Below are 144,179 nucleotides of genomic sequence, written 5' to 3' on the forward strand. Positions count from 1 at the left end.
TATCTCCCTATAATTGGAAACAATGGAGGATGGGGGCACCTTCTTTGGGTGCCCATAGAATTGGGCCCCCTGATCCATTTTTTTAAAAAAGCTTGGGGGTTCTTTTGAGGAGCATCTCCAACACCTATGCTGCAAATCTGCTGCCTCCATCTCAAACTCTGCCCCCACCAGACTACTGAATATACTTAGACCATTTGTGTCAATGGCTTCATAGGACATAATGGAGCCAATGAGGGAAACCCAAGTCAATTCAGGTTTTGGGGATTTAGTTCCTGATTTGAATGGGAAAATTGCTGTTCAGCTTAGGAAATGCCATTGATTTTATTTATTTTTGGCTCAGCTGCACCAAATCACAAGGGGCATGTGTATTTACTTTCTTGTATCTCTCTCCATATCATGACCTGGATGTTCCAGGATAGCCCCATCCTGTCAGATCTCAGAAAGTAAGCAAGGTCAGTATTTGAAGGGGTGACCAGCAAAGAGGTACAGGGTTGTGTAGAGGCAGGCCACAGCAAACCCACCTTTGCATATCTCTTGCCTTGAAAACCCTCATGGTCACCACAAGTGAGGAGTGACTCAATGGTACACTCCATCACCTTCACATCTCTTTACCCCAGGGTTGCCAATTCTGGGGTGGAGCCAGAAGTGGGTGAGATTTGGGGCAGGGAGGGACCTCAATGGAGTATAATGCTATGGAATCCACCCTCCTAAGCAGCCATTTTCTCCGGGGAACTGATCTCTGTTGCCTGGAGATGAGCTGTAAAACTAGGGGATTCCCAGGTCCCACCTGGGGACTGGTATCTCTACCCACAAAGAATTTAGGGCTTTTTCTCCAACTGCAAGTTGAAATCTCCAAGCTGTTCTGCTCTTTAAAAAAAAAAAACAAGTTTGTGAAGTTAGCATGCACTTCCCCCTTGTGGTGATCACTTAAAATAGCAGGAAGAAGAACTTGGATTTGTATGACAAAAATAGAGTCCAGTAGCACCTTTAAGACCAACAAGGATTTGTTCAAGGTGTGAGCTTTCAAGTGCATGCACTGCGTGTTGGACTCTGGACTCTATTTTTGTTGTGCTACTTCAGACCAACACAGCTACTCACTTGAATCTAGGAACTGTATGGTGAGCGGCTGCCAATTTAAACATCTCTGCATAGAACTGAGTGACGCAAGGTAATAGTTTACTGTGCAGACTGGGAATCATCCTCTCAGGCTGCCACAAACCCTGAGGCTTTCATAGGAAAGTCCAGCCTCCTAGCCTCCAGAGACAACCCTTTGGTCTGTCTTGCTGAGCATTCTGAAGGTTGGTGGGTCTTTAGGTTGGTCTTTCCCTTTACCCCCCTTATCAGAGGGTGCCAGTTATGTATGCAGAACTTGTGCTCTCCTGGAGGCCTACTGCCTTTCCTTGACAGCCCTTGGCTTTTACACTCAGCCTTTCCTACCTCCTTGGTGGTGGTTTGACAGAACTGTTGGTCCACTTACTCATTGATGGGGATGGGGATTCCTTTGTATGGGGGCAAGGGATTAATCCCCCTAGCTGATTCCCCACGCCAACAGGTCCCCTAGCATTGGATGAAACAGTAAGCGAAGAAAAGTCAACAAGGTGCAAATTCCTTCACTTTCCGTAAAGCCACAACTGAATTACTATTTTGCCAAGTTATCCTTACACAACTTCCATTCTTATCTCCTGAGGTATGTCTGATTTTCCTGGCAGTTCTGCATTTCCTAGCACTAAATCCCAGATTTTAGAGCACATTTTGGCTCATCTCACGGATGGCGCGAGTCTCTGTAAATGTGAACCAGAGATCTTTAGGTCGCTGCAAATCTTCCTTCCCACCCCCTAATTTTTCCCTTCAATATTAAGGCTTATATTGCACTTTGTGGTCAAACTCATCAGCTAATCCCTTCAGAATCTCTCTCTGCCATAGAAGCCCATCTCAAAGAGCAGGCTGAGATTCCAGCTCTCCCTCTGCTTTTCTCTCCATTCTGAAGTTTTTGTTTTGCTGCTCCCAGAAGAACACCACAAAGCCAGGCTTTTGCGCTATAATGGTTGCAAGCTCCATGCTGTATGAAATCCAGCCTGGCTGCCTAAACCTTCCCATAACTCTGCTTTCCCCTCACCTCTCCAAACAGAAATTTCCATCTGCAATCCATTAGGATTGGTGGATTTTGGAGCACAGCCTGTTGCTCGAAAGCCACAGTGACTGTTAAGATGAACATGGGAGTCACCAGTTCAGCTGGCAGAGAGTGGCATAGCTTCTCTCCCCCCTGCCCGAATTGTTAAGGCTCATCATCTCCTGCTACCACTTATCTCAAAAGTGAAAGTCATGCTGCTGATCTCAGGCCAGGGGAGCAGAGGAGGGGGAAATGGAGGGGGGGGTAGAGCTGACACAGTGAGGCATCTGCTGAGGTCCACAGTCTGTCAAAGTCTGCAAACCAGAAAGACTTGGCTCATCCATTCCCACAAGGAATCGGAGATTGTCCAACTAATGTATGAGCCTCCAGAGTGATCTTTCATTTCACTTTGGCAGAAATGCTGGGAGGGAGGAGAGACAGTGTTCTCATGGCTCCCTTTGGCCTTGCCAGGTTCTGATCTGCCTCAAAAGAATGTGGGAAAGAGCTGCATTCTATCCCCTCCCTCAGAAATTAGTGCGCATGGGCATGCATATTTGATGGAGTGGTGAGGAGGGGGCTCAGGAAATGATTTCAACATGCCAAGAGGTGTGGTTTTTATGTGGAGGAGAATTCCAATTGTGGGAACAGTGTTGTAGTTGACTACAGTGACCAAAACTGTGCATGTTTAGTAGCAGTTGCAGAATTCAGCATCTTGAATATATCAGTCTGTAAAAGTTCTGCTTTCTGGTTCTCACAATAAGCTCAAGGTCCTTGTGAAAGCCTGGGCTGGATCCCCCTCCATCAGGTCATGTGGAGTGCTTAGAATCATAGAGTTGGAAGGGACCTCCTTCCACAATGCTGGAACTCACAACTACCTGCCTACCAACTCACAATCTAAGTTCATAAAATCAGCATTTCTGTCAGATGACGATCTAGCCTCTGCTTAAATCTTCCAAAGAAGGAGAACCAACCACCTCCCGAGGAAGCCTGTTCCACTGAGGAACCACTCTGTCAGGACTTCCGGATGTTTAGCTGAAAATTCTTTTGAAGTAATTTCAACCCATTGGTTCTGGTCCAACCCTGTGGGGCAGCAGAAAACAACTCTGATCCATCTTCTATATATGACAGCACTTTAAGTATTTGAAGGTGGTTATCAGATCCCCTCTCCAGGCTAAACAGACCAAGTCCCCTCAACCTTTCGTCATACAACTTGGTCTCCAAACCCCTCACCATCTTTGTAGCCCTTCTCTGGACACACTCCAGTTTCTCTGCATGTTTCTTCTGTTGTGGTGTTCAAGACTGAACACAGTACTATAGGCGAGGTCTAACTAGAGCAGAGTAAAGTGGTATCATCACCTTATATAATCTAGAAAATATACCTTTTAATACAGTCCAAAATTCCATTTGCCTTTCTACCTACCAAGTCACACTGCTGACTCATGTTCAGTGTATGGTCTGCTAAGTTCCTTTTCACACTTACTACTTCCAAAGCAAGTCTCACCCATCCTATAGTGATGCATTTGATTTTCCTACCTAAATGTAGAACCTTACATTTTTAACTATTAAAATTCATTTTAGCCCAGTTTTCCATCCTGTCAAGATCATCCTGTATCCTGATTGTCTTCTGGTGTGTTTGCTAACCCTCCCAGTTTAGTATCATCTGCAAATTTAATAAGCACCCCTCTATTCCTTCATCCAAATAATTTATGAGCTCATCTCAAAACTTTATTTAATGGTACACTGAAATCTGGGGCAGGCACTTCCTTTTGTGAGCCTCTGAGTGGGCTGCTAGCATTGGTAAGGGCCTGCTATCTCCCTTTCCTGGTGGCAGCAGGTGGCACTGGCCTCACTGAACATTGCTGGGCTTCCTCCTGGGTCATGGGCCTTGCCCTCTAGCCTGCTGGGTCATATTCTGATGTTTCTTTGGGGCAGACTGCAGCAAAATGAGTGCAGCACAATGTGAAGCTTTTTGCAATTAGTTAAGAGCAAGGATGGCCAGACTGTGTCTCTGCTGGCAGGGGCTCATGGTAACTGCAGCTCATGGACATTTGGAGAGACACAGTTTGGCTGCTCCTGGTTAATTTAGATTGGTGGGGAGGAGGTCAGCTCCCATCTTTTGTTCTGCACAATTCCCTATTTTCATTATATGAAATGTTGCAAGGCCTCAGGTGGGGCTTCAGTGCTTGGTGCAGTCCTGTTCTTCTGAATGCCTTGTATCTGCATGCCCTATCCAGGTTATAGAGTCCACTGTCGTTTTTCTGCTCTATATTTTGGACTATATTGAGGCTGAATTTTGAACCCCTGAGGGTTTGAGTGTTCAAAGATTGTGTGCCATCTGCATTTCAAAGCTGGTGCATGTGTAGTCTGTGATAGCTTTCCATTCTTTCACTTCCTGGGTGTCCTTTTTTTCTTTTCCTTTTTTTAAAACATGGGTATCCCTGCAGATGTCCATCTGTGCCCATCTCTGGAATCTCACCTAAAGGAAACTAGTTCCCATTTCTGCCTTGCTTGTGCAACGTACCCAGGTGCTTGTGTTCACAGTGAGGGAAAACACAGAGAGAGAGAGGAAATGAAATCCATGGGTAACTTCACATGTGTCTACAAATCAGAATCGGGACATTAGTGGACACCAGTATTTCCATGCTTCTCTCTAACCACAGCCAGCTAATTTAGTGTCTATTGGGCAAGAGGAGGAAATGTAAGAATACCTCCTTGCAGTGTTGTCTAGTTCAGTCAAAGAGATTTCTGAGGTTCAGGGCTAGGCTGAGATGAAGCGACTCCTCTACACCTAGAGAAGGGCTTCCCAACCACAGTATTGTGGTACCTTATGGTACCACAAAGGCCCCTCAGTGGTACCACAGCATGGAGGGGTTTCAAAATGGTGATTTAGGAGAGTCCCACACTCTGTGTTTGCAGTTTCCGGCTCTGAATAACAAGGAAAGTAAAGGCTTTTTTAAAAAAAAATTTAAACAACTACCCTTATTTGAGTAGGTTGATCCACCCCCTCCCAAAGTGGCCAATGATAGGCCTGGAGGAGGTGGAAAGGGGAGGGGCCCTGGCCATTTAATCGTTGCCAGTTGAGACTCCTCTCAATTCCGGGTGTGTGGCAGGGAGGCGTGGCCAGCTGACACCACTTCTTGATACCTCCACAGTTGAAAGGTTGAAAAGGGCAGTCCTAGAGTCTAGCCATGCCCTGTTATGGAAAGTGGAGGGAAATTCCTATTTATTTACTTGTGCATTCATGGTACATAGGTGCTCTTGGTCCTTACCTTTTTCATTTTTATTGGCAGTCTTATGCAGCCACCTGGAGCAGGCTGTGTCTATGCTGTCAGACTAACCAGTTAGGATACCGAGAAAACACTTAGATGCTTCCAGAGGATAAAGTGAAAGGGGGGTAAAACGCATACTTGGCAGGCAAGTTTGGAATAAACAGCACAGCTCACCCTAGTCCTTAAAAGCCAGTCTGGCTGATCCTGTGAATACACAATTAGATGAATCATCCTTGATCCTGGGAAGGGGAGGACAGAGTTCAATTAAACCAGGGCTTGGAAAGTGACAGAACAAACCCCCTGTGTGTATAGAACTGACTTTTAGTACCTGGACATTCTCACGCTTAAAAAGAAACAGTCGTTAGAACTGCAAAGAGCCAGCTTGGTTAAGAGCAGCAGCTTCTAATCTGGAAAGCCAAGTTTGATTCCCCGTTCCTCCGCATGCAGTCAACTGAATGACCTTGGACTAGTCACAGAACTTATCAGAACAGTTCTGTCATCGCTCTCTCAGCTCCACTTACCTCACTGGTGTCTGTTGTAGGGAGAGGAAGGGAAGTTGATTGTAAGCCACTATGAGATTCCTTTGGGTAGTGAAAAGTGAGGTATGAAAACCAACTCCTCTTCTGTCTAGGAAATGTATATGCAAGCAGTTAGAGCAGGCTTTGTCAACCGGGGTTTTGTAAAACCCCAATGTTTCTTGACAGGCCCGGAAAGGTTTCCTGAATGGATGGGAGTTAATTTTTTACATTAAAAAATGTTAATCATTTATTAGGTGATACGTATGTATGTAAGTATGTTGAGATTTATTTGCTGCTGCTTTCGGCCAGGCTGGCTCATGGTGCCTTATAATCATGATAAAAATGTACAGTATAGGGACAATCAAACCCCAATTTGAAATCCCATAATATAGTCCCCCCTAAAATTAACCAGACTACGGCAGCTATCAAATAGATGGCAGGCCCTGGACTCTATATTACAAATAGGAGGAGGATGAAATAACAGAGATGGAAAAGGCCCAGGAAAATGAGGGAAGGGGGGAGGGACCCAATAACCTGGTGGATGAGCTCCATCTTGCAGGCTCTGTGGAACTGTCCATATGAAGAAACACCATTGGTTCTTGTAGAAATACAAGCTTTCTATTGCTTCTTCAGTGGTTGCAATTGTAGTCTTAATATAACATCATGTAACATCACCAGTATTACAGGTACAGGATATCACATAGGCAATAGCTATTCAGTATAGGGGTCACTTCTTCAACTGCAACCACTGAAGAAGCAATAGAAAATGGGATTGAATATCTGGGACCCCGTTCTGGTTGCAAAGTTATTTGGGAATCCAAGGCAGGATAGAGGGGAAAGGCCAGGGAGCTTCGGGGCTGCTCTCATGCGGCTCCAGGGAACCCTGGTTAGGAATCCCTGTCCAAGTCTGACACTGAATTGGCTTTGCACTCCATTTCCCACTGAAAAGCATGTTGGGTAGAGGGGAGCTGGTAGAGGGCTGGCACAGCCTCCGGCGATACCAGTTTCCATAGTCAATTGTAGCCAATGACTGATTTCAGCTCAAATTGGAAAATCAAGCTGTCTCAAGGTTCCACGGTTTTCCTGCCTCTGTGGCCTCTCATCAAAGAGCTGCTACCAGCCAGAGTAAACAACACTGACCTCGGCAGACCAAGGAGGACACCATATAAGGCAGCTACATGAGTCAGGCTTTCTCTAGTCCTGCCCCTCTCCCTCTCTGCCACCATGCCCAGTGGGGTGAAGGAGCCCAGAGCCAGCTTTGGTTTCCTGAATGGTGTTGTAATAGGAGACAGCTGTTACAAAATGAGGAGAGGCTGAGAAGGCTGGGGCAATGGATGATCGCAGAAGGGTAGGCAGGAAATCCCCAAGAAACAGAGAGGAGGAACCCATCTTTGACAAGCACACACTATGGATCCCACTGAAGCCAATCCAACAGGGCAGGATGGCATCCAATCTTGTCTCTTACTGGAGCAGTTCTGCCTTTCAAACTTAGTTCAGCCCGTAAAGTGTTGCTGGAGCATTGGTGAGGCCCAGGCATGTAGACGGGAGCCTCCCTTGTGGTTGTAGACTGCCTAGCTCCCACTGGGGCAATTTTCAGCCCTGCAGTCCCTTCACAGAAGACTAGGAGAGGAAGAATGGCCCATAGGTAACTCATGGGCAGCAGAATGAATTGTCCATGGGCAGTAGGAGCAGGATTCCAAAGGGGGGTGGGGTTTGTTGCACCAAAAGACAGCATGGGTCTTGTTGCACTCTAAAGACTAATTAACTACTGCACTTCTTGGACTTTGGCCTCTGAAGATGGGGGGGGGACTAGCCCCCACTGGCAAATTTCTCCCTGCTGAACATAAGCTTAATTTAAGATGCCACAAGATTCCTGTATATACAGCATTGTTTTCTCTTCTTCAGACTTTGAGGAATCACTGAATACTTTGACAAGAAGCCCGGAATTTCTGTAGCAGTGAGCAAAAAATTAACTGGAGAGGGGAAAAAGCCCTTGACTGCTCAGGTCCTTGGAATTTTCAGTTTTCAGCATTGTTGCAGGGTTGGAGAAAAATGTCCTCACCTTTTAACATAAGAGGTTTCTTTTTTGTACACCCACTTTCTACTGCCTGAAGGAGTCTCAAAGCAGCCTTCCCTGCCTCTCCCCACAACAGACACCCTGTGAGTAGGAGAGGCTGAGAGAGATCTGAGGGAACTGTGACTGGCCCAAGGTCACCCAGCTGGCTGCATGTGGAAGAGGATTAGTAGCTGCCACCAAGCTGTGTCTCAATAGAGGCTTAATGGGACATTACATACCCTGTGATACTATAGTGGTGCTGCTACACCTATGCCATGAAAAGTTTTAGCTACCCATTTCCACGCTTTAAGTTCCTCTTAAGAGACATTTCTTTCTTCCACAGCTACCTGGGCACCCTAACGTCAGACTATCTCAGCTGGTGCCACCCAGGCCTTGCCTGGTAACCTTTTGCTTTCTCCTACAAACTACCAGTAGAGGTCACTGGTGAATTGACACAGAGATTCAGAGCCAGGGAATTGGCCAATCCAATTGGTCAAACCACTCCTTGCCCTGCAGCCAGAATTCCTGGGTGTTTCTGTTGGGACAGAATCTATAGGGTGGAAAAACAGAATGGTTTCCGGTGGGCAAAAGTGTGTTTTTTTTAATCTCCCAGTTTCTTCACTTCACCTCTAAGTTAAATAGCCTGTCCCCCACAGCCAGAAACATCAGAAAAGAGCATTGTTTGGGGGGAGGGACTTTTACAAAGGGAATGCGCTTGGCATGTCTGTGGGGGAAAGAGGTGTTTTATTGCCTTTTTCAACAATGTAGGATGCCTTGAATCTCAGAGAGAATGGCAGAGTATAAATGAAGCAAATAAGACAAAAAAATCTGTCTCATCTCCAGGACCACTTGCCTAGCAGCTCCTTCTGAGGATAAGCTGGAAGGGAGGCTAGGATTTTGCTATTGCAAGCCTAAGAATGCATTCCTGGGAATAAGGCCACTGTATAAGATTGGGCTTATTTCTTAGGAGACGTATTTAGGATTGCTCACACAGCCAGCCACTGGTATTACTGGAAGCAACCTTTCAAGTCACAAAGGATCCTTGGAGATGGGGACAAAAAAACATTGCTAGAGGCAGTGTGCCTCTATGTATCTTTAAAAATTATGCAGGATAGGAGTTTGGCCAGGTGTAGCTATTTGAATCATACTGCCTTGACCAAAGTTATGCATAACACTTTCCTTGCAGTTTGGTTCTTAAAGGTACAGGAGTTAGTTGTGATTTAAGTTAGTTGTAGCAGTGAATTTCCTGCATGCTGCAGGGAGTTGGATTACATGACCCTGGAGGTCCCCTCCAACTCTATGTTTCTAGTCCTTTCCAAGTATAAGGCTCGGGACTGAAAATAAGCGTCACCCGCAGGTTCAATGACTCACTATAATGCTCAACATACCAATTTGGGACGTACTTTCAGATACACTTGCATATGACCAAGGTGAAAGTGTCAGTCCTAACTTTGTCTGCAGCCTGATACTGTTTGTGTTTACTCAGGAAAAAATGGCAGTGGCCCATGCAGGGCTTACTCCCAGATGAAACCAGGTGGGTCACCCTGTTGGTCAGAACCAGCAGAAGAAAGTGTGCATCTAGGGACACCTTTACGACCAATGGAATTTTATTCAAGGCATAAACTTGCCTGTGCAAACACGCTTCTGTGTCTGATGAAGTGTGCTTGCACACAAAAGCTTGAATAAAACTCCATTGGTCTAACAGCTGCCACTGTTAGTGGCATATATGTGTGTGTGTGTGTGTGTACATATACACACATACATATGCACACACAGTTCCTCCGTTGTCCTGCAGCCCAATCCTGTACTGTCAAGGCGTCTCTCCCCGACAAGCAGGAGGTGCCGTCCCAGGAAACCTGCACGGCCCAGGAGAATTCCGCACTCCGGCTCTGCGGTGCATGCGCGTTAGTCACCAAGGAGGTTCCGTGGGGCGGGTTGGGGGACGGGGCGGCTTTGTCTTTAAGTGGCTCTCGGCCAAAGCGCGGCGCCGGCGGCAGCTTAGCGCTCTCCCCCCCCCCCCCACGTGACTGCAATGAAAGCTCCCGCAGCCGGCCGCCGAGGGAGGGAAAGAAACTTTACGAGAGGCCGGAGAGCCGCGCGGCTCGTTCCCTTCCCCAGCGGAGCAGCCCTCCCCGCTGCCGGGATTTGAGAGCCAGCTGCCCAGGAGCCCCAGGAGGGATTCACTCCAATTCGGATCGCAAGTTTTGCAGGTCTTGCGGTCGCTGCCCTCCCCCCTCCTCTCCCCCCCCCCTTCATGCTCCTCTTTCCTAAGCCCCCTCCCGTTTGGATGCCTTTTGCCGCTGCCTGCCGCGCCAGTTCTTCGCGATCTCGGAGGGAACGTGTTGGCCGACATGCCGGAGCAGATCAGCGTCTCGGAGTTCGTGGCCGTGACTTCGGAGGATCTCAGCTCACCGGCCGCCTCCGCCTTCTCCTCCAAAATGCAAAAGTGCCGGGGGGCGGTGGTGGCGCTGGAAGAGGTGAGCGCGGCCGAGAGGCGGTCCCGACTGAAGGCTTTAACGCCCCCCCTCCCAAAAAAAAAACCTTTGGGGAATGGGCTGTAGAAGATGAAGCGCCTTTCCTCCAGGTTGTAACTTGCTCCGACGTTTCCAGGTGGTGGGGCTCGCCTGTCCTTTTGTTTTGCAGCGCGGTGGGGCAGGGCGCGCGCTTTTAGTTCCGCGTTCCTGGCGCGCAGCCACTTTGCCAGTAAGTCCAAGTAACTTGCAGGCGCGGTTTGCTGGGACTTGCCAGAAAATGGATTTAAAGATGGGTTTTGTGTGTGTATGTAAACGCGAACAAAAGTCATTTGTTATTTTGGCATACCTTTCGGTGGATTTACTCGTCCACGAAGTCTCTGCCACAATAAAAAAACAATTAGAAACCGTGCTGGTTTGTAAGACACCCCACAATTCTTTTTTTTAATTTGTTTTTGGAAGCAAATTTTACTTGGTGCCCCCCCCCCAATATATGCGTCTTTCAGCTTATAGGGTTGACAGCCCCCCCCCTTTGGCCACCGGTGTAGCAGATGGGGGGGGGCAAGGTTGTCATATCCAAGTGGCAAAACTCCTGTAGATTTGGGGACGGAGGCTGGGGGGGGGAGGGCAAGGATCTCAGTGGGGTACAATGCCAGGTAGTCTACCTTGCAAAACCTCCATTTTTCTCCAGGGGAACCAATCTGTGGTCTGGAGATGAATTGTAATTCCTGGGAATTCCCGGGTCTCACCTGCAGGCTGGCAACCTCAGCATCTTATAGCATTTAAGAGAGGCAGACTCTTAATATAAAGAGCTGGGTTTGATCCCTCATTCCTCCGCATGCAGCCAGCTGGGAGACTTTGGGCCTGTCACAGCTCTCTCAGAGCTGTTGCAGTGCAGTTCTCTGAGAGTTCTCTACTCCCCACCTACCTGTTGTGGGAAGGAAAAGGCTACTGTAAGCTGCTTTGAAACTCCTTCAGACAGTGAAAAGAGGGCAATAAAACCCAACTCTTCCCTTCTAATCCAGTTATAGATTTTGCATGTAACTCTTAAATGCAGCCTCTTAATTGAAACAATTAACCTCTTAATTGAAACAAGATGCTGTCATTTAAGAAAGCGAACAACATATTACAGTAATACCTTCTCAGCCCAGCAATCCCAGAGACAGAAAGCAGTCAAAGGCCTTCATCAAGATTGTCTTGGTAGGAAACCACTTTGTTGCGCTAGTTAGGAGTGTTAACCAATACACACTACATTAAGAAACCAGTGGAGGAACATTTTAATCTTCCCGGACAGATCTGGTATTTCCATGGTAGCTCACCCCATGCTCTGCTTCATTGGCTGTTGCTCATGTATGGGTGAGGGGAATTCAATAAGGGACCTTAAAGTAGCTGTTTTATTGCAAAGGAACTTCAAGAACAGATAGATCGGGAGATTGCAGTTATTGCAGCATTCAAAACAATGTCATACCCTGGACTCAACAAGGTTTTTTATCTTGCTAGTCATGCTAACCTCATTCAGCTCTTATATCCACATTCCTTGCAATCCCCTCTTCTTTTTATATTATTTGGGAAATGTGGCTATAATGTGATATTAGTAATATGTAATGTAATTTCGAATCTAACTCTCTGGTCTCGGGACAAGACAACCTGCCAGCACAGCTTGTCACTTGCAGGGATGCTTCCATGCTTGGGTGGAGGCGGATGGGGCCAGCAACCAGTCTGTTTTAATCATTTCTTTTCAGAACTGGGAAAGAGTCTGCCATTAATTACTAACATGGACAGTTTCATTTCTCCAATTTTTTTTGTAAACTACAACTGAACTCAAAAGGACTGATTAGCAGCGAATTATCATATGGCATAATATGGATATTATGACACAGTTTACTAATTTGCCACTAATTTACCTTTGCTCTATATCTGTACTCTCATGATCCTTGTTCCATTTTGTATGAGGAAGTGTGCCTGCACTTGAAAGCTCATTTCTTGAATCAATCTTTGTTGGTCTTAAAGGCACTATTGGACTCAAATTTTATTGTGCTACTTCAGACCAACACTGCTACCCACTTGAAGCAATCACATGGTGTCACCCGCATCTTTTCATAGGATACTTAGTTTAAACAATAGTTAAATCGGGGATCTGTGGTGAATGTAGGCATGAGATAGTTCCCCTCCATTCCAAAACTTGTCCTCCCAGGTATTATAAGCTCTTAGTGACTTAAGCAGGTCCAGTTCTCCCTCTCCTGTCTTCTGTCTCCTAGAGCAGGGGTAGTCAACCTGTGGTCCTCCAGATGTTCATGAACTACAATTCCCATGAGCTCCTGCCAGCAAATGCTGGCAGGGGCTCATGGGGATTGTAGTCCATGGACATCTGGAGGACCACAGGTTGACTACCCCTGTCCTAGAGGGCAATGAACATACTCAGGTCTCATCTGGCCATTTTGGGGGGGAGGGCTTGATTTACAAGGTTAATTTCCCAGCATCCCTGGAGAGTCCCCTCAAGTCTTTAGAAAGCTTCCCTTCCTCAGTGGGTGGTCTTGTGCTAAGCCTGAATAAGTTATACCTTTACAAGTGAGACTTGACATTTATATTGTGCTTTTGGTGTCCCAAGCACTCCTGTAATCCTTTTAACTGCTCTGTGAGGTAGGCTGCTGTTATTGTACTCTGTGTAGATTTTTTTTTGGGGGGGGGGCACGAGCTGATACTGAAAGCCAGTGATGCTGAAACTGAGTGGCTAGCCTAATGCCAGGGAGTACATTAGTGGCTAATTTGAGAGATTGGAGCCTGTGACCTCCTAAATTCATTCCCTTATGGAATGCCCAAATTGATCTTTGATAACCTGATCCATAACTCTGGACAATAAAATGATCTCTCTCTAGTATGTTTGTTTAAAAGATTTGGAGGCGTGGCGCTCATGAAGATCAACAAGATTACAAAAAATAAAATAATTGAAATTAACAAACATTTAAAACTCAGAACGTGAACCAGCATTAAAATGCTGCTCGTTGGATCATTCCTTCTGCTTAAAAAGGAATTACGCTCTGGGCAATTTGTGTTTTTAGAACTGTTAGAATACTTCTTTATCTAACAGTGTATGGTTTTCCTCTTATTCTGTAAAATGTTTGTCTGGCATTTGAGATTACATTGCTTTTTCCTTTGAGCCTTTTTCGTTTTCACTGATGATCACCAGGATGGGACAGGAATCTCGTCTTGTTCCCGTGGATTGATGAGCAGAGTGGGGAAAGCCAGTGGTGTAGCTAAGTTTGTTTATTTTTAATTATTTGTATTTATTTGTTAGTTTTCTAGGCTGCCGCTCCCCAGAATGGTCTTGGAATGGCCTACAACAACTATGTAGATAAAACCCCAAATACAATAAACTACATAAAAACCTAGAAAATGGTCTGTTAAAAGAAATTTCTCACTAAACAGTAGATACTCGCTCCATCAGTTAGTCCCATTGTAGCAAAACACAACAGAAATCAAGTGATACTCCAAAGATGAACAATGTTTATTTTGGAATACATTTTTTTCAGATCCTGTAGGATATAATTTTCCAGATTTTTATAAGAGAAGATCACGGTGGGGGGGAGAAGAAAGTGGATGAGATGGAGCAGAAAGAGGCTTGATGTGATTTAGTTGTTAGACAAAATGGATTATGGGAGCAGTTAGCGGTTTCAGCCTCTCAGGGGTACAGATAAATTAAGTGTAATGACATCAACAAAACAAGGAAGAAGCAGCCTGCAACATGAGAAAATTAATTTGCATAATTCAAGGAATATAGTATGTCAAGACATGTAAAGAAGCAAGAACCGCCAGGTTTTATTCGCCGTTCCTCCACATGCAGCTATTTGGGGGATCTTGGATTGATCACAATTCTATCAGAGCTCTCTCAGCTCCAACTATCTCATAGGATGTCCATTGCGGGAAAGGATGGGAAGGTGATTGGAAGCCTTTTTGACACTCCTTTGGGGAGTGAAAAGTGGGGTATAAAAACCACCTCTTCTTTTATTCCTAAAAAGTGAGTTTGGTGGCATGATTGGCAATTATAGTGAGCAAGGAAATCCCCGGCTCAGTTAGGCTGGGCTGAGAGAGGGCATTTAATTCCAGTACTTTCATGTTGTACTTGCCATTGAAGATTTTTTGATGGGGAGAGAACCTTGACTTCCAGATCTGTCCGGGAAGATTAAAATGTTCCTCCACTGGTTTCTTAATGTAGTGTGTGTGTGTGTGCTTAATAACTTTATCAATTCTCTACTCTAGACAAACCGATTGATTCCTATGTGAGATAATGGAAGGGCAGAGTCACCACAGGGTGGCTTGTTGAAGGGTGAGCAAGTGGGTGACATTTTGATGGTGTGCTGATACCGCTAGCCTCTGTGATATTGCCTGAGTGTGGCTGGCATCCAGATCTGTTCATTCCTTCACTCAATTTATATACCGTCCCTCACTATGATGTCTCGGGGCGGTTTTATTTATTTTATTTATATTTAAATTTTGAAACCACCACTTGGCCTCAACTGGCTTCTGGCAACAAACCCAATAAAACCCATACAGAACTAAGATGGAGGTAAACTCACAACCACAACCACTTTGCCCCCACCCACCCCAGCCCTCATACACAACAGCCACCAATTGTCCAGGGGACAGCCTCAAAAAGTGTGTTCCGACAGGCTTTTAGAAGCCTGCACAGGGAGGGAGCCGCTCTTCCTAGCCTGGCCTCAACCAAACACCTGATGGAAGAGCTCCATCCTTCAGGCCCTACAGAATGTTGAGAGCTCTATCAGGGTCCTTAGCTCTTCTGGGAGCTCATTCCACCAGGTTGGAGCCAGGACCAAAAAGGCCCTGGTCGAGGCCAGGCTTACCTCCTGAGGACCGGGGACCGCCAGCAGATTCCTAGCTACAGAGAGCCTGTGAGGGATATAAGGAGACAAGTAGGCTTGTGCAATTCGGCTGCCAAAGCGGCCGTTCTCTCTGGGCACTGGCTGCGCCTGGAGGGAACGGCCGTCGAAGCGGCCGAATCGCACAAGCCTAGAGACAAGCAGTCCCTCAGGTAAGGGGGCCCAAGCCATGGATGGCCTTAAAGGTAAGTACCAAAACCTTGAACCTGATCCAGAAGCTGATTGGCAACTAATGCAGCTGCCTCAGCCTAGGCTGGACATAGGACATCCAAGATGACCTTGTGAGGACCCTAGTGGCTGCATTTCGCACCAGCTGTAATTTCCAGGTCAGAGACAAGGCCTGCGTAGAGCAAGTTACAGAGATCTAGTCTGGAAGTGACTTTTACATGCGTCACCATGGCCAGGTGGTCCAAGGACAGGTAGAGCGCTAGTAGACTAGCCTGGCATAGATGGAAAAATGCCACTTGGGCTACTTTTGTGACCTGAGCCTCCATAAATAAGGAGGCATCAAAGATCACCCTCAAATTCCTAGCTGCAGGTATAGCCACAAGCTTCACCCCATCCAGGCAGGGGAGTTGCAAGGTTCATACTCTTTTATTGTTGGTGTCCATTGTTGTTGCTAAAGCAGAGGCTGCCTGTCAATGAGGAAAAGCCTGCCACCCTAGGCCTGTGAAACAGAAGTGGAAATGTTCTCAGTTGGCCACCCCAGCTAGGAGCAAGCTGAGCCAAGCTCCAGCAGTTGCTCTACCATTGCTGCAAGAGCTGTTCAACAAAGACCTGTTTGAAGACTCAAGACACCTTTATTGGCATAACAAACATCCAAATCAGAGAAGATGTATCTAAATTCCAAAAGATAAATTGTACTGTACAAATCTAAGCTTGTCCCTTCTGCATTGACAGTGATGATTTACTGTCAGCATAAATCCAAGTTGGTAAGATCCCTTTCACATAACATTGATTTCATAGTAAGGAATTTAGATCTGCATCTTGAACTTAAATCTGTCAAATAATCCTGAATTACAGCTTGTTGGTCTTAAAATGCTGGACAGCCTAATATGGATTAAAGTGTTGGGGACTTCACATCCGTGTAGACCAGACTTAATCATCCAGGGTTTCATGAAATCCTGAGGTTTCTTGACAACCTCGGAAGGGATTCCTGAATGGGTGGGAGTTAATTTTTAATATATTTTTTTTAATTTGTTAAACTTTTATTGGTAATATCACTGTTGGGGTGGTCCATAAACACCTAGAATCTTTAAACGGAACCAAATCCTCTGGACCAGATGAATTGCATCCAAGGAACTTGGAGATGTAATTTCTGAGCCTCTGTCCATTATTTTTTGACAATTCTTGGAGAATAGGTGAAGTGCCAGAAGATTGGAGGCGGGTAAATGTTGTCCCCATCCTCAAGAAGGGGAAAAAGGAGGATACAGGTAACTACCAACCCATCAGCTTGACATCTATAGCTGGCAAAATTTTAGAACAAATCATCAAATGGTCCTTGAGAATCTAGAGCAGATGGCTGTAATTACTAAGAGTCAGCATGGCTTTCTTAAGAACAAGCTATGTCAGACTAACCATATCTCTTTTTTGAGAGAGTTACTACCTTGCTAATTCAAGAGAATGCTGTGGACATAGTTTTCCTTGATTTCAGTAAGGCTTCTGATAAGATTCCGCATAAAATTCTTATTGACAAGTTGGTAAAATGCGGTATGGATTCTATTACTGTTAGGTGGATTGAGAACTGGTTTATAGATTGCACCCGAAGGGTGCTTGTAAATGGTTTGGCGTCTTGGAGAGGAGTGACAAGTGGAGTTCATCAGGGATCTGTCCTGGGCCCTGTGTTGTTCAACATAGTTTGTGTGGTTTGACTTGGAACGTTTCCACGCTGGGAACTTTGCAGCTCCGGCTCCCATGAAGGAGCACAAACCCAGGACAGACGAGGTGCACCAGGCCAAATGCTCCCTCATGCAGGAGCAGGAAGAGGTAGGGCAACCTGTCCTGGCACAAACTCCAGCCTGCAGCCTGGCATGGAGCCTCCAGTGTGGAAACAGTTATGGATTTAAGGAAATGTTCCTCTTTCTCCTGGCAGTGACTAATCTGCCGGGCCTCATGGTTTTGAAGCCGAGGGCCTTTTTAAATGCCTGCTACTTTTATTGACCCAGGTAGCAAATGGACTCTCAGCTAGGGAGGCTCTAACAGCACCAACTAAGCCAAAAACAGGGAGCTGAGTTTTCATCAGACTGTTGTCCAGTTCATAGCGGTTCAGCAGGTTGTTACACCCTGTTGCTTCCTAACAGTACAGCACAGTGCCGGTGGCTGTTCATGCATGTACGTTCTCACGCTGCTCTGAGGTTCACCAGGTTCTTTCATGAGCCTTTTATGCCAGTGTCAGATAAGATGACTCTTGCTGCAATCCTAACCAGACTGACACCCTTTTAAATCAGTGGGTGTAGCTTTGTAACTGTGTTTTGTTGTTGTATTTTTATTTATTTTATGCTTGTATTCTATTGTTGCATTGTGGTTTTATTATTGTAAACTGCCCTGAGCCTGCTGCAGAGAGGGGTGGTATAGAAGCTAAAGTATTATTATTAATAAATAGAATTGCATTGTCTTCTGTTTGCCTGGGGGGAAGAGCAACCAGCCCTTGACTAGTCATTGCTCAGTTGCGAGGATTTAAGATCTTAGTGGCATCCCTGAGAATTGGCTGCAGCAGCAGAAAGACTTTTGAATACGTTCAAAGGCAGCCTGCTTCCTTTCTTGTTGCTGTGCCTGTTGAAAAAGCAGATCATGTGCTTGGAAAACCTCTATCAGATCTACAGCTGTGTGTGGAACTGCATGAGCAATTCCCGGTACATATTGCAAATAGGAGGGAATGCACTCTTGTTGACCTTGTACCCTTTTACGGACTTCTGGCTTCTTTGCCAAGCCAGCTGCTCTGGCTGTCCGTGTGCCAAGATGCATGCTAGTCTCTGTCCAGTGCTCTGGGGACCCGCTGCATTGCTCCTAATTGAAATTTCACTGCCATCCACCTCGCATTAGATGTCATTGCCATTTGGCTGTCTTTGCACTGTACCAGCCAGTTCCCACATCATTGAGCCGCAGAGGATGGAGAATAGGTCCCATTGATTATTAGCCTCCAGTGTGCATTAAATGAGGGAGGTTTCCAAAGAGAGGCTTGTCTCTCTTGGACAATCAGCAAGGCTTCTCTCTGCTTTGCAGGGTGTGTTTGGAATGAGTTCAGCAGCACTGCCTCTGGAGCGCCAAGTGGAAATGAGATCCTTGCACAGAGAGCCTCTGCAGGACCCACAACAGAAGTCACAGAGCAGGGCTCTGTGAGGTCACCACCAGCTGCAGGTGTGGAGCTTTTGTCTCCAAGCCTGCTTTTCCCGGGGAGAGCCTATTTTCCTTATCCTAGATCTCTGCATCCAACTTGATTGTCCTATGGGAGAGGACCACAGCAGAGAGGTACCGAACTACAGCTGGGGATGTCCAGTGTGAAATTTGTGCAGCTGCTGGCCTGGGCTCTTGTCAGCATAAGTTTGGAGCCTTCCTGATTTTTTTTAGAAAGGATTCCACATTGCTGAAGTTCCCCGTATCATGTAATGCAAATATGAGGAGGAGGCTTGCCTGTCTTTGTGTGTGTGTGTTTAATGATAGCTAACTCTGTCTGTTCTTGTGGCTTTTTAATTGAGTATTGCTTTTAGCTCAATGTCTGACATAGGGTTGGCAAACTCTGGGAGAGTTTTTTGGGGGGAGAGGACAGTGATGCTCTGTGATTTCCCTGAATTCTGTGGTTAAAACAATCAAGCGTTGGGGAGTTCTATCTAGCGTGTTCTGCTGTGTGGTAATATAACTCGCAGCTGTGTGACTGGAAGTGATGTCATGGCATTGTGGGATGCCATTCCCCCCCCCCCATTTTAACCCCACAACACTATCAAGCAGGAGCAGTGGAAACAGTTGAACTCCATTCTAGGAATGAGGACTGAAAATGAAAATTATTGAATGACGTGAGCAAGTCATAAAATTGGGGCCCTGGCCCCCTTGTTCTCTGACTCAGGCTGAAAGTAAAAGCCAGGAAACTAGGCTCACATTCTGGATTAAGTCAGGCTAAAGCTGCTCCCTTGCCAAAAGCAAAGTGTAAACTAGCAACTAGAGGGAGGTGGGAGTTTCTGTATTGTGGGATATGCTATCCCACTCCACATGATGATGTCACTTCTGGTGCAGCCCGGAAGTGACATCATTGCATCAGAGAGCACGCCAGCATTTGCCCAAATGTTTAACAATAGTTTTTGGCAAGCACTAGCGTGTCCTTAAGTGGGTGAGAAGGGGAGGGGTCTCAGAGGGGCGTGCATGCTGCTATGCTTCCCAACCCTATTCTGCATGATTGTACCGCTTCTGGGGATTCTCAATGCCTGAAGAATGTTTCTCAATGGTAAAAGAGTTGAGAAAGGCTGCTCTATCTTGACACATTTTCCAGTTGAACTAGAGTGGTTAACTCTGTCCTGGGAAATTCTTGGAGATTCAGGGGTGGAGCCCAGGGAGAACAGTTCAGCAGGGAAGTGATGCCAAGGAATCCGTCTGCTGAAGCTGCCATCTCTCCAGGAAAAATAATCTCTGTAGTTTTGAGATAATTTGTAATTCTGGGGAAACTCTAGATTCCACAGTACAATTAATCTGAACAGCAAGCAAGACACACAATAATAGGGATGTGCACTCCAGAGGTCTACAAATACTCTGCACAAAAAGTGGAGACACTCATTCAAAATACATAGCATGTATTAATAAATTACATTAACAGCCACCAATAATAATCCTCAAAATCCTTAGCCCATTTCCTGCACAAAAAGCCTCCGTTAGATTATTTCTCTGCAGGTTATCTTTCCTTACCTAGTGGAAAATTTTCATGGAGGCACAATACCCTTGACTGCTGAAACAAATGCTCCATAGGATAAGAATCCTCTTATGAACAAATTAAGGCCAATCTCGAGATTAGACAGCATGCTTTAAGACATTCTTATGCAAAGCTGTGGTCTGCTGGATTGTTATGCAAATGAAAATATGTATTTGTGAGTCCTAATAAACTTTAGAAGAAGGTACATGAAACAGGAAAACATACCTGGGAGTTTACCCCAGAGGGTAGGGTGAGAACCAATGGGTTGAAATTAATTCAAAAGAAATTTCAGCTAAATATCTGGAAGAAGTTCCTGACAGAGCGGTTCCTCAGTGGAACAGGCTTCCTCATGTGGTGGTGGGTTTTCCTTCCTTGGAAGTTCTTAAGCAGAGGCTAGATATGTTGATTCTTTGAATTTAGGCAGATTATAATGCTTAGCTCTAGTGGCTCTTTTTTGCATGCCCAGGGAAATGCCAATCACCACTTTGGGTTCAGGAGGTGAATTTCCTCCAGGCCAGACTGGCCAGGGACTCTGTTTTTGGGGGGAGGGGACATGATCTGGGCATGAACTAGGGATCACTATTGGTGGCCAATTAGTTGGGAATTTCCTGCATTCTGCAGGGGATGGACTAGATCAGTGGTCCCCAACCTTTTTATCACCAGGGGCCGGTCGACAATTTTACTGAGGCCCGGGAGGGGGGGGTAGTCTTTTGCTGATGGAAATTGCTGCCGCCTGAGCCCCTGCTCCTCTTGCTTTCTCACCAGCGCCCCTGTATTCCCACAGTCCACTGGGGGGCGCTACCAGCAGCAGCTGCGCAGTGCCACACAGAGGGGGAGCCCCAGCCATGGTGGCTGTCGAAGAGCACCAAAGGTGAGCTGGTGGCAGAGTGGCAGGTCAACCCCCGAGGCAGCAGCTGGGGAGGAGGACGAGGGGGAGCCGCGGCCCGGTACCAACTGATCCACGAACTGGTCCCGGTTCCCGGACCGGGGGTTGGGGACCACTGGACTAGATGACCCTGGAAGTCCCTTCCAACTCTTATGATTCTATGTTGGTCTTAATTTGTTTATAAGAAGATAAGGTTTTGAGTTTTTTTAATGGAGCGGTGCTAATGTAATGTCATTTATTATTACATGCCATGTGTTTTGAATGAGACTCTCCCCTTTTTGGCCACATTAAGGCCGGGAACCTTAAAACTGCTTTCCTTTCGCTCTGGTGGGAGGAGAAACGAGTATTATAAGGTACCTATTTTCTCCTCCTCTAAATGCAGCAAGCAGGAAGTTTCAATAGGGGGTGAGCTTATCCATGTGATTCACCATGGTCCTCATTGATACAGGCTTTTTAAAGCAGCTAAATTATACATTGGGGAATCCGGTCACATCTGCTTAGTTTCACACAGAGTGGCTCTGAGTGTTTAATTTTAAGAGGACCATTAGCACCAGCCTATATCAAAGCCATGGGCAGCTCTTCTTAGGCTTGCTGGTCACAAAGAAGCTTAGCATGCCCCCTTTCCTATTCTCCAGAACTCAATCAAGTTGAGTGTCCAATGACAAACAAGCAGAAAGCCAGGGAGAGTGAGAAAAAAAGATCTTCCAGGCCATAATGTTAGGCCCATTTTGCTTGCATCTTGGGTAGAATTAGAGTTATGGGTTTCCTGCAAGGGCAGGGGGGGGGATTTCCTGCTCAGCTGCCTGCCTGGAAGAAATGCTTTGGCAAATAAAATTGGGGGTGGGGCCTTTGTTTAGTGTCCCTGATATGACGACATCGTATCTGGCACAGACTAGCTGTCTAGCCTCAGATGATGATATGCAGATAACCAGAGTGCTCAGACTGGTTCATAGCAGAGAAGGTAATCCTTCAGGTATGCTTTTTCCCCAGTGGGAACCCAAAGTGGCTTACACATTTCTCCCCGCCTCCATTTCCGCCTAGCAACCACTGCATGAGGTGGGCTACATGTGCACAGAGTGACTGGCCCAAGGTCACCCGGCAGAGTTGGGGTTCAAATCTGGGACTCCCAGATCTTAGTCTGATATTCGAACCACTGCACCACACTGGCTCCCAGCTGGAGTGCACGAAAAGTGGGCAGAGGGCGTGTGCTGTGCGATGGTTTGGCATCAATATGTGTGGATGTGCATCAGAGGTGAAGCATAAGAAGCAGTACCGTTTCCTGAGATTTAAGTTCTAGGCATCCTGGCCAAAGAGGTGAACTCTGAAGAACAACAGTAACAGCAGGTTGCACTAGCAACATTTGAACAACACATCCCAGAAACCCAGAACTGGGATAGTGCTTTATGGCAGGAAAGTGTTTCGAAGTGGAATAGAACTTTTTGACCCTTGCCCAACCATTCACACAGGGGCTGGGGCAACAATCTGGCTCGAGGCCATGTGGAATTTTCTGCCCATCTCAGCCAAAGCACTTTCTCTCCTGCGACTTGGATCAGTCCAGGTTTGGGCGCCCTAGCAGCTGTGCTGAACATCTGCCAACGACGGGCTTCAAAGGAACTTTGTGTGGCCTGGCACGGCACAGAACTCTGATTAGCCTTTTGTACTCTTGCGTTGCAGAGCTTGGACAGCGACCAAGCCATTCTCCAGCGAATCAAGAAATACGTGAAAGCCATTCATACTTCTGGACTCAGTAAGTTAACATTCCATGCATGGCGGTGTGGTGGGCCAGGAGGGAGGGTGTTTGGAGACTGGAGGGTAATGGGGCGGGTGCAGGGCGGGTAATGACACTGCCTGGAAATTGCAATCTGGCTGCCTGGTCAGGGCTTTGGGGAAAGTACCCTTTTCAGCCCACTTGGCATCAACACAGGGTTAGAGCTGGCAACTTTCCCCTCTCCTCAGCCTATTCTCTGCAAAAGATGATGTGTGATTGGAGAGGGGCTATAGCTTACCACTGCCCCGTGGCAGTGGGAGAACTCCTTCTCTCCGTTGCCATTCCTACCCTTAATAATTTGCCAAGCAGGAGAAAAATGAAAGGCATATGGTATTTTGACAATGCTCATTGGGGCTTTCCTGCAGTCTCTGTATAAAGACATTGAAGTGACATCACACTCCCTAGGCAACAGCCAAATAAGAGTTGCCATTCCATCCCAGCAGTGACTGCCAGTTGCTAGGGTGCATAGTTGGGGGCAGGTTTTGCGAGCTTCCTGAAAGCATCAGGTTGGCTGCCGTAGATTACAGAATGTTTGCTTAGATCAGGAGTAGTCAGACTGCGGCCCTCCAGATGTCCATGGACTACTATTCCCATGAGCCCCTTCCAGCGTTTGCTCATGGGAGTTGTAGTCCATGGACATCTGGAGGGCTTCAGTTTGAGTACCCCTGGGTTAGATGGACCCTTGATCTGATCCCACTGGAATCTTCTAACAGGGCTGTGTCATGTAGTGGTGGAAGAGCAGCAGCCTCTAATCTGGAGAACCGGGTTTGATTCTGCACTTCTCCACATGCAGCCATGTTTTTTTTTTGAGGAAATTTCTTTGAGGTTTTGTCGACATTGTTTTACATGCAATGGTCTGACTTTAGGCAGGTGGGATTGAGAAGAAGAACAAATGAGGACTTAAAATTACCCTAAATTGTATGAAGATTTTCCATATTGACTCTCCCCTGTATCCAAGCAATAAGTACATAGCATGTGTTTATAGCTCATATGCAGTGTTTTGGTTCTCTGTCTTTTTATCTATATGTAAAATTATTAAAAGATGCTTGAATGTCATATACATTTAATTTTAGTGTTCTTTTCTTTCTGGAAAAGGTTGGGTTTTCAGCTCTTTAAAGCACTGTTGACAGTTAGGGATTGTTCTGTTAGGGTTGCCAGCTCTGGGTTGGGAAATACCTGTAGACTTTGGGTGTGGAGCTAGGGGTGGTAAGAATTTTGGGTAGAGTACAAATCTCTGGAGTCCACCCTCCAGAGCAGCTGTTCGATCCCAGGAAACTGATCTCTTTAGTCTGGAGCTATAATTCCAGGGGATCCCCAGGTTACCACCTGGGGACTGGCATCCCTAGTGTAAACGGCACACCTGGCTACACATTCTTCTGATCTTACATCGGAGTATCCCCTTTCTTTAGCACATGTGGAGAATGAAGAGCAATACTCTGAAACGCTAGAAAACTTTGGAAACAACCACTTGTCGCAGAACAACCATGAGCTTTCCACAGGCTTCCTCAATCTGGCTGTCTTCACCAGGGAAGTGACGGCACTCTTCAAGAACCTGGTAAGGACTGCTGTGGTAAGAAGCATTCTGGGCCTTGGCTGTGCTGTCTGTTAACCTCCTCAGCTGGTTTGGCTGGGTGGCAGAGTGGAGGTAGCGAAGCTCTGCCCTGGGTGTATTATGCATGGCAGGAAACCTCGCAAAAAGTCTTCCCCAAAAGGTGTCTTTTAAAAATTTCAGCACAGGGCACCATTTTCGCCATTTTGGCACATGGCACCACCAGAGTATTGTTGATTCTGCATGGCACTCCCCCTCATAGTGGCAACTGTGTTTTTTCCACACAGTATTTAGTACTAACTTTACGATGACTTTTCTTTTACAATGGTGCTAAAGAAGCCTGTTTTCACATGCATAAATGTTAGCGTGTCTTTGGTCTCCTCTCCTGTGCCACTGTACATCAATGGGTGAAGGGACAGCCCCTAGTCCTTTGTCCACCAGTGGGAGCTTGAGGAGCTCCTTGTTTGGCACAGATCCATCCACCTCTGCTATTACAACATTACACCAGAAATTAATTTATTCATTCCCTCAGGTGCGTGAATCTAATCTTTACAAGGAACAGCATACCACTGAGGGGGAAAGGTAGTCGTGTTTTCAAAAGGCTGTGTGCCCCCACAGAAATTTCTTGTTGAGGTCTCCATATCCATGAACTACAATTCCCATGAGTCCCTGCCAGCAGCCAGAGTAACGGTCAGGTAACATCGTAGCCGACCATGGCCTGCCAATGAGCATCTAGCCTCCAGGGAGAGGCAAGTAATCTAAATAATAATAATACTACTAATAATAATATAGCACAATGGAGGAAGTACCTGCCAACTGAAGGATTTGTTGTCATAAGTCTTACAAATGCATAATCATATGCAGAAAAAAACAATGCAATATCAGAGCCCATGCATAAACATGACTTTAAAAAAATGATGATTTAAAAATCTCAGTGTACTGACTTCGATGAAAACCAGTACGTGCATAATAGCCCCTAGTTGCTGATCTTAGGCAGATAGCTTTCCAGCTAGTTAAATTTTCAACCAATGTTGCCCATCTACTTCACAACTCTACAGGTTGTTTTAGAAATCAGGCAGAAGATTGTCTGTCAACAACACATTCTGTGATCCTTTATTTAGAGGCAAATAGTAGGTTGTATTTCTTCCATGAGTCCTGCCTCCATTGAGCGGATCATTTTTGATCTGCCTTGTGCAAAGTGTTCATTGTTAAAGAGATAAAAATCCAGCACTTTAAACTTGAGAACTGGCTTGGTGCAGTGGTAAGATGATTTAAGTAGGATTTAGGGGATCCAGATACAGAAGCCCCACTTAGGAAGCCCATGTGTAATTATTGTTATTATATATCATATGGCAGAGTTATACAGAGGACGCATATAATGTAAAATATGTGATCAAGCAGTTGTACAGACAAATTAGGCAATCCCTCTAAATACTAATACCTACTTTTTCAAACCATATGTAGTATTCTCTTGAGACTGATGACAAAGTCCATCTGGTGGATACCAATTTGATAATTTTGTGACTGCATTCAAAGCTACAATCATAGAAGTGAGGAATAATTAATTGCCCCTTTGTTTACGTTGGAATACGCAAGCTCTGTAGTGTGCATCAGTGGTCCCCAATCCGCGGCCCGCGGCCCGGTGACGGGCCGCAAAGGCCTTGGCGCCGAGCCACGGCTCCCTCTCCCCGCCCCCCCCCCGCAGTAAAAAACTTCCCAGGCCGCAAGCTTGCGGCCTGGGAAGCTTCTTACTGCGGGAGGGTGGGAGAGGGAATTAGGGCCACGCCTGCGCATGTGCAATGCGTGGGCATGGGTGCGCATGTGCGGCATGCGCCGGCGGGCAGTTGCCCTGCCAGTCCCCAGCCTCAAAAAGGTTGGGGACCACTGGTGTGCATAATTCAGTGGCTTTCGCAGAATATCTTACAGGGGACATTGGAGAAGTGTATTTAGCATGGTTAACTTAGGAATTTCCTGGAATTTCTCAAACATTCTCCTCCAGTGTCCAGATTGATTTATTGGAGACTTCCTGTTCATTGGAGCCTACTTCCTCTCTCTAGACACAGAGATCTGTCCCCCTAGAGAAAATGACTGCCTAATATCCAGCTGAGGCATCTCCCCTCATTAAACTCTGTCTCCTTCAAACTCCACTGCAAAATCTTCAGGCATTTCACAACCTGGAGCTGGCAAACATAGCGAAGCCTGCCCCCAGTTCTCCCACAAAGGCCAAAACAGGCCTGGAAAGGGCCTTATTCCTTGCCTTACCCTTACATAAACCCAGCTTGGAATATTATGGTTGCATGGCAACAGCCACTGAAGAAATCTGTTGCTTAAAGCTACAGATGCTACTTTTTATCATTTTTGAGTTTTTTAAACCCATATATTTTTTTAACGTTTCATATTTTCCTGCAAACCCAGGGCCTTTTTCACATTTGTCTTGCCCTTTCACTCATCCAGTTACTAGATTTAAGCATCCAAAGACTGGTTGACTTTGCTGTTAGAATATAACATGGGGTCTGGGACCTATCGCTTGTTCTGTCCTTTAATGAGCTCAGGGTAGTATGTATGGTTTCTCCTTTCCCCTGTAATTCTCAAAACAACTTTGGATGGAGGTGGGACGTGATTGTTCCAGGTTCACCCATCAAGATACTATGGCAAAATGGGGCTTTGAACCAGGGTCTCCTGTGTCCAAGAGTGGTACTGTACCCACTGCACTATGCTCTCACAGAACCTGAAGAACACCCAGGTAACTAGAATGCTGGCCACTGTGGGAAATGGTCTTTTTGTTCTGATTTGGAAGGGATGTTCCATTGTGTGTGTGTTAAACACTGTGAACTTTAATTCTATTACTGCTTTATCCACCCCAGGTGCAGAATCTGAACAACATTGTCTCCTTCCCTCTGGACAGTATGCTGAAAGGACAGCTTAAAGAGAGCCGCCTGGTAGGTGTTCCTGGAATGCTTTGAGGGTTTGGGTGGGTGAGCGGGACAAGAAAATCCACAGTAGACAAGCCCAGGGATCCTAGTGGGAAGGAACACACTCCTTTTGTACGCTTCCCTCACCATTTTGATGGCCAGTTCCTTTATTTCTGTGGGGTTTTATGTCACACAGATAAACCAGCAAACAGGATTTGCTCAACAAATTATAAGCAAACGGGGCCAGAATGACTGTAGGATCACCAGGAAGAATCCTAGTGGGCTGGTGGCCAGGAGGCAGCCCCCACCCCAAAAAAGAGGGGCACATGTGAGGAGATAGCTCTCTACAGTGGGCACATTTTAATTTGCAGGGCTTGCTTCTATTACTCTTGGTTTCCCCCAGGTTTTGGCATGCCATATAAACTTGGGGGTGGGGGATGATAGCAGTGGAACTGGTTGAGAAGTGAAGCCAGAGCAGAAACCCAGTTTAGGGTGGTAAGAGTGCCGGGCCAGGACCTTGGAGGGCTAAGTGCAAATCCCCACTCTGTCATGGGAACTTGCTGTTTAAACTTATCTAGGGGATAATGAAGCTGTAAGCCACTTTGAAGAGAAAATAAATCCATCTTGTTCAGTTCTGTCTCCTTCCCTCAAGCAGGTCTGAGATTCATCACATTTTGCCCAGAGAGGGCTTACAACTGCAGCCCGTAAAGACTAGAACCTTTTATGGTTGTTTTTTTTAAAGCTGACATTCTCAGTGTTTGACTTGGTATGGTACACTTGCTGAATGGCTGCAGTCATGCTTATGTGCATGGGTACATGTGCTAGAGAAAAACAGAAACAGTCACCCTCCCTTCACCCTTCTTTCCTTTTGTTGTGTGCTTTTCTTCCCTAAGGGGACTGACTAAACTGGAATGTCAGCTTTGTGGCTGGTTCGGCTTTCTCTTGATGGTATGCGGGGTCAGTTTCATTAAAGAAGAACTATTCCTCTCCACCCACCCTGACCATCCTTGCTCCCTGCATTTAATTGCTCAGAGGAGTTTTTTTAGTGTGCTTTAGGCTGTTTACTGACTGCTGCCTTCGCCATGGATCATCCAAGTGGTAGTCAGAATGGGAGCTGCGTTCTGACTGAGCTCAAAAGCCCAGGCCAAGAGGAGAGGCTGTTGTTCTTTGGCCAAGCAGGACAAACAACCAAAAGAGGCTGAAATATGTATTCTCATACCTCATGATAGAACCGCCACCAGTCTCCTTCTGGTATCCAGACAGCCAGAGACCAAGGGGGTGGCGTCACAGGCCCTCCTGGAACTAAAGTCAAGAAAATCACCCTTGTAGAGCAGGACACATTCCGGGCAAGTTTCATAAGCTTCTTTGGTAGCTGCAGCAAACGAAGGCTGAAGTTCTGGAGTCAGATTGAAGTATCCTGAATTCAAGAAATCCACCAGAATACAATTCAAATGATTTATTTTAGATCATGCAGAAATAATCAAAGCAGTGAATAATGAGGACAGAACAACAAAACTAAACATCTGTCTAAACCCCTTTACGTCTCAGATATTACCCAAGAGCAGACTGAGGCCCTCAACCTTCAAAGTCCAAGACAAGGTTTCGCCAGGAACCATCAAACAAGACACTGGTGAACAACCCAGTAGATGAGAGGACGGCAGCATGCTAAAATCAAACTGGAAAGAAAACCTTTCTTTATGGCACAGGTTCTGTCTTGGCTTGGTTCTAATTAGCCAACCAGGCATAGACTGGCTGATGTAACCTAACCTCAGCAAGGAACAAAAAGGGAAACAAAAACCCAATCTGAAATGTAGGTGAAAACCAAAAAGGTTGGGGATAAAATCAACTTTGGAATAATATAAACCATTTATTATAGGAGCTCAAATATTTGAAAGCCATAAAAGAATATCTATTTTGGCACACATAAAACATCCAAGTGTGTCTACTAACAATGCCAAATAATTTTTTGACCTTGACCTAATGCATTTTGATCAAATAGATCTTCATCAGAGGTCGATTGTACAGGTGCACACAGATATAAATAACAAATGTTTACAATTTTCAACAGGGGGGTGAAAAAACTTACTTAGTCTCTTCTGGCAAGTTCTGGCTTTGTAAGGTGTTCATAATAGCAGAATCCTCATCCAGCAAATATTTCTTGTTCCTCCCCCTGGATATTAGAGAATCCTGCTGTGTGCTTTTCTGAGGACAGGTCCAAAAACACCTAATCACCAGGCCTGTAGCTAAAGCCTGACTAATCAAAGGGGTTTGTTATTTAACCAGGCATTCTGCAGGTGTTTTGTGTTGAAATAAATACACTTTTCTTCCACCCATGAGCTCAGGCACTGGTGGACTGGATCATGTGCTACGTGATATATATAGAGATGCCAGCCTCCTGTTGAGACCTTGGACCCCCACCCCCCTGAACTACAGAGATCAGTTCCCCAGGAGAAAATGGATGTTCAGGAGTGGCCTTTCTCAACCTTTTGACCATAGAGGCATACCTGGATTTTTTGTCTTGGCTTTGTGGAATACAGAAGTGAGGTCAACTGGCCATGACTTCCTGCTACACACTCCAGAAGTGACACATCAACCAGAATTCACACACACACAATCCTGGTGAACTCCAAATGCTTTTTTTTTTTTAAATGTCTCCAAACCAGGCCCCTCTGCCCACCACCCAAAGTCCCGAGCTTGTGCAAGGCTCTGCTAGCTTTCTGTTGGCATCATTTTTTTAAAAATAATAAGCCTTCCAAGACAGAAGCAATCACCTGTCCTCTGAAATACTATTCTTCATGCTAGCCCCTGAAGCATTTGCTCCCTACATGGATGAAGCTGTGTTGGGGGTGTTGTCAACCTCCTGGCAAGGCCTGTAGTTCTTCCAGAATTACAGCTGTTCTCTAGACAGCTGAGGGGGGGGGACTCTGTCTCCTATCTGGGTTCTGCTCCAAACCTCCAGGGCTTTCCCAAACTGGAGTTGACAACCCTACTTGAGGAGGCCAAGCCTTGGTTTCCTGTTATGCAAGATCTCAGCTCCTGCAGTTATCCTTCTCCTTAGAAAGGAGACCAAAATATTTGGTGTTTGGGCACATGCAAGTTGGAGCATGTCCCCACCTGACCTTTTGATATGCTGTCTCTTGCACAGGTGCTATCTTGCGGGGAAACTGTCTGGATCATTGTATGCTAAGTGAAGCAGGAACAGGCAGTTTAAATGCAAATCTGGGTTTTATGTTGCGTAACCCTTTCCCCCTTCTGCCTTGTCATAGGAAATGTTTGGCTCTGCACTCTGCTGCTTCTCCGTGAACCTCTCTTACCCCCAGATCCTTCCAAATCTTCTCTTTCCAGTTGTTTCTGAGTCTGGCCACGCATACTTTCTTGCCTTTATTTGTAACCATAAAGTATCAAAAAAAACAACAACTCCCTTCGTTTTAAAAGCTGAAATTTAAGCTTTGCAGACTACTGAAGTTTCCGCTTCACGTGCAGAATCCTTCCCTCCCTTGGCTAACTACATGAAAACGGGCAAGTTCAGGCAGAGGCTCATAGTCTTGATTTGTTTTGACTGTCTTGTGGGAGTGACTTTCCGTGTCTCAATTCCCCCCCCCCCCGCCCTTCATTCTGCTTCTATGGGCACGCTGTAGTTTGAGTTCTGCCAGGGATATGGTCTCTCTCTGTACCTCAGACCTCACTCTGGATCCTGCTGAGCAGCACTTTGCTTTGACACCCAGGCCACAGGGCAAGGAGATACCACTTGCCCCACTTAGTGGCCTGGTTGTGAGACATAATCCACAAGGAGAAGGGGGTTTTTGGTAGGATGTCTGTCTGAATTCTTCTACATCGCTGGCTACCTTACAACAAAGTTTCTCTGGGAAGAACCCGGGAACTGGCTGCCACCACTCAGGTAGTTTCTAAGAATGTCTAGACTGACCAGCTGAGTAGGGGTCCTTCTAGCTCAGTAGGAGAACAAGAGAAGTAATTGGGTAGAAAGCCTGGAAAATGCTTTAGAACAATGTGGTGTCCATACATTCGAGAATGGAGGATGGTGATTCAAAGAAATTTCTCAGGGAAATATATTGTTCTAGATGAAGCCAAATTTTAAATTAGAATCATAGGATAACAGAGTTGGAAGGGACCTCCTGGGTCATCTAGTCTAACCCCCTGCACAATGCAGGACACTCACAACCCTATTGCTCATCCGCTGTAACCTGCCACCCCCTTGAACCTTCACCGAATCAGCCTCTCTGTCAGATGGCTATCCAACCTCTGTTTAAAAATCTCCAAAAGTGGAGAACCCACCACCTCCTGAGGAAGCCTGTTCCACTGAGAAACCACTCTGTCAGGAATTTCTTCCGGATGTTTAGACATGAAGATGGTTATCAGATCCCCTCTCAGTCGTCTCCTCTCCAGGCTAAACAGACCAAGCTCCCCCAACCTTTCTTCATATATCTTGGTCTCCTAACCCCTCACCATCTTTGTTGCCCTCCTCTGGACATGATCCAGTTTGTCTACATCCTTCTTCAACTGGGGTGCCCAAAACTGAACACAGTTCTCCAAGTGAGGCCGAACCAGAGCAGAGTAAAGCGAACTAGAGCTTGTTTTCCCTCTGGTGATTCTCCTTTTTTTTTTCTCTCCCTCTCTTTGCTTGGCAGGATTCCAAGAAGCAGATTGAAAAGGCCTGGAAGGATTATGAGGCCAAAGTGTAAGTAATTCCCTTGTGCCTCTGGCAAGAGCCAGCAGATTCTCCCCTCTTTTCCAAACAAAGGTGGGTTGTTGTGGGCCTCCAGTATGGGTGGTCAAGGGAGCCTGGGTGAGCCGCTGACTGAGCTTTTACAAATATGTCACTGCTCCATCCAGTGTTCTTACTGCCATAATCTTCATTTTATTGCCGTAGTTTAAAAAAGGAAAGGAAAACAAGATAAGAGGGATTCAGGTGGGTGGCCAGGTTGGTGTGATGCAGCAGAACAAAGTCTGAGTCCAGTGGCACCTGAAGACGAACCGAGTTTTATTCCAGCTTTCTTGTGCATGCACGCTACTGCAGATACAGTGAAACAGAATTTCGTCATTATGTATAGAAAAGGGGGAGGTCCATTGCCAGGAAGGGCTGATTAGAGTCAAGAGCCATAAATAACTGGGCAGTTATAGCTGAGATTGGAGTAAGGTGGTTGATAAGATCTATGAATGGCAATATATTAGTGTACAGTTACAAGAGTTGACAAACAGATGTGAGAATGAAGTTTGAGTCCAGTGGCATCTCCGAGACGAACAAAGTTCAATTCTGGGTATACGGGAGAACGAAGAGACGTGTACATGCAAACTCCTTCAAATGCATTGAAACAGGTTTCCTCCAACCTTATATATAGCTGCCAGAAGGGCCAATTAGAGTAGATGCATAAGTAACTGCGCAATAAATGCAGCTAAGATGTGGTCAGACTTGTGAATAGCAGTAAAATGGCATGCAGATAATAAAGGAAACAGTAATTTTGCCTGCAGCATAATGAAGATGTTTAACAGACTCAAGTGCTAAACAGGAATAACAAGCTTAGTTTATAAGGTTGCCATTTGTTTGGATTTAATTATGGAGGGGGGAACATAGTGAAGGAAATAAATATGTCAGAATGCAAATGTGAGGACTAAATGAAGTTAGCATATGTAAAGGTAAAGGTAAAGGTATCCCCTGTGCAAGCACTGGGTCATGTCTGACCCTTGAGGTGACGCCCTCTAGCGTTTTCATGGCAGACTCAATACAGGATAGTTTGCCAGTGCCTTCCCAATTAGCATATGTAGTGGGATAAGAAACCAATATTTCTGTTAATTTTGTTGTTGTTATTATGTTTATTTCTAGCCTGCTGTTCCCCAGTCCTGGGGATCCCATTGTTTTGAGTGTTTTTACAATAAGAGAAAGAGAGTTTATGCTTTCATGGTATTAGCCTTGGTGAAGAAGAAATGTTGGAGAATGCTCTCCCAGGTATCTGCTGAGGAATAATGAAAATCCCAGGCTTTTAATGTAAATTCTCAGCTTGCAATGTTCAGTTCTTATTATGAGTCAATCTCCCTTGCCCTAGAGCCATTAATCATATTTTGCTGTTAAAAATGGGATGGGTGTTGAATGTGCTACTTCTGTGCTGGTGTTGTGATGGCATTTGCTTCACTAGGCAGTTGGCCAGTACTTGTTCCTGGGGCATGCTCCGAATTTCATCACTTTAGTCCTTGACGGAACTGTTCTGGTTGTTGAACCAAACCCTGGCTGATGAAATTGACCTTCATGTTTTGGGAATGTAATTGTAAACACCATCAGAGCGTCTGCTGCCACCTTTGCTCCCTCTCTGGGCTTGTGCCTCTTTTCTCTGTGGGACGGTATAAGTTTGTTCCATGGGCTCTTCCCCCACACAAGTGCATGCTATCTCCTGTATCTCATAATACTACTTTGTATTTTATTTTTTAAAGACCTGTTACAAATGGACCTTATCATGGTCATAGGCTTGGAGCCTCTGGGCTGGTGGCCCCTTGTGTCCTTCTGCTTGTGCCCAGGGATTGGTCCTGATAAATACAATGCAAAGGGCAAGGTATTACAGTGATGCCTGATAGACATGCAAGGAAAGGGAGTGTTGTGCTGTGGCCTTTCTTTGAGCCTGGGTTCCAGTGGCTACCAGCCATGGTGACTAAAGGAAGCCTCCACATTCAGAGGCAGTAAACCTCTGAATAGCAGGGCCATGGGGCAACATCAGCAGAAGGCCTTGGCCTTTGTTGCCCCTTCAGAATAACTGCTTGGCCAGCATGGTGTAGAGGTTAAGAGTGGCAACTTCAAATCTGGCAAGCCGGGTTTGAGTCTCTGCCCTTCCACATGCAGCCATCTGGGTGAGCTTGGGCTCATCACAGCCCTGATAGTGCTGTTCTTACAGAGCAGTCCTGCCAGATCTCTCAGCCTCACCTACCTCACAGGGTGTCAGTTGTGGGGAGAGGAAGGGAAGATGATTGCAAGCTGCATTCAGACTCCTTTGGGCAATGAAAAGCAGGGTATAAAAACCAGCTCTTCTTCTTCTATGTGAGACAAGATTCTGGACTAGATAGTTCTGGTCCAGCAAGGTTACTCTTATGTCCCTATATTCTCCCATGGTGATGTTGACCATGTGACACTACTTCCTGCTGATTCAGGCCCTTGGTCTACAAAGGCCAGTCTTTTCTACTCTGACTGGCAGCAGCTTTTCAAGGTTGTGGGTGGAGATCTTCTGCATCGCCCACCAGCCTACTTCTAACTGGCAATGCCAGCGACCTTCTACTTACCAAGCAGGTGCTCTGCGATGAACACATGAATGGAGGCTGAGGGGATGAATATTTGCTTTGCCTTCTGGGAGGTCCCATGTTCAGTCCCTAGTTCTGATGTCCTGAAGCCGCCACTGCGTGCCAAAGTAGACAAGACTGACATTGATGGACCAATGGTCTGACCCAGCATCAGGCTGCTTCATGAATATGCCCGTGAACCCTGGGACCTTCTGTGTGCCCCCCTCCTCCTTAAAGAAGGGGAGCAAGTAGTGAGGTCCTGTCAAGTGTACATCAGGATGGCAACAAGGTAATGTCCTCAGGCTTGCAAGCATCGTGCTAAGGATCACTCATGGCAGAGGAAGTGGGCATGAGCTCCCTGATCAGCCAGTCACGCTGCCTTTTGCAATCCCCAGAGCCAAGCAGGAGAAGGAGAAGGAGCGAGCCAAGGTCTCCGGAGTCATTCAGGCCGAGCCGTTGACAGCAGAGATTGTTGAAGACCTGCAGAAAGAGCGCCGCACTTTCCAGCTGCAGATGTGTGAGGTGAGGAAGCCTGAGGCTAGTGCTCCTCTTGCCTTTTGGCTCCTGGTTTTGGGGGCCCTTGCTCTGGGAATGCTGGGATGTGAAGGGGGGTGGCCGTGCCTGTTCCTCTCGGTTCCTTCTCTCCCCTGTCCTGACGAACAGGCTGCCACTGAGAGCAGCTTCTGCTTTCCACAGTGCCTGTCCTCAGCCTCTGGGTAGTGGTGGCATCGCAGAACAATCACTGTTTGCCAAAATGGGGCCAGTGGCATTCAGCTCCCTGTTGGGAGAAAAAATAGAGTGTGTTTGCCAAGGAAGGGGGGAAGCCATGCCTGCCTGGTGTGGCCTCAATGATTTCATAGTCAACTGGTAGCTCTTCCCCCCCCCCGCCCCCATTCCTTTTGAGATCCTTTGAAAGCTTCTCCCAAGGATCAAAAGTAGGCGGGGAATCACTGCACTGGGGCATTGCAAAACCAGCTTTGGGCATAACTGTTTGTCAGAGAGAGAACTGAATCCTGAAAGTGACTTGCTTCAGCAAAAATGATGAAAAAGCTGCATCAGAGTTCTCCAGCAGGCTGAATAGGGCTGCTTCTGGTTGTGGGATGGGTGGGGGCTGAAGTCCTGTCTCTGTCTGATGTGAGTTGGGCTCCATATGCATGGGAGTTAGGGGAAACCCAACTTGTCCACGCTTTCATATGCATACTTGTTTTATGTATTCTCTCCTTTGACTGGGAATCAAAATGGCTTCTCATATATGCCAGCCCTTAGGTGGGACTTGGGGATACCGTGGAATTATAGCTCATCTCCAGACTAAAGAGATCAGCTCCCCTGGAGAAGATGTCTGGTTGGAGGGTGGACTCCCTGCCCCAAATCCCTCCCACTCCTGGCTCCACCCCCAAAGCTTCCCGGTATTTTCCAACCCACTCTACATATCCTCAAACAACCACCTTCTTAGACTGTGGCAGGCCCAGAGCCACCTAACAAGCGGATTCGAACCCTGTTGTCCTGCCTTGACACTGTAATGGCTAAGGCCATGTTGTGCCTCAGCAGCTGTGCTAATCAGCTATTTACAAAAGGGGAAGACAACTCTTGGGCCTAAACTAGATGTGTGACCTCCTCCACAGGTTTGATCCATGGATGACAGTGCCAGGTTAAGGGGCCTGATTGGGAATTGTTAAAAAGGGTGCCAGGATCCATAGGTTGGGCTGTGGACTCTCATCAGGATTAGTTTGGCTCTGAGGGCAGGAGGCTTGCTGCCTTGTCAGATAAATGTGCATTTGTTTCCCTGGAGGAATCCAGCACCTCACGGGTGTGTTCTGAGACGGCCCCATCTGACTGAAAGAGGCTTGACTGGGTGGCTTCTTTGGAAGGGTTTTCCAGCAGTATTTAAAGGCCTATGGAAAGGCTGTGTGTGTGTGTGTGTGGGGGGGGGGTAGTGGCTTGCCTTCCTTGTTGTGGTTTGTTTCTTGGTTCTGTGGAATCATTTGGGGCTTAGCCAGAGACTGAGTCACGCCTTTGAATGGCTGCACTGTTAAATAAATAATAGCGCATGGAAGTAGTTGATGTGGCTCTCTCTCCAACACTGGAGGAGTGAGGGGGGAAAGCCGCAAGGGTTCGCAGTGGATCTGATGACGCAGGTTGGTTTGGATTCAGATCTGAAGTGCGTCTTAGCAATCCTGAGCACTTAAAGGGGGGGGGGGCTGGCACCACGTGGAGACTCTGGATGGATGCTTTGCCATGGTCCTGCAGAAAGCCCTCCGCCGCCCATCCACTTCCCTTAGGAAGTGGGAATTTCCCCCAGGTGCAGGAGCCATCTCCCGTTTCCCATAGGCAAGCTAGCTGACCTGCCTTGTTATGACTGTGTCACCAGAACAGAATGACTGTTCTGCTTGGCCATGGATGCCAGCCAAGCTGGCTTGCGTCAGGCTTTTCCAAAGCTGCACGTGTGTGAGAATACTGCTGATCCCAGTGGATCCGTCCCTGAGAGCTGCTCAGGCGAACACCAGCTTATACGCTTTGTGTCTCACATAGCTGCCTGTCAGGGATAGCAGGAGTTCAGCAAGGTGTGGATGGAGCAGAAGGATGTTTGGCAGTGCACAAGCGTGACGAGCCAGTTGCTTTGCCCTGTTAGGAAGGAACAGTAGAGGCAGCCTGCCAAACCCCCACAAAGGAGGCAGGCAAAAGATCAGCTCCCTGTTTGCAGCAGGCCATCTAACTGAACTGGTGGGTGTTTGAGAAGCCCACGTTTCTTCTGGAAGAGGCACTAGAGCAGGGGTGGCCAAACAATGTGGTGTCACCCAGAATTAGACAAACGGCTTAAGGGAGCTCTTCCGTCATGCCGAGGCAGGGATATGTGTACAAGAAAGAGAGGGTGAAACAGACAGTGGTAGTGGAGGGAGGGGGGCGGGTTGTTCACGTGAGGACCTCTTGCCCACACCCTGTCAGAAGCAGTAGCTGGCATTTCCCGTTTCAATGCAAAAGAGGGATGCAACTCCCTGACCAGATGTGACAGCAGGCAGCACGTCCAGCAAATATAAAGCCGTGTGCTCAACAGGACAGAGCCACAATCTCACATGGCCTTGGGCTGGCACTCTGACCTGCCTTCTGTCACTTGGGGCTACTTTCTCTAACGAAGGCCACCTCCAGCAGTGCTTGGCACTGGCCTGTGAATCCTCTATTCCAGGGGTAGTCAAACTGCGGCCCTCCAGGTGTCCATGGACTACAATTCCCAGGAGCCCCCTGCCAGCGTTCGCTGGCAGGGGGCTCCTGGGAATTGTAGTCCATGGACACCTGGAGGGCCGCAGTTTGACTACCCCTGCTCTATTCTGTGGACTCTTGACACATTGATCGGGCTGCAGGGATGGGTACAACAAAAACCCTCTTCTCTGTACATGGATTATAAAGCCACGCTGTGTGTGTAGCCTGTGCCACAGTATAATGGAGGAAATTGTAGGAGAAATGATTTTTGGAAACTTACAAAGAACCATAGTGCAAAAGGAAAAAAATCCTTCATGATTTGAATAGCCCCTATGTGGTTTGCGTGTGTTTTCCTTTCATATTCTTTTTTGTTTCCTTCCCCATGTAATTTACAGTGATATGTGTGACTTTTCTACTCCTCAATTCTATATACAATTAGCAGTGTGTAGCCCCTATCTGCAGACCCCAAAGTCTGTGAATGCATTTCACATGGGACACTAAGCAGATTTTTCTGAAAACTTGGGGGCATTCCCAGGGTTTATGGGAAAATCTGAACATTTTAAAATTCGAAATATTAAAAACTGTCATCTGCCCATGCACTTTGCTTCCACTGCAGCATTTTTTGAGCTGCAATGGAGCCTGACATTAGCTGAAATGGAGCCCGGCTGTCATGGCACAGAGCCCCAGGAGCTACTTCAAGCACAGCTATGTTGCCTGCAAATGCCAGAAGCTGTTCTGGGCCTGGCCCCACCAGCAGCATGCCCTGGGAGCTGCTCTATGTTCTGAGCAACTCCCATTGCTGCAAGTGGGCTCCCAGGGGAGTAGCTGAGCCTGAATATACTGGCTCAGCAGTGTGGTCAGATTACCCACCCCCCTCCGGTAGAATCCTGTTTGTCAAACCTTCTCACCCAAGAACTATACATTTGGAGTGTAGAACCAACCCGCCTGAGTTAAGTGTTCAGTAGATTTCCATTGAGGATTGGTATGTTTGGGCTTTTGGCTTGGCTGAGCCTCTTTTTGATAGTATCCCAGATGCAAAATATCAGCACAAATGGAATAAGGTAGGTAGAGTATCTCTCAAACGAAATTATGTATGCAAGTTATCCTTAGGATATTAAAATATTGTTGAGTAAATCACACAAAAGAGCACGTCCTCTAAATTTAGTGCCAAAGAGAAAAAAGGCGAGTGCTCAGATTTCCAGTTCACTGGGCATGGTCTCTGCCCCCAAGTATTTATCTTTTTTTGAAGAGAGTCTTACAGTATCGGCATGATAGTGACCCAAACCAAGGGCACCTCCTAACCTGCTCTTTGCCACTCTCTCCCCTATCCAGTACCTCCTGAAAGCCAACGACAGCCAAACCAAACAAGGACCAGACTTTCTGCAGAGCCTCATCAAGTTTTATCATGCACAACACAAGTAAGGGTGCGGGCATGAAATATCAGTCAGCTGCTTGTGTCATTTCTCTGGAGTTTTCAAAATAAGTTATTCTGTTGTCAGATTCATTGGTACGGGATATAGCAATGTCTGCTAGCTCAGTGGGCTTTTAAAGGAGTCTTAAAGTGGCGAGCATAGTTCACAAAACCTTTCTTCTGGGTCATTTCTGTGCAGAGATCCCCCCTCCCCCCCGCTATTAGACTATGTAGGAAAAAGACAGATATAAAGGAGGTGCCTGTCTTTTTTCCATACCAGAATTAATGAGTGGCAATGGCATGACGGGGATAGATGCTCCCTTCTCCTATGCCATGGCTCTGATGCTTTACCTCCCCTTCCAGCTGTTGTTTCTGTTTCTTTTGGTTTCTCCCATTGTAAGCTGCCAGCATGCTTCCCCCTTGGCAAGTAGCCACCCTCCAAATGCAGGCAATGTATGCACATGGAGAATCTACCGTTGACACGGACACTCTTACGTGCCTCTCCCCCCCCCCCCCGGTTTCAGTAGGTGCACCCAATGATGCTACTTACTGCATGCAAATTGCATGGGGTTTTAAAGGAGATAATACTGTGCATGCAGGAATCTCGTTCCTGCTTGCTTTTGGGAGCAGGTGTGCTAAGTAAACTGTTGTGTGACTGCTGGTATTTATTCAGTGGTGTAACAGAGCGGTACAACCAGTTAATGAGGAAAAGAATATTGGCCTTGGTATTCCTTGTGCCGCTTTTATGCTGTCCTTGTTTGTCCTAAAACTGCTTGCTCTGCTTGGATCTTAATTTAAGGGGAAAAGGGAATTTAGGACAACAACAGGATTACCAACTGCTGGGTGGGGCCTGGAGTTCTTGTAGAATTACAGCTGATCTCCAGAAATCAGATCCCCTGGGCTTGGAGGAATAACAGTCTCAGAGGGTGGATTCTATGAGATAACACATCCGCACTTAGCTCCCTTCCTTTGAGACTCCACCATCCTGGGGCAACACCCCACACATCTCCAGGAATTGCCCAAATTAGACTACTTCCCCCCCCTGAAAAACATGCCTCCAAGTGGGGGGGGTCGTCTTATACGCCGGATGCACTTCAGTTGGGATAGACATAGCTGCCCATAGTACTGTATTTTGAATGGAAATGTTGAGGGGTCGTCTTATACGCCCAGTCGTCTTATATGCAAATACGGTAATTGTCAACAAAGGTCTAACGGTGTGTTTTGAACAGCAGGCAGCTGAAAGGTAAATTAGATACATTGCCAAGGTAACAGGCACCCCCCCCCCCAGCATTTAATTCGGAGACCTCCTGAAGATTCCAGCAACTTGTCACAGTTACTAGTCAAATTCATAGGAGCAAGGTCCAACTCGTGATTCTATTAAAACAGTTAGTTTTTAACAGTCCCTATAACTGTCTTAGGGTCTTGTCTGGATACGTGTTTTATAGCAGTGCTAAGAATCTTAGATGCCTTTCTCTGTCTCTCTCCTCATACCTCTCTTCACTCAAAACTCAAAATCGCAACCAGTTTCTTCCAAGATGGATGGAAGGCATCCCAGAATCTGTACCCGTTCATTGAGAAGCTTGTGGCCTCCTTACATGCAGTAAGTTGCACATAAGAGATCAGTGGCAGTGCCTCGGTTATAATGGGGTTTTCAAAAATGGGGGATACTATTGTTCATGTTAACTGTGCTGCCCCCTCTAGGACAGATGAAAATTAGCATGTTAGAAGGGCCTTAAACAGCTCTTAACGTTCACCTGATGCTTGGAATGCAACTTGGACCTTTCTGTGTATAATTTTTCTGGGGAAAACTTCGTGCTTTATGTATTTACTTGATGCATTTATGTTCTCCTTTTTCTAGATAGTGCTAGTTAGACTGCTATGCTATACAGCAGAGCTTCTGAACCACAGTACTGAGGTCAAAAGGCTGAAAAAGGCTGCTATACAGCAATACTCCAAGCTAAGCCCCTTGCAATCCATAGCTTAAGACTGGAGCATCTCTGCATAAGATTGCCCTGTCAGCTTGCTGACCTTGGGCCCTTTAAGACAACAAAATACAATAGGAAAACAGAAACAAGGCAAACATTGTCTGTGAAACCATAAAACAGCAGCAAAAGCAGCATGGGGAGGGGTCGTGTCTTAGCAACAGAACATCTGCTTTGCATGCAGAAGATCCTAGATTCAGTCTGTGGCATCTCCAGTTAAAATGGTTGATATGGAAGACATCAACTTGAGACCCTGGAGAACTACTGCTATCAGAGCAGATGCAACCAACATGGATGAATCAGAGTCTGATGTGATGAAAGGCAGATAAAGCACAGCAACCTAAACAACAACAAAGTGATAAGGGCAGTTCTAATTTGGAGGCTCTTGAAACTTGGATTTTGCCTTCTGTGGGGGGCTGCATCAGGGATAGCGGTCCCCTTTCATCAGATTCTTATCTGGTCTTCCTACTTTAGCTGCATCGGGCAAAGGAAGAAGAGGTAAAGCAGCTCACACGGATCCGAGATTCCCTCCGAGGCATCTTGCAGCTGGAGAACAAAGGGGTGAGTGGGCCTGCTATTGTTGTGAGGGGCAGGAATGCAAGGAGCACCCACAAGGCAAAGTGGAACTGGAACTGTTGGACTGTGAGTGTCATTGTTTTATGCAGGTTGAACTCCAGTTTAACATTTCACTTACTGTTTCTTTCTTATGGGGGGGGGGTGTTTTGTTTGTCTCCTTCTCTTCCTCCTAGAACTTCAAGAGTGCTTTACAAGGTTCTGTTCTCCTCCATTTTATCCTTACGATGAGAATGTGAGGTAGATAGGCAGAAGGAGGAGTGTGAGTGACAGGCCTGAGAGTGTGAATGACTGAGGGGAAATCTGAACTTGGATCTCAAGACTCCTGCAGTTTTCTAAATAACAGGGATAGTCAACCTGTGGTCCTCCAGATGTCCATGGACTACAATTCCCATAAGCCCCTGCCAGCATTTGCTGGCAGTCCATGGACATCTGGAGGTCCACAGGTTGATTACCCCTGTTCTATAGACCGGTGGTCCCCAACCACTGGGCCATGGCCCGGTGCCAGGCCGCGAAGGCCCTGGCACTGGGCCGCGGCTCCCTCTCCCTGCCCCCCTCCTCAGTAAGAAACTTACCAGGCCACAAGCTTGTGGCCCGGCAAGCTTCTTACTGTGGGAGGGGGGGAGAGGGAAACAGGGCCGTGCACTTGCGTTGTGCATGTGCGGCCAGGCCGCACATGTGCAGCACTTTCGCACATGTGAAAAGGAGAGGGAAGCAGGGTGCCGCACATGCGAAAGTGCCACGCATGCGCAGCGTGTGCGGCCGGGCAATTGCCCTTGCTGCCACCGGTCCCCAGCCTCAAAAAGGTTGGGGACCACTGATATAGACCACCATACTGGCTCTCAAGACAGTCTTTAGACAGTTGCCTCCCCAAAGGGGTTTGGAGAATTGACCGTGTGTGAAGGGATCACACTACTTGTGCTTGGAATACTTTTTGATATAATGATTATGCTATCTGCTGGATTCAGGACAACCTTAACAGGAAGAATTCAGATAGTGGGTACAGCATCCATCAACACCAAGGCAATAAGCAGTATGGGACGGAGAAGTCTGGATTTCTGCACAAGAAAAGTGATGGGTAAGAACCAGAAGTGACCTTTATCCTACATTTGTAGTGTGTACCAACAAAAGAAGCCCCATTCTGGAAAGATTCTTGTATCTCACTGATTATGAAAGGTGACACCTGATGTCATCATAATCATTGGGCTGACAGTTTCAGATTTAATCAGCCATGAGGTGGAAGCGTTCCGTGCAGTTTATTGTTTAGGAGTCGGTCCTTTCCAGGTGAGGTTTAGACCAGTGGTTCTCAACTTTCATTCTGTGATCATTAACCTGTTGGCAGAGTTATGTATGCAAAGAGAGGTGGGGCACCAAGTTTATTAAAATAATAAAATAGTTTTATTATGAAGAGAAACAACTTTGTATAGAGAGAGGGGGAGTATAATACTGCACAAAGGGGCCTCAGGGCCAGAGGGCGGGGGGACCCGATCTTATACCCTGGGATTCCCCACCCGGGGGAGGAACAGGGAATCAAACCCAGCTCGCCAGATTAGAAGCTGCCACGCTTAACTACTACACCAAGGAGACACCATCACCCTCCAAGGTGGCATTTTCCATCTATGAATAGCCCCCCACTGTCAGAAAATACAGGAACCTCCTTTCCTGTAATTTGAACCCCTTACTCTTAGCCTTTATCTCTAAAGCTGCAATAAACAAGTTGGCTTTCTCTAAATCCAAAATCCTGGGGGGTTTGTCCTTAGGGTGGAGTGAGTGATATCTACTCCCCAGTGTGGGCTACCAGCCAACTGGTGGAGGAGGGGCTGTTTTCCCTAAAATCCTGAATTGCCCTTGAATCCACCTTCCACCCAGGGCACCATACAAGGCTTGTGATGAGTTATTGGTTTTGTCTGAAGGTAAATAAAGAGTACCCGGCCCTGGATAGTTCAAGGTAGCCCAGTCTCATCAGATATCGGAAACCAAGAAGGCCTGGCCCTGGTGAGACACCAGGCAAACTCTCTCTTATCTCCTGCCTTGAAAACCAAATGGGATCTCCATAAATCAGCTGTGACTTGAGGGCAACCCCCCCCCAAAAAAAAAAAACTGGAGTCCCTTCAAGTGTGGGGCCAGTTACAGTGGTCTGATCTTGGAGAAAGCAGGATCCAAGCAGATTCCTGACGGCAGAGTTTCCCAACTGATGCATCTCAGAGGGACCTCGTTGATTTAGTTATTGAAATCTTTATCTCCTTTTTCATTTCCAATTTGAGTTTTGAAAGTAGCTAACAAAGCTTATCAAAGAACAGACAAAGCAGAATTCTGTTGACTGCTGCTGTGTGGGGGTGGGAGCTGGAAGGAACGCCTTTATTGACATGCTATTTTAATTGCAGCTTTACAGCTTTAAATGGCTTACAGATCCAAATGACTGTAGCATAAATAATGTCATATTTTTTGTATCTTTGAAGTTACTGAGCCTAGGAAGAGCTGTATATCTTTATACAGCATTGTTTTTTGGGTCTGTTTCCTCTTTCAAACTTGGGGTTCTTCTGTAATCTGTCACTTCAGCCCTGCTGAAATTTCCCATGAGTAGGATTTCCACATGTGAAGCACAACTTTCTCACTTTCCCGCTGCTTGCTGCAGGCCAGATGTCACCCCGTGCTGCTCCTCTGGGTCAGGGCTGGAGGAGGGTTGCTGTGGGAAGGAAACAGGAAAAAAAAATCTTCCCCCACCCTTTGTATAAGTGGATCTATTCTGTATCCAGCATAACATATGCACATGCATCATTTATATCAGGGATGGCCAAATTGTGGTTCTCCAGATGTTCATGGGCTACAATTATAATTCCTACACCTGATATATACATACACACACTCTTCTCCTCTCCATTTGCTTAAGGGTGCTCCGCCCATAGATAATGACAAGGTCCTTAAAGGGGAGACACTGCTGTTGCAGTCTGTGGCCTCTGGTGGGGAGGCAGTCCATGGTGCAAAGGGCCAACCTTTCTTTTTGTGGTCCTAGGATTCGGAAAGTGTGGCAGAAGAGAAAATGTGGCGTGAAGTATGGCTATCTTACCATCTCTCACAGCACGGTAAGCAGGGGTTGACTAGGGGGTAGGGGTCCAAAGAATTCTCCAAATTTCCCTAGCTGACTTGGAATTCTTCAGGACATAAGAAGAGCCCTGCTCAGACCAGCAACCTGTTTCCCCACACTGGTCAGAAGAGGACTTTGGAAGGCCCATGTGCCATGGCACAGAGGCTGACCTCCTTAGGGTTATCAGCTCCGGGTTAGGAAAAACCTGTAGACTTTAGGGGTGGAGCCTACAGAGGGCGGAGTTTGGTGGGGGGAAGGACATCAGTGGGGAATAATACCATACAGTCCACCTTCTAAGCAGCCATTTTCTCCAGGGGACCTGATCTCTGTTGCCTGGAGAGTAGTTGTATTCAGGGGATCCTGTGGTCCACCTGGAAGTCAGTATCTGTACATCTCCCCTTGTTGCTGCCCTCCAGTGTTCAGAGGTAGACTGGCTCAAAACATAGAGTCTCTGGTTAGGTTTTTGGCTGGTAACCATTGATGAACCAGTTAGATCCCCTGGCACCCATTACTGTCTCATGTGGCAGGGAGTTCCACAAGTTAATTGTGCATTGCAAGAAGATGTACGGCCTTTTGTCTATCTTGAGTCCATATTGGATCTCTCAGGTTGCTGACTTCAGCTTGAGATATTCCTGGCTACTTGGAGGTAGTCCCTGGAGTTTAGGAAGAGGAAGGAGCACAGTAGAGAAGCAATGCCATAAGGACCACCCTCCAGACTCTCAGGGGAGCTGATGTCTGTGGTTGGGAGATCAGTTGTAATTCCAGAAGAATTCCCTACTTGGGTTGGCACCCTAGAAATTCCTTTTGCTGATTTGTGCATATACTGAAGGTGTACATAATAATGTGCATGCAGATAGCACACATTGAGAGGATCTGTGCATGATTGTCTGGGTCCTGACACATCTGGCTGTAATGTTTGAAGAAGGCCTGTGTACAAGGTGCCACTTTCTAGCATGGGCTAGCCCACCAGATGAAGATTCCATTTTCTGTTTCTCTATTTTCCACTCTAATCTTCTGTCATCCTACTAAAATCTTTTGACTGGGTCTGATCTTGGCAGGGAGTTTGGATGGGTCTCCTCTCCTCTGTTCATTTGAACTCTCAGAATTGGGCCTGTTCCTCTGTTCTCATGTGAATGTTGTGAGAATGAGCGCTGTGCAGTTATGTTTAGCAGACTCCAGCCAAGTGAAAGGCAGGAATACGCTTAGGAGTTATGGACTCGGGCAGCTTGGCAGTTGTCTGACTTTATGGCAGTGGTCAAAGGCCTTTCCAGTTCCTATATTTTAAAAGGCCTGGGAAAAGAGAAATTCATGAAAACTCTGTAAAGATGCCAGGTTGTGATTGCCTTCTGGTGGCCTGAATAATTTAAAATAATGTTTTATTAATGTCTCCTTCTTTCTTCCCCCCCCCACCTACTTATCTACCTACCTTCCTAGAAGGCTTGTTGTTGTTAGTTGTGAAGTCGTGTCCGACCCATCGCGACCCCATGGACAATGATCCTCCAGGCCTTCCTGTCCTCTACCATTCCCCGGAGTCCATTTAAGTTTGCACCTACTGCTTCAGTGACTCCGTCCAGCCACCTCATTCTCTGTCGTCCCCTTCTTCTTTTGCCCTCGATCACTCCCAGCATTAGGCTCTCCTCCAGGGAGTCCTTCCTTCTCATGAGGTGGCCAAAGTATTTAAGTTTGATCTTCAGGATCTGGCCTTCTAAGGAGCAGTCAGGGCTGATCTCCTCTAGGACTGACCGGTTTATTCGCCTTGCAGTCCAAGGGACTCAATATGCTTAGAAGGCTACATTGTAGCTAAGAAATACAAATTGCTAAAAGGCTGAGGGAAAGAGCTTTGTTATCCCTTATTCCCTCTGCTGGAGAGGGATTTGCAACTGAAAGGCCAAGCACCTCTGCTGGTCTATGAGATGCAGAATTCAAGCAGCCTCGTTGGCATTCAGGCGAAGGGCTGAGTGGGCCACCTGGAAAACAGGTTAGATATCACCTGTCCGTTCCAGAACTTACTCAACAGTAGCTCATAGTCCCCTTCTAGAGATCGAGAATCCCCATGGACTCCTAAGAGAAAAGATGTTTTCTTAAAATACACACTTTCCCTTTTAAAATATGAATAACAAAGGGGCCAGAGCAAGGTTTTGATGAGCAAAACTGAGCAACAGTCGTTCCTGCACAGATGCAAGTCAAGCTAAGTCCACACCAATCTGAGCTGCTCCTTTTGCATTTCTCTTTTACAGGTTGATGGAAATTCCTCCCTGACAGGGAAGGACCAAGGGAGCCTGATGACATGGAATAAAATGCATGTCTGAATTCTTAAATTAATTTCTGGCTCTTGTTTCTGCCCCAAAGGGCTTTTTACCATGAAGCTAGACTCTGGCGGATGTGTGACCTATATTAGAGTTCTCTCCCTTCCTTGTCTCCTTCACAGATCAATCGGCCTCCTGTCAAGCTAAACCTCTTGACCTGCCAAGTGAGGCCAATCCCAGAAGATAAAAAATCCTTTGACCTTGTGACCCGTAAGTCAAGGACTTGCCACAGTGCCTAACATTGTTGTCCCAATACCAGCAGGGGGATTGTACAATGTTGCTCTTAGTATATTTCTTTAAAACATAGCCTTCCTTTTGAAGTGCCCTGACTTGGATAGCCAGCACTAGCCTGATCTTGTTCGATGTCAAAAGATGAACAGGCTCAGTTAGTGTCGGAATGAGAGGCCGCTAAGGAAGACCAGAATTGTGACACAGAGGCAGGCCATGGCAAGCTACCTCAATGTCTCTTGCCTTGAAAAACCCACTAGGGGTCAAGATTAAGTCAGCTGTGCCTTGATGGCTAAAAAACCCTTTTAAAGTAGGAACAGTTGGGCATGGATGGAAACATCTTTTAGTTGTGGGAAATCTCTTGTTTTAAATGATCTCTGAGTGGTATCGTGGAACTGGTGAAAATTGTTTAAAATGGGAATTATTTATCTCAGCTCTCTGTAGGATTACCAAGTTCAAAACCAGGATTCCTTTCACCTCTTTGGCATGGGTGTGGGTGTGTGAAGGGGAATCCTCCTCAGACCTATCCAAGGCAGTGTTTATGCCAATTAAACTTATCTCTAAGAGGACCAGTAGGTGGCAGACCTTCCTCAGAAAGCCCTTCTGCTCCAGACAAGACTTGCTCAGCCAGCTCTTTCATGGTTCTTTAGTAAAAGGCAAAAGATTTATGTGATCTGAAGAGAAACCAGAGTATTTTCATGGTTCTTTAGTGAATGCCTTTTTCTTCAGACCAAGGTTGGATGAAGTCTTCCCATTAGTTTACACAGGAGGAAGTTTAGCCCAATAAGTTCTCTAGTTTTCCATCTGGAGCTTGACTTCGGCAAGACTGGAGAAGATCTGCCTCCTGCTGGTCCTCTTGGGCAGGGGTAGTCAACCTGTGGTCCTCCAGATGTCCATGGCCTACAATTCCCATGAGCCCCTGCCAGCAAACACCCCTGCTCTTGGGGATCATTTTAATCTGCATAAACCCTGCCTTAGAGCAAGTAGGAGGCGTTACCCAGAGGATGATGACTTCACCCCCGCTGAGGAGAAGAAATTTTCACAGGTTGCCAATGTAAGTCCAAGCAAAAAGCCTGAAATAAAGTAGCTGATGGGCATGATCAAGTGGATGTTAATGGGTTAAACATCTCCCTTTTCTGCACATTCCCCAAGTAAACTGAAACTGCACCGGCTAAGCTGTTCCTCTTACAGCCTCAATTTCCATTTTATAAGAAGGAATGTACATTCATTCCAGGTGCATATGCTTGACATTTAATAGGGAAGGAGGACTAAGAGACTGTCTCAGGGGCCTTGCAGTGTAGGTGAGCTTTGAAGAAAGATTTCAAGGTGACATTGTGCCTGTTTTGGGGGGTGGACACTCACAAGCATAAAGGGCAGCAACAGAGAAAGGGTGAAGTCATTTGGAGGAGCAAGAGACCTTTTGGCTTGCTGAGGATGACCAGTCATGGACAAGGGTGTGTCAGGATATGACTGGAGAGAGATTGGGGCAAGAAGGTCATGGAGGACTTTGAAACTTTTGGACAAGGAGTTTGAGAGCAGAGAGGACATGACTGGTATAAGGTCAGAATTATAGATGCCTGCTTCTTCATTAAGTTTATGCAGAATTGTTTTTGTGAGGATATTGTAGGTGACCCATCTCTTTCTCTTATCGTAGATAACCGGACTTATCACTTCCAAGCTGAGGATGAGCAGGAGTGCATCATGTATTTATTTATTTGTTATTTAAAACTATAATGTTGTTGCTGCTGTTATAGTTATGAGTGTCTCTAGTGCATTTTTGTCCCATTCCTTCTCCAAGGGTGTCATCTATCTATAATAATATGCAACAATAATGACTTTATTGTTAAATTCTCCCTTCCTGGTTGGCTCAGTTGTTTTGTCTTAATTTTATCCAAGGTAGCCTTTCTCATTTTTTTAACCATTGAGAACCCCCTGAAACATTCTTCAGGCTTCGAGGAACCCCAGAAGTGGTGTGATTGTGCAGAACATGTTTGGGAAGCATAGCTGTGTCCATACTCACTCGGGGCCTCTTCCTTTCCCATCCCCTCCAGGTCCACCATTGGCCAATTGTGGGGGGGGGGGTCAACATGACCATATATGGTCATATCACCTGATAAATGCTTAACAAATATTTATATAATTAACTCCCACCCATTTGGGAAACCCTTCCAGAGCCATCAATAACTCCAAGGAGTCATGAAAGCCTGATCCAAGGTAATTGTTGGCCCAAGGTCACCCAGGAATCTGTGTGGCAGAATGGGGGACTGGAACCCTGCGTCTCCCAGAGCCTAGTTTGAGACTCACTATCACACTTCACTTGCGGACTTTAAAGCTTCTAATGGAAATTTCCCAAGGATAAACCCATCGCGTGAATGGTTATCAGGGACGGTTTTCTGAGACTGAAGTCATACAGACATTAGTGTAAACCTCCCAATTATGTCACTATGAAATCCACATTTCCCTTCCTTACAGTGCGATCCCTTCCTGCCTACCCTTGCTGCTTGGATTGCTTATTGGGCTTGTCTTTCCCAGGTGGGTCTCTGTACTCCAAAATAGCAAGGATGAGGCTCTCAGCAATGCTTTCAAGATGGACCCAGGAGGCTGCATGTCTTCTGCTGGGGGATTGATGGATAGTGGCTTACAGGAACTTACTCAGTTTGTTATTACTGAGGTGAAGAACATGCCAGGGAACAGGCAATGTTGTGACTGCGGAGCCCCAGGTAGGTTCAGAAGCACTGAGTGCTCTTCACTGTGGTATGAACTTGCTGATATAGCTCCTTAAATGCCTTGCATGAAGTCAGGGCATTTTGACAGGTTTTACATTTGCAGTCTGATGTTCACTCAGCTAGTGAAACACCACTTTGAGCATTATTCAGAACTGACCAGAGGTTTGCTTGCTCTCCCCTACCCCCATATAGGGTTGCCAGCTCTGCACAGGCAAATATCGAAACATTAGGGGAATGCTGTGCCTGGGAAGGATGGAATTTCAGAGTATGTGATATCTAATTCACTATAATGTTCTAGGAATTTTCCCCAGTCTCTATAGAAATGACCATAGAGATGCAAGGATTTGTAGAGCATCATTTGGAAGTGACATTGCATTCTCCAGCCCTCTTTGCAGAAGCAATGTCACTTCCCGGCAATGCTCTAGAAATCCCTCTAGTCTCTGTGGTCTTTACCATAGAGAATGGTGATGCTCTAGGAATTTCTCCACAGACTACCCACCCCCCTTTTCCATTTTTTCTCCTGTTCTTCAAGTCAGTGAGAAAATGGGGCCAAGTGTGAGCATTTGTCATTACAGAGAGGGAAGTGACAAGCCTGCCCCCATCTCAAACCACCATGAAGGGGGAAAAACTACATTAGGATACATCCTTTCTGTTCAGATAAGGATTTACATGCTGTCTATTAGGATCATAGCTCAAGGGCAAATTCACACATTAGAAAATCTTTGTGAGTATCTTGAGAACTGTGGATCAGACATGTGCTTGGGAGTTCAAAGTAGAAATTGATACACTAAGAGCTAGGTAATACATAGAATAGTGAGAGTTTACACTCCTGTTCACTCTGTAAAAGCACCCATCTCTGTTTCATTATGCTATAGTCTTAATTAATTTAGGTCATTTCTGCAGTTGTTATTTGCCGGTGCATTCTCGCTGCATTGAATCCTGGATGCCAGTCCTGATTTTGCGCCTCACATTCTACATTTGTGGTTCTCTCCAGCACCATCTGGGAGTCTGTTTGCTTGCATTTTATACTTTTGTTGGGAGAATCAATGTTCCTAGCTCCTGCCTCGCCTCCCTTCCCTTAAAAAAAAACAAAAACAATCCAAGCAGGTGCAATAACATAATGGCATCCTAAAGCAATAAAAACGGGAAAATGCCCCCTTTCACTCCTCACTTGTCTTACTCTCATTGCCAGCCCCCCTCCCTTCCTCATTCCATGGGAAAGGTGCCCAAATGCTCCTCTTTTCCATATGCTGTGTGGCTCATTAAGCCCCCCCCCCAGCCTTCTCAAGAGCAATGCAAATTCAAAGACAGCTTGGGAAAAATGGTGCCTGCTTGTACCTTTGTTTTAAGAGCGCCACTTCAGGCAACCATTCTGTTCCGTCAAGTTCTTCCCCCTTCACCCCTCCCCCCGATATAATGCATGTTATTATATAAAACAGAAAACAAATAAAAACCTCTGTGATTTTGTTAGGATGCTCCTATGTTGTAAAAAAGAAAGCATTATTTGTACTTGGAGAAAGCCGAGGGAGGCTAATGGATGAAATTAGCAAGGTTCCTAGCCTCCCTGTCTGGAATTGACCAAGGCTCCATTTCCCTGCATGAAATCTACATAGTGTGTTCTTTTGAATGTTCAATCTGGCTGGATGGTGAGATGGGTAGGGTATGTGTATCGTGGCCTTGTGCTACCTGGAACTACATTTTGATGCAATCATGTTCAATTAAAAAAAAATACAGCAGGGAAGGGAAGAGGCACAGAATTGATTGGATCTCAAATGTCATCATTTTGAAGTGGGAAATAGTGTCAGAAGCCAATGCAATTTTTGAGCTTCTGCTTTAAAGTAAAGGTAAAGGTATCCCCTGTGCAAGCACCGAGTCATGTCTGACCCTTGGGGTGACGCCCTCTAGCGTTTTCATGGCAGATTCAATACAGGGTGGTTTGCCAGTGCCTTCCCCAGTCATTACCGTTTTAAAGCTTCTGCTTTAGGTCACTGCAAATTCCCTCCCAAGGAATTTTCTTGGGATTCACAAAAAGTGTAGCAAATAGGGAACGTGTTAATCATGGCACGAGACTTGTGAGATTATTGTGTGAAAGTAATGCAATTCTGGGGAGCTTCATGACTGCTGCCACAATTTTTAGTGACTGTTGAAACGCTCTTAATCATCATAATGTGCAAACCAGCCCTTGCTTCTTCTACAAATCTCTTTGACCTGTCAAGGCTATAAAGCAGAGTGTCCCATTTGCTGCGGGGGAGGGGGGCTTCTGCATGGGAGGTGAGTTGAAAAGAGAAGGAAATGTCACTTGTACAACACCATTGAGTGCATTGAGTGTTTCCTTGCAGATCCCACCTGGCTTTCCACCAACCTTGGCATCCTGACGTGTATTGAGTGCTCAGGAATCCATCGTGAGTTGGGGGTCCACTACTCCCGCATCCAATCCCTGACCTTAGACGTGCTCTCCACTTCGGAATTACTGGTGAGCATTTTATCTGTGAACTGGTGTGTGTGTGTGTGGGGGGGGGGGTTTCATTAACCTTGTGGTTCATTACATTTTAAATGTGATGGTTTTCCAAGAGGGACAGTTCTTATGTAAGGGGAAAGCATCTATTGACAGTTATTGTCATGTAAAGATAATTTCATGTCTACAATTTGATTGTCAGTATTCCATATTTTTCCCCCCTATTTTTAAATTCAGAGAGGCATGTTGGTTTACTTACTTCCCTTGTAAAAGCTGAGCGTAGTTTATCAATACTGTTAGCCATAGACCTCAACAATTTTTGAGACACTTTCTGCTGCTAATAAATTATAAGCTGGACTACAATTAGTCACAAGAGCATCTGTCTGTAAATTAGTGTGAGAGATTTGAGAACTCTGAGCAGTCAACCTATAATTTTCTGTCTGGACTCCTGTTGATCTTACTGCTGGAGCAGTGCTAGTTGAGTCCACTGTGTCCTCCAGTGCATAGTTTATAAATGCATCAAGACTATTTTTATCTCTAGGACTGTCTTCAAAATAGTTGGCTCCTCCCTCACTGCTGTTGAATTTAGATGGAGCTGGAGTGTCAGGGTCTTGAGCAGTATATTTATTACTAGTTGGAACGTTCTATAAATAATCAATTTTCTGCTGCTTAGGAAGGGAGACCTCAACTTTAGAAGCAATTTAGGTGTTTGTGACCCATTTAAAAAAAATAAATATAAAAGGTGATATAAATAAATAAAAGATTATATGCTGAACTATCCCCCCTGCCCCCACATACACAGAAGACTCTTCAAATTAGCCTGAACAGCTATTGGTTACAACTAAGAAATCAACTACCTGACTTCTTTCCACAGGTTAACAAGCTACCTGAGCAAGCTAGCTACTTAACACACTTAACAGCCGTAAAAGCCGAAAAACAGATAAAAACAGGCTCACTGTCATACATATATGCAAATATATACATATATCTATATATTCCATCTGAATTACTTAAACTTGACACAGACTGGCTAGCTTCCTTCCTGGCATCATTATTTACTGAGTCTGGAGAAAATGTGTAAATGCCCGATACTTGGAAATTGGAAATTATAGTTCAATTTTTCAAAAAGGAAGAAAAGACGATCCAGCTATCTATTGCTCTACAAGATTATAGGTGAATTTATGCTAGCCATTTAGCTATTAGCCAGCAGGCTGGAAATATGGATGGAGCACACCAATATCTTGAACAGTGCAATATATGAATTTAAGAAAAAAACCTTCCTGCTTGCATCATTACTTCACTTTATCTTTTCAAGTGAATAAATATACAGGCGGTGCAGGCGGTGTGCTTTTCTCTTCATTTATTGATCTCTGTGGTTCTTTTTAAAGTGGGTAGCCATTCATCCTTGTGATTAAAAAGTAAGGAGAATGGCACGGCAACAATTAATTTCCCCCTGAAAACTGGACTATTGAACAAATAAGTTGATGAGACAAAATAACATAATCAACGGCACTGTTCTTTGACAAAAATATTAGTATATTTTGCAGTCTCATCTAATTATTGACTACTAGATCAAGTCTTGACTACTACAAGACTAGAACATATAGGAAATTTGTAAGACATACTCCCGCATAATTTATCTTTGAATCATAGGATTTGCATACAGACAAGAAATATTTAGCGTGTGGCCATCCCAAGGTCTAGATTTCTAAAGTGCATTATTTGAGCTGCCCAGTCTAATCCCCTCCTATTATTATTTGAGCTTCTGGATAGTTTTCCATGACCTCAGAGACACAATATGAGAGACCCAACTGAATTTGCGTTATCTCTTAGCTGGAGGCTTTTAAACATTTATTATCAAATAAGTATAGCTGCAGGTTTTAGATGAGAGCCATGGAAAAGGGAGGGGAAAATTTAACCAGGTAATTTGTGCTCTATTTTTTAATGATATCAAAATAGCTAGACCTGCTGAAGCCTGACCATGTTGGTTACATCACACAGCTGGAACTGAATCTGTAGGAAAATTGGAGGCTACTCTTCAGGTTTCTTGCAGAAGAATAACATTGGCTTTTATAGGAACAGTAAGTTTTTGGTGGGGTCGAGATTTAGCTCTTATCCTGATATCATAGTTCTTTTATTTCTGGTATTTCATTTTTTACTTTTACACCGTTTTTAAAAAGTGGCACTCTAGGGTAAGGAAATAAACGTGCTTCATTGATGGCCAATCAAGGAAGAAGATATACTGAGTTTGCTGGTGGAGTGGACATTTCTTTCCTCCCACTGCATCTCAGCAATCATCCATGAAATGCTGCTTCTGGAGAACAAGAGACCTCAAGGCATAACATGAAGTATAGGTGCCTGTAGCACAAAGGTGGAAATGAAGTGAATTGCCAATTTTAGTTTGGCTCCAGTCCACCTCGATGACATTCTCAATATTCTTTTTCTTCTCTAGGTAGCCTCATTTTATAGGAAAACCAGACAGATGAAATCTGGGTCAAAAGCTGAGCATGTGCTTTGCACAGGGGTTCAGTTCCTGGCACCTCCAATTAAAAAAAGATTTTAGCCACCCTCCAAGATTTTCCCTTGAAGTCAGAGAAGATTGTACTGTGGAAGATGAGCCAATATTCTGGCTTGGTACAAAGCAACTTCATGTATTCATGAATACTCTGCCTTCTGGCTGGGTGACCCTAGTGGCTTATAGATGCATACTGTTTTTCAGGAATCTGCCTCCAGCTTCCTCCTAGATTGTACTTGTAGGAACTGCCAGTCAATGGGCATGGTGCTCTTTTCCTGTTACTAGTATGGCAGTAAACCAGAGGTCAGCAGCTATCTAGCTAGCAATGACATCCTGTTTTCCTTGACCTAGTCCAGTGGTTACCTATGGGGGGAAAAACCCTTTATCTATGGATTTCCTTAACCCCTTTACAGGGGCTGATTTCTCCCGTAATTACACACTGCTCCTCCCTTCTTTTTTCCACAGCTCGCAATCAGCATTGGAAATGCCAAATTTAACGAAGTCATGGAGGCCACGTTGCTGGCACAAGGCACCCAGAAACCCTCCTCAAGCAGTGATATGTGAGTAAAAATTGAGAACTGTGCAAAAAGAGAGCATGGAAAGGGTCCGATTGGGTTGGATGAGAAGCCCTGCTACATGGTAGGAAGAGGGAAATGGTGTCTTTCTTTGCTGGGGAGCACCCTCATCCTACAGATTGTCTGGAAAATCCACTGGTCATTCGCTGCCACTGCTCAGGACCTCTAGAGCAGGGGTAGTCAACCTGTGGTCCTCCAGATGTTTGCTGGCAGGGGCTCATGGGAATTGTAGTCCATGAACATCTGGAGGACCACAGGTTGACTACTCCTGATCTAGATTGACCTGTTGAGAAGGCACCCTTCCGGTGCAGTGCCAGAACAATCACAAAGCGACAGGGTAGAAACCCCAGAAAGGCATGCAGCAACAACAGGACAGGAAGGCTTAAATGAATAGCAGTACAGTTGAACTAGCTAAGTGAAATACACATGCCAAGCTAAACAGCGGGTTCCTCAGAGCATGCGCAGACTTTCCTGCAGTAACCAGAGGCTGAAGAGATCGTTAGCTGGCCCAATAAATCTTCAGTTTCCACTTTAGAAAAACGGAAGATAAGGGGGTATTCCAAATGTCCAGATATTTATAGTTAAAGGAATTGGACCTAAGCCAGCGTCCTTTCTAAGAGTGGCAAGCTGATTTCTCCAATCCCAATCTGATGTTCGGGCTAATGTTAACAATCGGAGCCATATGACACATGGTCCCACCTCCATCAGGCATCTGGTCATGGCTTTGAACTTCCATGACCAATAGGTGGTCTGAGCCAAATGAGAATTGCCTTTTTCTCCAAAGGTGTTAAGTCTGCCAGGATGGTCCAGTGTTGCAATGTAAATGAATGCATTGTTCTAATGGAAACCTCCGGGGGGCCAAGATGCCACACATTGTAGGTGGCACTCCGGAGCCTGAGTTCGTTTTAGGGCTTGTGTCACAAGCGTCCCCCCCCCCTTGTCACTGTTGGTGGGGGATATGAAAGAGGCAAAGGGAATGGGCCCAGGACTGAGGCCCTTGTTGCATTGCCAGTAGCCCCTTCCAGCTCTAGGGTTCGGCACCAAGGTCATGTTTGTATGTCTGACTAGGATCAGAAAGGGCTGGCTTCAGGTCCCCAACCTGCTGTGAAGCTTGCTGGGTAACCTTGGGCCAGTCACTCTCCTGAGCCTCACCTACCTCTCAGGGTTGTTGGAAGAATGAAAGAAGAAAGGGAGAAGCATATATACAATTCTGAGCTTGGTGGGATGACATTACTCTGAATAGATGGGCAACTTCTTCCCACTTGGAAGACTCTGCAGCAAGCACAGTATCCTTCTTTTCTCCCCTTAGGAGCACCCGGAAGGAATTCATCATGGCCAAGTACATGGAGCGCAAGTACGTTCACAAAGCTGGCAAAGAGGACCCCTGCCGGCTCCCGGAAGCGATCCGTAGTGGGGATCTCCTGGCGTTGCTCCAGGCCTTTGCAGAGGGTCTTGATCTAACCAGACCTCTCAGCAGCCCTGAAAGCCAGGTGAGGGCAGCAAAATGGGCCATGCAACAAGTGGTGCATGGAATATATAATGTGTCGTATTGCTTCTTCATAGGACTGGTAGGGTTGGCCCAGCAACCCTTGAACTCCGTGTAAAATAAGGTTGTTATACTTTCCTCCTGTACCAAGAGGGCTGCAGACCTGTTTATTTCATCAAGCTAAAAACCTAGATTCCTAGGAAGGTGAATATTTAAATAAATAAACCCATGAGAAAGAATAAACCCATGAGAAAGAAAACAGGTTTCCAGCAGAATATGTTAAGAAGGATACAGGGGAAGTGGGGGATCAAAAACAGATCCTGGAGTTAGTTAAAATGTCAAGAATTAGGGTTGTGAGCATTGCCTTGGCAAATACTGGGAGAATCTGAGGGCGGTGTTTGGTGAGGGGTCGCATTTGAGGAGGATGTGGCATCACTGCTGGGTGACAGTCTAGGCATTTCCACTAATTTCTATGGTAAAGAACATAAAGTCATGGAGAAATTCCTAGAGTATCAGTAGTGACCACTTTCCAGCCATTTTTTCTCCTCCGCTTCTTGGGGGCAGAGGATTGGGGCTGGGGGCCAGGGGTTTACCCCTCACAGGTGGGCAACTGCCAAGCCTACCAAGAACACAGTCATGGCTGGCAATCCTCTTGGTTCTTGGATGTTGATGAGTCTGGGAAAATCCTTGCAAAAGCAATGGACTCTGTATGTCCTTTGTGTGTGTGACTTTATCCACCCTTGAGCTGACTGGACTCATTTTAGTGGCACTGAAGCACAGACAGTTTTGCACACTGATCCCTTTCTTCCCTCATGACAGGAGCAAGGGGAACTGCCCCTGCATCTGGCTGTTCGCTACAGCAGCAAGTCCTCCCTTCCGCTGGTGGATTTCCTTATCCAGAATGGGTAAGATGAAGCTGGGCCTGCTGTGCTTTCTTTTGCCTCCTGATGCACCCACGTTGCACAGAGTTGACCCACGTGGACGAGTATTGTCTGCTTTGGGCTGGAAATGACTCAGAGGCCTTTCTGGATGCCCACTTGATGTCCTTTCAAGTGGAGCTGCCAGGGACTGAATCTGGGACTTTCTGCCAGCAAGGCCAGGCTAAGCTAGGGCCAGCCCCCACTAAACCCTTCTGACATAAATCAGGCTTTTTGCACCTTTGAAGCAGGAATGCTTAATCTATTTATTTTATAAAGATGCTGCACACATACATATGCTAATTCTCTATAAATTATTTCAAGAGTCAGATTGTTCCTGCTCTTTGGGGAAGGGCCTAGCATGGCGTAGTGGTTAAGAGCAGGGGGCTCTAACCCGGAGACCCAGGTTTGATTCCCCACTCCTCCTCCACGTGCAGACAGCTGGATGATCTTGCACTAGTCACAGTTCTTTCGGAGCTGTTCTCTCAGAGTTCTCTCAGTCCCACCTGCCGCACAGGACATCTGTTGTGGAGAGAGGGAGGGAAAGGTGCTTGTAAGCCACTTTGAGAGTCCGTTGCGTAGTGAAAAGGGGAGTATAAAAAACCAGCTCTTCTCTTTTTCTAAGGCAGCCTTTCTCAATGTTTTTACCGTTAAGAAACCTCTGAAACCGTCTTCAGGCTTTGAGGACCCCCAAAAATGGTGTGATTGTCCAGAATATGGTTGGGAGGCATAGCTGTGCACACACCCACCCAAGGCTCCCAGACCTATGTGGGGTTGGGGGGAGGTCAACATGACCATACATGGTCACATCACTCAATAAATGTTTAACAAATTTAAAGAATATATATATAAATAATTAACTCCCATCCATTCAGGAAATCTTTCCAGGACCTTCAAGAAATTCCAGGGTTTCACGAAACTTTAGTTGAGAAAGGCTGTTCTAAGGAGCGTACTGGGGAAGGCAGACAAAGGGGATGCTCTCCTTTTATGGCCATGGGGACTAGAAACTTGAGCTTCTTTTAAAAAACTAAACCAGGTTTTTTCTTTTTGTGAGGTGGGGCTTTTATTGCTTTGTCTTTTGTGCACAGGGGGAATCTGGACGGTCCCACTCCTGACAGGAACACAGCCCTCCATTATGGGGCCCAGTACAACCAGCCCAACTGTCTCAAGCTGCTACTGAAAGCGAAGGCCTCTATTAATGCAGGTAGCGTGCCATTTGTGAGCAGGGCTTAATGATAGCTGTCTACAGGAAGTGCAGAGATCAAGGGGAGGGAACTCTGATGGAGCTCCTCCTTTGAACCTTCGGAATGACTTCCATCCTTGGCGTGTAGGGATGCAGCTTGTGGCAAACAGCCAGCCAGAACCCAAGAGTCCACGGGGGACTTCATGGCACCTTGCTTTCCTTCTGCCCATCCTCTACAGCAGACACAGTCTCCAGCAGAGTGGATATTTGAACCAGGTTTCCCAGATTATAGCCACACTGCCCTTCCTGACACCCTGCACTGCCTTTCTCTTTGGACCTTGTTTCAAAGTGCTTTGCATTCAATGGTGGAACAGAAAGATGTCAATTTGGATCAGATAGCTGATAGTGGGCAAGGTTTCAATAGCTCTTAGTTTCAGTGGATTTCCTTGGAAGCCTGTGTGGAGTGAGGGGTTAGAGTGTTGGGCTAGGATTTGGGTAGGTCTAGGCTCTGCCATGGAAGTTGTATGACCTTGGGCCAGTCGCACATACTCAGCCCAGCCCACCTTGCAACTGGTGAAGATAAAACTGAGGAGAGGAGAAGCATTAAAACCATTTTGGGACCCCACTTTAAGTCATTTTAGATCCCCGTTTCCCCCCCAAGATTTCCTTGATTATGGTTGGTGTGGTACAATAGAAAAAAGAGAACAATTCTGGAAGATTCTAGTTCTAATCATACCTCTTACCTTTAATTTCAGCATTTGCAATCTGGGGTAATGATACTGGCCTTCCTTACAAGGCTGTGGTAAGGAGGAGGAAAGTAACATTAAACAATGACAAACAATGTAACCATTATAGAAATATTAAGTACATTTTCCATGCCCCCCTTCTTGTCTAGTGAATGCAGCGGGTGAGACTCCCTTGGATGTGGCAAGAAGATACAAGCATGCAGAGTGTGCGGATCTGGTAGGTGTGTCTAGTCTGTCTAGAAGTAAAGGGTCCCCATGGGCTAATTTTCTTGCCTTGTGAATTTTTGACAAATTCGTATCCTGGCCTCAGCAAAACCATAGATAAACCCTAGCAAACCATGCTGGCCCATGTGAAGTTGGTGTGGAAGCTCATTTATTTGGCCTCACCAGCATCAACTTGGACCAAGGCAAGTAGCCATGAGAGAGGGAACATTTTCTGTTGTGGCACCTATTTTGGAACACCTTTCCTCCATGGATATTCGTCTGGCACAGAGTCACATAAAACCTTCCTTTTAAACCAGGCTTTCACCTGAGTATGTCTTGTCCTCCAAATGCTGTTCACAATTGCCTTTCCCCTTATAACTCTGAAAGGAAAAAGGACTACAGACTGTGTTGTTCTTTTTTTTAAATCATTTTCACAATAGCCATTACCAGTTGCTTAAATAGATCCTGAAAAAGCCCTTCAGTAGCACTGCAGAGAATATAGCCACCTCAACTGCCGGGAAAGCCAGCTGTGCTGTACTGCACTGTTAGGAAGGAATACAGGGAAGCAACCTGTTGAACAGCCACCAACCAGTCCACAGTAGGAATGCCAGCCTCCGAGTGAGACTTGGGGATCCCCCCAAATGACGGTTCATCTCCAGACTACAGAGATCAGTTCTGGAGAAGCTGGCTGCTTTGGAGGGTGGAGTCTGTGGTGTTGGACTGCACTGAGTTCATTGCTCTCCTCAGGCTCCATCCCCAAATGGACAGGTGTTTCGTAACCTGCAGCTGGCAACCCTATCCCACCATCCCTACTCAGCCATCCTGCTCATCGAGACATTGGCTCCCTGTTTGTGAACAGCAGACAGGACGTGAGCTGGCCCAGCAAGTGTTTGGACATCCCCACAAGGACCCCAGGAGACAAACCAACTGCAGCATTTCCGCCTTGTGTTTTTCTGTTGCAGCTGGTGCAGGCGCAGGAAGGGAAGCTGGCTCCCCAGATCCATGTGGACTATGACTGGGAAGCCCCTCAGGAGTTCTCCTACGATAGCGAAGACGAGCTGGATGAGAAGGTGATGGGGCCAGGCAGCTCAGCATGTTGCTCCTATGCCTCCAGGCCATGCCAGTCCCATCCCCCTGCCCCAATCCTGAATTATTGCTGTCTTCAGCTGACAGCCCTGGTCAAAGGAGTCCCAGAATGCTGGGCCTGAGGCTGCATAAGGAAGACCCTGCTTGGAGGAGAAGAGTTGGTTTTTTATATCCCACTTTTCACTCCCAAAAAGAGTCCCAGAGTGGCTTACCAAACACTTTCCCCTTCCTCTTTGGCAGTGTTGTACAATATGCCCCCCTCTTTCATGATGTCTGTCACCCCTTGGGTTCCACTTAGCATGGCCTGTTTCTGCTTTTGCTCTGTCTTTCTCTTCAGCCTTTATCTTTATTCACAGACTGCCCTTGCTTTCTACTAGGAGTGTGACCTCTTCTTTATGACAGATTGTTCTGGGGCTGTGGCTGAATCTAAATTGTCTCATCAGGGGCCTTTTAATGAAATCACCACCTTGGGTGGAAAGGAGGGATAGAAATGTTTTAAATGAAATAGAAATAAGTAAATCTGAAATAAGTAATAGCTTCATAAAAACACATCACTAAGATGACTATTACCGGTTAGGCCAGGCATCCACTTGAATGGTGCCCTCTAATCTGGAGAGCCAGGTTTGATTCCTCATTCTTCCTCCACGTACAGCCAATTGCCCTATGCCCCCCGCAGGGCTCTGCGCTCTGCGAGTGAGAATCTTCTGGTCGTTCCCGGCCCTAGGGAAACACGCCTAGCCTCGACCAGGGCCAGGGCCTTTTCGGTCCTGGCCCCCACCTGGTGGAATGAGCTCCCGGGTGAGCTGCGGGCCCTGCGGGACCCTTTAACATTCCGCAGGGCCTGCAAGACGGAGCTCTTCCGCCAGGTCTATGGTTGAGGCTGGGGCTGCCGGGGTACGTCGACTGCTCTCCCCCGGGCTTCTTGAACATCATTGACCTCCTTCTCCTCCACCCCCCCTTTTTTTAGGAATGGGGGTAGGAAGGGGATCTTATTATTGTGCTGTCATGTTGTGACATTTTAAAGTCTTTTAATGGGAGTTTTAATGGGTTTTTTAAGACATTGTAACCCGCCTCGAGCCATTTGGGAGTGGCGGGAAATAAATAAATAAATAAATAATAATAATAATAATAATAATAATAATAATAATAATAATAATAATAATAATAATAGGGCCAGTCACAGTTCTCTCAGAGCTCTCTCAGCCCCACCTACCTCACAGGTGGAGAAAGGATGGGCAGGCGATTATAAGCTTTTGAGTCTCCATCAGGTAGTAAAAAGCAGGGTACAAAAAGCCAGCTTCCTCCTCCTCAAATCTGCTCTTTTTGGAAATAGGCTGGATAAGAGCTTGGACTTGGGGGAAATGCAAGCAGAAGACAATTGTGGTGGGTAACTAGAGGGCGTGGAAAGAGTTTGGTTGTCTCCTCTTCCAGGTGAGCCCACTGCAGTGGTCTTTTGGGTCCTCACCGTCCCCAACCACAGGACAGCCCTCCCTCTTGGCTCACAACCAGCGGAGTTGCCCAGGCATGGACATCAGCAACAGGACCTACGAGGCTGTCCTTGTCCCCTCGCGGCCTGATCCACGCAGCTCAAACAGCGAGGAGACCCCTCCACCGCTGCCCGTCAAAAAACCTAGCAGAGCAGGGGTGAAGACAAAACCAGGGCAGAACAGTGTGGGTAAGCAGCACTGAGCAGTGAAAAGAATGACTGCACATTGGGCACATGTTGCATTTGCATAGACTTGTGTGTGTGTATGTTTTTTTTTTAAAGAGAAGCTGTTCGGGGAGGAAACATTTGAGAGCAGGAAAGTGGGAAACCTTGGAGGAGGAATGGGGGCAGAAGTCCTGGGGGAAAACAGACCAGTGGGTTCTCCAGCTCTATCCACTATTGCAGTGGGGGTTTTCTCAGCATCTTCTCCGTGGGACCTTAAATCAGAAAGGCCAAGGGTTGTACCTTCTGCATGCAAAATGTGGGTTTTGTCACTGAGTTATGATCTGTGCTGTAAATAGCCCTGGACTGGACTATCTGGAGGCAGCTCGCGTTCTGCCTGGGTGACAGAACGACCACTCAGTTCAGCTAAGTGCTGTGCCCTCCTCTGGGTCAAGGAGTCGTCCACTGCGGGGCAGCTGCCCACTGAGCTGAGCAATACTTTGAATGCAACACAGTCCTTTGTTGCAAGTTGCATAAAAAAAATGAGAACATCTCCTTTTGCCAGCATTTTGTTCTGGGAAACGAGGGGTACCTGTAAAGCTCTTTATAAAAAATGCAGCTGCTGCAGCTTGTGTTTGAATGAGGACTTTCCTTCCCTTCAGACTCTTCTGAGCCTTTACCTCAACCATCCGATGCCCCAGATGCTCAGAATTTCTCCATTACCAGTGCCCCTGGCGTGCTGGATGGTGGTGTGTTCCGGCATCCTTCTCGTAACTCTGTCGAAGTCAAAGGCACAGCCTACTGGGAAACCCGCTCGGAAATGGAAGGCGGATCCCAGCGAAGAAGGTCGGAGCCAAATCAGATCAGTCCCTCTCCTGGGACCTCCCCTGATCCAGCGACCCCCGTCAAGTTCAGGTGGGGCCTTCAGTTAAATGTCTGAGATTGCAAGGAGGCCGTCTTGTATGTTAACACCGTCTCTGAACAGTTGGTCCAAAGTTATGTCTCCCATTAGGCGTTGACTTTGCCTTCCCTTTCCATTGGTTCTGAACCGGATAATTCAGACAGCAGCTACTGTTATTTCATGTCTATACACTTTGTTTAATTATGCATTTCTGTCCTGCTTTGTGGTTCAAAGGACCCAGCTACACTTTTTGACCTAAAGAATAAGAAATATACAAGTGGGAATCTGCAAGGACTTGCGGGGGGCATCTCATTTCCCTCTTCCCTACTATTTCCTGTCTCCCTTTCCCCAAAGCCCCCATAGCCTCTCCCTTTGTCCTGCTTCCTTTTCTCCTTCGCACCTAACAGTCAGCCTACCTTTAGCTGCCCCTCTAGCTTCAGCTTCCTCCCCAGCAGCCTCTATGTAGGAAAAGAGCTCCCAATATGTATCCTTTGCATTTCAGATTTCCCCCCCCCCTGCAAACCTGGGATGTTGTCTGAGGTTTGTTACCCATTCACAGCTTCAGTCACCTGATTTAAGCATCCTGACATTTGGTTGACTCCACAATTAGAATATACAAGTAGTTGCAAGGCCTTGCAGGATACATCTCATTTCCCCCTCCTCCTCTATTTCCTCTTTCCTCTTCTGAAAGTCCCCCATAGGCTCTCTTCTCCCCCTCTAGGGTTGCCAGCTCCACGATGGGAGATTCTTTGAGATTTAGGGATGGAGCCTTGAAAGGTGAGGTTTGGGGAGGGAAACAATCTCAGAAGGACATAATGGCATAAAGTCCACCCTCCAAAACAGCCATTTTCTCCAAGGGAATTGATCTCTGTCATCTGGAGATTAGTTGTAATTCTGGGTGATCTCCAGCCCCCACCTGGAGGCTGGGAACATTACAGCCCATGGAGGAGATGGCTGCTTTGGAGGGTGGCCTTAAGGCATGATTACACTCGTCTCTTCAAACCTCATTCACCACCCCCCCCCAAATCCCCAAGTATTTCCTAACCTGCAATTGACACTGCTGTCTTCTTTCTATCCAGCAGGCAAACCTACCTTTATCTACCCTTCTGTCTTAAGCTTTCACTCTCCCCTCCCCTTCGCTGGCAGGTACTGACTAGGAAAGCTCTGTCCCAGTTCTGTGGTGCTGGCCACTGGGTTTCGGAGGTGGCACCTCGCTTTCCCCTATATCCCCTTCCCTGTAATATTTTCACTTTTCCTCCTTGAGGGAAACCCCATATCCTCTCCCCTTTCCTTGCCTCATTCTCTCCTTCTCAGCCATCCAGGAAGCTACCTTTTGTCTGCCTCCCTAAACGACTTGTTAGATGTTTACTTTAGTTATGTCCCACTTTGCTCCACAGAAGGGAACAAAGCACCTTACATTATCCCCGTCCCTTCTTTTTTTATCCTCACAATAACCCTCTGAGCTGTGTTAGGCTGAACGTATGTGACTGGTCCCAAATCACTGACTGAGTTTCCATAGCAAGATGGAGATTCAAACCTGGGTCTCCCAGACTCTGCTCTGAAGTTCCAACTGCTATACCACATTGGCTTCCATAGGAAGGCTGCTGTTAAACTTTTGGAAGCTGCTGGGACTAGTTCAGTCATACAAGTCAGATGGTATCAAGTCACCCAGTGGTTGCTTCTAGGCCTGGGTTGCCATCCTCCTGTTGGGACCTGGAGATCACCCTGGACCCCAGATGACAGAAATCTGTCCCCCTGCTGCTTTGAAGAATGGTCCTCATGGTGTTATATTTGGCTGAGGCCTCTTCCCTCCACAAACCCTGCCTTCCTCAGACTCCACCACAAAATCTCCAGGAATTTCCCTACCTGGAACTGGCAACCCTAGTTTGGTCTGACCACAATGACCTTGCCCTTTTACAGACAGAAACCCAGCCTGGAATAGTGTTGTTACCTAGCAACAGCCATTGAGGAAATCTGTTGCTTAAAGCTACAGGCAGTCTTTTTATCATTATTGGGTTTTTAACACTCCCCCATGTATTTTTAGATAGTGTTTTTATGCAAACCTAGAGCCTTTTACCGGTTTGTAGAAAGATCTTCCTTGCTTGTTTACAGCTCCATTCACTGGATTTAAGTATGCTCAGAACCGGCCTACATTGCTCTTAGACTATAAGATAATTTGATCTCACTGTGCTACCAGCTGCCAGCCCAGGCTGAATGCCAAGTCCAGAAGCCCTTTGGCTTCTGCCTGTGTTCATGCATACGCTAAATACCTGCAACACACGAAGTAACTGCAATTAAGGAGGAACATACACTTGACTTAGATCTCATTCAACTGGCACACAGATGTTCTCAGAGTTCCTCCCCAGACCACCAAGCTTAGTGGTGCTGCTCTCATCCAGGTCAGGAGAAGACCGCTGTGCTGTTGTGCAGTTGAAGAAGGACTCTCCTACTGCTGCGATAGCTTCTAAGCCATTCTGCTCTCTCGTCCTCTGCAGCTCAGAGTGCACCCGATCCTACCGGCGCATCAGTAGTGGCTCAATGGGCAAATCGTCTGGCACTCCTCTTTCTCCACAGAGCTTGGGCAGCCCAGAAGAACTGCCATCCTTCAAGGCTCCAACAGTAGCACAAACTCCTCCTCCAGTTCCAATGCCCAGAAGGTTTGCTCCAGTGAGTTTTCTGAGATGTCCTGTAGCATTTTGAACATGCATTTGGGGGTCTTCATTGAACTCCTCGTGTGTCAGTGTGGTCTTCTGTTGCCAGCAAGTAGGCAACATGGATCAGGTACAAGCATAGGCAGCTCCCAGCTTCATGGTTGCTTGTAACTCTGCCTCCTTAGCCAGGGAATTAATGTTCTTCATAGAACTGGTGGTGACAGTAGTTTTGTCTTCTGCAGGCCAAAGGACGGCTAAAGAGGGCAATGGCTTTGGCTGACTGCAAAGGAGACAAGGCTCGAGAGCTGACTTTCTCCAAGGGGGAAGTGATTGTGGTCACGCGAGAAGAGAATGAGCAGAATTGGGTAAGCACAGGGTCAGGCAGATCGCTTCCTCTTCCAGTCCTCCCAATAACCAACACCAGTCCTCAGACATAAGCAATCTTCCACACCCACCTCTGTGAAAACAAGCCACATGCCTTCGCTACCTTCATGGGCCTCAGGAGAGACCTGGGATCTTGATGTTGGTATTCCCTCACTGGTGGCCATGAGTCTTCCAGATAAACAAAATTAGAATCTTGCAGCAGGTTCCCACTGTGGGCAGGGGAGAATTGACCATTAAAGCTTCTAGGGAATGTCCAAGTGGGCTGCAAACTGGCATGCAAGATGGGCTGGTGCAAACCACCATGGTGAGCCAGCCAGCAGTCCCAACCCTGGTCAAAGAGGACAGGCAGAAGCTGTGGTTAGCCTACTCCTTCCCTCCCCATCTCCATCAGAGGACTGGACCAGAGGATAAGCAGATTATAAAAAACCAGCTCTTCTTAATGCTGTTACCTTTACCATTTTAACATCTCCCACTTTTATTAACTGCTCTGCTTTATCAGTGATTTCAAATAGTGCTAATGCCACTGTTAGTAACTTTATCACTTCCTGAAGAACCAATTTTTGTGTTTTAAGATTTCAGCTTTACTGACTGAAATCTTGTGTAGGTTCTGATCAGGAAGTAAGATCTGGCATATCGATGTATTTATAATGCTTCAATCTTACTGTAGCATCGTGGGGTCTCCCACCCAGGCACTGATCAGATCAGCTCCTAGACAGCTTCAGCAAGGGTGCTGTGTTGTGAGCCCTTCAATTGTATTTTGAGTCTTGGGCATTATGATGTCCTTCTCACAATCCATTTAATCTGGCAATCCTGTTTTTTTCTTTCTGTTATAATGGAAATTTAGGAAGATCCTCCAGGTTCCCCAGGGAACTGATCACAGCCATTGGTGGAGTAATTTGACAGGCTTATTTAAATAGAGATCCACCCCCTGCAACAATTCTAATAGCCATTTTAACAACCACAACTACACAGCTGCTTCTTCCCAGACACCATTAGGTCTTAACTGTTACCATCATTCATAACTTTTTATACTATACCTTCATAAATTTCCTGTTAGATAGGTTAGGTAAGAGAAAATGGCTAGCTCAGGATCATCCACAAAGCTTTATGGCTTGCTTCCTCAGTCCCAGTCTGGCCCACTAACCACTGCACCACTCCCAAACCTCTATGTGCGATACTATTGTCTCTCATTTTGTTCTGCTTTTAATCTGGCTGACATTTTGCTTGTTCTTTCAGGTGGGTTTCATTGAAGGTGATGGGACACGAACTGGTGTTTTCCCATCTAGCTTTGTCCACCCATTGCAAGATTGATGGGACTTGTGTCCTTCCTGCCCCGTGCCTCACCTGGAGAAATGGACCGATATGAGCCACTTGGGGATGTCCACTGGCCTAGTGCCGTACCCACCTTCCTTGGCTGCTGACTGTTCTCTGTGCAATGTCATTTGTTTGTTCCATGATGATGTCACTGGGAAGAAGTCCTTGGGTCTGCCTTGCTGTTCTTTGAGCTGGACCAGGAAGCTGATGGATGATGGACCACAAATGATCAACGGATGGGAGATGTTGCCTCTATCAACATGATTGATGACTTGCTATTTGTTTCCCTAAATTAGAAGTAGTGAGGTAGTATTGTTTAGTCTGGAGGCAGAGGCCCCTCTACACAAAGCCATACGTCCTCCTTTGTCAGATATCTCAACCTACAGCACAAGAATAAGCACTTCTTGGTATCCCGTGCAGAGTCAAATCTCTGAACCTGGCTGTCATTTGTAGCCCAGTGTGCATATACACTCTAGACCCTTGATCTCTGTGTTGCAGGAGAAAGTTGGTTATGGTGAGGATACTGGACTGAAGGTTTGCCTTCTAGCTATGATAATCCCTGATTAATTTGTAGAGAATCTCAGATTTTGCAGAGGGCAGCCCCATAGGATCCACTTGCTCCACTGCTATTCTTACTCCAGCCTTTGGGGGTTCTGTTTCTAAAGCAGAAGAGGTCAGTTGGGAAGGGTCTTCCACAAGAGTTCGGCACATATGCACCTTTACCTCTCCTGAATAGGGGTATGAACAGGAATTTTAAAAAAATAATCTCGAGTTGCTGGGGCCATTTTTTAAAATGAATTCCTTATATTCATGTAGGATGTAGCTGGTTTAGGGTTCAAATCCATGTAGTTTTCAAATTACGATCCTTTGGGGCCATGACTTTCAATGGGGAATCTATGGAAGGGTCTGGAACAGCTGTTTAGAATGATGATGGCATCAAACCTGCACAGAAAATCAAAAGAATCCCCAAATTTCAAGTGAATTGGACCAAGGGGTTTGATTTTACAACTCCGTTCCCTGACAGCTTCCTCTTTGTGAACGTAGAGTTCTCTCCAGTAGTCCCTATGGGTGGGTGCAGGGCCGGTTTATCCATGTAGCTTGTGCTGTGGGCCCTTTGCTTCCAGCCCCCCTCCCCCCATGGATCAAGGCCATGGCCTTTCTCCTTCCCCCTTTCTCCTCTTTAATGGCACTTGAAGTAACAGCGCTTTCCACCATGGGGGGGCTCCTCTGCTCCCAGTCTGGCTGCTAGGGCCAAATCCTTAAACCATTCCTGCATGGGAAAAAAATGTTGCCAGCCACTGCTGCTTGTTATAATCTATTCTGTTTCCTTTCACAAAGTGAGAAAGGAAGTGTATGCGTGTGGTTCAAGTCACTGTTTTTCAAACAAGTGTCTCTAAAATTGCAGCAGAATTAATGCCGCCTGTCCACTACCCTTCTCCCCAAGATTCAAGATTGGACCAAGGGGCCCAAATTCTATTGCCCCTCCCCCAACAAAGTGCTCCCAGGAAAGCTACTGGGAGAGAAAAAGGGAGTCTGTCCCCACGAAGGGCAAAGTAAAGAATAGCAGCACTCTGATCGGCTGGGGTACTTCTGTGTTCCTCCCTTGCTAGAATCCACTTGAAAGAGAAAAATATAATTTCTTGGGTAATCAATAGAATAAAAGAAAAACATGAGCACATGATGTACCCGGCACCCAAGGTAAAAAGTGCACATGAGTCGTTCAGGTGAGGGGATTTTGTAATCCTTAAGAAATCCTGGATTTATATTCCTATTCCTGGAAGTCACCCAAGCCTACAATTTCTATATATATCTTTGGCTTGGGAATTTTGCGGCATACATCCCTACTCTGTGGAGTGGAGATCAACTGAGGATGGTGCCACTTGGCTAGCAACTATGGTGGCACCACTGCACCACTGCCCAATCTGTGTAGTTTTGCAACTGTATTTAAAATTATTGTTGAGGTTAAGTGATTAAGATTGGTGGCCTCTAATCTGGAGAACTTATTTGATTCCCCACTCTACCACATGCAGCCAGCTTGGGACAGTCACAGTTCTCTCAGAGCTCTCCCAGCCCCACCTATATCACAGAGTGCCTGTTTTGGGGAGAGGAAGGGTAGGCGATTGTATGTTTGAGACTCCTCCAGGTAGTAAAAAGTGGGGTACAAAAAAAACAGCTTCTCTTCTTAAAACTATGAAAAAGGCAGAAGACCCACCTGAAGAGAGGGAAAGTGTACAGTTTTTTTTTTCCTGTATTGGCATTGCTCTAGCTGGTCTGCACGTCTAACTGACCCAGGCTCCTGCTGTGGGTGGAAAACTCTACGAAGTTCTTTAGATAATACACCTGCCTTCCCCTTCAGAATTGCCAGTCTGGTTTAACCTGTTTTAAACAGAAGCAATTTCCTCAGACTTGCTTTGCTTCCTTTTCCCTGTGTGCAAAAAGCTCCAGCCTGGCCTTGAATTGTTTGCTGCCTTTTGGGGCAAGCCCTTAGAAGGTTCTTTGCAAGACGTGGAGGATGAGGAATAATGATGTGCAGTAGCCAGTTGAAACACTGCGGACTCCTGAACAGAATCCAAGAAGACCTCAGGTGCAGTGAGGCTGCATCTTTTCAATCCTTTCTCTCTGCCCTCCCGATCCCCAGTAGCTTGCACAACCAGAGCCAAATTATTTTTCTTGGCTGCCATCTGAAGGAGGAGGGTATGGCTTTCAATGTTGTATATTCCAGGTTGCCTGGCAGAAGACCAGGTTTATAAAGGCTGCATGCTAGCTTGAGAATCACCCACCCAATGAACTTAAATTTCCCAGTTAATCAACCTAGACAGCCCCTTCTTCCTAGAGCAGTTAGATTTCCCTAAACTTGACATAAGATATCTGGCAACAACAGTACTTGTGGCTTTTACTACAAATCATGTTTTTTGGGGGGAGATTTTTATACTCTGCATAGCATGTCTGTGGAACTCATTGACACAAGGTTGGTAAAGATCAGGAGTTCACATCTGGTCGGGTGATTAATGGAGAATAAATGGGATGGCTGCAAAATTACTTTTCATACTCAAATATCTTGAAGCCTGAAACCACTGTTGTCTGTAATTGATGCATGACAGAATCTGTCTTCTGGTAATAAATGTGACATTACTACATACTTCAGATCTTTTTGTTGAAGCCCAGTTTTCTAATCCTCATGGGTTTAGAGAAACCAGAGCAAGGAAGTCTTAGGCGGGTCTTCAGCACAAATGACAACAATTCTTGCCTTCAGCTCTTTTGCTCTTTGTTAAAATATTATGAATGACATAGAAACTCCCAATTGCATTGCCAGAATTTCAAAAGAGGTGGATATTTTATTGCACATGCAAAAATATGGCTTTCTCTGGTTTCCTGTTCTATTATAGTTAAAAACAAACAAACAGATTTTGACTCAAAAGCTGGCAAGTTCTACCTTATGTCAACTGCAAAAAATAATCAAGTTGCATACATCAATAGGATTCAGAAGTATGGGAGTGTGTATAATGAGGGGACTCTGACGGGAAAGCTCCCATTTAAGCTCAGGACTTGTGTGACGATTAGTACGACTCGAGAAACATTTGCGAAAGGACTGAAAGTGTGGTTGATGAGCGCCTCATTCCATTAAATCTTCATCTAGACATGTTTCAATGGTTAATAGTATTGTACATTGTAAACATAATTCATGGTAATGATTTAATTAATGGCAAACTTCTTTAATCTCCTTATTCTGTGATGACAAATGTTATGTTTTAGTAAGAGGCTGGCAAAGTGGCATCCACAATGATATCTGTGGCTCATGCACATCCTTGAAAGAATGGATATCCTATTAGGTTGTATTTTTCTTCTTTCAAAAATAGGCATCTTCCCGTTTAGGGCTTGTTCACAGCAATCATATTTCACTCCTTTGGCTCCATACGTGTAACCTTTCTCAGTTGTTCAAGATTTCTGGTGGAAGAATGGAAGATTCAAAGGGCCTTGGCTTTGTGGGTAGAGCACTTTGCTTTGCATACAAACCATCTTACATAGGGATTAGGACGTGCTCCCTATTTAGTTTAGTTTTATTTATATTTGAGTCAGTAGGATCAGTTTTCTGGTTTACACAGCTGGTGTTTATAGAACTGAATCTTCTTGGTATACTTTTTATACATGATTTTGACAGTATTTACACATAAAGGTTTGGATTGCATTGAAATTTACCATGTGAGGTAGGATTTCTATACATGGTATGCAACTTTCTCTTCCTTCATGCAACCAATTTTGCAGGGGTCTGCTAGGTATAGGATGAGAAAGTTGGCAAAAATTGCCCCTCTTTCATATGTGGGTCTATTCAGTTCATAATGTGCATCTAAGTATATTTAGAATATTTCTGTGCCACCACTCAGTTCTGCTTGAGGCAACTTATACATCAAATAATATGGCAATATAAAAGAAGTTGTTGGACACAAACAGCATAAAAATGATCAATAAATAGACTGGAAACAGACTGTTTTTTAAAAAATGTGTATGTATATCAAAAGGTGTACTAAAGCACAATTGAAAAATTAGTGCACTGTATGAGAAGTTCAGTGGAAAAGAACAGAAAATAGCAACATAAGGAAGACTCATGAGTTTGATTCATATAAGAGAGAAGCAAAGTCAAAACTCTGCTTACATTGATGGTGACTGACCAGGAAAAAAAACCTTTTTGTTGTTTGTAGTGATGGATAGCTTGACAAAAACCTCAATTCAAATTGCACTGAAAAAAGTGAATTCTATGCTTAGGTTTATTAGGGAAGAGATTGAATGCAGAATGGGTCAGTATTGTAATGTCCTTGGCTGCACCCTAGATCAGGGGTGGCCAAACTGTGGCTCTCCAGATGTCCACAGACTACAATGTCAGCATGCCACAGAGCCTCAAGGTCATTGTAGCCCATGGGAAACCTGGAGAGCTGCAGTTTGGCCACCTCTGCCATAGATCTATATGCTTTAAGAATTCTCTATTGTGCTGGTACCTAGTGCTATAGCTCTTTTGTGTATGGGGGGGGCTGTCAGGTCACCAATGACATGCGCCAAACAGGTGGTTTGCCATTGCTGGATTCTGTGTAGCTGCCTTCCTTGATGGTCTTCCATCCTGACCAAGGCTGAACCTGTTTAGCTTCTGAGATTTGACAAGATTGGGCTAACCTAAGTTAACCAGGACAGAGCTATAGCTCTACAGCAATTACCAATTAAAACAACATAGTCCTCAAAGAAGTTCTCCAGTAGTGTACCAGGGGGGAAATGCAGAAAACAATTAACAGCCAATGGGACAAAGTATGCAGAAAAGCTCCATTGCCCTCGTGAATGCTTCTACGTCTGCAATGGCAATGCCACAAAGAAGGAACAGAGCCAGAGAGATTTTGTCTGGCATCTCTCTGATCAGGAAATGGGAGATTGTTGCAGGCAGCTTTGGGACCAGATCCCATTTCCCAAGGGAAGGAGCAGTGTCCTTTTTCTGCCAGAGCTGAGAGGTGTAGAGAAAACACCATCTGGGTGTGATCTCCCGCTAGAAAACTGGTGGATCACCCAGATGTCCCTGCTCTGCAGCGGTCTCACACTTCCTGACGATGAGGGCCCATTAATTTTATTTTATAAAATCTGCCCTGTCTTTCTGCCCTCACAAGGGCCTCTAAGGCAACTAGTAAAACATATATAATAAAATCACATTGTAAACACCAATATGTCTTTAAAACTACTTACCAAAACACCAAAACATTTAAAATTTGACCAGGCAGGAGGACTCGAGGAAATGCCAAACAAAGCAAAAACCCACTGGGAAAAGATGGCAACGGAAGGGGACAGTTGAGTCTCCCTTGAAAGAGAGTTCCAGAATTTTGGTTTGTAAAAGCATAGAGAGTCCTTTAGGCATGTTGGCCACAAAACCAGATAGGGCTTTGAGGGTCAAGACCAGCCCCTTGAATATTGCCGGGAAATAATCTAGGAGTTAGTATAGATGGATCAAGACTGGAGTGACATGGTCCCCCAACATCCTGCCTACAGCATTCTACACCAATGGACATTTCCAAATGCTTCCGAAGGGCAGCCCTAAGCAGTATGTCTTGTAGTAGTCTAGTCTAAATGTAGTAAGAGTGTGTACCACAATGGCCAGAACTTTTCTGCCCAGGAAAGGCTGCAGCTGGCTAACCAGTTGAAGATAGTAAAAGGCACTTCTGGTCACAGCTACCACCTGCTAATCCAGCAGTAGGCCTGTATCTAAGAGTAACTCCAGACTCCAAAGGGGTGATATCTAAAGTCCCAGAAAAGACCTTTCATCAGTGGCACTTCTTTTGTCAGGTTTAAGCTTTAGTGTATTAGTTTATAGCTATTCCAAAACTGCCTAAAATTCAGCCTCCCTGGGACCAGGCAGAAGTGTGACAAAGAACTGTGTGTATTCCGCACATTTGGGCCAACCCAGACCAAGTTTCTACATGGCCTCACTCAGTGATTTCATCTCTAGATGATAAAAACCACGGGATTTTGTGGGTTTCCTTGGGCCAGAGCAGCAGTCCCCTAACACTACTTCCAAGCAGGACTCGAACCACTGCAGAAGAATGCCTCCCAATCCCAACCCAGAAACATGGCCCAGAAAGATCATGACTGATGGTATCAAAACCTTCCAAGAGATCCAGGAGAATCATTCAAGAATGCTTTACATTGTCCAGTTCAATCACCTTGCTCAGGAATGGAACATTCGAAGCTGGTTGATAGTTACTGAGATCTCTGGCTCCGTGGTAGTCTTCTTTAGAAGAGAATGCCCCACAGCCTGTTCCAAGTGCATGCACAGCATTTCTCCACCACCAAAAGAACGGCTGAGATCTCCATGGAAAAGACGGCCCCTCCTCTCCACCTGTCCTGATTGGGTTAAGATGCTTGATTACAACTGTTGCTATTTCACAGTGGCCTTTGCCTACCCCAGAAACAATGCACCCCCATCCCCATCTTTTACCCTTTTGCCCCATCTTTTACCCTTTCTTTACAGTCTTCCAGAAATCTGGGAGGAAACACAGTGTATTACAGGATGCTTAGTGAATGGATTCTCATGTCAGAAAATCTAATCATCTATTTTTTTGCTGCTGATTTTATGGTTCATCTGAAAAGCTTTTGGGGATTTAAAACAAAACAAACTGTTGCCATCTTCAACTGCTGAGCAGTTGCTGATTTTAGTTTTCAAAGTTTTTTTCAACTATGTCAAATGCTAATCTGAGTTGCCTTAATACTTTCTTTAGTCTATGTGCGTATACCTGCTTCCAATCCCACCATTGCAATAAAACCTAATAAGCAGTCATAAAACCATTGATGCAAAGTGTCAAGATCCCACCGGAGCCCAAAAACCGCATCAACGTTGCAATAAAAGACAGAGTTGCACCCTTCTGAATCCATGGATTTAGAAGACTTTAAGTTGTAAACTACCTAGGACTGCATGACAAGGAGCCTAAAATGGTAGCCACAGCACAGGACAGCCCCCAGGCTAGGAGCAGACCACCAAAGCAGCTAGGTGTGCCGACAGATTTTCCCGAAACAAATGAATTCACCTCCTTTCCGGTCATCCCATGCGGGGAAATATTCTCCCGTTCCTGAAAGTCCCAAGTCTCTGGATTCCACCATCCCTCCACCTGCTCACCATCTCAGGAACTGCCGCACGCACCAGCTCCTCCCTCCCTCCTCTCTGAAATCTTTCCACCACTTAATCTTTCTATATTTAGCCCATCCCCCCAGTGCTATTTTGACTGCATGGCCGTCTTTCAGAAGTGCTGCGGTTGCCACTCCCCCTTTCTGCTTTCCCTTCTGGGTGGGTTTTTTTTTTTTTTTTTTTGCATTCTCTCCTCTCCTCTCCACTCTCCCCCCCCTTTTTTTTCTTCTTCTATGAGCTGGTCTCTGTTTCAGTCTTCTGGACGTGGATTTGGGGGGAGTGGATTACCTTTGCAAAGCAGCGGGAGCCATGGGGCAGGCGGAGGAACTGCTCAGAATGGGGAGAAAGTTAGAGAAGATGGTCTCTCGGAAGAACATGGTAAGCAAAATATATATGTTGTTGTTGTTGTTGTTGTTGTTTGGCTCGGGTCTTCTCCAGAGAATAATCCCTCAGCCTCAGGAAGAGACTACTGCTGCAAAAAGTCGACAGTGGGTAAAAGTTGCCATTCCTGTAACTTTAACCAGCTACAGCACTTCCTATTTTCTGAGTTTGCAAACTTTTGCAATCGCCTCAGCACAGTGAATTGGACTTTTTGGCACCTTGTGGCCGCTCGGCTTCCTTTCGGGTGATCGTTTCTGGGTCCGAGGATCCTGAGCATTGCAATGTTACTATCCCTGGGGGTGCTTTTTTGGGGGGGGGGTAGTTTGTTGTGGTTGCATCGAAAGGCACTCCCTTCCATCTGGGGGTGTTTCATTTCCCCCATTCTGTCCTCCTCCCACGCTTTCTTTCCAAGCCTGCTCCTGCTTCCCCTCACTGTGATCTGTCACTCCAAGGATTTGAGGAGGGGGCATGCAGATAAAACAGGTGTTTGGCAAGAGACTAACCGTGTACATTTAATCATCGGTCAGATGCCTCACTGCATGGGTTGGGGAGAGCTGAAAAAATATTGTGTGCAGAATGGGGTTGGGGGACATGGAAATGGGACCTAGCATGTTCCTGTCTCTAGTTCCTTTTCCTCCCGCCTTTCCTTCAAGAACCTCAGAGGGTTGTGTGTGATCCTCTCTTCTTCATTTTATCTTTACAACAATCCTGCACGATAGGGTAGTTAGAACAAGAAGTAGCGCTAACTTTTCACTACCTGAAGGAGTCTCAAAGTGGCTTACAAATACTTTTCCCTTCCTCTCCCCACAACAGACACCCTGTGAGGCAGGTGGAGCTGAGAGAGCTCTGAGAGAACTGCTCTGCAAGAACAGTTCTAAGAGAACTGTGACTAGACCAAGGTCACCCAGTTGGAGGTGTGGGGAATTACATCTGATTCTCCAGATTAGAGTCTACCACTCTAACCACTACTCCACACAGATTCAGAATTCAGAAAACCTTTATTGGCACAAGCAGAATCATCAAGCAAGAGCTATTAAACTTTTAAACAGGAGCAACTTCCATAAAAGAGAGGTTAACTCTTAGCATAACTGACAAAACCTTGGCTACTTTTGCAGTAAATACTGCATCCTTTTTGCTTAATTTGACTTTTATCCAATGTATTTTCTCTGCACACAGACACAAATCAATTTCTTCAGGCATCCAACTAAGGGATAGTGATACTGTGCAAATCTAGGACATCCCAGGAGTACATGGAATAATATATCTGGAGCTTTACACTCATGAAAACAAACTCTCTCCAAAGAATGAATCCACCGAAATCACCGCACTGGCTAGGCTGAGACAGGCCCAGGTTCACCCAGTGAACTTCAGGGCAGAATGAAGATTTGAACTGGGAAGGGCAGCAAGTGCCCACCATTTAGAGCCTTCACATATGTATGTATATGACAGAGTGTTTAAGGGAGGTGTTGCCAAGCTTCTTTTCCCAGCAGCACCCTCAGAAGTCAGGCTGCAAGTTGCTTGCCAAGCCTCCATGCATGTTCGGGGAATTGCACTTCCCTCTCTGGGAACAGGATCTCCAGCCCCTCGCCCAGGGTCACTTGCATCCTGAAGTGGTTCTACAGACGATATTACAGACATGCTTGGCCTGTTGGCTTCATTTTCCCCAACCAGCGTAGCTTAGTGTTTAGCATGTCACACGAGGATTGCTAGAAGCTTGCTAGAGGACCCTGGGCTGGGCTTACACACTCAACCTAACCTTCCTTACAGGGCTGTTGTGTGGAGAATGGTTCCCTATTGGGTGTGAAAGGCAGGATTTAAATGAATCATAGAAGCATAGAATCATAGAGTTGGAAGGGGCCATACAGGCCATCTAGTCCAATCCCCTGCTCAACGCAGGATCAGCCCAAAGCATCCTAAAGCATCCAAGAAAAGTGTGTATTTATTTTATTTATTTATTTATCATACTTATATACCGCCCTCCCCGGAGGCTCCTTTGCTTGAAGACTGCCAGTGAGGGGGAGCTCACCACCTCCTTAGGCAGCCTATTCCACTGCTGAACTACTCTGACTGTGAAAAAAAATTTCCTGATAAAGTATACAAAGTTCAGAAATGAAGTATACAAAGTTCAGTCTTCCTTTTCAGGTTGAGGATCTGGTCTTTCCATTCCTGTAATTGAGCTGAGTCCAACTGTGCCCTGAGGGGAGAGACTGGAGTTAATGTTTTACTCCTTTTCAAACTTTGCTCTCATGGAAAGAGCCTATAAATAAACCCTCCTTGCCTTCAGATAACTACCTTGCCTTCAACCCTTCGAAATCAGAGTTTGCAGTTCTGGGAAGGGCCTGCTGCTATTGTACCTTTGCAGGTGGCGTGCAAGCAGATCTCCTTGCTTTGGGACAATTGAGCAGGAAGAACTTGTTCCCAAAGGAAGTCCAGATTCCCATTTGTCCCAGCATCGGCCTACATGAAGCATGTTTGTTGCTGTCAGTCAGCCAAAAGTTGATGGTTTGTAGCTAATGACCATCACAGTTGAGCAGGTAAAACATACAAATGAAACATGGACAAAGGACAGCAAACATCAAGGCTATAATGCTATAAAAACATGTAAAGGTTTGTTAAAACAAATTAGCATCTTTTTTGAGTACAGGTGAAGCAGTCTCAACTATGAAATGCAACTCAAGTCCCAGTTTTTTAGCTGCCAGGGCAAACTGCAACTTTAAAAGGACATGTGAATCAGAAAGGAGGGGGGATAGGTTTTCTACCCTGGAGGAGGAGAAAACCAGGCCTTTCAAATGTTTGCCAATGAATTGGTTTCTGAGCTCTGTATACAAAGGACAGAACAAAAAGTAGTGTGATTGGTCTTGGGGCTTGAGGCTCCAGAAATACAAAAATGGGCAGCAATTGGCATTTTTATATAGTGGCCATCTAGAAGGGCTGCAGGCATAATTTGAAAACTCAAGGCTAGGAAAGGTGATGTTTTTTTTGCCAAAAAAGATGTTTGGCTGTGATCCCTCTTGAATAACTTGAACCAGTGAAAAAGAAATCTGGAACAAAGAATAGTACTTCTGTCTGTGCCAGCATCAGTCACCCCAAAAATCATCCAATGAAGAGGCTGTTGTTGAAGCCAACAACGCAAATGTAGCTGGGCAATGTAGGGATGTGCAAGAACACTCTGATATTTTTCACTACGTGTCTTTTGGGTCTGAAAAAAATTGGTATTTCCAAAACATCCCAGATTCCTGGTATGGAAGACTGGTATGGTATTTGGATCCAGGATTTTTTTAGAACTCCTAGACTTTGCTCCAGGGTGGGCAGGTGGGCAAGGCAGGGGTGCACTTTGGACAGCCGCTTTGGTTCTGCTCCCCTATAGGATTTTGTGCTTTGGACCACATTCAGTCAATTTGTCTCTGAAACAGACATTTTTCGACTGAAATGGTCTGAAGTGTGCCTGCCTATATGGGAGCTCTCAACTCCTGCCACTCCCATCAATCCTGAGGTGGCACAGAGCTCTCAGCTCCTGCATCCCAGCTGATCCTGGGCTGGCTCCTCTTGCAGCTCAATTTAAGGAGAACTGCAAGAGGAGCCAGCTCCAGCAGATCTTCAGTTTAGCTGAATATTGGCTTTATTCGGGCTCAGCTATACCATTTGTTGATCAGATTCTCTGATCTGTATTCAGCTTACTTTTTGGAGGGGAGCTCTGTTTATGTCGAATGCACACCTGTAGCGCGATGCTCCCCCCCAGGAGATGGAGAGATTTCATTGCTTTTTCCAGAATCTAAATAAAGCCAGGTGCAAATGGACTTTAGTAGAAAGTAGCCCAAGTTCAGCCATCAGCAGAACTTCTGGAGTACCATAAGGCAAGCCTAGGATCCTCTCTATAAAGAGAATTTGGATTGGTTCTGGAATGATTCTGTTCATTCCAACCCCAGATCTCTGCACTGTGTCAAAGCTGAGGGATGGCCTGGGAATGCCTTCAAGGCCAGTTCAACTAGAAGTATTCCTTCTGAGGTATAGAATTGGAAGATGTCCCCAGTGGATCTCAGGACTGATCCTTTTGTTATCACCAGATGAGATTTCCATGACAGGGTTTTGCTGTTTGTTATCCACTCTGAGCCAACCAGGAAGGATAGGCTATAAAAATAAAGTCAGCATTATTATTCAATGTCACCCCACAATACTTATCCCATTATGGGATTATCATCTATTGACCTTTTACATTTCTGAGATCTCTTCCCAAAGACAGTTTATACCTCAAGGATGGTGTAAAGATTTTAGGACAAGACAGACTTGAAACTATGTCATTTAAATATAGATTGAAAAGCAGACAACCCCCTCCCCAATAATTGGGATCTCCTTTGTTAAAGTACCTTTGGAGCATACCTTAGCTCTAGCAATTATGTTAGAATGAAGTTTCTTATTCAGAAACAGCAGGTGTTTATCGATACTGATACCTGCTAGTTTTATCCACAGGTGGGTCCAACACACGGAGTTGAAGGCAGCAGTTGGGTCACAAACATAGCCTTGGTGGGGCACTTAATAGTCTTCTAAGTCAGTTGGTCAAGAGTCAAGCAATGATTAACACTGCCTACCCCTTTCCTGACCCCTGCTTGTTCAGGATGGATATGTTATGGGAGGTCTCAGCTGGTTGCCTGCTGGTTGTTTGCCTGTGGCTCACATAGTATAGAGTGGTGAATCCACTTTTCTGGTTTCCCAAAATCATGCGTTAAAGAAGATGAAATTGTGAGCTGGCTGCTGGCCAGCCTCTAGATGTAGGCGATGTCATGTGGAGGGGCCGGAATACGCTGCCAGCATTCAGAGGCTGTACGGCTACATTTCTCACGTGCGGAATGGCCCTTGATATTCTGAAAAGGCTGCCAGCCACTGAAATGGTGAATACTCAAACAAACCTTGTGAGGCTGGAGGGCTCAATGTGAGAAGCCTCCTCTGTTCTCAGACAAGGAAGTGCTGGAATGACTTCCACAATCTTCCAGCACTCTGTTTCAGTACTCTGCAGCTGTTGTTGGCTCAGTCCTCCTGAGTTTTAAGGGCCTCCTGTAGTTGAGCTTTGAAAACATCAATTAGAGCTGTACAAAGATACTTCTCTGTTTTGGCAGTTGGGAAAGAAAGTAGCATTTTCTACAAATTCCCTCAATGAGGGGTTGGTTCTTTCATCTACAAGCTCTGGGAGATCTAGGAAACTGAGGTATGAATGTTATAAGTGAGAGAATTAGCAGGGTTAGCAATCAATATGGACCAGCAGCTCTTAGAATTTTCAATTCCAGATTGATGCCTCAATTGTTTTATGACATTCCTGTCTGTATTAGTTCATTCAGCCAGATCAGCCTTTCTCAGTTTTTTTTACTGTTAACCCCCCCCCCCCTGAAACATTCTTCAGGTTTTGAGAAATCCCAGAAGTGGAGCGGTCATGCAGAATATGAGAAGCACCCGGGGCCCCTTCCCTTCCCAACCCTCCGGGCCCATCATTGGCCATTATTATATAATCATATCACCGGACAAATGTCCCCATTTGGGAAACCCTTCCAAGGCCAAAAAGAACCTCCAGGCTTTCATGAAACCCTTGTGGAGAATGCCTGAACTGGGCTGTTGAAAGTATCTATTTTTCTTCGAAAAAGTCTTGGTACCCTGAATTGTGTTCCCTATGCTGTCTTATGTCTGGGAATGAATCAAAGACTGTTGGAAACTAAAGCCTGGCTGATTTCTTTTAAGTTTTGGCTACAAGTGATCTTTAGAACTGATTCTAACAGTTTTGTGTCTTTAATGCTCGTGGAATATTCTATATCTAAGTGGCTAAGATGTGTTGAACAAAATATCAGGTCTAAGGGTATTTCCTTAGATTCTTTATTTATGGAAACTGAATCGTATGCATATAGCCTAAAGCATAGGCTATTGGGCATGGAATTACAACATCTCAATGAGCCACTCAGAGAACCATGTTCTCCTTTGAGCTTGGGACTTTTGCCAAGTTATGGGACTTCTGCCAAGTTATGGGTCCCTTGCCTCATATTTGTACCATTTTGTCCCAATTGTGGCGAGCATTTATGTTAGTGAGATTTAATGCTCTCCCCTCTGCTGTTCAGAAATTCCCTACTCTGAAAGAGGATATCCTTGTAATTCTGAATGTGTTGAAACTGTCTTACATGTATTTTTCTATTGTCCACTCCACGCCATTATTTGTGGGCAGCTCATCAGCCCATTTTTTTCTTAAACAACATGAATTTAATGAATTTGCTAGGAAACAAAAACTCTGTAGTAATTGAATTGATTGCCAAGCTTGATTGATTGATTGATTGGACTTGTAGCCCACTACTCTCATGACTGGCTTGTGGCAGGTTACCATTTCTCTGTGTTAAAAACCTCATTAAAACCCCATCATACAAACAGACGCCTAAAACATTTTTAAAAACCATGACAGACAACAACCCACTAACCCCCCAAGAATCTATGAGGTCTCATAATTGTTGAACAATTAATGCTTTATGATGCACTTTTAGTCTTCTAGCAGGGGCAGAGAAGTCTCTGATTCTGGTTTACTCAGGAGCAGGAGAGGAGATAAAATTACCTAGTCTACATAGGCACTTTCAAACCCCCATTGCCTTATGCACTTAGTTCTTAATTGGTTTCTAATGCAACTCCTCCACCTAAGATGAATAAATGCAGCTATGTTGGGGGAGCAGGAGAAAAGAATACAAACAATACAAGTGGCTTACTCAGAAGGCCAGGCACTAGGTTTGTGTAAAGTTCAGCGGCTTGTTCTGATGCAGTCTTTAGCCCTGAAATCCAGATCTACCTCTTCATGCTAAAGTTCAAAACAGCAGTTCAAAAAAGAAAGCTGAAATTGGCAAAGCCCTGGCTAAGAGTTTTTCTAAGCATGGGCTGGATGAAGTTGGATCCATATTGAGCTCCTTGCAAGTTCTTCTCAAATGGCTGTCAAGTCTCCAGGCTTAGGCAGGGAGATACATGAAGCCAGTGGGAGACTCTAGAAGGGGGTATGCAACTGTGGTCAAAGAACAGGAGCAGAGGGCTGTCTCAGGAAATCAGTCACTGACATGAACCGATAAGAGCAAGGAGAGGGTCCATAGCTGAAAGTCGGAAGCCGAAGGTCTGTAGGTAAGCAGGGTCCAAGAAGTCGAGGTCAGGAATCAGGTGCAGGGCTGCCAGGTAAGAGCTGCCAGCACAGAGGTCTTTTGCCTCTGACCTCTTTTTCAGCTTGACAACCACAAACAGCTGAATCACTACTCATCTGAGTCCTGCAAAGACTCTTGGAGGCCAGACCTGCCCTGAGCAGCTAATCTCACACACCTTATCCTTTCCAACAAAGCAAAGTGCTGCTTCTTGCACTGTTACTCCCTAGGCTCAGGAGACAAGGGTGGGGAGCCAGCTGCTTCCAGGGCTTGATGTCCAAAGGCTGGCAGGGCTGGTGCTCGTTCCTGGTTGTGATGCAGGATCTGGGCTGGGTTCCAGAGGCAGTTCTGGTGCTCCTGAGGCTGCCAAGTCTGTTGGCAGGTCAAGGGCTGGTCCTGGCAAGACTCTCAGGTCTGCCTCTTCCTTGGAGCCAGACAAGGTTGCAGCTAGCTGGGGCATAACAATAGCCTTGCTATTGAGCTTGCTGATCTTTCCAGTGGTGGCAGGTCAGTGAATCTTACAGCAAAAGGCACAAGATGAGATCTCCTGTCCTCAGATGCTTCCTAAATGAAAGTGTTTATCCACGTTATCTCCATAATGCTTGTTAAGAGTGTTGTAAGACAGAGCTCAGAAAAGAGGCACCTGCCATCTCAGTTCCTCCTCTACCACTGGGTCCATGTGTGTTTCTGTTCCCCTTTTCAATAACTGGAGGATTTAGAAAAGCTGGCTGAAAAATCTCAGAGGCTCTACCCCACAGTTCATGATGTCAAATCAGTCTTGCACATTAGCCATTAGCTCTCAAATATTGTATGCAAGCCCATCTGAATATATGCTGTTTTCCTATACAGGAAAAAAAAACCAGAGAAAATTCAGGCTGATCTTTCTTGTGTCCTCGTAATATTATTTGCAGTGCTGGAAAAGAGAGTCAATTTTGATTGGCAAAACCACACTGAGCAGAAGAAACTTAACATTCTCCGTCCTCTACCCCTGCTAAGGCCTCAGTCTAAATCATGCCCCCACATAGTTAATATTAGAATTTTTAAAATGCTGGAAGGAATCTATCAATCCCATTCCCCCTTTGGGTTTTAAAAGATGGGTTTCTGGAAAAAGTTTCTGGGATCTACAGGGAAAAAAATCCAGTTCACTTCCAATGTATCTCTTGATCCAGCAGAATGCATCTGTTGCTGGTTAGTTATTTGATATATATACCCTTATTTTCTCCCCAGTGGAACCCAAAGCGGCTTATAACCACATTTTATCCTCACATGGTAGGCTAGACTGATAGAAACTGGCTTGGGGTCATGAAGTGAGCTTCCGTGACAGAGTGGAATTTGAACCTGGGTCTCCCGCATTCTGGCTGAACCATATTGGCTATTTGTTGGATCTGTGCTTTGGTGTACGACTGCTGACCCACATTTGGCACATCCAAAGTTTTTTGTTGACCTTTACTTACAAGCAGTTTCATTCTTGCTCGGAGTGGCCGTAGGGACATCTCTACAGTAATTATCAATAGGTTCCTTCAGGAAGGTACCTTACCGAGGCATTTATAAGGACCATCTCAGTTAGATGTGGCAAATCCCACTGTGCATTAAAATATCTGGTGTGAAATAAAGCAACCAAGATGCCCATTGTGTTTTCTCCTCCCCCTCTAGGAAGGAGCCCTTGATCTGTTGAAGAAACTGAATAACTGTACAATGACCATCCAGCTGCTACAGGTAGGACAATGCTGAGGGTGAGAAAACCTTACCAAGGTGTTAAATGGAAGTCCGGTGACATCTTAAAGGCAAACAACAAATGGTGCCTCTGGAATGTCTCCCTGTTCTTTGCTACCTATCTGTTGATTGTAACGATGTATAGAAATATCTGTTATGGTGATACCTCTCATGCATCTGATGAAGTGTTAGTCTTAAGGTACCATTGGACTGCTGTTGGATTTCTCTGCAGTGGGTCTAACACAGTTACCCCATCAACCTATTAGCCAGGTGTGATTGACTTCCTGTACAAACAAACAAACAAACAGTTAGTCACAGTATATTGCTTAATCTCTTAGTTACTATGTTATCTTCATTCATGGCTTGGGGACTTCTGTGATCAGCTTTGGAGGCCTTGCTTCATGTGTCTCTGCCATCTGAGGCTAGATGTGTTGCACACCAAGAAAGGGCCTTCTTAGAGTTGCCAGATCTCCTCCTGGTGGGGGATAGGGATGTGGGCTTGTCAAATCCAGTGAGGGAAATTCCTGGAGATTTGGGAATGGAGCCTGGAGAGGACCTCATTGGGCTACAGTGCCAGACTCCGCACTCCAAAGCACCCATTTTCGCTAGCACCTTCCTTGAAATCTAGATGCCTCTAGGGTTACCAATGTCCACGTGAGACCTGCAATTAAAGCTGATCTCCAGACTGCAGAGGTCAGTTTCCCTTGAGAAAATGGCAGCACTATAGGGCAGGCTGAAAGGTGTCACAATCCCCACTGAGCTCCCAATGCTGTCTTCCTCATACATTTCCAGCAATGGACCAATGATATGGCTTGGTAGAAGACGGCTTCATGTGTTCAGATGTGAAAATTATTTCATTGGCCAATAGTCCTAGCCTAAATGTCTTATACCAAGAAGACCATCTAGCTCAGTATTGTTCCAGCTCATTTCAGTATTATCCAGCTCAGCTCAGTATTGTCCACTGAGCTCAGTATTATTAACTGTGACTCCCAGCACCTCTCTGGGGTATCAAATGGAAGAAAGGTCTTACCAAGCTGAGGATGCCAGGAAATAATCCTGAGACCTCATATACTCAAAGGGGGGACTCTACCACTGCCCTAATGCAGGGGTAGTCAACCTGTGGCCCTCCAGATGTTCATGGACTACAATTCCCATGAGCCCCTGCCAGCAAATGCTGGCAGGGGCTCATGGGAATTGTAGTCCATGAGCATCTGGAGGGCCACAGGTTGACTTGACTACCCCTGCTCCAAGCAACTTCATTCCACCCCTTCCCCATAGGCTGGCAACTGTTCATTCTTCTGTGCTAAAGTCACTCCATCTTTTTCTCGCAGACCTCCAGAATTGGCGTGGCTGTCAACACAGTTCGGAAGCATTGCTCCAATGAGGAGGTGGTGGCTCTGGCAAAAATCCTCATCAAGAACTGGAAGAGGTTATTGGGTGAGAGGCAGTAAGGTGCTTTGTTAGGCAAGAAGTTGTAAATATTAACTTAATTTATACTCCAGTCTTCTCCCCAGCAGGGGTTCCAAAATAGCTTACATAATTATCCCCTCTTTGTTGTCCTGGCACCCACCTACCACTCCCCCTCCCCCAAATCAGTCCTGGCTTATCTCCACTTGAATGGAGCAGGAGGTTCTTCAAAAGAGTCCTGGGTGTATTATCTAGCTGCATGTAACAGCTGGCTTCATCACAAATCAACCTTTTGCTTGGAAACTCTTTAACAATTTGTCAAATCTCCCAACATCTTATAGTTGGTCCTTTAGCCCCTGTGGCAGGCATTCTGTGAATGGTTCCACCACCCTATGGCAGCCATTTTGTTGTGGCACCCATACGACTACCTATTCTCTGTATTCCAAAAAAAAAAAGGTTAGCGACGCCAGGCCACTGTGGCAAGGGCTCCCCAATGATCTTTTTAAACTGTTGCTACCTGAGCCAATTTAAATCACAACTCTACATTTGAACCCATCTGCATGTAAAGCAGTTTTAATGTGACTTTATTAAACACAGAGCCCATACTAAACCTGCATTATACAAGAATACACCCTTACAAAATATTCACCTTACCATTCTGAACTGGATGTTATATGCTGCTGCCCCAATACTAAGTAAAGTGATACAGGGACGGAGGGTTTCATCCAATGAATTCCTTTCTGTTGATGAGCCATCTATGATAACTTCTAACAGTGCCACTTCCCCCCCCTGCCCTTTTTCACTGTGCAGTCTTCCTCAGAGTTCAGTGCTATAGCAGCACTGTTGAGACACCTGGAGCCCATTGACTCAATGGAGTCAGGCACCTCAATGGTGCTGTTAAAGCACTGAAGTACTATAATGGTTTAGCGCTATAGCACTCAGTTTAGAATGTTCAGAGGGGAAGGCCATAGAAGACTGTGCAGCAAAAAAAAAAAAGCAGCGGGGTAGGTTGGTGGGGGAGAAAGCATCATTGTAGGAAACATTGCGCTCATTTTAAACAGCACACCTCCAGTGATTCAGAGGCACAACAAAGGGGCAGAAAATGAAAGAAAACAGTCTTCCTCAAAAGCGCCTCAACCACATTTTGCTAATCTTATGCAAGTGGGCTTGTTTGAACAGGTAAATAAATTCTGCTAGCAGCTGGTTACTAAAATGGGACTGTCTGAACTGACAGGGGGGGGGAAAAACATTAGCAATCACTTACTAAAACTGAATACAAAGGCAGTTTGGAAATGGTCTTTGTCTATCAAGATCAGTGTTGAGTACTGAGGTGGGGTATAGTGCTCCAGGGTCTTAGCAGAGAACTCTCTCATGACCTATGACCTTCTGTTAGGTGGACATGTCAAGGGGGCCTTCAGCCACTGACCCTATCACTTTCAATTGACTCTATTGTTTGTCAGCTCTCTTGCATGCTTGGGTAGTCCTTCCATTTCAGCTCTTTTTTCCCTAGGCGTTAACCATCCTGGAGAACTAGAGATAACTTTAGTACTCTTGCTTCTTTGAGCACGCTTTGAATACCAACCAGGTTTGAATGGATGCCATGAAGCTTATCCTTGAAGGAGGCAAGACAGTCAGAATCGGATCAAAATATACTGTTCCAGAGACCAATATGTTGCTCAAGAGCTGGCTGTTATTTGTAATACATTAGCATGGTGAAGAGGATTAACATTATCTAGAAGTTCTTATGGTTTTTAAAAACCTTCTTTGGACATTTTATTCCTGCAGGTCGTCTTTTTTCATCAATTCTCCTCCCTGCAGAATACATTAAGCTGCCTTATCCTTACTCAAACTGTTGATCTAGCATCATCAGTATTGCGTATTCTAATCAGAGGTGGTTCTCCAGGGTCTTTGAGATCTTGTACATTTGATGTCACCTCTTATTTGGGACTTTTAAGTGAAGAAGCTAAGGATTGACCTTGGCACCTTCTGCTTGCAAAGCAAATGCCCTCCCACTAAGCCACATCCCCTCCTTTCCTAATCCCCTTTCTATTTGGTATTGATCTGTATTCTATTCCTAGACTGCTTTCTGGCTCTGCTGATCTCAGGCCCCTCATTCAGGGCAGTGTCTTTAAAAATCTAATGGTGTTTCCAGTCCTCGTTAATGGGGACTAGAAACATGTTTTAAACATGGAAAGTTGTCATGCTTATGAAACTAGCTAGCCGAAGATGAAAAAACACTACAGGGGTGTCTGAAGAAGCAACTGGTTACAAAACTAGCCTCTGTATCAGGGCTTGGAATAATAGGCTATAATAATAACTGGTTATCCTGGGTTCTTTCAGAGTCATCAGGGACCCAGCCGAGTAAGAAGGAAAAAGAAAAAGGTAAACGGCTCGACATCCCTGGCTGGAAGTCTGAAGATGACATTTCTATGAAACTCTCCAAAAGTTCTAAAATAAAAGAAAAGCACAGGTATTTTCATGTTAGAGCCGTCCAGCCTATCAAGTTTGAAATGTATTGCCTCTCTTAAACTGTATTCAATCTGGATGCTGCTGTCTCAGGAGGTATATTTTCCAAGCACAACTAAAATAATGTTTTGTTTGCTGGGAAAAGGCTACTTCCTTCAGTTAGCAGGGCCCCTGTGATTAAAAATGCTGCCTGGTTTGCAGAATGGCCAGCAGGTGCCTATTCAGTACAGCTCACGCATGAGCACAGCTTAGTCTCCAGAGAGAGAGAGAGAGAGCGTGCACAGAAGCAATAACTGACATATTGAGAGATTTGCTGGCCTTTTATTTGAAGGGCCTAATTATACGTTGCAAAAACTTCAGGTCAGGACTTCTGATCAGATGTGAGCTGTGAGCTGTGAGAGCCAGTTTGGTGTAGTGGTTAGGAGTGCCGACTTCTAATCTGGCATGCCAGGTTCGATTCTGCACTCCCCCACATGCAACCAGCTGGGTGACCTTGGGCTCGCCACGGCACTGATAAAACTGCTCTGACCGGGCAGTGATATCAGGGCTCTCTCAGCCTCACCCACCCCACAGGGTGTCTGTTGTGGGGAGAGGAATGGGAAGGCGACTGTAAGCCGCTTTGAGCCTCCTTCGGGTAGGGAAAAGCGGCATATAAGAACCAACTCTTCTTCTTCTTCTTCTGAGTTCCCTGCTGCAAATTCAGTTCCCAGGCATGTGGGGACCCATGTGAGACTTGGGCCAAAGTGCCTAACATGAAACCAGGCTGTATTTGTTGGCAGGTGACTCTACTGGGGCACTGCACTTGTTATACACCAAGCTCAGGGTGAGGTACCTATCACGAGTTAAATCTTTAATAGTCCACTCAGCAGCTGTATCAAATTGATCAGGCTGCACCTGTGTGCTGTTTCGGAGGCCTCAATTCAAAAAGGGTCTGGACAGAATTGAGAGGATACAGAGGAGAGCAATGAGAATGATCTGGGGCCTGGAAACCAAGCCCAGCTCAGGGGAAAGGCTCTTTCCTTCTGCACACATGCCGTGATCCCACTTTGGACTAGGCACCGTAAGAGAATAGAAGAAAATCTACTACCCATGTCTGGGTCCCCAGGCCCCAATTTGAAACATATGAATAGGCCCAAGCTGGCACCTGCAGGTAATCTGGTGGTTCCTAAAAGAGTGAATTTTGGAAGTGCCTTGGTCTCAAAGTTTGGCAAGCCCATGACAACAGCTGCACCCCTTTAAACTAGAACTGCTCACATGTTGTAGTGAATTCATGTACATGTTTATAAGGAAGAGCCAGAAATTATTTACTTTGCAACTGAAACCAGGGTAGAGCTGCCAGCACTGAGTTGAGTAACACCTGGAGATTTGGGAGGGGGTCTGAGCCTAGAGAAGGCAGGATTTGGGGAGGAAAAGGATCTCAGCAAAATATAGAAGAAGAAGAAGAGTTGGTTCTTATATGCCACTTTTCCCTACCCGAAGGAGGCTGAAAGCGGCTTACAGTCGCCTTCCCATTCCTCTCCCCACAACAGACACCCTGTGGGGTGGGTGAGGCTGAGAGAGCCCTGATATCACTCCTCGGTCAGAACAGTTTTATCAGTGCTGCGGCGAGCCCAAGGTCACCCAGCTGGCTGCATGCGGGGGAGTGTGGAATCGAATCTCGCATGCCAGTTTAGAAGTCCTCACTCCTAACCACTACACCAAACTGGCTCACCCTCTAAAGCAGCCATTCTTCTGGGGAAGTGATCCTGAAGGTTGGCAACCATAAACCATGGACCAGTCTCTGGAGAAATGTGGGGTTTGTATCATATGCTCCCCTGTACATGTGTTCAATGTAACACAGAAATTGCTCAACATATATTAAAAACTCCCGGTAGCCCATACATGGATTGAACATTATAGCTTGTGAACAGGACTGATACAGAAACCCCATAGGAACAGGTGTGTCATTTGACAATATGATTTTGTTCTTCTTCCTGGTATGTCAAGAAGGAACTCCGAAGATTTGAGATGTTCCATTTCTTCTGCTCCTTCGACTTCCTGCTCATCTCCCAAGAAACTCTTAGGAGAAAAGTAAGCTTAAACTGTTAGTAGAGCTAACCCTGTATAGCTGGGCCTTCCCTCGTATGATGGCACCTCTGGCACCCGATATTGTCTGCATTTTCATTGAGCTCTCCTATACCGATTCAGAGCTCTAGAACCAATGTTTCCCAAACTAGAGTTTTTGGTTTCAGGTGGGTAGCCATGTTGGTTTGAAGCAGCACAATAAAACAAAATCAGGTCTTAAAGGTGCTACTGGACTCTGATTTTGTTTAATTGTAGAGTTTTTGGCTGTTTTAGGGTAGCTGTTTTGGGCCAGCTATTTAAACCTAACAGCTGAGTGGCGCAGAGTTTGCTCAGCTCTTAGGTTTAAATGGCTGCCAGCCATTTAACCTGTCATTTTTGCTCCCTGCCACTGCAGCCAGGAAAAAAGGGCACCTGAACTTGCCAGGCCAGTTTAGTTCTTATGGGACCCACTTGGCTTGGTTCAATTTGGGGTTTGGTTCATGGGGAGTCTTGAACCCAAACCAAATTCCCTTTTTTAAGTTCACGCCCATCCCTAGGTTCAATCCTGGTATCTCCACTTAAATTGATTGGATAGAAGATGGCAGGAAAGACCTTGACTTGACACTCTGGAGAACCACTGGCAGTCAGAAAGGGCAATACTGACTTTGATAGGTCTGACTCAGGAGAAAGTGGCTACATGTGATAATCATGTACGTTAATTCAGCCATAGTTTCATGAGTTGTCTATACTGAGCCCCTCTAATCCTAACCCACCTCACATGGTTTTTGTGAGGATAAAACGGGGAGAGAGAGAATCATATACGCTACCCCACGTCTCTTAGAGAAAGTCTGGAACAAAAAACCACACTAATTAGTAATCCGAATTTCTGCATTCCATGCTCCATTTTATATGTTACAATTAAGGCTTTTTAAGTTTTAAGTGTTATTCTTAACTTATAGTTCAACTAGACTGCTCTTGCACCTGCTTTGGCACCACTGTTTTTAAATAATTGCATCTCGTTTTCAGGAGACCCTCCACATGCTCCAACCCAGCTTCTTCTCCTACTAGATCCAGGAAAAACTCCACAAATGGGAAAGAGGGAAGGTAAGGGGATGGAGGGAGATGATAATACACAATAGACTGACAACCCTCACAGAGACTTTTCATAACAATTGAAGCCTACTGAAGAGATTCATATACAATTTAAGAGGCATTATCATTGATTTTTTAAACTATAAGCAGTGGCTCCCCCCATGCAGCTCTCTTTCAGGCTAAACTCATAGGATAGATACATTCATAGTTACCAGGCTCTGGCTCACAACATGAAGAAGATATAATATGGATGCATAAATAAAGTGTACCTCATACTTCTTGATACCGACCATAATTCACTTCTGAGGAACTGAGTTCTCAACACTCATCAAAGTAACTTTCCCCCATCTGCACAATCAAAAGCAAAGTCTATATTTCATTCCAAATTATGAGACAAAATAAGTAAAAACCTGTCGTCCTACATGTCAAGTAGGGGCCAAGAGAAATTCCTGGTTTAGAGCTCAGGTCTGCCCTAAATAAGGGTGCCAGTTCTGTCTTGGAAAATTCCTGGAGATTAGTGGCAGTGCTTGGGGAAGGCAGAATTGAGAGATGGGGAGTGGTCTGTGGGGATATGATTCTGTAGAATCTAGTTGCTGAAGCTGCCATTTACTCCAGAGTAATTGATATCTGTAGCCTGGAGATCAGTTGTTATTTGGGGAGGACTACAGGCCCCACTTGGATTATGGCAACCCTAGTTGAAAATTTGCAAGGTAGCTTCAGGTTCATTTAAAGTTTAAACCCCTGCTTTCTGCTCCCCATGGCTTTTCTTGGGGAGCAGAAAGCAGCGGTTTCCAAACAGCTTGTTGTTCATGAAGAGCCAATGATCCATCACGAATTGCATCAAAATCTGTGGATGTTCTTGCTGGTTCTTCAGTTTGCTAACATAACTTTGAGAACCATGAGCAGCAATTTGTGACAAACTTTAGTTTGCCAGCCAGTTTGTACCCATACGTAATCATGAAGTCCAGAGCCTAAAATAAACTGCACCACTTAATTACCTACCCCCCCCCCCCCCACCACCACTCTGCCTGTGATTGAGGCTAAGGAAGAAATTATTGAGTCTTCTGGTTCCTTGTTCTGAGCTCTGCCTTTTTCTGTCTTGTCCAGATCCAACAGCAAATCAATGCCAGATGGACCCAAGACACCCACCAGCCCCATCTCCCCAACGTTTGCATCTTCTGTCACCTTTTTCCCACCATGCTATCTGACTGGAGACTCAGTCCGAGACAAGTGCATCGAGATGGTGTCTGGGGCTTTGAAAATGGATGGTGAGAGGACTTTTGTGGGGGGACAGCAAGCTACAGACATTAGCTGGGGAAGAGAGTTGTAAACTGTTCAACATTCAGTATTAATAAGCACAGTGACTTATTCTAATTTTCTGGGAGTGTAACTTTTAAAAATTTCCTTGGCGAAAATACTTAACAGTTGTGCTGCTTTCCCCTGTAAAGACCTCAACTGCAGCTCACATGATTCTTGCACTTGAAGCTTGCCCTTGGGCACAGACGCCCAGCTACTCTGGATCTCCCTTCTTTCCCATTGGGGACAGGCATAGGGGAGTTAAGAAGCATTCAGAAATAAGGCTGGATCCATATGCACCCCGAGCTTGTGGACTGAGGACAGTATGCTACCTCCTCTGGAGCAAGGAATATCACCCCCCCCCCCACACACACACACACACACATACACACACAACATCCCACCCATTCTGTGTATTCAGCACCAGTTGCTTGGCTCTCACATGGCTCTTTACCTTTGCCTGGGGCACCTTGTATTCCATCTGACTCTGAAGCAGAAACAACTGGACCTGCCTGAGTACTGGAATGCCCATTGATCTGCGGAGTGCCTACAATGAAAAAGGCCAAGTTGCTAAACTGGCAAAGTTGTTGGGGGAAGGGGCAGAAAGAGAGGAGGAGCGGCAGTAGAGGGATAGAAAGTAAGAGAAACGATGGGAGTGAAAGAGAGAGAGGGGCTGAGACAAGGCAGGGGACAAGAGAAGGATGAAAGGTGTGTGGGGGGTGGCTGCTTCTGCAAGTTAACATACAAACTTATTATTGTGTATAACAGTGGTCCCCAACCTTTCCGAGGCTGGGGACCGGCAGGGCATCGGGCCGTGCCCGTGCGGGCCACGCCCGCGGATCGGGCTGCGCCCGCGGGCCGCGCCCACGCCGCGCCCGCAGATCGGGCCGCACCCAAGCCGCGCCCGCGAGCCGCGCCCGGGCCGCGCCCACAGATCGGGCCGCGCCCACGGGCCGCGCCCGCGGATCGGGCCGAGCGGGCGTGGCCCGCACAGGCGCGGCCCGGCCCTGATTCCCTCTCCCCGCCTCCCGCAGTAAGAAGCTTCCTGGGCCGCAAGCTTGCGGCCTGGGAAGTTTTTTACTGCGGGGGCGGGGCGGGGAGAGGGAGCCGCGGCCCGGTGCCATGGCCTTTCCGGCCCGGCACCGGGCCGCGCCCCGCAGGTTGGGGACCACTGGTGTATAACACTACCTTGGATGTGCATGTAGGACAATCCCTTCTTTCTTTGATGGCATACCTGGGGGGTGGGGACTCCACTCTTGCATTTGAACAAACACTGTACTTACTGCAATTTGTGGTCATTTGACCTTGCTGTTATATACACATGTTTTTCTCTGGACAGGATTACATTGGTGGTGCAAGGTGCCATCAAGTCATGGCTGACTTTGGTGACCCTGCAGGTTTTCAAGGCAAGAGAGATACAGAGTGTTGGGATATTATGAATTCCAATTAGTTATCAAAGTGAGATCATAGCAGAAGCCATGCAGTGTGTATATGCTGGTAATAATAATAATAAATCAATTTATTTACGGTCCATTGACCAGTGAATTCCAACAAATACATAAAATACCACAATACATACAGATTTTTATCAATGTGACATAGATGGTTAATAACAATTCAAAAAGATGATAAAATTAACATATAATAATAATTACAGAATTACATAGCCATTTTATAAAGCTTTGCGTTTGCAAATCATAACTTGACAAAATTTTGCCACAGTACATGAAATTCTCATGTGCTTGTTTTCCAAAAGATGTCTTAGTCTCAGACCTTCAGAATATTTAAAAGAATTTTCTGGTGGGATGAAATGTGTAAGGAGGGGCATGATTAACGAATTCCTCTCTTCAGCATAGACTAGGCAAAATAATAGAACATGGGTGATTGTCTCAACAGTATCTGAACAGATACAACGCCTCATGATCATGGGGGTGCCAGAACATCTGCCCTGTAAAACTGCCAAGGGGAGGGCATTAAATTTAGCTCTTGAAAATCCCCTTCTTCATTTGGACTTGTGATTTTATCAAGGTATGATTCTGGAGTCATGCTCAAGTCCTATTTTAAGTTCTTATAGAAGGGAGGTAAAGCAACCAACTCATTTTGAGAGATGCTTTTGTCTTTTCAAACTAAAATGAGCCCTTAATGATAAGAACTCTATTCTAGATAGAATGGAGAAGAGATAGGACTCTAATCTAATCCGTCTAACTAGGTTGGATGGAGATGCAGGAGTCCAAATTCTGCTGTTATAGTGCCAAGATTGAGAAGTCTGGCCAAGTATGAAGATATCAAAAGCAGAAGGAAGGAAGATTCCCTGAGAGTAGCATTCTACACAGCAGAGCAGGGAGTGGAAGGATGTTCTGTGTCCAAACCTATCTATCTCTCTGACTTGATTGTAGACCCCTTCTGAAGTCTAAGAGACAATGTAGTCCTTCACTTCCAACAAAGAGGGGATTCGCCATTGCCTGCCTCTGCATCATGACCTGGTATTCCTCAGAGGTGTCCCATCCAAATACTAGCCAGGTTTGACCCTGCTTAACTTCTGAGATCTGACAAGATTAGGCTAGCCTGGTCTATCCAGGTCAGGACTACATTTTTTTCTTTATAACCTCATCAATTTCTGCCTAGATTCCCACGGTCATGTAAGGAGTTCTTAGTCTGACGAAGTGCTTGCACTCGAAAGCTCACGCCCTGAATAAATCTTTGTTTGTTTTAAAGGTGCTACTGGACTCTGATTCTAATTTCTGCCTAGTGATAGCCCCCCAAACATGCCTGGCTCTGACTAAGCACGCTCTGTTCCATAGAAGCTTACAATTGAATAACATCTTGTTAGCAATTACAGTGTCACAAAGCTTCCATTTATTTATACTTCTTAAGATGCAAATATTTCTCCTTTCTGTAGCTCAAGGAAGCTTTATATCCCATAACCCGGGTAGGGTTTCCAGAGGTCTAAGAAGGCTGGTGAGAATTGGAAGGGTTTTGCTGTATCTATTCCTGACTTTTACCTTGAACCCTGGATTCCGCAAGCCTTTTCAGTATTTCTAACTTGTATGGAGATGGAGACCATTGGGGAAATGAGGTGGACAGGGCAAGAATATTTCTCAGTTTGATGTGTTCCTAAGCGAGTTTCTCTTTCCTCAGTTACAATTTTGGTTCTGTTGGCTCCACTTAAGTACAAAGATCTATTTTCTCTTTCATTTCTGCAACTCTCCCTGTATAGATGATTACAAGGAATTTGGAGTTAATTGTGACAAGATGGCGGCTGAAATTGAAGATCATATCCTTTGGGGAGAACAGGTTCCTGGTTGTTGGTGTGGGCTGAAGGAAGCTCTTGCTTGGGTGGTGGTGATAGAACTTGAATATCTAACAATCAGTTTTAAGGCAATGAAAACATGAGATCTGAAACACATACCTATAAGGTAGAAGATATTTCGGCCTGGTTCTCATTATTTTTCTGCTGGGAACAAAGGATTCACCCCCCCACAGAAGTCCTATTTTCTGCTTTTGCCCCTTTGCCCACTCTTACATATCCTATTCTTAGGCTTGGCAGCCTCCAGGTGAGCCTGAAGATCTCATGAAATTACCTGATCTCCAGATTACAGAGAATAGTTCCCCAGGAGAAAATGACTTCTTTTGCTGGCAGAGTTTGCAAAAAGGAACAGAGTTTGCTGGGGGAGAATATTTGAAAAATTCCAGGAAGTTCCTAATCTAACTATGCTAAATACACATCTCCTCCAATGCCCCCTGCAGGACATTTTTCATATGGTTCTGAATCATGCACACTACAGATCTTGCATATTCCAACCCTTTGGAGGGTGAACTCTGTGGCATTATACTTCACCCTCCCTATGACCAGCATTAAAAGTTTTTCATAGTCAGAGTAGTTCAGCAGTGGAATAGGCTGCCTAAGGAGGTGGTGAGCTCCCTCTCACTGGCAGTTTTCAAGCAAAGGTTGGATACACACTTTTCTTGGATGCTTTAGGATGCTTTGGGCTGATCCTGTGTTGAGCAGGGGGTTGGACTAGATGGCCTGTATGGCCCCTTCCAACTCTATGATTCTATGATTAAAGCCTTCTCTTGTGTCCTTGCTGGGAAACACTGAAACCTTTTTTGGGTGAGAGAATCTGAACATTGGGTTGCATGACTCCTCCTCCGTTGTATTTCAGGGGCTTGTATTTCAATTACAAGCTACTAGAATCCAACAGAAAAATAGGGGAAGAGCATAACAGCACCTCTCTGACCTCCCTGGGCAAGGAATTTCCCCATTGCATTCCTGGGACGTGGCAATGAAAGTATTTCCCCATCTTCCCCCCCCCTCCCGGATCTGACTTTACTGAAATGCAAGCAGTTATGTGGGCCATAACGAACCTCAATACTATCATGGGGTAGCCAATTTAGCTCCAGTCAAGATTGATTATGTTTCAGGATGAGTTGGTTCAATGGACAGTAACACTTCAGATCTGCAGGAAATCATGCTCCTGATTGATAAGTAGTATTTCCCTGTTCACAGGCAGCATACCTCTGAACTCTACTTGCTGGGGGGGACGGGCACATAGTGAAGAGGACTATTGTTTTCATGCCTTGGCTTGTGGGCTTCCTGAAAGAGTCCGGTTGACTGAGGAAAGAACAGGATGTTGAGCTTTTGTTACCTCCAGCATGGAGTTTCTTATTGCTCTCAAGGGTGGAAGGGACACCCACTGCCCCATTCTCTATTTTGTGCTTATTTCTTGATGATCTCACATATCTACCAAGAGCTGAAAGGCACCGATATGAAATACCGTAACCGCGTGAGGAGCCGGATCAGCAACCTGAAGGATCCCAAGAACCCCAGCCTGCGCAGAAATGTCTTGAGTGGTGCCATACCACCCAGCCTCATTGCCAAGATGACTGCAGAAGTAAGTGTGGCATTGTAGTTTCTTTTTTTAACCGCAAGTGAGTTTGATGGAATTGGTACACTTATCCTTTATCTAAGAAGCGTTGGGTGAGGGGACAGCTGAAATCCTAGAATGTTTAAAACGAGTTTCCATTTTCCCCCTGCATATGGTGATGAATTCAGAGAGTAGGATGAGGTTCTGAGAGACCAAAAGCCCACACTTGGGTGGGGGGGGGGTTAGCAGGTCAAATAATCCCCAACTATTTCAAGATTTTAAAAAATGAAGGCAGGAAACTGATGCCTTTTCTCCACATGTACCACAGCCACAATCCTTATCAGGCACAATGAATATGGGAATTGAGGAGAAGCCATAAATGACATGTTATTAATTATCACAGAACGTTGAACTTAGCCGCTGTGGGAATTGGCACTTGTTAGTCCTACAGAAAGAGAAAGAAACAAATTGAAGCTGAAGCTTTGGATTGGTCTCAGATCACAGTGCCCTCTTTATGTGTCCCTTTATGTGTTCCAGGAAATGGCAAGCGATGAGCTGAAGGAGCTAAGAAATGCCATGACCCAAGAAGCCATCCGAGAACATCAGATGGCAAAGACAGGAGGCACCACAACAGATCTTTTCCAGTGTGGCAAATGCAAGAAGAAGAATTGCACATATAATCAGGTGGGGTACCCAGACTGGGCAAGAGCTCTGCAGTTGTTGAAGCAGGGGAAGATAGGGAGGGATTCCCATCAGCATGCTTCCTGGGGTCCACTTGTTACTTTCCTCAAAGCAAAGACTAGCTAACATTGAGGAATGACAGCCTACATCATAGCAGGATGCTTGGCTGGAAAATGCCAAATACTTTGTGATTGGTCCTGTCTCCATGGCTGCCATCTTGAGATGGTGCCCAATACACTTTCTCATATTCCAAAAAATGCCCACAGACTCAACAAGATCGAGGACTCCTGTCCTAAGGCTATAATTTTCAGGCAGAGCAGGGTTCTTAATTCAAGCCTATTTGGTAGACTTGCCCTTTACTTTGGTGACCCATCACCTTTTCTTAACAGGGCTAATGACAGTGTAGATGTGCCCCTCTGTGTGTGTGTGTGTGGGGGGGTGTCAGTTGGTAAAATGATGCTGGAAAAAAGAGTTACCAACATCTCAAAAGTTTGAGAATGCTTGTAGCTCTTGGTGATGGTGGCATGAACAAAAATCTCTCTGTGAGTGATGAATTGGAGGGATTTACTGCCACTGCAAAAAGGCAGACATGTCACAATAACAATTGATGGTGAAGAGATCAAATGCGTTCAAGAATTCATTTTTCTTGGATCACAGATTGATGTGAGTGGTGATTGCAGTATGGCAATAAAACACTGAATTGCTCTGGGTCGCTCAGCAATGATGAGCTTGAACCGAACATGGAAAAGCAAGGACATAAGCCTGACTACCAAATGTAGATCATTTATGTCTATCATATTTCCAGTAGCCACTTCTGGCTGTGAAAGTTGGAAGATGAAAAATTTGGACAAGAGAAGAATCGGTTCATTTGAACTCTGGTGCTGGAGAAGGCTTCTGCGAGTTTCATGGACAGCAAAAGTCACAAACAAGGAAATACTAAAGCGTGTAAAGTCTGATGTATCATTGGTAGGCGAAATCGCAAAACTCTGGCTCACTTCCTTTCATACGATCCAACTCAGTGGAGAGAGCAATTATGCTAGGATGGGTCAGTGGAGAAAAGAAACCAGGCCAACGAAGAAGGCGGTGGTTAGACACAATCAGACATTGCATGGCTGAGGGAGGCAGTGCGGGATCAGGGATTGTGGCAGCTCGACAAGAGCTGGACGCAACTGCATGGCTGACAACAACAACAACTGCCACAGTATGATCTGATGGCCCCTATTGTCAATGGCTTTATTGGGGAGAACAGGCAGATTAATAGAAAATAACTCCCTAAAAGCCATGTTGTGTCACCATGTTGTGTTAGAGAGAGAGAGAGAGAGAGAGTGCACATCAGTCAGATAGGGAAAAATAGAGTGGAAAAGAAGTTTCAATATAATTGCCAGACTTGAAGAGCCCATTAGGACTCAGAATGCAGAATACTTCTGCAAACTATTTTCCATTTAGAAATGGCATTGGAGAGGAGGAGTCATTCCCTTGTTTTTGTTGTTCAGTGTGCACAAAATACTCCTTGCTTTTAGAACCCAGCCTCAATTATTTTAAAAAAGCAAACATCTAGTTGACCTTGAATCGGCACTTCCATGTCCAGGGGCAGTAATGCCTTGGCCTCTGTGCTCTGCTTTTAGGCCTCCCCAGGAGCAACTGGCTGGCCCATGTGCAAAGAAGAATGTGCTGTTTTTTGGAAATGCTTCAGGGTCATAGAAGGTCTCAAACCCATGATCTGTGAATCTCTTATACTGGGGTGGATCCAACCATCCTTCAAGTTGTCTGCCTCCAGCCTAAGAAATGGAACTGAAGCCAAAAGGAAAAGTCAGGCTCTTGGTCTCTCCCTACACAGATCTTTGTCCCTCTCCAGCAAAAACAAAGATGTGAGCCAAACATTGAGTTTGCCTTCCTTAGCATAATAGATTCAAGTTGCAGAATTCAATATTTTGTGATGCGGATTTGTAGTTTTGGTTTCATAGTGCAAATATGCATAGCTATGGCAATGCTGATAAAACTCACTTGTGATTTAGTGAGGAATTCTGGTTTTCCCTTTCAGGTGCAAACACGGAGCGCTGATGAGCCAATGACAACATTTGTGCTGTGTAATGAATGTGGGAACCGGTGGAAGGTTTGTACCATGCTTTATTCTTCAGCCTAACCACATGATCATACCTCCCTAATGCAGCATCCCCTCTGCAACCCTGCCTTGGGCTGCTCTAAATCAGAGGTTTTCAACTGGAGCCTCTTAAAATCATGTCTTGTACGGTGCTGGAAATTCTATTAACCAGTTTTCCAGTGTTTTTCTTTCTTCAAGACATCAAGTGTACAGGGGTCCAATTTCAATAGGATCAAGGCATTGGGGCAGAAGGATTATTGAGCTCCCCCTCCCACACACATAGACACACATAAGGAGACTTTCACAATGTGATCCTCTGCTTCAGTGATTCTCATTGTGGAACCTACGGATGATATTCTGCCTGCCCCTTTTTTCTGATGCCTACTTTCTCCTTCTCCAAAACAAACAGCCAGTACTACTTTCCCTCCACCTCATTGGAGTGGAGGTCTTCGGACAAGTCTATAATTGGAGGATGCTTGACTTGGAAGTTCCCAGTATAGAATCAGCCACCTACTGCAGCCATTTTGTGCCCATAGGTTCAACAAGTTGGGAGATCTGCATTCTGCAGTGGACCCAGACTGGTGTAGGTCTTCAGCATTCTAGCACCTCAGTCTTCAGCATGTGTGAATCAGGCCCTTGGGTTTCCAAAACTGCTTCATCAAATATCAGGAAATTTGGGGGATGGTGTCTGGGGATGACAGAGTTTAATGAGGATGCAATTTCATGTCCAGATGATACTATAGGTTGCCTCTCCTCGTCTATATGACACCAAGATAAATTCTTAGAACATCCCTATGTGAAGGCTTTATGTGCTCCATTCCTCAGTTCCTCAGGGGCAGGAAACTGGAGCTGGCAACAGGGAATTTCCCACTCCAGAAGGGCAAATAAGAAACCTAATCCAGGCCACCACCGTTTCCTCTTCATGTCAGATGGTTTAAAATGGAGCTTTGACTAATGAATATTTGTCATTCATTTCCAATAATCTGATTTAAATGTTACTGGAGCATGTTCTGCATAAATCATTGTTTCCTGTTCTGTCTTAGCTTTCCCCCTAACATATTGATTGAAGTAAAGACGTGAACTGTCCTGGGGTAATTTAGATGTTTCTGTGAACAGAGAGTACAAGGGAAGAAATATATTGCTTCTTTCAGGCGAATGACACACAGGACGTACCTTTTTCAATAACATGAATAAAACATCCTCAATACTGCAAGGGATTTCTTAAAGTTATGGAATGCACAGTAAGCAGTAAGGTCTTTATTTTATGCCAGGCCAAATTTCCTTGAATATGCTAATAAACCACAGACTTGCCTTTACAATCTCCATCTAAAACTCTGCAGCATGGGGCCATACTAAGTCTTTATTCTGCCCTTTGCTTTACAGTTCTGCTGATGCACCTTTCATTCCTACACATGCCATGGGTGGTGAAGATGCTGGCCTTTTCCAACAAAAGAGAGGGGAGACGTTTCAACTGACTACAGCAGAAATGGAAGGAGAAAAGGGGGAAATCCTAAATGATGAAGGCACTGGAGTTTTGACCCCATAACTGTCCAGATTGTGACAAATGCAGTAGAGGTGAATAAGCTAGATAGAGGCAGTGGGTTTGGGGAAAAAATCCAGGTAGTGGTATGAAGTATTGATAAGGCAATATACTATTTCATGACCATCTCATACAGGCACAGAACCCATCATCCTCAGAATCTTCACTTTCCTTTAAAAAAAAATAGAGTTCCTAGTATTTCAACTTGCAAAGACAGGCTTGAAGTGGTCTGGACAGTATTTTAGTTAAATCTTCAATGCAGACGTAGTGCTGAGCAGAATTCTTCAGTCTTCAAGGTGTGCGTTTTCCATGCCTTAAAACCCAAAAGAAATCTGAATTTAAGGACCCAGTAATGCTGTGTCTCGATATATTGTCAACATGTTATCAAAATATGAAAATACATGTGTTTATTACAAATACACTTATAGACCCAAATAATAGCCTCAGATCTGAATGAAATCATACATTAATATCAAATATAGATCTGATGTGACCCTGAATGTACATTTTCAATCAATGGCTCCAGACACTGCAATATTAAGATAATAATATCTAAAAACTGGACCAAGTTGAAATAGTTATAAAGGAAAAGGAAGGAAAAGAAAAAATATTTCATTAAAAATGGTATGTTATTAGGAATATTTAAAAAAATGTGTTCAAAATATATGTTTAAGGTTACTCACTTATAATCAATATCTGTGACACATTATGCAGAGATCAAAGTTTGAGTTCAGGGGCATTCTTAAAACCAACAATGTTTTATTCAAGATATAAGATTTTGTGTGCAGGCCTATATAGCTGAAGACGTGTGCTTGCATACGAAAGTTTAAATCTTTGTTCTGCTGCTTCAGATCCACCTGAAGCTATGCAGAGATGTAATTTCAGAGGCCTCATATAAATAAACTTCTGCTTTGGTTAAGTACATATTTCTGGAATGGTATTAAAATAGTATGCCTGTGGCAGAACAGGCCTGCTTCAGCCTGTAGGCCCTATTCTACGCTGCCCACTCCAAGGAGTTCCCAACTCCTGGAGAGGCTTCTCTCTCTTTCTCCCTGGTAATGTTGCCATCACCACTTGACAGATGTACAGAATTGCCTGCTGGGAGGGTCAGGACTTCCCAGGCCTGATGCCTTGCCTTTCTGTCTCTCACTACCTGACACCTGGCCACCATGGTGTCAAATTATTGGTAAGGGCTACCTTGGAGGAATAGCTGCTTGCCAACTACAAGCCTTCCCTCTTTCCTGGAGCTCCTTTTTACAATAGCATGACTAGGATGGTGGAGGTCTATGGTACAGAGAACCACTATCAGCATCCAAAGTTATAAACTGTTTAAAAATGTTTACAAGTATATTTTTAGCATAGCACCAAATTGAGCAAGGAACCAAAAGAACTGGGTAAAACGCAGATCCTTCTGTCCCCCCTCACTATACAAGACATATCATCATATGTTAAATAAATAAATAAATATTAAACAAAATGAGATTTAGCTTTAAAATTACAGATCTCTACTGAGTTTACATTACCTTAGTTTTCTCCAGGTGAGCATATATTCAAAAGGGCTGCCTGCTCCAGACCTCAGGTAAGAACTCTGTCCCCCTGATGGATTCCATGCCAAAGAGAATTTCTTCCTTGCTGCCAGAAGTTTTTATCACCTCAGTTTCTCCACCCACTGATCAGGTCAAGTTGGGTCAAAAAGTCACTTCCTGGAGATTATACCTGGAGGGCCTAAAGTCTTCCAGATCTCTGTTTCCTGCTTGGAGAAGAGAGGGGAAGAATTTGACCATCCCATTGTCTTTAGATAGACCCAGTTGTATTTGTATGAAGGTAAGCTGAAGTTGACCTGGAGAGAAATAGACTGACTCCCCCATTCCTTGCCTGGTCTTGGTCCATAGGGGGGGAAATGCTCACTCAAACCTCTATAGAAAAAATGCATTTCTTCACAATGCCCAACAAATATTTCAAAATAACACATTAAACAAAATGTTTTAAAAACTTTTTTTTCACGGAATAATTAATATCCAAAAATTCATAACCATAAAAATCACCTTCCAATTCTGGTCCAAAAATATTTATAGATGCAATATGGAGCCAATGTTTTGTAGTAGTGTGTCAAGTATAGTATGTTCCCATTTTTATATGTAAAAAGGGTATGATGCAATCAGAATGAAAGAAGACACCCACATTGTGGGTTGATACACCCACATGTATCAATCCAAGGCCACAGAAGGGATAAGGGAAGAAGGGAAGAAGTAAATACATTGTACATAATATAATGAATAGATGTATAAAAACAGCATTCTGTCACCCACTCTGTTTGGATGAATCATAGACTACATCAGTGCAAAGGCAAAGATGGCAAACAGAGCAGTTATTTCAAGGGTAATTGTTGACTGGCTTAGCTTTGCCATCAATTCTGATCTTATCTATGGCAGATTTTCAATCTATTTCTGACCAATATGGCCTTCAAATTTCTAAATCTCCTGTAAGTAAAGACTGGGGTGGGAAGGTATGTTGGGATTCTGGATAAGAGGTGCCAATTTTAGTAATAACATTTTAAATCTATGTATATTGGCCATCAAATGTTAATGGAATAATCACCCTATTTGGATTGCCTTGTCTAATTCTAGGTGTTAATAACCAAATTCTTATTGTATTTTTAGCTTTGTAAAAACTTTAGAGGAATAACCCCTGTCCATGAATTGTCTAATCAGCAATTTGGCTTTTAAAACAAAATTCATATACTGACAGTAGTTCCTTCTTTGCATCAATGTGTTTTCTTTATAAACCTGTCTAGTTCATATTTCCCATCTTTCTTGTTAATCCAAGAAATTAATTTTTGCCTTATCAAATGTAATTTCAAACTTGATGGTATCATGAACTGTACTAATAAATGGTCTGAATTATAATATCAGATGTTCTGATCATCTTATATGTAATGATGTTATTTTGATATATAATGCCTGCATATAGAATAAATTGATTTTCTAATGAATAAATTGGCAAATTCAGGTACCCCAAGTTTGCCAAAGAAAACTCTCTTGAAATTGGAAATCTTTTAAAAACACAATTCAGCCATTTGACATATAAATTTAGTTGGGGGATTAGAAATATTTTCTCTCCTGTCCATTGTTTCCTGCAATACTTTTATAGCCTCATTGTGTAGAATATTTGTGTACTGGGATAACACATTGAGGGTGACAAAATAATATCTTCCAATTCTAGATGTATGATCCTGTGTATATTCTAGGAAGTCCATTGTATCCTTCAAGTGTCAATCTTAGGAATGAATGTTTTCAAGATTTCATCCAAATACATAGCTATAGGTTCAAGAATGGAGCCATATCCTGAAACACTAGGGGGCTTTACGCACCGGGATCTTTGTAGCAAATTGGTCCCTGAATGAAAAATCGCCATTTAAAATAGTGGAATTCGTCGTTATGCATACCTGCCTTTGTAGTGGAATCCAGTTGCGTTTTGTAGCGTTTCCCACAGGCTTCCGGTCTCGGCAGAAATCGCTAGAAAGGAAGCGCTATTGCCGAGCTCGTCCCGCCCCTGGCAGTCAAGCAGCCAATGGGCAGCCGTTAGCATGCTCCCAAACAGCCTCTTTCCCTTTAAGAAAGGTTTTTAAAAAAAAAAAAAAAAGACCCATTGCAACGAATCTGTGTTAATTCGTTGCAACGGAGAGACCCATCCAGCTGCCTGGTGTGTTTGAGCTGTCATTTGATCGTTGCCACGCTCCCTCCGAGTGAAAAAAAAAATCCCCCCCCCTCTCACGGGCCCGATTTTCGGCTGAATGAATGTGTAAAAAATAAAGGGAAAATACATCAGCAAACGGGCTTCTCTGTTCTTTGTGCTTAGTGACTGAAGGGGAGGGACTGAAGCCGGGGAAGCCTCTAAACTGAAAGAGGCTCGCTGGTGCGTTTATCCCCGCTCGCTCGGAGAAAAAAAAAATGGCGATCGCTTCGCCGGAAGATCAGAGGAGAGAGCCAGGGGGGAGGGACTTTGTAGAAACCGCAACAATGTTAACGCACAGGTCTTTTTCGCTAGTGTTGCAGATTGGTTGCAGGAGTGTATCGCTTTCCAGAGGGTGAATCCACTTTTGGGGATTTCCCTGAAAGTGCTACAAGGAAGCGCTTTTTGCAGATTGGTTTCAGGTGTGTGGCAGATTGTTGACGACGTTGTGCATAACAGCAAATCAGTAGCGTTTTCAATTGGCAACCATTGTGCTATTTTGAAGGCGTGCAAAAAGCCCCTAGGTCTTCCAGGTATTGGGCACCTTCCAGCACCTTCATGGATTTTTGGCGAGAGGTAAAATCATGGAGTTCTATTTTGAGTTATAGAAGAAAGTCCTAAATAGATAAAAAAGGTATCATTCAAGTAAGGCTTCAACTAGGGCAAGACTTTTCCCACTCAGGACCCCTTCTCACCCAAGAAATTTTTATGTGACCCCAAGTATATGGGTATATAAAATAGGTAGGTAAAGGTAAAGGTATCCCCTGTGTAAGCACTGGGTCATGTCTGACCCTTGGGGTGATGCCCTCTAGCGTTTTCATGGCAGACTCAATACGGGGTGGTTTGCCAGTGCCTTCCCCAGTCATTACCGTTTACCCCCCAGCAAGCTGGGTACTCATTTTATTGACCTCGGAAGGATGGAAGGCTGAGTCAACCTTGAGCCGGCTGCTGGGATTGAACTCCCAGCCTCATGGGCAGAGCTTTCAGTCTGCATGTCTGCTGCCTTACCACTCTGTGCCACAAGCGGCTCATCTAAAAATAGGTATATAACTCAAATATTTACAGATAATAAATCATAAAGAAATTTATTTTAAAACAATTATTTGGTATATATATAATTTTACCATTTATTAAAGACTAAAGCAAATTTAGATACTAATGAGTTATATGTGCTTGTTTATTTTTAAATCAAGAATTAAATCTTGCCTAGAAATTTTCTGTTAGAGCACCAATTATTTTTTGTTAAGGGGCCACTAAAGAGACCCATCCAGGGTTGCCAGCCTCCAGATAAGGCTGACGACATTCTAAAATGGTTTTGTTATGTCAAGGTGAAGACAAACAATAACTTGCCATTTCAGCTAGACACAATAGAGTGGGGTGGTTTCCAGACAATGGAATAATCATGGATTTCAATGAATACCTGTTAAAGTGCATATGAAAATATCAGTTTGTTCCTTTAAATGTTTTTGCCTCCTTTTTTTAACATCCCCTTTCAGCTAGCAACAGCTTTGGGGACTGGGTAAAAGCTAGAATGGCCTGGAACAGGAAAGAACAGGAATTAAACGAGTACCACAAAAAACAGTGAGATGAATTACAGACACTTGAGAACAATATTTAAAAAAATGAAAAAGTGGAACTCTCACCCTTTTATTAACCCCTTCCAGGCCAAAATGTCTCCTGAACACCCCAGAAGACATTAAACAAGCAAGTGTGCCACAAAAAAAGTGGGATGCATTACAGCCACTTGAGAGCAATATTTTCAAAATGAAAAAATTGAACTTCCACGACTTTGTTAATCCTTTCCAGGGTAAAAGTAAAAACTCAGCATGGCCTGTCACTTGTGGGGATGCCTCCATGTTTGGTTGGAGATGGATGGGGCTAGCAACAAGCCTCTTTTAATTACTTCTTTTTACAGCTGGGAAAGTATTTGCCATTAATCACTATTCTTAACAGTTTTATTACCCCAATGTTTTTGTGAACATCAGTGGAACCCAAAGTACTGATTTGCTTTCCTAGAGAAGAATTATCATACTGCATATTTAGGATGTTGTGATGTTGTTTACTAATTTTTTGAGCCAGTTTGGTGTAGTGGTTAGGAGTGCCAGGCATGCCAGGTTCGATTCTGCGCTCCCCCACATGTAACCAGCTGGGTGACCTTGGGCTCGCCACTGCACTGATAAAACTGTTCTGACCGAGCAGTGATATCAGGGCTCTCTCAGCCTCACCCACCCCACAGGGTGTCTGTTGTGGGGAGAGGAATGGGAAGGCGACTGTAAGCCGCTTTGAGCCTCCTTCGGGTAGGGAAAAGCGGCATATAAGAACCAACTCTTCTTCTTCTTCTAATTTGCTACTAGATTCAAGCAGGTAACCATGTTGATCTGAAGCAGAACAAATTTTGAGTCCAGTAGCACCTTTAAGACCAACAAAGCTTAGTTGTTATGCGCTTTTGTGTGCATGCACTCTTCTTCAGATACAGTGTCAGATACAATGACGCTGTATTGGAAGAAGTATGCGTGCACACTAAAGCTCATACCTTAAATAAACTTTGTTGTCTAGAAGGTTCCATTGGACTCAAATTTGGTTGTGCTGTACTTACGGATGAGATGATAATTACAGAGGCTTTTGTGTATTTCTCTGTCCAGTTTTCAGGAGGTTCTTTTTCCACAATCTTGATTAATTTTTCTGCTCTCAGCACCAGTTTCAGGCATCCAACCCTGTCAGAAAGTTGTCCTTCTTCAAGCGGATGAGTCCTGCTCTCAAATCTGACCTGCCAGTTTCACTTATGACTGCACAACAATAGAGATCAATCTGTGCTCTTCAAAAAGGGGGGAAGCAAGTTGATTTCTCTGTCTAGTGTCTTCTACCAAGGAAGTCTCTTGTTACTGGAGGAGATCACCATGTGCCAAAAACTTCAGCTGCAACAAGCATGCGTGCATATTTTTGTAAAAATATCATAAATTCATAAAAAAATATGATATGGGCTAGACCCATAACCTGAATGATATTGATTGGTAGACTTGTGGTAATCTTAATATACTGAAAGTTAGCAGAGTACCTGGTTTGGCTGATAAGCACAATATGCAACGTGAGTGCATGTGGTCAGAAAACAATGGACAAAGAAACTGATTGGAGCATTTTGTTCTTAAGAGCCTGCTGTGTTTACTCACCCCTGTTGTTTGGTCTTTCTTTTCCAAAATCTTTACTCCCCCCGCCTCATGTGTACTATCTTATTATCCCCTGATATTGCATGGCTTTCTTATTCACAAGATTGAATGTTATATTCGCAGTAGTTCTATAGGGGAGATTTCTGAATATACCTTATAGTTTGGCCTTGTGATCTGAATAGGATTGATACATCTTTTCATGTTTTGCTTGAATGTGTGTTTGTGTGTGTGTGTATGTTTTGAGAATATAAGGGAAAACTTTTCTTCTTTTCTTAGTGATAATAAATGAAATACTGCAGAGCCAAATTTTAAAAAGCAAATGAAGAGAACATGAAGTATATGGTATTGGTGACAGTGGTTAGAATCATATGTGCAGAAAAATCAGAGTCTGTCCAGGTTCACAAGAATGCAGGGAAACTTGCCTGACTATACAGAAATGGCAAAATAGATCAACTTTGAAATCTAAGGAGAGATGGAGTGTTGATTATTATACAAGTGGGAGATAAACCTAGAATGCGAAACAGTTTCAAAATGATATTAACATGTATTACATTGCAGGAATAGAATTTGAATAAGTTTTGAATGTAAAGATGTAAGAAAAATAAATTTAAAGCAAAAATATCCTTGTTTTCAATAAAAGAAAAATATGTATTATTTATGACCCCCACCACCCCACCATTGTGTATCAGAAGTTGTGGTGAATATATAAGAAAAAAGAAATATAGAATATTAAATATATATTAAGGATGAAATTAATAATATAGCTGTGAAGCATATGGGTTATGAAATTAGAAGATTGACATTTAAAATGGCTGAAGTAAGACATATTGCATTTCATAAAGAATGTTTTGAGGATTATAATGAAGGAGATGTTGGGAGGAAAACTCTTCCTTTTTCATATTTGACTAGTAGTAAAGCCCATTGCATGGGGTTTGGAGACCAAGACGTATGAAGAAAGGTTGGGAGAGCTTGGTCTGTTTAGCCTAGAGAGGAGACGATTGAGAGGGGATCTGATAACCATCTTCAAGTATTTAAAAGTCTGCCATATAGAGGATGGAGCAGAATTGTTCTCTCTTGCCCCAGAGGGACGGACCAGAACCAATGGGATGAAATTAATTCAAAAGAAATGAATCCATCTAAGCATCTGGAAGAAGTTCCTGAAAGTGAGAGCGGTTTCTCAGTGGAACAGGCTTCCTCAGGAGGTGGTGGGTTCTCTATCTTTGGAAATTTTTAAACAGAGGCTGGATAGCCTTCTGATGGAGAGGCTGATTCTGTGAAGGCTCAAGGTGGTGGCAGGTTACAGTGGATGAGCGATTGGGATGTGAGTGTCCTGCATAGTGCAGGGGGTTGGACTAGATGATCCCTTCCAACTCTTTCTATGATTCTATGATTCTATTCTATGCTGAAATGCAATGGGTGCTAGCTAGTGGTTTGGTAGAAGCTCATGTAGCTTGTGTATGACACCATCCCATTGTGGGCGTGGGTGTTTGACTGTTACGGTCAGGACTCAATGTTGTGTTCTCTTGATTTCTGCAGAGAAGTTTCTGTACTGGTAGAGCAATGTCTCATCAGAAGTATTGTATTTCTATCATGAATGTAAAAGGATCGTGTTATAGAGCAGGAATACAAGAGAATCCCTTTTTAAGAACCAATGTTTCCAACTTTGAGAGATGACTGTTAGACAAGTTAACTATTTGTGGGTTCTCAAATTTTTTCTCCTGTGTTGTATTCTCAGCTTTCTTTTCATATCTCTTGCCTCATATATCTAAAAAGAAATATTGGAAGTATTGGGCATGGGAGCACTAGATATTTTACAGCTCTTACAAAAAAGTCACCTGGAACAGTTTCCTGCCCTGAATTATTCCTACCTATTTTAGAGTTTGTGTTCAAAGAGGCATTAAAGGACAGGTTTTCTTTTTGGACTAGCTTTTGCAGAGAAATTACATCTCTAACTTGCGTGTCGCAGGTATTGATTATAAAACATGTTTTGAAGACATGGAAGTATGTGGGCTATGCTTAGTGAAATATTCCAAGGCAGAGCTTAAGTGTCTGAGCTGGATTGCCAGCCTCTGCAGTTCAGAGTTTCTATGGTTTCCATTGCTTTAATTGACTTAGAATGTTTGATGACCACAAAATCCAGTTTTCTAGTGCATAAACAGGTGGCACAAAACAGGCCCAGCTCTGATTTGCAATTATGATGTCTGTCTTTGTTCCATTTTGTGCAGTAGCCACAAGGGGGCAGTGGGATCCCATAGCGTCTTCTAAAAAGTGGCAGACATGGCTTGCTTGCTCGCACTGTCAGGCCAAGTACAATCTGTGTCCTACTATCCTATTTCCTGGCATCTTGGCACCTTCAGAGATAGGTGGTGTCATTTTGGTACCTGGGCCAAAATGATGCCCAGGCTTGTAATATGGTGCTTTCTCCCCCCCACCCCACACACACACACAGCAAAATTGATATTCTTTTTGCAATCCACATTTCCTTATCTCCTTCCAAGAAATATATATTTGCTGTGTAACCATTTATAAACTGTTGCAGTTAGGTTGTGGAGGGAACCTTTTCCTCCTTTTAAAATGCCCCAGCAATGTTTAAATCATATTTGTTTCCCATCCCCTAGCCAGATATTTTTAAAAAATACAAGTAAACTTAGATTTGGAAGAAGGATAATTTTTTTTTTATTGTACTTAGCTCATTTGTACCCCACTTTTCTTCACAATAGGGATGCAAACTGACAACATTCTTCTTTTCTACCACACAACAACCCTGGGGGGCAGGTTAGACTGAAACTGCTTGAAAAACCCAAGCTCCCATAACAGAAGAGAGATCTGAACACACCGACCCTCTGTGGGGTCGGTGTGTGTATGTTTCTTTAAGTGTTGTTATGGAAAGAGGCATATATAAGTAAGTTGTAGGACGTGGGAGTGAATGCAGCTGTAGGACTGTGTTTTAATAGTTATTTGACTTGGAGGCATTATTGAACAGGCATAACACTCTCCTAGATCCTAGTCCAACACAATGGCTCTAAGAGACATGCCTCCCTTTTGCTGCCCATATTCTTCTCATCGTATGCCACTGTCCCTGTGTCCAGGGAGCAGTCCTTCTCAACCCAACTAACATTGCTGAAGACTTCAGAGGATGCTGAGGTAGCTCTTAATTGTGCCTTGTCTCCCAGCCCCCCATTTTAATTGGCAATTGTATTTGAGTCTCAAAGAAACTTACAGCAATTAATAATCAGTTTTGTATTGAAAAGTGGAATATATATATATATATATGAGCCTCTTGTCGCACAGGGTGGTAAGGCAGCCGACATGCTGTCTGAAGCTCTGACCATGAGGCTGGGAGTTTGATCCCAGCAGCCAGTTCAAGGTTGATTCAGCCTTCCATCCTTCCGAGGTCGGTAAAATGAGTACTCAGCTTGCTGGGGGGTAAACGGTAATGACTGGGGAAGGCACTGGCAAACCACCCCGTATTGAGTGTACCATGAAAACGCTAGAGGGCGTCACCCCGAGGGTCAGACATGACCCGGTGCTTGCACAGGGAATACCTTTACCTTTACCTTGATAGATAGATAGATAGATAGATAGATAGATAGATAGATAGATAGATAGATAGATAGATAATTTTATTTTCAGATCTGTATGCTGCCTTTCCCCGAAGTCTCAGTATTATATATACCGTATATACTCGCATATAAGCCGACCCACATACAAGCCGAGGCAGCCAATTTTACCACAAAATCTGGGCAAACTTATCGACTTGCATATAAGCCGAGGGTGGGAAATGCTCCATCATCAGAGGCTCTCCCATCCAGCCTCTCCCCCCCCCCCAACAAATACAGAAAAATCCAGAGGATGAATAGCTGCTGGCTTTTGTACCCTGCTTTTCAGAAACCAAAAGAATAGTTTGGAAAAAGTGATTAAGAAGAGGAAGAAGCGAAGGCAAAAGGGAAAAAAAAAAACGATCAGAGTCCCTAAGTCAAACCATTTATGTCCTACAAGCTACCATAGCAACTACTGGCTGGCTGGAGCAGGCTTTTATTTCAATTACCCATGTATATATCCAAGGAGGGATTTTTCAGTGTGAAAAAAAGGCGCTGAAAAACTAGATTTATGCACGAGTAGTTATTTATACACAGGGTAGTTATTTTAAATTATATATGCAGATGTGCATGTTTGCAATGGGCAAAAGTCTGAACTAGTTTTTTTCACTCTGAATCTTTTGATCTTAGGTGTACCCAGCTTTATTTCTTAGGCATACAATGATCCAGTGTTGATTTCAGTCAGCCAGACAAGAGTAATTCTGCACGGAAGTCCATTGTGTGTGTATTCATTAATTATATTGACATTATCTGGAGTCTGCCTTTCCCACATGGACTCAAGACAGAGTCAATAAATTTAACAGGATGGGGTATTCAATGAAGAACACAATAAGAGAGCCAGTGTGGCGTAATGGTTAAGAGCAGGGGTAGTCAAACTGCGGCCCTCCAGATGTCCATGGACTACAATTCCCAGGAGCATTCGCTGGCAGGGGCTCCTGGGAATTGTAGCCCATGGACATCTGGAGGGCCGCAGTTTGACTACCCCTGGTTAAGAGAGTCAGACTAGGATCTGGGAAGCCCAGAGTTGAATCTCTGCTTGTGCCATGGAAGCTCATTGGATGACCATGGGCCAAACATCCTCTCTCACCCTAAGATACCTCACAGGGTTGTTGTAAATGAAGGATAGGAGAATGACGTAAACCACTTTAGGTACCCATTGGGGGGAAAGGCAGGACACAAATGAATAAAATAAATAAACAAAAGACATCCATACAATAGGAACAGAATTGTAGAACCAATCAGAAATCTAAAAACAGAACTGAAGCAAAGCTTCAGGGTTAGCATGACACATTAAATGATAAAAAATTACACAGTAGGACCCTAGTATCAGAAAAATACAGTGGTATAGACCACAGTCCCTAATCTCTCTCTCTCTCTATATATATATGTATATCTCCCAAGTGCGGATATCTATCTGTGGATATTTAAATCCAAGATTTGGGCCCACACTTACCGAAAATAGGTTTTTCTGCAAATTTGGGTGAGCCCTAGGTTTGCAGAAAAATCTGAGAACTAAAACCCAAAACACTAAGGAGTCTGCACCTGTGTAGACAAAGCACTTACCTTGCAACTGGGAAGCAGGAAATCTTTGAACTGATGCTCTGGCCAATCAGGAAAGACTTCTTTGATATGTCAGCATTGCAGGCATGGAGCAGGAAGTTAATTTTATAAAAGCAGAAATCTACGCTTATACTGGCGGCGTTTTTTCAAATATCACTACTTATATCTACTCCTGGGGGAAAGGTAGGGTCACCATAGATCAATCATGCATGTTGCAGAGGGAAATTTTAAAGTGCCCCAAATTCAGTGCAGACAGGAGGGGTTTATTTGTGCTGAGAGTGGATAAAAAGCCCTGTGCAGACTCAACCCTGGTCAGCCCAGATGTTTTCTTTCTCTGAGAGGTAATGTGGTGTAGTGGTTAAGAGCAAAACACTCTGATCTGGAGAGCTGGGTTTGATTCTCCCCTCTTCCTCATGCAGCCAGCTAGGTGACCTTGGGCCAGTCCCAGTTCTTTCAGAGCTCTCAGCCTCACCTACTTCACAGGGTGTCTGTTGAGGGGAGAGATGTCTTCATTGCAAAGGACACCAACAAAATATCAGATTCATACAGGCTCACTCTTTCAAGAACCTGTGTTTTAGGAGATAATCAAATATAGAATCCAGTGGCACCATTAAGAGCAACACTTTTATTCAAGGTATGAACTTCTGTGTGCATGCACACTTCTTCAGATACAGTGTCATGGAATGTCCATGTCCCTGTATCTCAGGAAGTGTGCTTTCACGCGAAAGCTCATAACTTGAATAAAACTTCACGGGTCTTAAAAGGTGCCCCTGGACTCTAAATTTGTTCTGCTTGAGACCAACATGACTACCAACTCGAATCTATCTTAGGAGATAATCATTTGCCTTTCTATATGCTTCAGCAAGGTGCTTTAAACTGCAGTTTTTAAAGCTTGACCCTAACTCCAGAAGTCCTATAGGTTTCAGGGAGACTTTCTTCAGAGTAAAAATACAGAACGAGTTAATTCTGCATTATGATAAAGATGCACTTTCTTTCGTCTGCTTTGAATCAGCTGCCCATTAACTTCAAGACAGACAGAACGGAGGGAAGCTCTTGTTCTTTACATTAATTTTATGGGACATGTATGGAGCTGAGATAAAACTCAACAGATTATGAGAGGATGTAGAGGAGAGCGATGAGGATGATCCAGGGCCAGGGGCCAAACCCTAGGAGGAAAGGTTGAGAGACTTGGGAATGTTCAGCCTGGAGAAAAGTAGGTGGTGAAGGGATGTGATTGCTCTCTTTAAGGATTTCAAAGGTTGTCACTTAGAGGAGAGCAGGGAGTAGTTTCTGTGGGCAGCAGAGGAGAGGACCCACCGTAATGGCTTTAAAATACATGTAGAATGGTACCAGCTAGATATCCGGTGGTAGTGGGGAATTCAGTCAGAGTCGTTCAGTAGTGGAATCAATTGCCTAAGGAGGTGACGAGCTCAACATCATGGGTGGTTTTCAGGCAGCAGCTGGACAGATACTTATCCTGGATGCTTCAGGCTGATCCTGCATTGAACAGGAGGTTGGACTGGATGGCCTGTAGAGCCCCTTCCAACTCTGTGGTTCTAGGATTTAGATTTGGAGTGAAAGACCATTGCCCCAGAAGATACTAAAAGCATTTGATCCCTTTCTGGGAGAAAGGTGCAAGTTTTCATGACTGCTTCTGGGAAGCTGTTGGACTTGACTGTTTAAAACAGATGATGAGCCACTTTAGAAAGGTCTGTCTCCTGGCCAAGCCTGTTCAGTGTCTGAATTTCAGGCTTTGCTTTCAGATGATGGAGCAGACAGAGTTTATAAAGGTAAGTAAATATAGAGCGTGGGAGGGAGATCCTTGGCATGGCTGTGTGGTAGCATGTTTGGGGAAACCAGCATCTTAAACCATGTCTCTCTGACACTACAAAAAAATGCAAATCCTGAGAAAGGCTGAGAGCAAACAAAAACATTCATTCTTTGAAGACCCTAGCCACGAAGCTCTGCATCTCAGGGGGGATATTATTCTTACTTAATATTGTCAGTCACCAGACCTTGCTTCCCAGTCTTTGCATCCTTGACCCAGTTTTTGTTTCCTTCTGTGTCTATCCTGGTAGCTTTACAGAACAGGTTATGTACTCAGCAATAATATAATTCTGGTTGCTGTATGATTCGTCGTGCTCTCATTGACCGTTTATGCACTGGGAACTTCACTGCCCCAGCTTCTGTGCAGGAGCACAAATAGGGGGTGGATGAGGTGCACCAGGCCAAATGCTCCCCCATATGGGTGCAGGAAGAGGTGGGGCAACCTGCCAGACTAAAACTCCAGCCTGCAGCCTGGCATGAAACCTCCAGTGCGTAAACGGTCATTGCATGGTTTTTGACAATACCAATTTTTGGGGCATTGTTCGACAGAACACTGTCTGGGCTTTGGTTCCCATTTCTGGAGTCCTAGTACTATTGCACTTCGTACCAGAGGTCTCATCCAATTGCTTGCATTGAATTGTATATGTCTCTGTGTATATGTATATGTCCCTTTAACATTGTTTCCAACTTATGGTGACACTATGAAGGAATGACTATCCAAACACCCTATCACTACTAGCCTTGCTCAGGTCTTGTACACCAAAGGCCTTCGTGGAGTCCATCCATCTCACATGGAGTCATTTTGTTTTTCTGCTGTGTCCGACTTTTCCTAGCGAGTCTTGTCTTTTCATGATATGATCAAAGTACAATAGCCTCAGTTGTTATAGATTCTAGAGCGGATTCAGGCTTTTGAGCACCCTTATTTGTCTCTGGTCCATAAAACTGTCCTCCAGAACCATATTTCAAACAAACCAATTTTATTCCTGTCAGCTTAGTCCAACTTTCACATCCATAATGGGGAACACCAGGGTAGGAACAGCATGGTGTGATCTGTCTTGTGTCTCCATGAGAATGGTGGGCTACAAATAATGTACATAAAATAAGAGGGGGTTTACTGGCAGATCTCCTGCTTTGCAGGTCAACCCAAGTAAGATCTTTCCAAATCCATTAAAGTCCATGGGCTTAGAAGTGTGTAACTCTGTTTGAGATTACATTGTTATGTCCCTTGAACTCTAATAGCAGCATTTTGGTTTCTCTTTGTAAAGTACACTGAATAATAGGGGATTGATTGGCTGTTTTGACAAAAGATTATCATTGGCTGTATTTGGTTGTGACACAGTCTACTGATATAACAGAATTGATTTTTGCTATATATTCCTTGTCATGTAAGAAGATCACAGTCTGATGAAGAGTGCTTACATCGGAAAGCTCACACCTTGATTAAATCTTTGTTGGTCTTAAAGGTGCTACTGGACTCTAATTGTATTGTTATGTCCCGAATCACTCAGATGGAAGCATCTCATGGAGACCTTGGAGATCCAGAAGAGTTGCTGTCTATCAAAGTAGACGATACAGAACAAGAAGGACTTGCCTCAGTTTCTTAGGGAGGCCTGGGCTGGTTCTGCACTTACATTTTTTTCCGTTGTTAATCCTGCTGAATTAAAATCGATCTGAACCTGGGTCTTCCGCCTTTGTTTTTCCCGAATTGAAGCAGACATTGCATTCTACACTTAATTGTGTGGCTGCTCTCTCCTTCCTGCTTGATTGGGGGAGCAAAAAGGAGGAAGGGGAGTGGTGGTTGTGAAGCTCCAGCCAGCACTGAGGGAGCACAAGGCTGGAGAGGGGTTTATTTCCTGCTGTTTGTCTCCTGATTCTACATCTAAAGCAAGCAGGGTTGGGGGAGAATGGAGCATGAGGCAGTTTGTTTATTTTTCTTTTCCTGAACAAGTGATGGAGGGGAAAACAAGGCGGGGGGGGGAAGACAATCTAAAATGCAAATCTCAGCATGTAGAAGTGTGGGCTCTTGGACAAGAGCACAGGCATTTGGTTGAGGCCAGGGGAGGTTGACCGGAGTTTTGATCTGGGGGTTCCATCCTATTTGAGCATCCCAGGGTTATAATTAAGATCAGGAATAGCATTGGTTCTTGGCTGGAGTCAGCAGAGTTGGGTTGGGGAGATCACCGTTACCGCCATCTTATAATTGTAGGATATTATGATAAATGCTATTGTTATAATGGGATTTTTTATGGTATTTATATTTTATGGTTTTATTCTGTAAGCCGCCTCGAGGCAACATTGTTCTGAGAGGCAGGATACAAATTTTAAAATAAATAAATGAAATTGCCTCTTTCTTTGGTGCAGCATCCCATCTCAACATATTTTTACCCTTAAGCCCTTCTTTATTTTATCTTGAATGTCTCTCTTGTGCAAGTAGGCATGTCAGGCCAATTCACGGACTCCTACCCAAAAGATCTTTGGAGAAAGGAATACTTTTATTTATGTAAATAGGAGAAGGTCTCTGTCGTCCTTGATAGGGAGAGGAAACTCTCTCAAACTCAAGCAAGCTTTTTATACTTCTAGTTTACTTATCACTCACCCCGTCCCTACCCAAGGGGCTGTGCCTGGGAGGGCTCGCATTCTATTCCCCCATACGCCCAAGACATACAACTTCATCCATCACATGTGCATTAAAATGAGCTCTAAGTCTGCCCAGGGGTGGTGATTCTACTATGCTAATGAGCCTAACAATATGCAAGCCTCAGTATCTGTATCCTTTACCTTTATCTCAATACGCTGGTGTTTACAACAGTGGTCTTATCGATAAGCAGGGTGCCAAGATGCTTAGATTTTATCTAGACTGCTGCTTCTGTAGGCCATCTTATTATCAGGCAGAACTCCCTTTGCTACGCTATTAAACAAGAAATTCAGCTCTGATTCTTCAAGCATCAAGCAGACTCCCCCGCCTTTTTTAGTAATTGGATGAAATAAAATAATTTCAGACTTGGCTGGTTCCCTTCTAGGGCTATATTTAATTTCAGACTAAATAAAAACAGAATATCTAACATATATATCATAGAGGAGTAAGGGGGAGGGCTAAGATCTTAGCCAAATTGTTCTCACACGATAACAAGACCTCATGACCTTTAATTTCCTCCCAAGAGCTGATTCCTAGTATCACCTGGGTACAACCGTAGCCTGCCTACCTCACTGGGCAAGGCAATGGAGATTGGATAGGTTATGTTGATCCAGGTGGTTCACTCAGTCTGATCCCAGTTCTCCTTACTATTGCCCTCGTTACACCAAGCTTTTGCCCTTGTGGTTCCCATACTCCTCCGCATAGCCTTTTGAGATTGTCTGTTTCATATTTTTCCGGCAGGAAAGCTGGCTACATCTGACTTTATTATTTCCTCTGGCAGTGTTCATGTGCTTGTTTTATTTATTTTGTTCATTTATAGTCTGCCTTTCTAACCCAAAGCAGCTTACAAGCTCCTTGGCTGAGCGGAGGGTGGCGTTGGTGGGAGGTGGCACTGTTGCTGTGGCTGCCAGCTCCGGGCAAGGTGGTTGAGCTGAGTCCAGAGTATCTCCCCCCCTTCCCCCCCCCCCTTCTTCCCGAGAGCACAGCACACAGCACAATCCAGAAATTCCCCATGCAGGAAAACAGGTGGCAGAGAGCAAGTGCAGATAGGATAAGATCTCTGGCATGCCTGAGCCGAAGAAGAGATGCCTCCAAGAGGCACCCTCAGCACACCAGCACCTCATGCCACTCCTGCCCCCAGCAGAGACCCCTTCGACTTCTATGGGGCAGCCACTCACCTCCTTCCCCAGTCAGCAGGCAGGCAGGAAATGGATGCAGAAGCAAAGAGGTCCTGGGGATTTAGGGGGTGCTCATGCTCCACCTTCCACTTGCTCATGCAGGCTTCGGGCAATCTCTCCCCTCCAAGCAGAAGAGCAGAAAGGCACTCATTCCACCTGGACTGAATCACCTGGTGGGTGGGCAGCAATGCTACTGTGGTGATAGCTGATGTGGCCGCCATCGTGTAACCCCCCACACCACGGGACATCTGAGGGGCTCTCGTGGTACACCGTGGTACTGCAGTACACAGGTTGAAAAGCCCTGGTCTGTTGTTGTTCTTCTGAAGGCAAGCAGGGAGGAAATGTGCTCAAAGGGGCAGGAAGTCTCCCACTGAGCAAATCAGGATACAGGGTGAGAATATTCGAAAAATATCAGGAAGTTGTTGATCTAAATATGCTATTTACACACCTCCTCCAATACCCCTTGTAGGATATTCTTTACATATGAAGTTGAATGATGCAGACTATAGATCTTGCATGTTCTAACAAGGCTGAGTTGTGTGACTGGGCCGATGTCACCCAGCCAGCTTCCATGCCGTGACTGGGGATTCGTACCTGGGTCTGCCAGATCCCTGCATGACACAGTAGCCGCTGCACCACACTGCCCATCATGTATCTTCATGTTGATAGATTTGTCAATATCAGAAATGCAGAGAGTGAATAAGTATGCTAATTTTAATGTTCAGAAACTTTCCCTCAGCTCACACCTTTCCTTAAATAAATAATAATTTCTTTAAGTTATTGCCTTGGCCACTTTGAAGTATCCTGCCAGATTGACATCCACGAGAGCTGGGGGGGGGGGTTGTTTCAGGATCCTTAAATCATGATCAAGCAGACAGAGCTCTTGAATGGCGCACCTTGCGGCTGCCTTTGCATGTCATATTTAACTAACATTAAGCTGACAGATGCACAATTCTGGCTTGTTGCCAGGCGTCAATGTGTGCCTCTTTCTTCCCCCTCCGTTCTTACACACTCTGTGATGAAAGAATTGTATGAAGAACCGATGCTGCAATGGACAATTGTGAGCTTAGGCTTTGCATGAGAGTGTGCATATGTAAATTAGTTCTGATGAACCTGGACACATGCATTCATAGGCTATGGGTACCTTTCTCAACATTTTTGCCATCAAGAAAGTCCTGAAACATTCTTCAGGCTTTGAGAAATCCCAGAAGTGGTACGATTGTGCAAAATATGGCTGGGAACCATAGCAGAACAATGTTGCCTCGAGGCGGCTTACACACACCCACCTGGGGGCCCTCCCCTTCCCACCTCTTTCAGGGCCATCATTGGCCATTTTGGGAGGGGGGGCAGGTTAACATGACCATATATAGTCATATGGCCCAATACATTTTTAACACAATTATCTTTAACCCGCTCCTAGTGGAGCGGATTAAATAATCGGTTAAGGGCCCCGAGGGTGGGCCCTGTCAGTGATGAGGAAGGGTGCCCATAGGCCCCTTCCTCCGGACTGACACTTGGAGGGCCCAATCGGCAGGCATGAAGCGCCTGCCGATTGGGCCCTCCGAGTGTCAGTCTGGCTGCAAGGGACCAATTGTGAGCCGCGCACAGTGCTGCTCACGATTGGTCCCTTGCCACTGCCCTGACCAATCGAACCGCCCCCCTTCCAGCTTCCCTACCTGCCGCCGCTCGCCGCCATTTCCTCACTCCGATGCGGCCCGGCCGGCCTCGCAATGCGCCCTGCCGCCGCAAGCTGCTGTGGCCCGGCCACAGCCTCCGCAACACCTTGCCCTCCCCCACACCGCTGGGAGCGCACCGCCAAGCCACCGGCCGCCGCCCACTGCCACGCCAGCGGCGCCGGCCCCTGCCCCGCGGCCGTGCGGCCCGCCCGCCCTCCCATCCTCCATAGCTGACCCTGAACGCCTCGCCGCCAGCCCAGCCACCCATACCCAGGCTCCCTCACCACAAGGTCAGCTGCGCCTCCGGACCGTGCCGCCCAGCCCCAGCGCGCCTCCCCAACCCCACTAGCGCCCGCTGCATTAAGCCTGCAGCGGGCTTATTTACTAGTATATAAATAAATGAATTAACTCCCACCCAGTTGGGAAACCCTTCCAGGGCCATCAAGAAACCCCAAGGTTTCACAAAACCCTGGTTGAGAAAAACTGCTTTATTTAGATGTGATTTTATGATGTAATCTGCCCCAAGTCGCATGAGATAGGGAGGAAAATGTTGAATTGATGATGATGATGATGATGATGATGATGGAAGAGAACTTCCCCAGGGCTGCCAAGAGCCACCACGGGCCCCCAGACAATTCCATTCCCACCATGTGACCCTGTTCAAAACCAAATATTATCAGCTTGCTGCTACCATCCATGAATAGAATAATAGTTCAATAGGCAAGAAAGATTAAAGGAAAATAGGCAGGATTGTTAAAGAACAGGAGTTACTTAACTAATTTACACAATGCACATTGCAATGAGAAATGGTGCAGCCCCACCGACCAAGAGCCACTTTCAGACAGCGACCACCTAGCACCTGTCAACGTTCAACAAGAAGAGAGAAATGTGAAGAAATCTCGCTCGTATCCCTTTGTGAGCGCTCCCTCTCTCTGTCTCACTGACTTGATTTCAAAAAGAAGATGATTAGACCTAATAGGTACATTGTTCTCTTGCAACTGGCACCCAGGGGCCCCATGGAACCCCTAAATACGTTTCTCAGCAAGCACTTCATTTCATTCTTCCCCCTAAGCACCTCTTTTCCGAAACAAAGAATGAGTCCTGGCAGGTGATCAGAGTCCCACGCCTGCACTAACTTTAGAGAGCAAGTTGAGCCCCTGGGCACTGAAATCCAACTGGCTCCAGTTCTTCCTCCCCTCCTACTGCTGCACCCTTAAACAGAACAAAAGCAGAAGAGAACAGAGTTAGGCCACCTAATTCTCTCTCCAAGCCAGCCTATAAGAGTTCTGGTTACTGTTAAAAATAAAGGAATCAAGCACATTCCCTATTCTTAGTCCTCGCGCCAGTTAGCTCGACCTATCTTTGTTACCTCAGAGTGTGACTATGATGAGGCTCAGTTGCCTTTAAATATGTATAGGACAGTTGCCTTAAAATTCCTCCCTCCCTTCTTCTCCCCGGTTCCCCCATCCTTGAATGCAGCTGGCATTCATCTCTTTCCATTCACCACCACCAAATGCCCCTCCAGTCCCCTGCAATTAAAGGTAAAGGTAAAGGTATCCCCTGTGCAAGCACCGAGTCATGTCTGACCCTTGGGGTGACGCCCTCTAGCGTTTTCATGGCAGACTCAATACGGGGTGGTTTGCCAGTGCCTTCCCCAGTCATGACCCCTGCAATTATCCTCACCCCAATCAAGGGGTTGCCAAGCTTTTTTTCCTGATGAGCTCCTCCTCCTCCTCTTGTGTGTCTCACAGCAGCTTGACCTGCAGGAACAAGCCAGGAACAAGTGTTTGCTCTGTGTGGCCCCAAGTTCCCTTGCTGATTCCTATAGACCAGGCTGCCATTAAAAGCAAAGGTGCAAACCACCCTTCTTTCTGGGTCAGATGGCAACCTTTTCCAGAACTCCCGTTGCTTTTTAGACACGGATCTTTTCTCTGCAGTGCTTATTCTGAGCAACTGCCTGGAAACTTCTTTTTTTCCCCCTTGCCTTTCTGCCATGACAATATAAATTTTAGCAGCCCTGCCCCCTCCATCACATTCTTCTCTGGGGCCTGAGATAATTGAGACATTCTCCCCCTCCCCTTCCACTGCCTCCAGCTAGGGGCTCATTTGCCAGACAGCAATCCCGTTCAGCTCTTCTCTGCTGCTCAAGAAATGGGGCAGGGAAAGGAGCAATGGTGGGCTCTTTGCAAGGCCAATCATGCAAGGGGAATGAGGACCCACAGATCATTGTACACAGAGGAGGAAGGACCACATGCCACTTTCCCAGCACACAGAGTGTGAGGCTGGCCGGCCATGCAGGCAGAGGAAACAGAGCCAACCAGCAGCATCTATTTCTCATTTTCATTGTCGGGGGACGGAAGCGACAGGAAGGGAGAGAGATGGCAGAGGAAAGGGCAGAGCAGAGGCAATTGACTGTGTCAGCTGTTGCAGAGCCCCAGCTGTGGGCCCTCAAGCTGACATTGGACCCCACTGCATTGTGCCCCTCCATTCCTCTCTCTGAGGGACCTTGCTCCCCCCCACCCGCCTGGCAGACTTCCGTGTTCATTCAGTGGAACTGAAGAAATGGAGGAGGGAATTGGCAAAAATCCCCCTCCCCTCTCCTTTCCAGCAGAGGAGCAGCTACTGCGCTGACAGAATGGCACCTTTGGATCCAAACCACAGTCCCGAGGATGGTACGAATAGGCCCTTTTCTCCTGTTGCTTTCCCACCTTGTTCCTGTGATTATTTTCATTCTACTCCGCTGCACATGTTCCTGCCACATGAGTTTTCAGTGAGACATCTTTATGCCATTTTGATGTAACTGATGAAAAACGGGCATAGATTTTAACAGCAGTTATTCTATAGACTTTTGCCGTGGGGGTTCTGAAAAGTATGGTTTCCTCCTGAGCAGGAGGTATTTTCAAAATGAGGCAGCATTTTAATAAAATACAGGAGGACCATCTTGAGTAATGACACAGAGACAAACTATTAATGCACAAGTGGGAACCTGCAAGAACTTGCAAGAGGTATCTCAGATCCTCCACCCCTACTATTTCCTCTTTCACTTTCCTGGAAGCCCCCATATTCTCTCACCTTTTTCTTCTTCCTTGCCTCCTTCGAGGGTTGCTAACCTGGAGATCTCTTGGAATCACAATGGATCCCCCAACTACTGAGATCACTTGCCCTTCAGGTTGCCAGTTCTACGTTCAGAAATCCTTGGAGATTTAGGTGTGGAGCCTTGGAAGGGTGAGCTGCAAGGGAGGGTGGTATATAAATATAATTAAATAAATAAATACGTAAACAAATAAATAGAATTGGGGAGGGAAGAGCCCTCTATGGGATCTAATGCCATAAAATTTGCACTCCAAAGCAGTTGTAGTTCTGTGTGGTCTCTCGCTACCAAGAGGGTAGCAAGCCTAATTCCCCAGGAAGAAAGGCTGCTTTGGAGGAGTCTATGGCATTATATTATTTTGAGGTCCCTCCTCTCCTCAAACCCCAGCCTTCCCAGGCATCCCCCACCCCTCATATCTAGGAATTTCCTAACTAGGAGTTGGCATGGCCAACCATATCTCCTTTCCACCCAACCTGCCTTTATCTGCTCCTCTGATTTCACCCAGCGGCCTCTGCCTAGGAAAACTGCGGCCTGGTTGTGTGGTGCCAGCCACTGGGCCAGAACCACATGCATGGTAGGGGATCCTCAAGGGATCAAGAGGTAGCATCTCACTTTCTTTTGTATCCCCCTCCCCACGCAATTCCCTCTTTACCTCCCCCTGGCAGCCTCCATATCCCCTCCCCTTTACATGCTTCTTCTCTTCTTCTCAGCCATTTGCTGACCGATCCCTTCTGATAGATTTATTATTAGTTTGCTTCATTTTATACCCCGCCTTTCTCCACATTGAGGACCAAAGCAGCTTACACTCTGAGGTGTTGAACAAATTTGTTATGAAGGCTGGACATGACATAAATGTCACTTTCTTGGGCAGACCAAGTATGGCATAAAAGTATGGCATATGCTGGGTACCAGAAATGTAAACTTTATCAAGGACAGCAACTGCTAAGCTCTGAATTGGTGTCTCCTCACTGGAAGACCCTATGAGGGGGGTGCAGAAAAAAACCCACATGGGCAGACTGGAGAGCCAGCTGTGCAGTGCTGGGCAGATATTCTCCTCTCCTCTTTCTTACCTTCACAACAACTTAGCGGGGTAAGTTCATGTTAACAGTATTTGACTGGTCCAAAATCACTCAGTCGGCTTCGATAGCAAGATGGAGATTCTGCCAGACCCTCCTCTGAAGCTCTAACTGCTGCACCCACATTAACTTTCATAGGGTAGCTGCTGTTAAAAAGTAGCAAGCAACCAGGCCTAGATGAGTCAAGAAAGTCAGGTGGTTTCAACTCACCCAGGGGTTGCTTCCAACCTCCAAGTGGGACCTGGAAATCTCCTAGAATTGCAACTGAACTCTAGATCAGTGGTCCCCAACCTTTTTATCACCGGGGACCGGTCAACGCTTGACAATTTTACTGAGGCCCGGGGGGGGGGTAGTCTTTTGCTGAAGGATGTCGCTGCTGCCACCTGAGCCTCTGCTCCACTTGCTTCCCTGCCGGCACCCCTGACTTCCCACTGCCCGCTGGGGGGCGCTGCCAGCAGCAGCTATGCACTGTCACGTCGAGGAGGAGCCCCAGCCATGGCGGCTGCTGGAAAGCACAAAAGGTGAGCCGGTGGCAGAGTGGCAGGGCAACCCCCAAGGCAACAGCCAGGGAGGAGGATCCGTGGCCCGGTACCGGCTGATCCGCAGTCCAGTACCGGCCCCCAGACCGGGGGTTGGGGACCACTGCTCTAGATGACACAGGTCTGTTCCCCTGGAGAAAATGGCTGGTTTGGAAGTAGACTTTATGACTTCACATCTGGCTGAAGACTCTCTCCCCCCCAAACCCTGCTGTCCTCAGACTCTACCACAGACTCTCCAGGAATTTCCAAACCTGGAACCGGCAAAACTATCCAGGTCTGACCTAATTATGAGTCCTCCCTCAAAGGTCAAAACAGGACTGGAAAGGACTCTGCTTCACCGCCCATCCCCATGTGCCTTTTGCTGGCAGAACCCAGAATTGAATTCTGTGGTTGCCTGTGGGGAGGAAGACTGGCAGAGCACCAAGGATAGGAAGTGAGCATATTCCTGAGGAGAGGGATAAGCAGGGAAAGGAGCAAGGGGAGAATGTTGAGGAGGAGTGTTTGTTGGCAGGCAGCTGTGAGTAGAGGAGTGAGTGGTAAGAGGTCAGACTAAAGAAACAGGGCACAGCAGGGGGTAAGTGGGTAAGGGACCAGTGTTGGAAGCAAGAGGAGAGAAGAAGTATTATGTGGATGGAAAAAAAGATGGGACAAGGTGGTGGAAGTGGGGGGGGGGGAATGGCCTCCATTTGTGATACTCTAGGAATTTCTCCCAGTCTCTTCAATATTAACCACAGAGATTAGGGGAAATTCCTAGAATGTCACCCAGTTATGACATCACATTCTCCCCAAACTCCACCATCCGCAAGCACTGCCCCCCAGATTTCTCAGCATTTGCTAAGGCAGTTTGGAGAGCCCTATACAAGCTCTGGTAAATGGTAATGACTGGGGAAGGCAATGGCAAACCACCCCGTATTGAGTCTGCCATGAAAACACTAGAGGGTGTCACCCCAAGGGTCAGACATGACTTGGTGCTTGCACAGGGGATACCTTTACCTTTATACAAGCTCTGAATTTCCTCTTCCCTTTTTTGTCCTTTAAAGGACTTCTTTTTCTTTTCCCAATTGAGTCACACAATAGCTTTACACAACAGTGCAGCTGGGGAAGGGAGAGGAGTGGTTGCCAGTCCATGAGAGCTACTTCAATTACTGTCAAGAGGTATAAGAAAGGCAAGGGGAATGGGTGGGGGTTGCATGAGTGTGGAGCAAGAGGATGCCCTTCCTGCCTACTCCTACGCTGCTTGTTGCTTCTGCTTCTGCGGGGTGTTTTCACCCCACTTTGTGAAAGCAAGCATGCCAAACATTAATGTAGCCTTGACATTTCTAAACAAGGATAATAGCTTCAGCATGGGAGATTCTGATAGGAAAAACAGTCCAGGAGAGGGTTCTTTCACCCCTTATCACTGTTTGTGCACACTGGATCTCAGTTAGTATGAAATTTATATCTGAAACCCCAATGGGCATTCCCTTGTACCATGCAGGACAATTATAAGGGGGAGAAATGAGGACCAGGAAGAAGTTGAATATTTTTCCCTGTGTCTTTTATTAAAAACACCCCCCACACCACCCTTGACCCCTTGTATTGGAGCTGTTCTGTTAGTGAATCCCTAAGAGTTTGTAAAAAGGACTATGTTTCTTTTGATATGTGTGAAATGATATTGATCAGAATAAACCAAGTTTAGCCATTTCTTTGTTGGTCTTAGATTGTTCAAATGATGACAGCGACGGCTGCTGGCATCAAGGGTTCTTAGTCCTTCAGGAACCATAGAATCATAGAGTTGGAAGGGGCCATACAGGCCATCTGGTCCAACCCCCTGCTCTACGCAGGATCAGCCCTAAGCATCCTAAAGCATCCAAGAAAAGTGTGTATCCAGCCTTTGCTTGAAGACTGCCAGTGAGGGGGAGCTCACCACCTCCTTAGGCAGCCTATTCCATTGCTGAACTACTCTGACTGTGAAAATTTATTTCCTGATATCTAGCCTATATCGTTGTACTTGTAGTTTAAACTGCACGTCCTCTCCTCTGCAGCCAACGGAAACAGCATCCTGCCCTCCTCCAAGTGACAACCTTTCAAATACTTAAAGAGGGCTATCATGTCCCCTCTCAACCTCCTTTTCTCCAGGCTGAACATTCCCAAGTCCCTCAACCTATCTTCATAGGGCTTGGTCCCTTGGCCCCAGATCATCTTCGTCGCTCTCCTCTGTACCCTTTCAATTTTATCTACGTCCTTCTTGAAGTGAGGCCTCCAGAACTGCACACAGTACTCCAAGTGTGGTCTGACCAGTGCCGTATACAACGGGACTATGATATCTTGTGATTTTGATGTGATGCCCCTGTTGATACAGCCCAAAATGGCATTTGCCTTTTTTACCGCTGCATCACACTGCCTGCTCATGTTTAGAAGCCTTGGTTTAACTACGAGAAGAACAAAGAATCCATTTCAGAAGTATGGTAAAGAGAGAAAGTGAGGAAAGTGGGGAAGTGAGGTTTGATTACAGTGAGCAAGAGCATAGCGTATGCTAGAGCTACTCAACTCTGGCGGTGTTGCACATTTCCCAGATCACACCCTGAGGGAACCTGCTGAGGGAACTGCAGGTAGCAAGTGTTTTGGAGAAAGTAGTACATTTTGTGTGTGTGTGTGGGTAGAAATAGAACAAATACAATTCAGTGGGGATGCAAAGAAGCTGCCATAGGGATGGGGAAAATGCAGAGGGGAATTGCCAGAGGAAAATTGTAAATAATCATAAAATAGCTTATTGAAGGCTGCTACTGCAGGGTAACCATCAAATTGCTCTTGGTCGCTCAGCAATTGTAAGCTTGAACCGAGCACTGAAAAGCAAGGATATAAACCAGACTATGAAATGAAGATTAGTTCAATCTGTCATATTTCCAATAGCCATTTATGGCTGTGATAGTTAGATGATGAAAAAATTGGACAAGAGGAGAATTGATTCACTTGAACTCTGATGCTAGAGGAGACTTCTGTGGATTCTGTGGGCAGCAGAAATAACAAACAAAGAACACTACTAGAACACATGAAACCTGATATATCACTGAAAGGCAAAATCACGAAACTCCGGCTCACTTCCTTTGGCCGTATCGTGCCACCCAACTCAATGGAGAAAGTATGTTAGGATTGGTCAGTAGTAAAAGGAAACCAGGCTGCCAAAGGACATGATGGTTAGACACTACCAAAATAGACACTGGCCAGAGCATTATACAACTAAAAGAAGTGGTGCAAGGTCGAAAGATGCGGCAACAGCTGAGCCATAGGGACACCAAGATTTGGACACGACTGAATGGTTAACATCATCATCACTGCAGGGTAGCCAAAGTCAAAAAGGCAATCACAATCGATGGCTCTATCCCCAGCTGGCAACAGGTATTCTCCGTAATTGAGCATGATGAGGGAAAGGGAGTGAGTGCCAGGAAAATCAACAAGGCAGAGGAAATCAATGGAAATGAATGGCCATGCTACATGATCTATGGACTTGCATTAGGACTGCTGTAGCCATTCCTCTTTTCTAGAAACGATCTTCCTTCCCAGGCTCTGGCCCTGGGGAGTATCTTGCATCCTAAGTTGTTCTTTGGGAGCATTATATTGATCAATTTTTTTCAAAGAAGAAATAGACAAATAGATAACAGAAAAGGTTATACATAACAGTTTAAGAACTGTTATACATTATATAATATATTATGCAATGTAATAAAGAGATAATAAGCATTCAGATTCCCCCTTTTCCTACTCATAAAGTTCTTACCATAGTTCTCCCCATCTTATCCAAATCTTAAGAACATTTGACATTTAACAAAGGTTTTCTGCTAAGAAGCTGCTAATTCTTACGATTTATTCCACTATACATGGTATTATCTCTCCAAATCCGCATTGGCAATTAAACAGCACATTGTTATACCATTCAGAACAATGTCAGCTGAATGAGAAAAAATTATTATGATGAGTTTAGGGATGCCAGATCCCAGAAAATGGCTGCTTTGGGGGGTGGACTCCATAGCCTTATACGCCACTGAGATTCTTCACTGCCACAAAGCCTGCCCAATCCCAGCTCCATCCCCAAAGATTCCAGGTATTTCCCAACCCAGAGCTGGCAAGCCTAGATGAGTGGCTGGAGCTGGAATCTTTCCATTAAATGCTCCTCTTACTGAGTTTCTAGAAGTGAAACTAGATTTCTCTCCCACTTCTTGTTCCTAGTGCATGGTCATGAAAGCACGGGTACATAAATTTAGTAAGCCATGTTGCATGCAGCCTGCTTTTCAAAAATGTTCCCATTTATAGCAGTGAATAGCAGGCTGTGGTACAATTATGTTTCTTAAGGATGACTTTCACCTCAAGAATTAACACTCTTGTGGGTTTTCAAACGACACAGATTTGGACATTGCAGGACAGCCCAGACACAGCCTCCAGCTGTACAGTGAGGGAAATTTGCAGTAGTTTTCTTAAAGCCTATTCCTATTTTCCTGTATCTTATGTTGAGGGATATGGTATTAAAGTAAAGGGACAGTGTGTATGTGTGTGTATGTATACACACACACACATATGTATGTATATATATATATTCAGGCTATGCATCTATCTATCTTAGCACAAATCTGGCTGATCATTTTCACACATGGCTTGGTTCGTGGGAAGATTTTTCATTTGGAAAAGAATTAATTCTGGGTATAAGCTTATGTGCACATTTCTCGAGATTCTTTTCCAAATGAAAAATCTCCCCACGAACCAAGTCATGTGTGAAAATCATCGTCCAGATTTGAATAGAGGTTCGTTCTGCCCTGTAGCATGCAACAGAAGTGAATCTGTCCATAGAGTACAGTTTTATTTATTTCTCCAGGATGGTCTATCTGGTTAATCTTTCTGCATTTTAGCCGCACAGTGCTATAGGTAGGTTAGGTGTAGACTATGGGACTGGTTGAAAGTCACCCAGCGAGCTTTGTGGACAAAGAAGGATTTGAATCTAGGTCTTCTAGATCCTAGTTGGACATGCTAACGGCTACACCTGGCAAGCAGCAGGCTGAAAAGTTCAAAAGTAACATCTCTTTTTAGTGTTTCAGGGGAGAATTGTAAGGCTGCACAAGAATTACCATGTTGTGATGTGCAAAAGCACGCTTGAATAAGTTTGTGCGACAATGCAATACATCTCATAGTTTGCTCCTGGAAACCTCAGGAGACTTTCAGAGGAAATATTCTGTTTTGGGGTGAGTAACTGAGAAAATGTCAGCAGAAACAGCAGCTATTTAAATCTTTTTAGGAGATAATGGTGGGCTTTTCTTTTTTGCAGTTGAAATGCAGCAAGAGTCATGTGGCAATACAATTGATGTCAGGGACACAAAACCTTTTTTGTTATTTAAATCCCCAATCTGGGGTTAATTAGTTGGGAAAGATGATCTCAGTCTCTCTGTCCAGCCCACGTTGACAATTTGTCTATTGAATGTAAAATCAAATGCACCTCTGATAGATGTCCCTGCTGGGCCCATGAAGGTGAGTCATTATTTGCATGTGGCCTCAGTAATATTAAAGGGAGATTAAGTCTGCCATGGTGGAATATATTAATTTGTTCCCAATGGCAGATTGCCAGCCACTGTTGGCTTCAGGGCTTTTCTTTTCTCTCCCTTAAAAAGAATAATGGCATTGTGCAGAAATCATTATCTTCATTATTCTTTTTAGTTTTATTGATTGATTTCTTGGCAGCATTGGGACGTTACCAACTTTATAGTCAAATATAGTGGGGAGGAAAAGAGGGATGACTGTATAGATTTCTGGCCCCTTGTGAATATTGCCACCTCTGGGATGCCGTAGTTAGAGTGTGCTGGGAAACCCAGGTTCAAATCCCCACCCAGCCCTAAAACCCAGGTGAGCAAGTCACTTTTTCTCCCATCTAGTCTGCCTTATAGACTCAATTTCAATGCAATTTCTTATGGTCATAGACGAGTAGAAAAACAATTAAAAATAATAACAGTGACAGTCATAGTTTAAAAGATAAAATATACAATCCAAGTTTTTAAACTTGTGCATAATATGAAACAGTTATTTTAGAATTCATAAAAATTTATATAAAAGAATAAAAATTCCAGGTTATAACCACTCATCCTTCCTACACTTAGTTTCTGTATACAGAGTTTATAATTTTGTATCTAATTTTATTTATTATATTTATATACCGCCCTCCCCTGAGGTTTACAACCTGAGCACAAATTCTAGCTACTTGACATGTTGTCTGATGGTTCCTATCAGAGAGGAGGTAATTTAACCAAGGTGCATTAGATTGCCCAAGGAACTCTTCTAACAAAGGGCTAATGGTTTCCATATGTATTTTACTGTAAAGTGGGCAACTGAGAAACATATGGTCCATTGATTCAATCTCTTTTAAACAGATACAAAGCTTTCATGTATAAGGTATTTTCGTATATTTACTCACATGATCATTGTAAGGAAAGGAAGGGAAGAAGGATATCCACCATCTGCAGCATCTAGTCTAAAAGGTGAGATTAGGAGAAGAGCTGGGTTTTCTATACCCTGCTTTTCACTACCCAAAGGAGTCTCAAAGTGGCTTACAATTGCTTTCCCTGTGAGGTAGGTGAGACTGAAAGAGGTCTGACAGGATTGCTCTGTGAGAACAGCTCTATCATGACTGTGACGAGCCCAAGGTCACCCAACTGGCTGCATGTGGGGGAGTGGGGAATCAAATTGGTGTGTGTGGGGGGGAGGCATTTAAATGCAAGAAAAGGTATATAGGAGAAACAAAAGCACCTGGTCAGGGCCTGATTTTTAAATTGCCCATGTTAGGCTTTAAAATAGCAGCAGTGTACCTGGGCTGGACCTGGCAACCTTGCCATGTCTAGTTTGGCCCTCAGCCTTTCGGTACTTCTGGAATTTTGAGAAGGGGATCGTGGGCACCACTCCAAAAAAACCGCCATGGGAGACAGTGAGTTTCCAGCATTCCAGTTGTTTCCCTGTGTTGGCAGAGTTTAAAGATGCAAAGAGGGAGGAGCTCCAGGCTGCTTAAAAGCATCAAATAGTTTCATTAAAAAGGGAAATAAACTTTGTGTAGAAAGATCTGTCTGACTATTCTGTTTTCATCCTGTCTGTTCTCAAGGCAAGCAGGGGGGAAGTATGCAATTATCCAATTGAGTGAGTCAGGACACGGGAGATTATTTTACATATATCAGGAAGTTAATCTTTAAATGGCTCACAAACTTATCTGTAACCGCTCCTGCAGAGCGGTAGTAATAAAAGAATAAGGGCTAAAGGGGAGGAGAAAGGGCGGGCTCTGTCTGGGATAAAAACTCGAAGGGCCCAATCAGGAGCCACAATCCGTGGTTGAACTATGATCTGAACTATGAATCTACATGAAGCAATATGTCAGCTCACAAACCAAAATTATTCATATACTAGAAAGAAAGTCCATTTTATCTAGGAGTGTCCAGGGAAAATTTTTATCCAGGGAAAATTTTCCTCAGGGAAAATATTGTAAAAAAAAAAAAAAAGATTATGCTGAAAGGTGAACAAATTTTAATGGCTGCAAATGATGGGACAGGAAGTTTAAATCATTCTAGGGAGGCAGAAGAAGAGGAGACTCATTGTTAGGCAGCTTAACAGAATAAATCTACCCCGATTACCTTCTTTGGTATGGAAAAAAAATGTAACATTAAATTTTAGCAACCCATTCCAGCACTAAATGGGGCACTTAATTGCAACCAAGCTATAAAAGAGGCCAGGGATTAATTTACTGTTTATTGCAGAAGCCTATGAAGATCTTTATCTTCTTGGGATTGCTGAAGCATTGCATTGTAAATGGTCGATCCTTCTAGATTTATTGTTAGCTCTCTTTGCTGAAGGATTAAGGCATTAGGCCTTTTATTTGTCCTTACAATAAATGTAGCTGCTCATAATTAATCAGTGGTAACACATTACTGCAGATGCATCTGAGTCATGCAAACAATTACCTATTGTGCACGGGTGTTTTCCTTTGCTTTCACTCTACATGTCCAGTGGGTTTTCTGTGTCATTCTGCATTGATTTGCCTCTCTTTAGCTTTCAATTCGCTTTCTGATTGCTGTTTCCTGATTGCTGTTTTCTGATTGCTGTTTAGAGTGCTTTTGTGCTGATTTCCCCCTTGTTATGCTTCCAAGCCAAAAGTAATTCAATTGCATTGAGAAATCCTTGGATTTCCTTCCTGCCCTTTTGCTTCCCTCAAAGGTCATTCCCTGCTCACATCAAGGTCATCAAGGAAAGTCCTCTGTACTTTCTATCATTCTCTCTTCATAGGTGTACAAGCTGCATTTCCCCCTCATTTTAAATTTTTAAGTTTTTTGAGGTGGCATTAGTCTAGTGATATGAGACTATCACTAGTCTTGTGTGACTGAATAAAAAATGAATGTAGGATTAAAAGGAGCTGTGCAGAATTTAGTTTCCTGAAGGTATGGTTTGAAAGGGAGATCAGAGAGGAGGCAAATGGTAGTGTCACCAGTAAAAAAAATTTTTTTTCAATGTGGCATGCAAAGAAAATAAAGGGGGAAGAGTCATCAGCATGGAATGACATTGACACGATATATGTATATACATACACACACACACACACACACACACACACACATATATATATATACATACAGAGAGAGAGAGAGAGAGAGAGACTGGGATGGGAAGCCTAAAGTTTTGGAAACATTTTTCTTTAATGCTTTAGTGAACAAAAACCTTCTGCAAACCACCAAACTTAATTATCACTTGGGATTGAACCATTCGGAGGCAAAAGTGCAATCTACACAGGACAGGCTTATAGAAACTGCTAAGATCATGACCAGTGTGCAGAATCAAACTAGAGAATCATAAAGAGAAAACCACCCACATTTGCAAGGAAGGAAGAAAAGTTGTGTTACTATGCAGCTGCATTAGAGCATTGACAAAATACATGCTATTTTTTTCAGTTTAATGGTACAAGACTAAAAAAGCTCTCCAGAACTTCTACCAGAGGACTCCTCCCCATAGAAATTGCAGCCCTATGAAAAGCATGCCACCATGGCAGACCAGGAATTCATACCTGGACTTCCCAGATTCTAATCTGACACTCTAGCCCAGCCTTTCTCAACCATTGAGAAACCCCTGAAACATCCTTCAGGCTTCAAGAAATCGCAGAAGTAGTGTGATCGTGCAGAATATGGTTAGGAAGCATAGCTGTGTACGCCCCCACCTGGAGCCCATCCCTTTCCCATCTCCTCCAGGCCCATCATTAGCCATTTTGGGAGGGATGGGTGGGTCAACATGACTATATATGGTCATCTCACCTAATAAATGTTTAGCAAATTAAAAAATATATATTAAAATTAATTAACTCCCAACTATTTAGGAAACCCTTCCAAGGCCACCAATAAGCCCCAGGGTGTCATGAAACCCTGGTTGGGAAACCCTCCTCTAGCCTCTATGCCATGCTGACTCACCATTCCAAATGACAAACTGGTTTTAAATTTGATTAACAGTCATGGCACTCTTCAAGGCTGTGGCTTTTCTTCCTGATCATACCAAGTTGTTTCTGGCTGTTTTTGAGGTTCTCAATGGAAAAACTGTCAGGAGCGGCCCCCTTTATTTGTGTATGTGCACGCCTCTTACACAGTTAGGATAAAAGAAACACCGAGAGAAGAAACAGAAGCTTCAGCTGAAGAGGCGTTTGCTTTAATAAGCATACATTTTTTCAATTGCATTTTAGGGGCAACAGGATCCATTGCTCAGAATGATGGTGAATTTGAGTCTCTGTCTCTGGAAGTGGTTCCCCTGGGCTTGCTTCAAGGCAAGAGAGGAATCATATCATACAGAGGTAAATAAAGCTGGAAAAAATTAAATTGTTTACAGAACCCCCTCCTTCTCCAGGATCTCCAAAGAGAAATTAGGGTGGATATTCCACTTCCAAAAGGACATACCATTTAGTGAAGAATGAGCACGCCTGCAATCAACCCCCAACTGCTTGAGTATCTCTGTTGAATATTCACATGTGTGATGGGCATTTACAAATGTTAGACAAGAAGAATAAAAAGAGCTGGGTTTTTCAATTCTTCTTACTACCCGAAGGAGTCTCAAAGTGTCTTACTATCACCTTCTCTTCCTCTCCCCACAACTTAGACCCTGTGAGTTAAATGAGGCTGAGAGAGCTCTGAGAGAACTGACCAGCCCAAGCTTACCCAGCAGGCTGCATACGGAGGAGGAGTGGGGAATCAAACCTGGTTCTCCAGATTAGAGACCCCCCTACTCTTAACCATGACACTATGCTGGCTTGCAGAATGCATCTTGTCATTTAAACACAGTGGTGCTCAGCTCACTGCAAACCATTTGCATTTTGTCAACACCCCTGTTAACCTTCCCCTGTGTGATTGGCTTCTGCAAGCATTCGATGGGATGCTCACAAAAAAGGAACACAACAGACACACATACTAAGGCATACACACTTTCTTCCAGAGCTGCAGCCCTTACTTTTCTGAAGGGTAGAGAATAATCTGCTATAGGAGATAGCTCTTTACACAGATGAAAGACCTTGATAATAACTATCAGTCCAGTGAATTACTCCCCAGAGTCTTCTTCACTGTAATATCCTGTTAGGATTGATGAAAACAATATATTTTTTTTGCATCATCCTGGATTGATGTGGAAGCCTGGCAAAATTGCAGAAGCAATCAGCCCCACCAAGGAAGTACATTTTGAGCCTGGGCCAAGAGTAACAGTGCCTGTCTGTGTATGACGATCAGGATCACTACCTGTGCGCTCAACTTGTGAAGAAATCATCAATCAAAGCAGAAAGTATTCATTCCAGACGCAAGAGAAAAGAAGTGTTGCCAGCACAATATATTTTGAGCTTCGAGCATGTAACTCATGATGAGGACTGTAGTATCACTGGAACCAATGGGGTTGATACGGCATGGTTTGCAGTTTGCCTTGAAATATTTATAACATTGCTTTTGAATTGTATTTTACACCAGAAATGTGAAAATCTGAACTCATGTTCTACCACTGATGTTCTGCTGCTTCTATAGTTTTAAGTTAGAAAGGTTGGGGTCTATTCCAAAACTTGCGGGAACAACTTCTCATGAGACCACGATTCTCGGTCTGTCCACTTTTCACAGCAAACTGTTCAGCTTCACAGCATTTTTAACCTAGTCAATCTGAAGCCACCCTCATTCTTGGGACCAGTCTTACCTAGGTTCCCAGGCTTAAGACTACAGAAACATGTTGCAGTGTAGCTGTGAGTGCAATACTCAAAATAGTGAGAAATTTGTAGGCACAGAAAACCATTGGTAGCAATGAAAATGACATGAAAATAAAGAAACAGGTTTAGTTCAGAAAAGGGAGAAGTAGAATCAACAGGGAGATGCAGGGTGGTGCGAAACAGCAAGGATGAAAAGCTTGAAATCATCTTTAGTTCAAATATTGTTCAACTAAATTCAGCCTGGAGAAAAGGAGGTTGAGAGGGGACATGATAGCCCTCTTTAAGTATTTGAAAGGTTGTCACTTGGAGGAGGGCAGGATGCTGTTCCCATTGGCTGCAGAGGAAAGGATACGCAGTAATGGGTTTAAACTACAAGTACAATGATATAGGATAGATATCAGGAAACAAATTTCAGTCAGAGTAGTTAACCAAACCCACACACCTAGAACCCATTAGGAGGTAGTGAGCAGTCTTCAAGCAAAGGCTGGATACACACTTTTCTTGGATGCTTTAGGATGCTTAGGGCTGATCCTGCGTTGAGCAGGGGGTTGGACTAGATGGCCTGTATGGCCCCTTCCAAATCTATGATTTTAAGAAAACTTTATAAATAGAAAGAATTCTGTCCTAGGAATCTTAACCATAGGGTTCCATGCAAAAAGTGCTTATGTATTAACTTAATTGATACCCCTTTTTCTCCCCAAAATGTCTCAAATCATCTTCTCCATTTCATCCTCATAATGTCAACCCTGTGAGGTGGATTCAGCAGTGAGTGTATGGTCACCCAGCAAGCTTCCTTGGCAGTGTGGAGATTTGAACTTGGGACTCCCAGATCCTAGCCTAGCCCAGCACTGTAATCATGCTGCGTCTCATGGCTAGCAGCTAGCCCAATACTCTGTAGATTCAATGGTGATTAACATAGGATCCTGCCCCTGAGTATATCTAAGACTCTCCGGCTTGCTTTTGCCCCTCTTAAATGATCCTTTTACTTATTAGTGTATCCTGAGCACTTGTGGATGCTGCCTGAAGTGATGGGGTCAGACCCACAACCTTTTTATTTGCTCTGAAAAAGCTTCACTGGGACCGTTTACGCACTGGGAACTTCACTGCCCTAGCTCCCATGCAGGAACACAAATTGAGGGCAGATGAGGCACACTGGGCCAAATGCTCCCCCGTGTGGGTGCAGGAAGAGGTGGGGCAACCTGCCACGACTAAAACTCCAGCCTGCAGCCTGGCATGAAACCTCCAGTGCGTAAATGGTGTGGGAGAGCATCTGATTTTATATGCAGAAGAGCTCAGGGTCAATCCCTCACCATCTCCAGCTAAAAGGATATGATGCAAACCTCCCCTGCCCTCCCCCCAAAAAAAGACAGTCTGGCGGTCAGGCAAGAGATGCTTGGAGGTGGTTGGCCATTGCCTGCTCCCATAGCGTGGTCTTGGCATTCCTTGGAGGACACCCTTCCATGTGCTAGCCAGGACTGACCCTGCTTAGCTTCCAGGATGTGATGGAATTGGGTTTGCTGGGGCTATCTGGGTCAAGGCAGCTTTGTCCTTTCAAGTCGCTGCAGTCTTTAGTTACTGAAATTCTAGGTATTATTTCAAACAGAGATGCAGAACAAAAGGCTGTCCCATTTGTAATTTTGTTTCTCCTTGTGCAAACTAAGTCGGTGCTCCAAAAACTCACTCATTCTTAAATGCATGCTGCTTGTGCATCGTGGAACTAGCACTATATATTCTATAGCTTAGTGCTGCACATTGTATGTATAAATAGTATATAACGCAGGGACACAATAACAAAACCATGAAAAAATCTAACTGAAACTGTTGACAAAATAGAAATAAATATTCCAAGAGAAAGAGATAAAAAATACTCCAGATATTTTACAATCCAATGCAGAATTACTCAGTTGCAAGGCCATTTCTCTAAGGCATGCTTCCAAACTCTCCCTCTTCCAAATGCCTTCCCAGTTTTTACAGCTCCAAATACATTAAGTACCATCTGTTATTTCATTTTTCTGATTCAGGTTTTCTGCAAATTCCAGGTTCATGCAAATGCAGATTGTTATAGACATGCCTCATTTGCTGACCTGTACAAAACTTGTCCTTTTGTACCTGCACATTTCCCTTCCTCTGTGGTGATGGTATGCACAGGCGTATTGTTAAAACACTAGAAATATGTAATGGTGATGTGATCACCCATATGACTGCATCAAGCATATGCACATGTGCTTTTGGGTGCATTGATAAAACTCCACTCATCCAGAGCATTTTTAAAATGCAATCATGTGTGTGATTGCTTCCTTCCACTGTTTTGTCAATGCAACGTATTGGTAAGATATAGTGGAAGAAAGAGGCTGATGAAGGAACTAGATGCTGGGACGAATCAGACATGCTCTAATTCCAGAATTATTTTTGCGAATTCCCTTGCTTAAGGCAGAATTAAGGAGGACCAAGACTCTGAGCTACGTGAAATTCCCAAACAGCAAAGGAGTGGCGCAAAAGAAATCACCTCACCCTTAAAATCCTCTCCTTCCTTCAGAAACCTTTCCCTCAGCACGAAAACCTTATTGCTCTTGCGCAGAGCAGCCAGTGTTTTCCACCCAGCCATTCTGCGAGCACCAAGGTGACACGTGTGCTGACTTACAATGGTGTTCACTAGAGGGGAGAAGGAATGGGGAAGTGTTGTGCTCTAGTGTTTGGAGACTTGCCTGGGAAACGAGCTGAGACATGCCTCATTTGCTGAGTTGTACAAAACACCAGAGTGCAATCTCAGTGTAGCTCTTTCCTGGCGCAGGTGATGCTCACTGAAGGCTGCTGAACTGAGAGTGTGACTGGAAGCCCCCTTGCCAGCAACTTGCTTTTATTGTCAGCAGGACAGAGAGTCCTGGGTGCCAGCTTCCCCTTGCCTTGCATTCTCTTCCCATTCTTTTACTTCAAGCGCTACCAATTCCCAACCCATCCCAAGAAGGCTGAGAGAAAGAGTATTCAGACATCTTTACTGGGGGATATTTAGTTTATTAAATTGTTTTACAATATTTTACCCACACTGCTAAAATGTCCCCTTGACCAGATAGGTCAAGATTTTGTTCTAATGGATAAACTGAAGGACTGCAATCTGGATTTTCAGATAGTTAGGTGGGTAGGGAATTGGTTAGAGAACCGCACTCAAAGAGTTATTGTCAATGGTGTTTCATCAGACTGGAGAGAGGTGAGTAGCGGGGTACCTCAGGGCTCGGTGCTTGGCCCGGTACTTTTTAACATATTTATTAATGATCTAGATGAGGGGGTGGAGGGACTACTCATCAAGTTTGCAGATGACACCTAATTGGGAGGACTGGCAAATACTCCAGAAGATAGAGACACAGTTCAACGAGATCTGAACACAATGGAAAAATGGGCAAATGAGAACAAGATGCAATTTAATAAAGATAAGTGTAAAGTTCTGCATCTGGGTCAGAAAAATGAAAAACATGCCTACTGGATGGGGGATACGCTTCTAGGTAGCACTGTGTGTGAACGAGACCTTGGGGTACTTGTGGATTGTATACTAAACATGAGCAGGCAGTGTGATGCAGCGGTAAAAAAGGCAAATGCCATTTTGGGCTGTAGCAACAGAGGCATCACATCAAAATCACAAGATGTCATAGTCTCATTGTATACAGCACTGGTCAGACCACACCTGGAGTACTGTATGCAATTCTGGAGGCCTCACTTCAAGAAGGACGTAGATAAAATTGAAAGGGTACAGAGGAGAGCGACGAGGATGATCTGGGGCCAAGGGACCAAGCCCTATGAAGATAGGTTGAGGGACTTGGGAATGTTCAGCCTGGAAAAAAGGAGGTTGAGAGGGGACATGATAGCCCTCTTTAAGTATTTGAAAGGTTGTCACTTGGAGGAGGGCAGGATGCTGTTTCCGTTGGCTGCAGAGGAAAGGACGCACAGTAATGGGTTTAAACTACAAGTACAACGATATAGGCTAGATATCAGGAAAAAAATTTTCACAGTCAGAGTAGTTCAGCAGTGGAATAGGTTGCCTAAGGTGGTGAACTCCCCCTCACTGGCAGTCTTCAAGCAAAGGTTGGATACACACTTTTCTTGGATGCTTTAGGATGCTTTGGGCTGATCCCGCGTTGAGCAGGAGGCTTGACTAGATGGCCTGTATGGCCCCTTCCAACTCTATGATTCTGTGAAGATGGTGTCCTATAGCTCCCCAGCTGTGTGTTCTACCCATGCCTGAGCATATGCACAGGCATGAGAATCCTTCTGCCGATGGGAGCCAATATAATTCTCCCATGACCCACTGAACTCTATTGGTGTTGACTAAGATATAAGGAATATAACAACAACAACAACAACAACAACAACAACAACAACAACAACAAAGAGAGCTGGGTTCCCCTGCTTTTTATTACCCAAAGCAGACACAAAGTGGCTTAAAATAGCCTTCCCTTCCTCTCCCCTGTGAAGTAAGTAGGGTCGAGAGAGCTCTAAGAAAACTGTAACTGGCCCAAGGTCACCCAGCTGGCTGCATGTGGAGGAGTGAGGACTCAAATAGAGTTATCCAGATGAGAGGCTGGCACTCTTCACCACAACACCAAGCTGGCACTCTCAACTGCCGCACCAAGTTGTTCTCTGGTGCCCCAAAGTGTCTCCGTCAACGTGAAATGGGCAATTGTCCCAAAGATATGGCATGGGAGGGAATCTTAAGAATAACCCTGCCAGTTGAACGGGATCTGAATCGAACTCCTGTTCCCTCCTTTGTTACACATTTAAGCTTGGCTGTGGTCCAGCACCTCTTCTAGATTTTGCAGGGCCCTGGGCACTGTACATCCCTCCCTACACAACTCACAAGCTGTCCTTCTGCCCATCCTCACAGCTGGATGCATAGATGGCGAAGCACGCAAGTGAGCAGGTAGGGGAATGGCATGTGTGTGTATGTGTGAGGGGGGGTCAGCATAGCAATGGACCCTGCTGTAAGCCCTGGGTTCCAGCAGCTGCCCAACTTAAAGTATGCTGATGCCAGCTCTGGTGTGGTCAGAAAGGTGAGCTTTTTTGGCAACAGGAGCCTTGGCTTGCCACCAGACCACTGGATCCAGGACTAGGATTGACAACACGCCTGGGGGGAAATATCCTGCCCAGATTGTACAATAGCAATAAATAACACAAATTATGATAAACTTTTTTTTTTCCTGCCTGCCTTAGGCACAATGTTCTAGTCCCCAGGCTTTGAGCTCCAGAGCTAAGAGCCACAGTCTGAGAGATCTTGTGCTCTCACCCCTGGTCATCTGATGATGGTACATTTGATGATGGATAGGTCTCTGAGAAGGCCACAGACAAGGGATGAGCACAAACTGGTTCACAAGCCAAAATTCATCACAAATTGGGCCAGTTCATGCTCCTGAACATTTCCCAAACCTTTTGTCTACTTTAGGGATTCGCACCATTTCAACCTAGCAGGGTGGGTGGTTGGCCTGTCATCCATTTTGCTCCTCCCACTTCCAGTCAGGGAGAAGCAAAATGGACTGCTGAAATTATTGCCATAGGTCCTATCTTTGTCTGTATGGATCACACATTTGAAAATAACTGCCTCCATTATGGAACCATCCAGCACTTTGTTATTGGACAGCCTAGCTATTTTGTGAGGTGACTGTTCTCAAAATTCCCCAAATGCCCTCTAAGTCAACAACGTTGAAGACCCTGTTACCTTGAGGGAGAACTCGGAGGCTAACAATCTTCCGATTATAATTCTATGTGAATGAGATCAAATTGCCATTCTCTCCTTGCCAGCTAATAAGAGCTAATTAAAGATTCCAGAAGCAATGTGCTTCTGCCCATCCTGGGAATATTTCCATAATTCGTGGTCTGTGCAACATATTCGCAACCTTGGAACTGTCAAGTCACCTGGTTTACTGACTGCATCAGCAAATGCAAGAGGGAACAGTGTCATTGTGTTTCCCCCAGAATGTGGCCATTTTGAATGTACAGATTCATGATAAAAGGGGAGTGTTCTGGAAAGGTCACATCCTTTAATTTATTGTCATGAGTTGCTTCTGGCAGCTCAAACTCATGGCAACCACAATTGTATTGCTTTCCAGACGGAAAGAAGAACATCTGCTCATCATTTGCTACTGTGAAAAAATTAAATTTCTACCAGAAAAGTCAACTTTAACTTGCTAGATCATCAGCCCAGATTTCTTTGATTGATCTCCACCCTTCCACCCCATCACAGAGAATCCCCAGGGCAGCTTCCCATCAAAGTGAAAACAATATAAAATTGGGGGGAAATGAATTTAAGTAACAGATAAAATGTAACTATTGACTTTGAGCTCCAATATAACTGAGTAGTAAAATACCAT

General features: G+C 45.0%; 2 protein-coding genes across 4 annotated transcripts; both read left to right on the top strand.

Annotated features, from left to right (window-relative positions):
* The first annotated feature begins 9,959 nt into the window (after window positions 1-9,959).
* ASAP3 (ArfGAP with SH3 domain, ankyrin repeat and PH domain 3) lies at window positions 9,960-71,318 on the top strand. Of its 2 annotated transcripts, none has more exons than XM_077337802.1 (26): window positions 9,960-10,430; window positions 22,774-22,846; window positions 24,277-24,422; window positions 27,281-27,355; window positions 31,975-32,024; window positions 34,999-35,125; window positions 39,131-39,216; window positions 40,734-40,809; window positions 41,666-41,752; window positions 42,733-42,842; window positions 44,778-44,847; window positions 47,278-47,365; window positions 49,038-49,086; window positions 49,916-50,103; window positions 52,449-52,582; window positions 55,545-55,639; window positions 56,964-57,144; window positions 57,960-58,045; window positions 59,146-59,261; window positions 60,136-60,203; window positions 61,153-61,260; window positions 62,708-62,951; window positions 63,587-63,839; window positions 66,321-66,492; window positions 66,719-66,841; window positions 68,097-71,318. In XM_077337802.1, exons 1-26 carry the CDS (start codon window positions 10,305-10,307, stop codon window positions 68,169-68,171), a joined length of 3,006 nt encoding a protein of 1,001 aa, XP_077193917.1. In that variant the 5' UTR covers window positions 9,960-10,304; the 3' UTR covers window positions 68,172-71,318. The 2 variants fall into 2 exon arrangements, with proteins under 2 accessions (XP_077193917.1, XP_077193918.1); XM_077337803.1 differs by lacking the exon at window positions 9,960-10,430 and adding an exon at window positions 18,749-18,787.
* Window positions 71,319-75,979: 4,661 nt separating this feature from the next.
* Window positions 75,980-105,452, top strand: TCEA3 (transcription elongation factor A3). 2 transcript variants are annotated; one of them, XM_077337804.1, is made up of 12 exons: window positions 75,980-76,200; window positions 84,996-85,058; window positions 86,387-86,492; window positions 88,803-88,932; window positions 90,915-90,998; window positions 91,998-92,075; window positions 93,171-93,331; window positions 96,577-96,632; window positions 98,096-98,251; window positions 98,762-98,908; window positions 100,947-101,018; window positions 102,390-105,452. In XM_077337804.1, the coding sequence occupies exons 1-12, from the start codon at window positions 76,132-76,134 to the stop codon at window positions 102,396-102,398; spliced, it is 1,131 nt and encodes a 376-aa protein (XP_077193919.1). In that variant the 5' UTR covers window positions 75,980-76,131; the 3' UTR covers window positions 102,399-105,452. The 2 variants fall into 2 exon arrangements, with proteins under 2 accessions (XP_077193919.1, XP_077193920.1); XM_077337805.1 differs by having other exon boundaries at window positions 90,918-90,998.
* Window positions 105,453-144,179: the final 38,727 nt, after the last annotated feature.

The sequence above is a fragment of the Paroedura picta genome, chromosome 5, assembly GCF_049243985.1.
Source record: "Paroedura picta isolate Pp20150507F chromosome 5, Ppicta_v3.0, whole genome shotgun sequence".
Classification (NCBI taxonomy): Eukaryota; Metazoa; Chordata; class Lepidosauria; order Squamata; family Gekkonidae; genus Paroedura; species Paroedura picta.

Coding starts and splice junctions, on each gene's coding strand:
- ASAP3 (XM_077337802.1), top strand. CDS start 10,305: ATGCCGGAGCAGATCAGCGTCTCGGAGTTCGTGGCCGTGACTTCGGAG. Junction 22,847..24,276: donor CATTCATACTTCTGGACTCA/GTAAGTTAACAT, acceptor CCCTTTCTTTAG/CACATGTGGAGAATGAAGAG. Junction 57,145..57,959: donor TCAGCAGCCCTGAAAGCCAG/GTGAGGGCAGCA, acceptor CCCTCATGACAG/GAGCAAGGGGAACTGCCCCT.
- TCEA3 (XM_077337804.1), top strand. CDS start 76,132: ATGGGGCAGGCGGAGGAACTGCTCAGAATGGGGAGAAAGTTAGAGAAG. Junction 76,201..84,995: donor TGGTCTCTCGGAAGAACATG/GTAAGCAAAATA, acceptor CTCCCCCTCTAG/GAAGGAGCCCTTGATCTGTT. Junction 88,933..90,914: donor AAAATAAAAGAAAAGCACAG/GTATTTTCATGT, acceptor TGGTATGTCAAG/AAGGAACTCCGAAGATTTGA.